Here is a 144179-nt window from a genome sequence, read left to right on the forward strand (position 1 = left end):
ATCATGAACATGGGTCACATTAGAATCTGCACTATTGTGGGTCCCCTTGTCCATTACCCGCAGTCTTCCTGTTGCTGCTACAGTGACCAACTACATGCTTTAATTGTGGTGAAGGGTCTGTATTCAGTATGGATTTAAAACCCAATCTCAACTTTATTACCAATATACTCTAACCTTCAATCTTGATACCCGCTCAATCTTTGATAAGGTCTGGGCACTTTGCGTCCACAGGTCTCACATCCCAGGTCTTCCATACTTTCTTAAACATTAGCCATATGACTGAATTGAGTTCCCTCTACCACCCCCTCAGGTGACTCCTTGGACATTGCTTTTTGCTGCCCATGTGCACTATAGTGCTACTTCTCCCTCTTTCTCTCTCCGACCCAGCTTTGTTTCAGTATTTTTATTCTATCCTTCTCTCGCCCCTATATTTTATGTTTGCTGATTTCGGTTATATAATGCTGTCTTTGACATTCATTGACATCCCTTCATCCACTTATAGCTGTATTTTGTTTACCATGTTGTTTACAATGTTTTCTGTTGTTGCCATAATTTAATAGATATCTTTGAAACTAAAAATAATTCCCATATTTTTTTTTATTTATTGCGAATTCTTTATGGTATTCTTAATAAACACTATGGACTACATTTCTGTCAGTATCTTACGCCAGTATAACAATGGAAATAGTTCGAATGATTTTCAATGGAAAGCTGCATGACTCATAATAACTTTACTTCATTTGGGACAGTTTAAAACTAAATTTATAAACTGTATTGTATACTTGCTTTGAGCAGGTGGAGATTTGCACAAAAATTTGTGCCATTTTCAAGCTTACATTTGAATTTTTCTGACAAAAATTTGGACACCATAATCATCCTATGTATAGACCACAACCGCTTGCTGTCATATTTTGAAATCTGGAAATGAACGTAAAAATCTCACAAATTTCCACATTATGATTTTCTCTTGTCCATCATTATGTAAAATTCTATATTTTAAATCTTAATAAATGTTATATAATATTTATTTAACACAAAGCCATTCATTTTATATACAATGGGGCCAAAGTCATTCTTTCTAGCACACATTCCAGTTTTTTGTTCAAAGATTGTGACTGATTCAATTTTGTGCCCTCCTACAGGACGTTCCGTGTTGCGCTTCTCAATAATTCTAAAGCATCTCATGCCAATGTAAAAAAGTGATTAAGACAAATGCACAATTTATGTGTAAGTATAGGTGTTTGTTAGTTTGTCTGTCATCATGGTGTATATATGAGATTTATATACAAAATGGTAAAATGTTTTATCAATACTATCTACAAAGTTGTCTAATAACAAAATATTTGAGTTATAGAAGGTGATCTTAGTGTTAAGTGTATATATATATATATATATATATATATATATATATATATATATATATATATATCTTTTGTCCTTAATATAAGATGATCGGTCTGGTAGGTTTCTCATATCTTAGGTCTTATAGGTTTCAACCTCTATCAGTCTTTACATACACATTGCTTATCGTACATAGTGATTGGCCAGTTTTGTCATGATCCCATTTCCTAGTCATATTGTGTCTGATCAGGAACCCAGATGTAGTAAATGTTACAGGTCATTAGCTAAATATATTGATTTAATCTTGGTACATTAACATGACATTTAACAGGGCACCCTTAAAAATATAATGTGTGTGTTTTCTTTCCGTAATCCATGGCCCATTTAACATGCAATTTGGGGTGTTATTTCGTGTTAACAAGGATTGTAACACCTGTTAAATGCATATCAGCATAAATCTTGACTGAAATTATAACAAGATGACAACAGACATCTGTCTTCTCCTTGGCTTTTGCCTACTTCAGCCTACTTGGCTGATCTCCAAATTCAGACAGAACTGGAATGAGTTATCACATTCTCAACACTGACTGCAGCATTGTATCACCAGGCAGTATACATAACATTTGTGTCTTCACCAGTCAAATGATTTTATTATATTATAGTGCAATTCTTCTTATTAATAAAATCTATTGGACCTGTGAGCGCCGTCCTGCCCTTTTCCTCTGCTGTTTCCCCGGTTGACACAACTGGTGCCTTTGAGACGTGCTGCTCCCCATACCTGGTATCATATACACCTTAGTACGGAGTTGTGAACGCTGTCACAACCAAACCAGGTGAGAGGCCACCAGGTCTGATACATTTATTACAATTATCCAAAAAGGTGAATCGACTATCTACACTATAAAGTGTGCTCGGTGTTTTTCTATCTTTTGCAAATGATTTTATTGTTTATTTTAGAAAATTACAATTGGATTTTTATGTATTATATATTCATTTTATCTTGAAAAATACACCTAATTCACTGAGGCTTTGTTATCTAGAAATCTATAAACTTTTTTTTTTTTATAATTAAAAAATAAAAAAAGAAACAATTATAGTTTACACTCGTTTTTATAACTCTTGAATGGTTCTTTATGCTCTAAGCAGTCTGTGAGGAACGCCCCACCTGCCAGTAGAGTCCATAGCACTGTACTGTTAGAGGGGGCATTCCTTAGCACACAGCCATGTTGCTGAGTGGTGAGGAACGCTCCCCCCCCCCATACTAGTCTATGGATGAGTACTGTAGGGAGGGAGGGACGTTCCTCATTGCTCAGCATCATGGCTAGGTGGTAAGGAATGCCCCCTCTAACAGTACAGTGCTATTGTTATCATGAGGTGTAAGCAAAGTTCGAGAAACAAGTCAAGGGACACATATCCAAAATAGCAAGTCTATGTAGAATCTGGAGGCAAATAGGGTATCCAGGGAGGAAAACAAACAGGTACACACATATACAATGGGGAGCCAAACTAGGAATAGAAAATTAAATTAGTCAACCCTTGTGTCAGGAGGATGAAAACTGCAATAACAGTAGTTTGGGAACCATTCACTGCCCAACCCCTGTCCAGTTACATTGCTCATGTGCCTGGCTGAATGGAGAGGTGAGTATGCAGAGTTTGTTCAACATCTGTAATGGAAAAGAATAACTTGAAACAGCCCTTTAATGATTGCAAAATTCAACATTGCACTTCATCTCATTCACCTGATAGACCACGATACAAAACATATCCTCGCTTTCTACAGGAAAAAGGCTATAATTGGACTTATCACAGAGAAAAATACTGTAGCTACAGTAGTCCACAGGGAAATTCAACAGGGTTCTGCTCTGTAAATCAGGTCTTCTTTGCTGTGGCTTGTCTGCAGTTTATTCTGCAGTGTTCCCCTCCCCCCTTTACTCCCACAGTTACCAAAAAATCCAGAGACTTCTAATGCAGGCTTTTCATGCAGTATGTGGGTCAGTATTGTTTAAATCCCATTCACTATACTGCAACTGTAAATCTCTAATGGTTAGCCGCCAGCAAATTTGGTCAGTTCGTCTCCAGCCTTAAGCGGAATGGACATTTATTATTATCATTATTATTATTATTCGGATTTTTTTTTTTTTTTTTTTTTTATAAACTAGATTATAATGTACTGTACTTTTACAAAGTATGTTACTATTGGATGAAAACAGATGTGACTTTTCGCTTAGTTATTATTACATTTTAGTTACATGGAGGAACATCCAAAACCAATGCCAAACAAAAATGCTGACATCACATCACACTGAACGTCTTAGTCTACTCAGTGATATGTAATGCTGATCGCCTTGTGAACACAGCAGTGACATTGGGAAACTAAAGAAAGATTTCTGTGTCGATGAAATTATAGAAATTGTTATTATCGGCTACACAAGTACGAGCTATGTCTCCCAACTGTTCCATACACAAGCATGTCCAAGAATGCATTTATATTGAGTGCCAGACTCCACTGAGGTCACTTATTTTCCCAAGGACAAAGGCCATGTTGAAATTTAACTGTTCCATTTTTATCTACGCCAATGTCTGAAATTCAGGGAGATTCAGGTATCCCCCATACACATTAGATGGTTAGCTGATCCCAATGAAATTGGTGGGTTTAGCTAACATTAATCTAGCTATAGGATTAACCCTTAAACTTTTACTAACTATTGTACATCTAAATAATAATGCCATATTAGAGGGTTAAGGGGATATTGTCACTCCTTGGGGAGAGACCACCATATAGGTGTGTGGAGGCTTATTAAGCCTTTAGCACTGTGACTGTCAACCATGTTAGTTTAGAGTGGATACAATTTTTACAGCTGGCAAGTGGACTAGGCGGCTAGACAGGTAAGTAAAACTGGTTTGGCCTTCTTACATTCCCTTCACATATGTCTTATGAATTAGATTTTTTTAGTTACACTGTTAATAAATTACATTGCAAATCTAGAGTAACCGTATTGACAAACAAAGAAACGTTTTCACTTGATTCTAAAGTCAGGGTGCTATCCATGAAGACTGTAATACGCCATTTACTTTTGATAATAGGATTCAGGGGCAGGCATTATATAGTTTGTAAACTACTAGGATCTGAAAAACTAAGTTTCTTTGTCTATTCAGTCTGGTTAATCTGTATTGATTATATAGCAACATTTCCGTAGTAAGTTTTCTTCTCCACATTTGTAGTAATCTGATATAGATGATAATGTTTTTAACCCTGTATTATTTTTTGGTAAAACGACTGTACCGATCGTCACCAAATTTGGTACAGAGATACTTCAGGTATCTGAGAAGGTTTAAGATGAGACTCCAACTTGCTCGAACGTACCGTTGCTGAGATACAGCATTCCAAAAACAATGCCCCCCCCCCCTTAGCCAATACAAACCTGCAAGTCTTTCACTCATATTCCAACTGCAATACACACGGTCACTCCGCATGCACATTACAACACTGATATCCAAACTGAGATACACGTATCAGAGGATTAGATACACAGATCAGCACACAGTATCACACACCAGAGGATTAGATACACGCGTCTGCACACAGTCCCACACACCAGAGCATTAAATATGTTTGGTTTGCAATAGAGAACAGACAGAAATTCATTTTTATTATATATATATATATATATATATATATATATATATATATATATATATATATTTTATTAAATCATTTTACCAAAAAATAATACATTTGTAAATAGATGAATCAGCATGTATATCACAAAAAGAACTTTCAAAAGCTACAATCTAATTCTGTATGGCAAACAGTTATCACAATGTATTCAATGAATAGATTCTACTTGATATGTCCAAAAATATATCCCACGCAAAATGACTATGTCCAACACAAATATCTCAATTCTGGTTGAGTAAACTTACGTATTGACAATCTGTCACTTTGATGAAAGTAAAAGGTGCAATAAATACAATTGCATGTACAGCTATAAAAGCCAATGTGTGATTGTGGTTGACAGACTGATGAGCCTCTATAAATATAAACACACTTGAAGGAAAAATGACATTACCACTGACATTATTCTAATAAAAAAATAGTTGTTTAAAATGGTCTTTAAATGAAGAAACTTACAACTAATTCTATCTCTCTTATTAAATATTAGGCACTATATGTCTCCAAATTATGCCATGTTTCACCCGGGTTACACAAATAATAAAATGCTTAATTACTTGCTGATCAGTAGAATAATATATACAGTATGACTGGATTAGTTAAGGTGCTGGTGAGGATTCTGTACAAAAGGTAAAAAAAAGTAAAAAAAAAAAAAAAAAAAGATAATATAAGCAATAAAAAAAAAAAAATTAAAATAAAGCCTAAGTGTGAAGCCTAAGTATACGCTGAGCTGATTCTGAACGTTAAATACGTTCAGAATCATCGTGTACAAAGCAGATCCCATTCATTTCAATAGGAGTCGGCATAAGTGCACTCCCCATTGAAATGAATGGGCTGCTTTTTTTCCTATTGGTTTCAATGTGATACCTTCTCAAGCCAGATAAGGACCCATTGGACTGTGGATCTTACAGGCCCATCTCTCTCCTCAATATTGATCACAAACTGCTCATCAAAATATTATCAAACACGTTGAATAATGTTATTTTGAACTTGATTCATCCATATCAAGTAAATTTTATGCCTTGTAAATTTTTGCCAGAAAATCTCAGACGAAGCCAGATGATTACTCAAATCGGGGCTACCCTTAAACAGAATTGGGCTAAATTCAAAGTTTGGGGAGCTCTACCCCTTTTCGTTGCAGAAAGACTTACTTAAATGTTTATACATTTTAGTACACTTTTTTGACAGCTTTACTCATTACTTATTCCCTTTATATGTGGGAGCTCGAACTCTAAATTATGACTCTCAACATTGCAACACCCAAAGAAAATGGGGAGTGGCCCTCCCTGACTTCCTTTTATACTACTTAGCAGGCTAACTCTGTTACTGTTACTCTGTAGCTGATCTCTGATCTACTACCAACCCCAGAGCACATTTAGCACACTATCTAAAATTCCCTGATCTTAGAGAATACTCACTTATATAGAGGCAAACCTATCCATAGACTGGCAAGACAAGTCTGGCAATAAGCAACACGAGTAGAGGCATATACGGATATCCCTACCGAGACCCAACTATGGTGTAACTCGGGTTTAATGAAACCTCTTACCCTTCCTGATGCCCAGTCTTGAGAACAATATAAGATTTTGTCCCAAGGAGACTTCCAAGTCCTTAGAATCTCCAAGTATAGTATATAAGTATACAGTATATATAACATTTTAGAACTCAGTTCTTTAGGTTCCTTCAAATCAGACACGTACTGTCCATCTACTTTACGCAACCAATCTTAAGCATTTCTAATTACGCTCTTGGTATATTCAGATCCTAAGGTCCATAAGGTTTGACATCAGGCTTATATGGTTAAGGGATCTCACTTAGATGCACCTGCCTTGGAAAGATGGCACACCCTCATTCCCAATCTTACCAACGAAACACATTAGGAAATTCTGGAATCTGCATAATATGTTTCCCCATCTGCTAACAATAAGTAGATTCAGATTTATTTGTTACACCAAAGTTATCTGATACCTGTCTGTCTGTATGAAATGGGGTGCCTACTTCATCCCGGATGTCTCAGATGTCCTGGTACTTATTCAGACTTTTCACATATGATGAGACTGCCCTATCGTAAAAACTTTTTGGAAAAAGGTTGTGGGTCTCCTTTCTAAAATACTGAATACACCTATTCCACTGAACCCTCAGATACAACTGTTTGACATCTTAGATGAAGATATATGGTTACATCATAACAGAATTTTCTTACGTGAATCAAATTTCTTGTCCAGAAAAACCATTGCACTAGGATGTAAGGCTCCCCACCTACCCTCTTTGTCCTGGTCGAGAAAAATGGTTAATTCTATTCTGTCACGTAACCATCTGGTGTACAAGGGGAGAGGCTGCCATCAAATTCCAAAAAGGCCATGGTTCCCTTATTGTTTAATCAAGTATAACCAAGCTTCTGCATTATCTTTGCTTCTGTGATATTTACAGTATACCATATTATATTGTTTGGTTAGGATATCGTTTTGTATACTTATTTGTTGAATAGCATCCTGCAGCTTGCTATGTAGTGTATATACTTACTAGCTGTAGTAGCCAAAACAAAGAAAATCTAGTGGTAGGTTCAGGCAGCCACAACAAACAAGTTTTACAGCTATCTCCATTCAAAGAATTTATCATAAAAAGGATACCAACTTCTATTTAAAAATATTAACAAAAAATACCAAATTTCTAGAGCCTATTTAAATGGAAAATTGGTGTTCAAGGGTAAATAACATTCAATGGCCACAAACTCTGGAAAAGGTAATGAAATATTTAATGAAATCATCACCAAATTTCTTATACATCCCCAAATGTTGGTTAAGATGTCATAAATTTCCTGCTGTATAATATAACTTCGGAATTGTCTAGTTGCCATTGCTTTCATCTTGAGGATTGCAACTTTGGTATCAACCTTCCCTTCAATAGACTATTTTAGTAATATGTTATTAGAAGTCAACTTCAAGTACTGGACCTACCATCTTCATAATATTTCATTCTTTCATATTAATTTATTCCTTGTATTCAGCTATCTTATACACTAGGGAAAACTAGGATGTTGTAAGGGAATTGCCAGGGGTCCTGTAACAGTTGAGCAATGCAGTACATAATCAAAATCCAAGAGAGTATTCAAAGGAAAAGCCAGAGGTCAGCAATACAATACTAGCAGAAGAGGAGCTTAGCAGGGACAAAGTCACAATAGCCTGAAAGACTATGAGGGCTGATCTCCAGTATATAGGAAGCTCAAGGCCCATCCTAGGCTTGATTGAAAGACAGGCTGTCAATCATATGGTGAAGGCTAGAATGAACTATTTGATGGACATAGGGAACAAGGTGCAGGAGATGGGTGTGTTGGAAATTCAATTACAGAGATACATAGAGCAGTGTTCACACAGTGCAACGAAAAACACTAAGCAAGCACTCAAACTGAACTCACCTCCTACTCCTCAGCATGAGAGCGGAGGGTGGCGCAGAGATCCGAACAGGCAGAGACGTTACAGATGTGTAATACAACCATAAAATCAGGTTTCCAGTAAATGTATATTTAGCATATTTAACAAAATATCCATACATACAATTCATAGAAAATGCAATTCTATACTCTCATTACTTGAATGCAGTATGTTATGGCTTCACATAAGTATAACAGGTAATTGTGTATTTAAAATATTTAAGATATAGAAAGTGAGAGAAGTAATATATACCATAAATCCCTGTCATGTGCCATTTAAGCCAGGAAAGAAACTTGACATGCTTTGAAAATTTCTAAAAAGACACTCTCAATTACATACTCACTTGGAAATCAAAGCGCATTTGCTGGATCCCTCAAGACTTACAAAAACAATCCTTGCAATTATGTAGCAGTAATTACACGTGCTGTCTGGCTGGAGCCAGGAACTGGGGATATGGGCTTGCATTTTCTTGATTATGAAATAAATTATATCAAAACCCAAAGTGCTTGTTTTTTAACCAAAATACTTGCTATGTGAAAAAGATGTAAACAGTCGAAGAGGGAGAAGAAAGCGAACAGTCAGCCTATAAGATATAGTAATAATGTTTTCATAGTCAGATAAAGCATTTCATCATGGATTGAGTCATCTTTTTTGTACTCATTAAGGTCCAGGACAATAATACTGGCTGAATATATTGTTCGGGCTCTGTAATATTCTCATAATTGAAAAAAATGCCTTACATTACCTATTCTATGTTGATACAATAAAATAGCTAAGGATTTTGTATAATATAGCTTTATGTAATTGGATGGATAGATACAAAATAAAAAGAAAGATAGAGATAGATGAATAGATAGATAGATAGATAGATAGATAGATAGATAGATAGATAGATAGATAGATAGATAGATAGATAGATAGATAGATAGATAGATCAGTGGTGTGACTTGAACCTCCTTGGTCCCAGTATAAACCTATAATAGAGCCTCCAAATTATCACATGATGTTAAAGGGACTCTGTCAACTTGGAAGTAACCACCAAACTGCAGTAATCAGTGGTTAGAATGAAGTGCTCGGCTCGGTTCACATCCGTTCGAAATCAGTATTTGACACGTTCAAAAACTGATTTCAAACTGTCTGGATGAAAACCCATTGATTTCAATGGGTTTTAAAAGTAATCCGCATGTGTCAGCTTTTGCCATCTCCATCTGGTTTCAACTTTTTTGTGAGGAGAGAAAATTAGAACTTGCAGGACTTTGTCTCCGTACTGAAAATAAGGATTCCAGATGGACAGCAAACAATCCATTTTGTTTTAACATTGAGGTCTATGGAAAATGGATTACTGATAGCAATAAGTTTGTGTCCTTTTTGAGCATGCTTAGGCCTGGTTCACATAATACTGAACATATTAAAAAGCGGTGAGCAGTGAAAGCACAAGAACCCTGTAGACTGTAATAGGTGTCCACACGAATCATGCAGAGAAAAAAGTAGGGGTTGGAGTACTTTTGTCTCTGCATGATTCGTGCAGACACCGTACAGAGAACACACAGATCCTATTACAGTCTAAGGGGTCCATGTGCTTTCACTGCTCACCACTTTTTAATGTATTCGGTATCCCGTTCGGGGGGGTCCTCAAGCAGACTCCCCGAATGGATTACCAAACGCAGATGTGAACCAAGCCTCAGAATGAAGGAGGAGGAAGAAAAAAAACTGATTGGTCAAAAATTGATTACAAACTGACACAGTTTTAATCTGGACAGTTTGAAATCAGTTTTTGAAGATGTTAAATACTGATTTCAAACAGATTTCCCAAACACAAATGTGATCCGGGCCTTAGGCCTGGTTCACATCTGCATTCGGTAGTCTTTTGGGTAGTCCGCATGAGGACCCCCCAAATGGGATACCAAATGCATTGACAAGTGGTGATCAATGAAAGCACATGGACCCCATAGACTATAATGGGGTCCATGTGTTTTCCGCACGGACTTCATGAACTACTTTCCTCTCCGCATGACTCTTGCAGACATCGTGCAGAAAACACACAGAGCCCATTATAGTCTATGGGGTCCATGTGCCTTCATTCCTCACCTCTTGTCAATATGTTCAGTATTCGGTTTGGGGGTCCCGAACAGAATACCTAACGCAGATGTGAACCAGGTGTCACATGTGTGCCCGCAATCTGAGTAATATATAGAGAGGACTAGCCCTGTAGTCCTCTTCATTACACTGAATGCACATGTACAAATGTCTCATTTTTTACATATAGAGTATTAAAGCTCATAAACAAAATGTATTGTTGCTAAAGTGAATATTTATTGGGTAACTAGGGGGCAGAATGCTTTGAGACAGCTCAGTTTTTGTCTTGAGTGTGGTTCCACTGAATTACAGACCTGTTCTGTCTCCAAAGCCAGTCTTTTCAGCTATAGTAGTTTAGTCAATTACAAGTATCCGCTATGATCTTCCAGCATTCATGGAAGACTAACTTGGTACCAAAGTTTGCTACTCTTATACTAATAACACAGATTTAGAAGAGAAAATCTGAATCAAGGGAAAAGCCAGTTGAAATGTACTTCAAACATACAGGGTACATTTTTTTGTTGATCCCAGGATTAGATTAACTTAAAACTTGTGGTACACCAATTGTTTACTTTTAACAATGATAGTTTTAACTGTAGATTATCTAAAGCCAAGCTCAGAAATCATATACAACACAAAAACAAACTCAGCAAACCAGTGAATATTTCAAACAGCCTCCAGACCTGCTATTTCTAAAGTTACAAAAACAATAACACAACTATTGAACTTGTCTGTTTCTTTTTACCTTTTAATTCCAGTCTAGCCTGTGTCTAAAAAACAAACATACAGTACAAGTTATGTGAATGTGTATTACATCAAAACATAAAATAAAATCAAGTTAGGAATGTCTAATGATACTGGGGCTGCTGTGCCTACTGATGTCTATGAGGGATTTTTTTTCTTCACAGGTACATGTTTCACTAAGAGTGAGATCTATCTGGGCTTTGGCTCATGTCCAAAAATTACAGTATTGCCCCACGTGTGTCACATGTAACTAAAATAGATATGGCCACATGGCAACTCACATATTGCCGCAATCCCAACAGGGTAATTGCAAAAATGCCATACCTTATGGCCACAACTATTTTCAAGTTGTTATTTCATTACACACAATACATGTGGGGCAACATAGCTTTCTTTGTCTATGTGACACAGTCTATATGTAATTCTAGTCTTATACGGTGCATATTTTCTGATGAACACTCCACCATACTGTTTAAACAATTTGTGGTCATACTTTTATACACTGCTCAAAAAAATAAAGGGAACACTTAAGCAACACAATGTAACTCCAAGCAACACTTATTGATAACCAATTTCACATACTGTTGTGCAAATGGAATAGACAACATATGGAAATTATTGGCAATTGTCGAGACACTCTCAATAAAGGAGGGTTCTGCAGGTGGGGACCACAGACCAAATCTCAGTATCAATGTTTTCTGGCTGATGTTTTGGTCACTTTTGAATGTTGGTTGTGCTTTCACACTCTTGGTAGCATGAGACGGACTCTACAACCCACACAAGTGGCTCAGGTAGTGCAGCTCATCCAGAATGGCACATCAGTGCGAGCTGTGGCCAGAAGGTTTTTCTGGGTCTGTCAGCGTAGTGTCCAGAAGCTGGAGGCACTACCAGGAGTCAGGCCAGTACACCAGGAGACGTGGAGGGGGCCGTAGGAGGGCAACAACCCAGCAGCACCGCTACCTCCGCCTTTGTGCAAGGAGAAACAGGAGAAACAATACCAGAGCCCTGTAAAATGACTTGCAGCAGGCCACAAATGTTTAGAAACTGACTCCATGAGGATGGTAGGAGGGCCCAACGTCCACAGATGGGGATTGTGCTCACAGCCCAACACCATGCAGGACTGTTGTCATTTGCCACAGAACACCAGGATTGGCAACTTCGCCACTGGCAGCCTGTGCTCCTCATAGATGAAAGCAGGTTCACACTGAGCACATGTGACAGTCTGTAGATGCCGTGGAGAGCAATCTGCTGCCTGTAACATCCTTCAGCATGATTGGTTTGGCAATGGGGCAGTAATGGAGTGGGGTGGCATTTCTTTTTGCATATCATTGTTATTTATGTCTGTCATTTTTTATGAATTATTTAAATAAACATAATATTTTATTGAATTGTGGTTATACAACGGACCAGAAGAATGGACTAAACAGCTCTGGTGTGAACGTACCCTAACTGAAGTATGCACTTTACTTCAGTTGCTCCATGCGAGTGTCCAAGGGCTTATTCACACTACACGCTTTTCCAATGTCCATCACCTGGCCATTTTGACAACACATTGAATTCAATGTGTATATTCACATGGCCGTTTTTTTGACGGTTCGTATTTTAACAGTTATCAAAATTTGTGTGACATGACCGCAATATGTTTCAGTGTGTTTGTTGTGGTGACATGTTTCCAGTGCATGTATTTCATAAGTGCATATATGTGTGATGTGTCACATGTGTGAGTGGTGTGTATGAGTCTAGAATGTAAGTAGCATGCATGAAATGGCTAAAATATGAGGAACAAGTATTGGGTGTCTTTAAGTGAGACTGCTGTGTATGAGACATAAGTGAGTGTTATATGCAAATCAAATGTCCAGTCTATGTAAAGTATGAATTATTGTAATTCACTTTAGCAGTGGCAAATTTCTTAAGACGTTCATTTCATATGCCAGTTTCAATAAAGGTTCCATATGGCACGTCTGAACTAACTAAACCAGGGGTCCTCAAACTTTTTAAACAGTGGGCCGGAGGCAGAGCACGTCGCACAGACACTAGGTAAAGTGAAGTGCGCTCCATGGCCTGGCCCGAGCTCCCCAGGAGCTTCATTATAAATGCACGCCTGCCGGCGTTGTCGGCGGGGCCAGACAGAAGTGCTTGGCGGGCCACATGTGGCCCTCGGGCTGCAGTTTGAGGACCCCTGATCTAGAGGCTCTAGCCCCTATTAAATCAGACACACTTCTGTGCACCAGAATAGTTATTAACGCCAGTCAGAAACTGTCTCCACCGACAGAAAATACTCTCCGCACTACTCTAGCCATATTCACAGAAAGTGACAAGCAAGCATAAAATGGCAGGTGTGGTGTATCTATTGTGCAAGAAAGTTCCATGTGCCAAAGATGCGACACATCATCAGCCATCTATTCCAGAAAACTGGGGTGGATGCATTGATAAATTCCCCTCAGGCTAAGGCCCCAAGGGATGTTCCGCAGTTTTAAAGCGCTGAGGGAAAAACTGCAGCGGGAACGCATGGTTCTTCCAGTAGCCCTTTGAACAGAAAGTTCACAGAGTTTTCCTCCACGGACTTTCTGTTACCATTATATCAGCAGGAAAGTGTTTCCGTAGATATAACTGACATGCTGCTGCACTGGTTTTGGAAATCGCAGCATGTCCACGCTGTGGTTTTAAACGCAAAGTGGGCATGGGATTCGCACTTAGCAGATACTGTAAAACGCTGCTTTTTTTCCCACAGCGTTTCCACCGCGGGCAAATCGTAGCGTTTCTGGCCCGTGGGGCCTCGACCTTAAAGTGCTGCTTTTAGAGCGTTGCCCATAAACATTAATTCTTTTACAGATCTATATTTTATGCTTCTTTAGAGACTATGCGTGTGACTTTTGTGCACTCCATATATTGTAACATACTGTAATGTTTGTGAGGGATTTAGTTACAAGGTGCCATATTTACAGCTTGCATTTCTTTTCTTTATTATTACTAAACAATTTTATTTGAAACATATCCCTTTTCAAAGAGAGATTTTACCAAATAACTAGAGCAAATATAATACAAAGAAACAACTTCAAAGACAAACAGGATACACATGTTGAAATATTAGACACATGGGAATTACAGCCAAACTGATACAGTATGTGGCAAGAATGTAGGTACATCCAGAAAAACAGAATGGAATTGTCGAATGTGAGTACACAGACACTTTCATGCTATTATGACATGTTGATTGTATATAAGCTGTAAATTTGTGGCACCATATTGGAGTGTTTAAGAACACCATGAGAAACATACCAAGTGAGGAATTTTTGACCTACGCCAAAAAGAAGAGTCATAATAAATTCCATCATGCTGTTTGTTAGCATCGCTAGCTCTAAATTTTTATCACAGTTGATGTAAATATCACATAGATCTAAAGGCCCTTTCACACTATTGATTTTTGTGTCCATGTGCTGTCTGTGAACAAAACGCACATGGACCTATTATAGTAAATGAAGCATTTCACAGATTTGTTTTTATTTTCACAGATTGAAAGACACTAAGAAAAAAAACATAGTATTCACTATATTTTCTCATTTTTCAACTTCAAGTGTATGGGTTATGAAAAAACTGGACATCAAACGGATGTTATCCATGTTTTATACATTTTCACATATTAATTTTTTACGTTTTGCATCTGTAAAAAAAAAATAAAAAATGATGATACACTAAAGGCACATGGGAAAAACACTAGTGAAAAATACTTTTTAAAGTTCACAAAACGGATTGCTGTCTTTGACAATGCAACATTCTGTGTTAAAGGTGTTTTGCAAGGTATACAATCTTCAGCAAGGAGGTCCAGTAAGATGAAAAATAATAATAATAATAAAAAAAAAAACATATTCCCCTGTCCCTGGTGCTCTGGTTTCTTCCTCTACTGCAGTCCAGTCCCACAGCACCCTGTTTTTTGTTCCGCGGGGAAGTCCTCGCCTCATATGACTGTTGAGGCCAATCAGTGGCCTAATAAATCGAGACATTCTGTGTTCAGAACTGGACCATGGTGGGAGCCAGCGATGCAGCAGGACAGGTGAGCGTGTTTTTTTTCTCACCTTTGGGAGCCTTCACACGGAGTAAACGCACATGTATTTTTTCAAAATACACGTGTAAAAATACACGTGTAAAAATAAGACTCCCATTGACTTTATTATTATTGATATTTTACAGGCGTATTTTTACACGTGTAAAAAATATCATTGAAGTCAATGGGAGTCTTATTTTTACACGTGTATTTTGCAAAAATACACGTGCGTTTACTCCTTGTGAAGGCTCCCTTCCCCGACATTCTTGCACAAATTGGTAATTACTAGAGATGAGCGAGTAGTATTCAATCGAATACCTCCCCTGCAGAGTTATTTGTGTAAAAAAGCGCATGGGAAGGTGGGAGGGGCATCGAATTTTTACTGCGTTTACCAAGTGGTATTCAACCGATTACACCGATAACTATGCAGGGGAAGTTTTCGATCGAATACTACTTGCTCATCTCGAGTAATTACTATTAGTTTTTAGAAAAATTATGTAGTGTAACAAAAACTATTCAATCCTAAAATTTTGTTACAACTCATTTAAAATATCATATTATTTATAAATTAGTTTATCAAATACGAAAATCAATCAGTCTAAAAAGTGTCTTGTACATGCTAACTCTTTGGTGATTTAAATGCACCACCATGCAACAAAAATGCTCCAAAATAGTGTTAAAAAAACAGTCTCAGAATGAGCCAACCAAAAGGTGGTAAAAATGTTGAGTACATAGGCAGAGGCATAACTCCAGTAGTGGCTGACACAGGGCCCGAGACATTAGAGGGTCCGGTGGGCCCCTGATTTGTTTTTTTCTTTTTTGTTGCTGTTGTTGCATTTTTTTTTTATTTTTTTTTTTAAATAGGCCATTACCTGCTGGAGTAACCCCAGCATGTAACGGGCTCTATTTAATTATCAATCCTCGCTCCTGCTCACGGTCGTCTGCGCTTTCTCTTCTGCAGAGGCAGCGGGTATCAGTAAGTGAAGGTGTGGGCCCCGAACCGCACAAACACTGCTATCATTATACTCAGGGGTCTTCTCAGACCAAGGAATATAATGAACGCTGGGCCAGGGGAGGTGATGGAACTTTAAAAAAAATGTTACTTACCTCTCCTGGGCTCTTATAGGCTTCGGGCCTATTTGGTGAGGTCACAGATGTCACTTGGACCCAGGACAGTGTCGTTATGCACCGCGATGCCAGCTTGGATCACGTGACGTCCGGTCCAACATTGAAGAGATCTGCAGGGAGTGAGCCGGAGCCAGGGAAAGGTAAGTAACAGTGTTTCTTATGTTTGCATCCTTCCCTAGGTTTCTGATCATTATACTCTGGGGTCTGAAAAGAGTGTAATAATTGTTCATGGGTGGTCCACAATGGTGCGTAATACTGTGTGCAGGGGCCACTATGTGGTATAATACTGTGTGCAAGGGTCAGTATGTGGCATAATTCTGTGTGCAGGGGCCACTATGGGGCACAATACTGAGTGCAGGGGCCACTATTGCACATAGTGTGTGCAGGAATGTGGTTTGTGGGGGAGGATCAGGGGGATGGGACACAACTGACTAAGGGACACTATCTGGTTATTAGGGGTCACTATCTGGCAACTTACATAGTAACCAGGACCGCACCTGCCGGGAGGCAACAGCCTCATACAGAGCTTCCTGAGGTGCAGCATTATCTAATGTTATTAACTTATTCCAACAGTCGTGGCTGAAATTTTACTCTATACCAATTCCTGCTCCTGTCCTGTGCAGCTTCTGCTTCTTGATTTAAGACAGCACTGCAGTGTTCTTCAGCATCCATGCCCTGGAGGCAGAAGCGGAGGCCAGACGTGACAGGAGTAGGGATCTGTGAGTTAACTAATCACAAGCCTCAGCAGTGACATCAGAGGCTGGAAGCCTAGAATTCTGCAAAAATGCCCAGGAGAGGTGAGGAAAGAGACTCCACATGACATCACAGAGCACATGAGATCACCAACATTCCATGATGTCACAATTGGTATAGAATGTGTACAGTTCTCAACCTGAGCCATCTTGTGTCACTTGAGCTTGACAGATTCAAGAGGACAGACATGCAGGTAAGTAGTTGTGTAGTTGTTGGTGAAGTGCAGGATTGTACCATCAACACTGCCAAAATCTCAGCCAGAACCCCTGTACAATGTGATTCTTGCTTGAGATTGTCAGAAAAGACAACTCTTAGAAATGTTCTTCAACCTAATTCTATGAACATGTGCACACCTGGGAAATGGGTTTTTACCCTGTCCTTTATGTTATGTGTCATTGTGAGCAGCTATCCCTTTGTTTTCTCCTTTGCACTGTTCAAAACTTTGCCTTGGTTCAGCCCTGGCCTATCGTAGCCCACTGGGCGGGGTTGTAGGAGACCTGCCTCCATAGTGACCCTGGGTCTGGAGTGTCAGTCGAGAGTTAGCATTGAGAGTGTGCAGAGCTCTGACAGGAGGAACCTATTGGGGCCTAGTACCCAGGTACCCATATCCCTGTCATAGCTCCCTGTTCTACTAATAACCCCAACATATCGGTTGGCAGTGGCATGAGAGGAGATGTAGTGGAGAATTGCATTCTAGAGCCTGAATATCCCTGAGAAACCTCCTGTGACAAAGGCTGGGGTTTGGACAACATAGCTACTGCCCACATCTGCAAGCTGCTGGTTTTGCTGTATGGTCAGGTTAATAAATTGTTAACTGTTTTTTACTGCAACCTGGACTCCTGAGTCGTGCCTGCATTACCATCAGGGCCCTTCTGGATGGAACACCCCCTCTCCAAACCAGAAGTGCACCAGGGGAATACTACTACTACCATCACCATCCAGTAGTGCCGCAGGACCCCCCTCGACTGTGTCCTGCCCAAGAGTAGGACTGGGGTGCTGATGGAGTGTGCTCAGCCTAGCAGGTGGCACAGCCAATGCCTCTATTACTCCCATCCTCCATTCTCTACCGGGTTGCAGCACATAGTTTTTGGCATAGTCGGCAGGATCAGAGTCCCGTGTTCCGTTTCAACATCTACAGACTACAGCAGACTAGATCCTAGAAAAATTCTACAACTGGTGAGCAGAAACCACCTTTATTGGATGTGTGAAAGACTTTTCACTGTGGATTTATACTGTGGACTCTGTTATTTGTGCTGGACTATCTGTCACTACCTTCTTGGGCTTATCAAATCAAATCAAATCAAAAAAGCTTTATTGGCATGTCCGAATAGATATTTGGCATTGCCAAAGCTAGTAGAGTGGGGGGGAGAGTTGGACTCGGGTGGGTGAGTGGTGGGGGTGGTGTGGGTGGTTTGGGGTATAACAGTCCATGGAGTCTCATCTTCCTCTTCGTTGGTGACCGTTATGTGGGGAGGTGGGGTGGGGCGGGGCGGTTGGTTTGGGGTATAACAGTCCGTGGAGTCTCATCTTCCTCTTCGTTGGTGACTGCTATATGGGGAGGTGGGGTGGGGTGGGGTGGGGCGGGTGTATTGGGATAAATATAACAGTCCGTGGAGTCTCATCTTCCTCTTATTTGGTGACAGCTGGACACGTATTGGGCAGCGATCTCCACAGTGGCCTCTTCTTCTCCCAGTAGGATGTAGAGTTTCCTCTTCTCGTCTGCAGATATGAAGTCTGGGATGTGGGCAGAGAGTCTTTGGTAGTAGACGGCCCTCACAGCTGAGTATTTGGTGCAAGGGATTAAAGCCATCCTCAACCGGACCTGCATCAATTAAAAGTCTACAGCTCCATAGAGGTTAACCGCCAGCCCGCCAAACCAGCACTCAGGTGGGAAAGGCCTGTGTCATCATCGCATAAGTCAAGCTCTGCCCACTGATTCAAAACAAAGCCACTCAGCAGCCGCGACATTAACAGGACTGACCCTCCTATCGTACAGTGTCAGTGGAGCTTCCTGGGCGCCATCATCTTGGGTGACACCACTCCAATAGACTTTCTATTTTAACGCTGCATTTCAATAGAGAATAGTTTGCTGTCACCATGACGGATCATAGCGATCATGAGTCTGTCAGTCCTAGTGGGTCTCCAGCGACTGCTACATCACCTGTGGCCTCCACTCCTACTTCCACGGCAACCATCATGCCCCTTACCAAGCTGTACTACCTGTGCTACCCTAATATAAAAGGGAAGCACACACCCTAAGGGACTTTATAGACAACATGCAGGCAATGTTTAGACTGTACCTCCTATTTGAGGAGCAGAAAGTGGAAATTCTAGTGGGATGATTGGGAGGCACTGCTCAGAGGGAGGTCAAATACTGGTCCCCTTCACACAAGACATCAGTGAGCAAGTGCTTGCAACGAGTTATGACATCTTTGAAGTTCAAACTGCGTCTGAACTGAAGATGCAGTTTTATGGCAGAAAGCTGGAGAGTCTCTCAGAGAGTTTGCCATGTCCCCGCAAGAGGCCTTCCAAGCTGTCACTCAAGTAGATCTTCAGGCTGCAGAGAATCCTGATGCTGAGAGCAGTTCATTGAGGGTGCTGAGGATGAGACCTTAAAGAGACAGTTGAGAATTCTTTCAGCCCAACATCCAGCTGTTTCCTTCCTGGCCTTTAAAGAACTGGTCATACAAATTCTGGACCTGAAACATCAAACAGGGTCACCAACTTGGCCTACCACACCACCTGCTGCTCCATTTTTCAATCTGGAACCTGACTCTCCCAAGGGCCACAGGATATAATTGTCAGAATCATTGGCCATAAGCAACACCAGGGCCAAGTGATTTGGCAGATTTAAGAGAACAGGTCTCCTTGCTGGTCAGGAGTGTGAATGTCCTGACCAAGAAGCTGGAACACCTGCAGGCAATTCCTCAATCCAAGAGCGCACCACCCTCTCCTGCTAAGATTCCCCCAGGGCCTCCCAGGGGGACTGCCTGGAGAAGACTATCATTCTCTTCATCTGAGAGACCAAAGAGATCCATTTGGAGATACTGCCATAAATACGGACATACCGAGCCTCAATGCTGGCAATTAAATCGGGCTTCCCGTGAGGTCATGGAACAACCCATCGGAAAGGAATACAACAGGTCCACCTAAGCCAAATTCTTCACCTGAATATGTGGGCCCCCATCCTGATGTCACCATCCATTTTGACAGGGTGCCACTGACTGCCCTGCTGGATACTGGTTCCCAAGTTACCACCATCCAGAGAGCTACCTTCATCAAATTCTGGGGAGACGATGGGCTAGTGCATCCCTGTGAGGCTCCACCTATGGTGCTTGCTAGTAATGGACTGCTGGTGCCTATTACTGGGTACTAGTCATCTGATGTGCAAGTTGGATGAGTCATGCTATACAGCCAAGGAGTACTCGTCACTGATATCTGTGATGAGGAGGTTCCTCCTGTTGGGCATGAACATCCTGAAGGGTTGTTATGGAGAAATACTGGAGGGTGATACAGAAAACCATCCGTCTCCTGGCTGCTCAACAAGAATTTGCCAACATCAGGGGAGAAGTGTGCCAAGCTCATGTCCAGGACAGCAGGTCAGTGATTCTCCAGCCAGGAACAATGGTGGTGCCATGCCCGCGTGGATGTTGAAAGACAGAACCATCTGGCCCTTGTGGATCCTTCCTTTAAGGTCTATACAGACAACAACCAACTAGCACACCTGGCTACTGCATGATTAGGAGCTCTTGAGCAAAGATGGGCATCACATCTGGTTAATTACAAATTCGTGGTCAAGTTCAAGTCCGGCAAAGCCAGCTCTGGGGCTGATGCCTTGTCCCTGCCGCCAACAGAGACCAGTCCCAGTGAAGTTGCTGATGTGTGGGAGGAAGTGGAGATGCCAGCCTTCTATGCCCAGTTTGCCAAACAGGCGGTTCATACCGTAAAAGTCCCAGCTTCCCCTGCTACACCTACACATACACCGGTGAAGTTATCTCCTGAAGATCAGCTGTGGATCCAGTTGCAGTCTGAGTGTAAAGTTCTGCATGAGATACAAGACTTTCTGAGCCAAGGTATGCTGCCAACTAGACTCCGTGGAGTTCATTTCAATGAGTCGTTACGGGTGTATAACACGCGTAATTTTGCACGCGTAATTTTGCGGCCATAGGCAGATCAGAACTGAGCCAGGTAGATTTCACCTCTGGCTCAAGATGGCTCTGCATGAGTCTGTCACCTATATTGCGCCCTCGTCTGTAAGTCACTGATGGTATTGGGGATATAGCCTTCTTAATATTTGGGTCCTGCTGTAGTATCCCCCAGTATGTCCCCAAAATTTGGCACACCTCGTGCGCATGTTGATCAAAAGTCCCAATCAACCGGATGATGTTATCATTTTGTTTTTGAGTTTTGGGTATTAATAAAACATCTCGTGGGGTGTCCCTTGCCTGTCTCCTCGCCTGATCCAGTAGAGACCTAGGGTATGCCCGGTTCAGAAACCGTGTTCTTAACAGCTCACATTGTTTATCATATTCAGATAGACTGGAGCAGCTCCTCCTAACTTGGAACTGCCCCTTCAGGATTCCTCGCTTCCGGGGTTGGGGGTGATTACTATCGAACCCCAATAATGCGTTAGTCGCTGTCTTCTTCCTAAACAGGATGGTGGTCAGATTTCCTGAATCTGAGATAGTGATTTGAATATCCAAAAAAGCAATTGTTTTGGGATGAATAATGGATGTGAACTTCAGATTAAGCTGGTTAAAATTCAAATATCCCACAAATCCCTCAAAGGATTGGGTAGACCCGATCCATATGATCATGACATCATTGATGTATCTTAGTCATAACACTATGTGGCGGGTCCACTGTTCACAGGCTTCTCCAAAGACCACCTCTTCCTCCCATGCCCCCAAATACAAATTAGCATAGGTCGGTGTGGTGGGGCACCCCATAGCGGTGCCCCGCCGCTGATGAAACACTCAACTGTTAAACAGGAAGGCATTGTGGGTGAGGATGAATTCAAGGAGCTTCACGATGAAGGAACTGTGTCGGTCATATTGAGTCCCTCGGCTCCGTAAGAAGCGCCCCACAGTCCCACACCCCTTATCATGGGGTATGAAGCTATAGACCGCCTCCATGTCTAGAGATGCAAGGGCCGCCCCAGGTGGTAACTGGATGCCCTCCAAATGCCAGAGGACATCCATGGTGTCTCAGGCATACGACGGGAGCACCAGAACAAACGGGCGTAAAATGGTGTCCAGATATATACTAGCACCCTGCATCAACCCGTCGATGCCTGAGACAATGGGGCGGCCCTTAAGGGGATTGTACCCCTTGTGCACTTTTGGCAAACAGTAGAACGTGGGGACCCGGGGGTGACTCGGACACATAAACTGATGTTCCTTATGTGATATGAGTCCCTCATCCCTGGCCTGATCAAGTATCTTGGTCAGTTGCGTTGTGTATTGTGGAGTAGGGTCAGTGGCCAGTATCTCATACCTGTGGGGTCAAGGAGGATCTGTTCACATATCGATATATAGTGGTCCCGATTAAGGACCACAATGTTCCCCCCCTTGTCCAAGGCCTTAATTATAATGGACCGGTCAGACTCAAGTTCTCTGAGGGCCCCCATATGAGCAGAATCCAAGTTCGGTCTCTTAAAATGCAGATTTGAGGCCAACTTGTTCAGTTGCTCTACCACCATTTTTTCAAATATATTGATGTACTTTGATACACAGGGTGGAGGATTGTTACGATTACGGGGTCTTAACTGAGTGAGAGGCTGTGGGTCCTCCTGTCCCTCATTCTCAAGGAGCAGGCTTTCTCTTGGACACCATTCACATTAATACTGGAGAGTGCGGCTCTGGAGTGAGCCAGTGTTAGGTTTATTGTTACCAATATTCGGGAGAACCGTGCCCTTTTGGAATGCACACATGTCTGTATGAAGACAGGCACACCCCTCTTTAGGGATATGTGTAGGGTGTTTGTTGATTTGTTAATATATGTACTATCCTGGCCCCATAGGAGTGATAACAAGCCCCATATGTATCTAAAAGTTACCTGGTAAATGGACAACAAATCACAGCATACAAGGGACTTGGGAGGTCCGGGGTGCGGCAGTTTCAGTAATACACAAATAAGGGACCAGATATGCCTGATCTCCTGGGCACCATTCACATTAACATTAACACTGGGGAGTGCGGCTCTGGAGTGAGCTAGCATTAGGTTTATCGTTACCAACATCTGAGAGAACCGTGCCCTTTGGAATCCACACATGTCTGTATGAAGACAGGCACGCCCCGCTTTAGGCATATGTGTAGTGTCTTTGTAATTTGCTAACACGTGTACTATCCTTGCCCCATAGGTGTGATAACAAGCCCCATATGTATCTAAAAGCTGCCGAGTGACTTGGTAAACGGGCAACAAGTCACAGCATACATAGTTTTGACACATAGTGTTTAACCCTAGTGCTCCCAATGTATAGTGAAGTATGATGGCATGGTTCAGTTGTTGCACACTTACCTGGTTTTGGATTGATACCTAATTGATGTCCTAATGTAACCTTGTCTCCTACCGTTGGTATGAATTGTCATACTTTGACTGACCTCTTGTACTTTATGATCTTGTACAAGGGACTTGGGAGGTCCGGGGTGCGGCAGCTTCAGTGATACACAAATAAGAGACCAGATATGTTTGATCTCCTGGGCACCGTTCACATTAATACTGGTGAGTGCGGCTCTGGAGCGAGCCAGTGTTAGGTTTATCGTTACCAATACTCGGGAGAACCGTGTCCTTTGGAATGTACACATGCCTGAATGGAGACGGGCACGCCCCTCTTTAGGGATATGTGTAGGGTCTTTGTTAATTTGTTAATATGTGTACTATCCTGGCCCCATAGGGGTGATAACAAGCCCCATATGTATCTAAAATTTGCCGAGTTACTTGGTAAACTGACAACAAGTCACAGCATATATTATTTTGACACAGTGTTTAACCTTGTTGCTTCCAATGTATAGTGAAGCATGATAGCATGGTTTAGTTGCTGCACTATTGAACTAAGACTACAGCAGAAGGGTGATCAGTATCAGTATAGACTGTTCTTTATTAGAAGCAGATTTCTGAATTAATATGGGTGTTAGAATTTCTATTATACTTACTTTGCTTGGGTGGCTATGCGGGCTGTAACCAGGCTCTATTATGATCATGTAATGATGATGCTGCGTCCCGGCCACCCCCCATCTGATGTAACTGGCCTGAAGCATTCTGATTGGTCGGAAGAGGAGGACCAAACCAGGGGTGGAACCTTGGACTGGATTGTGGTCTTTTTAAACAGGGCTGAGACCAGCAAGCGGCATTGGACTCATTGCAGTACAGCAACCTACCATCTAGGTCGCAGGAATTGAGGTGTTCACCATAGCCTTTATTATTTTTGTTATCTCCAACTATTTACATTACTCTCCTGATGAACCGATAGGTGAAACGCGTTGAGAGATTATAGATAGAGAGGTACATGTCTCTAAGAAGTTCATAGGCAGTGTAGCTTACCTCCAGAGAGGAATGTGCCAGTTGGGTGTATATTGAAGGGAGTGAACCTCATTGACTGCTGGGCTTATACTCACCGACCCACAGGTGCCAGTATAGGTGCAAACTCCCTAGTCATCCTCACCACAGCAGCTAAGGAATATATTGATACTGTCCTCACTAAATGTCTGGAATACTACACTGCCTTAGCATGTTGGAGATTTAAATATGGGGGAATGGAGTGGGTGACCCTTTGCTATCTGAGGCTGAACCGTGTTACACATTACTCTTTGGTATATCAGCCCAGATTCTAGTGGGTTCTCTCTACCCTCTTTTTTGATCTATTCAGTGGCGTAACTACCATAGAGGCAGCGGAGGTGGCTGCCACAGGGCCCGGGCCATTAGGGGGCCCGGTGACAGCCGCTACCGCTGCGTTTTTTTTGTTTTTTTTTAATAGGCCGTTACGGGCCCTATTCACTTGCCAATCCTGGCTGGGCTGGGATCGGCAAGTGACACCGCGGGCCCCACAAACACTATCATTACACTCTGGGGTCTTTGCAGACCCCCTGAGTATAATGATCGGTGGACCGGGAGAGGTAAGGGAACATAAAAAAATACTGTTATTTACCTCTCCACGATTCTGCCAGGTCTCCGTCATTCGTGTCTGACGTCTCTGACGTCACATGACAAGGGCCTGCTTCCCGGGTCATGTGACATCCGACGTCATTAAAGCAGGACAAGAGCGGCGGCCAACAGAATAGGAGCCGGGGAACAGGTAAGCAACTGTTTTTGTATTTTTTCTGTTTTTATTCCCCCGGGTCTCCAATTATTATACTCTGGGGTCTGAAAAGACCCAAGAGTATAATAATTGTTTATGGGTGTCCACAGTGGGACATAATACTGTGTGCAGGGGACACTATTGGGGATAATAGTGTGTGCAGGGGACACTATTGGGGATAATACTGTGTGCAGGGGACACTATTGGGGATAATACTGTGTGTAGGGGCCACTACGGGGGATAATACTGTGTGCAGGCGACACTATGGGGGATAATACTGTGTGCAGGGGACACTATGGAGGATAATACTGTGTGCAGGGGCCACTATGGGGGATAATATTGTGTGCAGGGGACTCTATGGGGATAATACTGTGTGCAGGGGCCACTATTGGGGATAATACAGTGTGCAGGGGCCACTAAGGGACATAATACTGTGTGCAGGGGCCACTATCGGGGATAATACAGTGTGCACGGGCCACTAAGGGACATAATACTGTGTGCAGGGGCCACTATTGGGGATAATACAGTGTGCAGGGGCCACTAAGGGACATAATACTGTGTACAGGGGCCACTAATGGACATAATACTGTGTGCAGGGCTTACTAAGGGACATAATAGAGTGCGGAGGAGGGGGTTGGTCGAGGTCTTCGGCGTCGGTTTGGAGGGGGGGCCATGTCAAAAGTTCGCCACGGGACCCCGCCATTCCTAGTTACGCCACTGTATCTATTGATTGACATTTGAAAAGGGACTAGGTGTTCATATGGAGTCCTATCTGTTTTTAATGGGGGGAATATGATGCCTTATTTTAACCCTTTAGAAATAAAAGCTATTTTTTTTGCCTGTTACCTCTAGAAAGGAGGGGTACGCTTTGTGATTTTTGTATAAGTTTTGATACTACTAACCCAGTGTATACAACTATTTGACACTATGAAGTACCTCAGTAGAGACAAACATTGCCTTTACCATGAGATATTATTTATTATGATTACTAGAAATATAATATAAATGCAGATTAAATAATATGCACAGTAAATGTTTATTACATTACACAGATATGGAGTGAACACTTGATCCCAGACAACATTCTTGCAAGTAAAATCAATGTTATCTTTTTGTTTATATAGAAAGATAGCAGATAATGTCTGAGCTTTTATCAGCAAACTGTAATTAGCTGAACTGATTTTGCAAAGAATGGCTCTGAAAGCACAATCAGGAAAACTCAGCCTCTCCAGAGAGCAGTGGGGCCAGGGGACAAAGGAAACAATTTGTAAACAGTGGGAGGAATCTTAGCTAACCGCTATTTAATGCGTTCGGTATCCCGTTTGGGGGTCCCCAAGTGGACTCCCCAAACGGATTACCAAATGCAGATGTGAACCAGGCCTAAATATGTATTATGTAAAATAAAGTCTGACATGATGCATACTTTAAAAAAAAAAACGGAGACTTTGTATGATATATGCCAATATATGTACATATGTTTCTAAATATATTGTGTAAGAGTTTTGTCAAGAAATACTTTCAATGTACACTGAGATGTGAACCTGGCCTTACAGTATTTATCAGATTATTGTAGTGTTCCGGAATAGAAATCAGAAGAGAAAGTTATGTTCAGTTGTTTGCACAATCGAGGAAGGCCGGGAAATTAAAGATCTGAAGTTTCCCAAACTGTGAACGAAGTTCTGGACTATAACTAAATAGAATTGAGTTTCAAGCCATGACCATGCTGCTAATGTAATTAGAAAAGATAATTGAATGCAAATAACTTGAAATTGAAAAGAACATTATTTTCTGTTATATTAGGCCATGGGCTCCCAAAGGACACCAAAATTGAGAAGGGATGTGTTTTCAAAAGCTCCATTAAGGAGTCTAGGCATGTCAAATGTATTGATGGCTGTGTTGAAATGTACTATGCTTAAGGCTCTGGACTCAATGAAGGTTCTTACTTCATATCTGCTGTTAATTAGTCTTACTGGGGAAAGTGTAATGATATTTGTTTTATAACAGCAGTCTGGTTAGGTTGTGTGCAATGAATTCACAGTGTGTAAGAGCTCAATATATTATAAAAAGTAATTTAAAGGGATTTCCCCATTATATACAACTATCTACAATGTGTGAGCAACTATATGTATATGGTTGTTGGGAACTGACCCCAAGGACCCTCAGTGAACAAAAGAGCCTGCAGTGTTCCCTATGTGCTTTATATAAATGGAGCAGTGGTGCCTTCATATTCACTTCTTCATTCCTCTTCTAAGACTGCCATCTTGGCATACCAATGAATTAGTGGTCACACATGCAAACCATTTCTCTGTTCACACGGAAAACTCAGTGAAACTTTTGGATCCTGTTTTCATTATCAATTTTTGGTTAATAACAGTAAGAATAGTTAAACAGATTATAAGGGACCTTTCACAATAACTACTTTTCTCTCTGTGTGCTATCCATAAAAAAATAACAGGCAGCACATGGACAGAACAAAGATCCATTATAGTCAATGGGTTCTTTCACATGTCTGTTGTTTTTCATGGAAATAGAGACGGTGAGAAAAATATAGTGGCATGCAAAATTGTTTTTCTCATTTCTTTATTCATCTCTGCCATTCATATCAAAGGAGACATCATTCGCATAATGTCTGTTCTTCACATATACATTGCTACAGATGTGGAGCAATGCATGCACAATATTTTGCACCTTGATCACTCCCCCTTGCAGGAAATACATGTTAATTCAAATGAATTGTCAGGCTGATTCTGCTGTGATCGCAAGAGACACCCGGCAATTCATATGAAGAGTTGGACAGTTTCTACTACCCTTTCTCAGCCCTTCCTACACTTCAATGTGATCAGATTACTCTTTGTCACATTAACACTTTGTCACTTCATTGATCCTTCCCACCATTGTAATGTCAGGCTGCTGATGCTTGTTATATCTAGATGATTATAAAAAGTTCGGGGGAACCCCATGTTGTTTTTTTCAAAAATAAATAAATAATTGAAAAAATGGCCACTATGAGAGCAATGGTTGAGATGAATGCAACAGTGATACCCTTGCTGCACCAAACAACTCATTCTAGAAAAAAAAGTTAATATCTCAGCAACCGAGAACCCAATCAGAAAGCAGGAAAAAAATAGTTTTATTTAATTGAATGATTAGATTAGACATCTGATTGTACTTATAAAGCCAAAAGTTCTGTTCTGTGACAGACTCCCTTTAAATGGTCACAAATCTTTCAGACAACCTAGTTTTATTTCATAGAGCTTGATATGGAGCAAAATGTTATGAAAGTTATTAAAAAATGTTGTTTCTTTCTGCCTGAAAAATTTTTCTAGAGTTTCTGCCACTAGGTGTCTCCCATCTTGATAATTTGCTGTTCAGTCAGTTACCAGGAGAGAAATGAACAAACGCAAAATGGGAACACAATGAATGAAAGGGGTGAGACCGGTTTTTCTTCACAGCCTCTGTAGGTCTACATGCAGCTTACCCTGTCTCTACAATGCTTTTTGATTCTGCAGCTTCTCACAGTTTACATTGAGTCTATGCACTTTCTACTTTTAACTATGTAACATAGCTGGATATTTTAATACTGATGGGATATTAGTCGTTGACCGTAAGCAGCTTTCCTGATTTTGAGAACAATTTCCCCTTTCTCTTTGTCAGGAATCATTTTAGCTGTAACATAACCTGGATTTGTAGTCCAGTGTCACTGCATTCCCTTCATTATGGTAATTTGGGCTTATCTCTGCTATTTCTTATTGACACTTACTACTAACAGAATTACATGTAAAGAAACTAGTAGTAATAATAACAATGGATTGGGGAGAATAGTTCTTTCCATTGCATACACTCCCTGCTTCAGACTTAAAAGCAAAATCTGTTGCAGCCATAGTTTTTCTATTAGTAGCACAAAATTAATAGGAAACCACATATAAAAAAAAAACAAAAAAAAACTTGAAAGTCTTAAGTAGTTGATACCTTTTTTAATAGCTAACTCATAATTATGACAGATTATAATGTTTCGAAGCTCTCGGCTTCTTCTTCAGATATATCTAAAATCAATTTCTGAAGGATGCATATTTATGTACAACAGGACACATAGGGATAGAATTTTAGGAGGGAGGGGGGAAAAGGCTTATTGGTATGTACATGTAAACAATTCCACAGTTCCCAGGTTCTTATCAGTTCACAGAGTGTCTTTATGGCTGTCTCAGTTCAGTGATTTCTGTAGGATGCCACGAACCAATGTGAGAGGTTCATCCCATTCTCCAGAGTGTTAAATAAGGTCATCAGCTTGTACTCATAAATCCGTCTGTTCTTCCTGGATTTAAAATTTCCTCTTAGAACCAACATTTTCATGTCATTGGTGATATTATGATCTTCATTGCAGAAATGTTTTGACACAGGAAGGTCCATTCTCTGTTCTCTAATTGCATGGCAATAGCACATTATTAAATACACTACATTAGAGAACAGAGAATAAGTTGTGTTTAATCCAAGTGGATAAAACACACAACGCATTTTGTCATGAACCCAAAGCCAAACAATGATGGCTTTGTCAGTCAGTACAAGTGGGTATACCTATAGATGTGTCATTCCTTACCTTATCTTGGCTAGATGTGTCCAGATATTTGACAACACAATTTTGCAATATTCTGTAATGCCTAGATGAGTCTATGTGTAGCCACCCAGTGGTTATGTTATCAACTACAGAATTGCAATATTTAACCAAATTCAGGTTAAGATAAGGATTGGTTCATCTGTATGTCTCAAATGTATTGAAAAGCATTGCCAACTAAACTTTTTAAATACATATTAACCTCTTGGTAACACGCTGCATAACCACCAAGGTCTTAAAGAAAACTGCTATAATAGTATGGCGCAGCCTTAACTGTTCACCGGCCATGAAGCTGGTAGACATGAGCATGAAGATGTAATGTTTTTTTTTTTTAATTTAAGAATGAGAGTGAATCTGTGCCACATATCCCCGTGAGAGCGGAGTGATTTCAATAGATACAGTCCCCTATGGGTCATTTGATTGCATAACTGAAACTGAAATCTTCAAGCATAAATATAAGAACCAGTTAGGTCACAGTCTCGCCAACTTAGTTTGTAAATAACAAATATATAAATACGTAGTGACATATAGTGGACTATACTTAATACATTTTGGTGAAATGCTCCTAATCATCCCAATTTAACATAATCCCTCCCTATGCACTGGGTGAACCTGGCCTAACAATTCCTTGCTTACCTCCATCAATGAAGAGGTTCAAAAGATTAGAATAAAGGTTTCCAGAATGAAAAGCAAGTTTATCAATAATCATTGAAAATCTTATTGGAAAATTTACAAAGTATAATTTTATTATGTTAGAATAGTTTATAATAGTTATTAGTTATTATTGCAATCGGTTATTTTAAAGGTATATCATATCAATATCAATTCAGATATGTACTCTATGAATGGTTTTCCCTATGTTTTTGTCATTGCATTTAATGATTTTGGGCTATTCAATTTTCCAAGATGAATGGCTGCTTGTAGCTTAACTATATGGCAAAGGAAAAGAGTTTGGAATCTTGGATTCACATGAAGGTACATTTTCATTTTACTGTTTGTTGGAGACTGTCATTCTTACACTTTTCCTGCCAGAAGTTGCAGTGCATTCAATTGAATGATTCTCTGCCATTTCAGGTATTGAAAGTTCATGGGCAGATTTTATTCTAAGATATAGTATATGCCAAGATGTTGTGGTTGGTGAGCTAAAAGTGCTGCCGTAGTTTGTATAACCATTTACCATATCAGTAAATCAAAGTGTTAGATTATTTAATCTTTCTTTTATATATAAATCATAGAGGGGCAGGCTTTGATTTCATGGTATATTTTATTTTCTTCACTATTTCAAATGAGAGAAAAATGGAATTGAATTTGAAAATAGAATTTTATTTGCTAAATTCACCAGACATTCACATTTAGGAATTGCTGTATGTAATCATCTTAGGCTTTTATCCTACTAATATTATAAATGTGAAAGTTTGGATCTTTGGATGTTTAGATGTTTGGATGTTTGTTAGTCAATCAGGCAAAAACAGCTGAACGAATTTGAATGTAATTTGGCACATAGATAGTTTGTAACCTTGATTAACACATAGGCTACATTTTATCCTGGTAAATGACATGGCTTCACGACTGTTATGAATTTATGTTCACATACTATATTACACTGCACTTGCAGCAACTTATCTCAGCTTCTGATAAAGCATGGCTGTTATCTCTCTGTGTACACACTCAGCTAACCCTCAGTCCATTGTGTACAGGCATTTGCATATTATCTGATCTGCTCCAGGCAGTACTGAAACACTGGATGAGAAAACACCTTTAATCCAAATTGGCAGTTTGCCCATTTTAAACATGCTAATTTGTCGCAAAATTCTAAAACAACATGAGCTATGGAGGTAGCCAGAAGTCACAGTGTTCTCCTCAAGCGGAGCTGAGGGGGATCATCAACGGTAACAACACACCAACACACTCATAATATGGCAGTGAGTTGCTGAGATGCTGGAACAATCATGGGCACAGCGTGAGGAATGGGTTCAGGGGCAGGCCAGCTTGACAGCTGCCAAAATGCTGAAGCAGGCGGAACATCAATGCCAAAAACACGCTCATTATATGGTGTCCCAGCGAGCTGCTGAGATGCTGGAACAATCACAGGCACGGTGCAAGGAACAAGTTCAGCGGCAGGCCAGCTTGAGAGCTGTTGAACCGCCGGAGCATGTGGATCATCGATGCCAACAACACGCTCATTATATGGCTTCACAGCGAGCTGCTGAGATTCCGGAACCATCACAGGCACAGCACGTGGAACGAGTTCTGCAGCAGGACAGCTTAAGAGCTGCTGAAACGCCAGAGCAGGCAAACCATCGACAACAGCAATTTGCGGAAAATAGGCAGATCATCGACACCAAAAACACGCAGACAAACTCGTGGGCAGAGGCTAGTTACATATAAAGTAAACAATGCTCTAATAGAGATGAGCGAACACTAAAATGTCCGAGGTTCGAAATCCGATTCGAACAGCCGCTCAATGTTCGACTGTTCGAACGGATTTCGAACCCCATTATAGTCTATGGGGGGAAATGCTCGTTTCAGGGGTACGCAAAATTCGATAAAATTATACTTACCAAGTCCACGAGTGACGGTCGGGCTGGATTCTCCTTGAAGTCTTCTCCTGGCGCAGTGTCCCCGCGTCTTCTTCCGGCTGGAATTCACTCTGCCAGGCATCGGGGCCTAGGTAGAGCCGACTGGGCATGCGCGGTCATGCGTAGTCGGCTCTGCCCCCATACACAGAAGTTTATAAAAGTTATGATAATGGTATCATTATGGCTCTGAGAGTGGAAAAATAAAAAAAAGTTTGGAAGGAGAGGAGTCAAAATCGAAAAAACTAATATAGAAAAATTCCTTCGGCGAGAAGGGGTTAATATATTTTGTGCATCTTTTTATATAGATTTGTATTCATTTTTTATGACTTTAAGTCACTTTCTAGTTCTCCGTTAAACACTGTAGGTAAAACGATTGCTGAAAGTCTGAATGCTTATTTCCAATGTATACACACTCATATTAGAACTATTTATCAGTAGAAAACCCAATAAAACTGTGCTTGAAAGGTTGACATAATTCATAGACTTATTTTCAGGAAAATGGTCCACAGGAAACGTTAGTAAAGAAGTGTTTCTTGACTGCTAATGTTAATGCATATAACTGAGCAGTATAGCAAAAGCAAGTTATGTGTAAAATTAACTGGCAAAAGAATATGTGTGCTAAGATAAAAAGTGTGTGAACGATGTGATGCTGTCAGAGTAATTAATGTGGTTTGGCAGTGAATAGAATAATCATATAGTGCAGTGTTTGAACTCAGACTCCTATATTGATATTGGTGAATATTTAGCCTTCTCTTATATATCATGATTTTCTTTGGCTGGTGTAATTAGCTTTCCAATGCGACTAGAATAAAACCAAGAACAGGTTTATTTTCATGGTACTTTGGCCCCAATATATAATCCAACCAATGATAGAGATTCGATATACTATAAGCTTTCTTGAATTTTAAGCGTCGTGCAATTAATATAAATTATCTGACAAAACAATTTGCTAATCAAAGCCTTAGATGTAAAAGTTAAACTGTCTATAACCATAAAAATGTCGTGAAAAATGAGGCGATAGCTGACATACGTTGAAGGAATAAGACATCTATTTATTTCATAATGCAAAAGTTCACATCAAATATCGCAAAAACAGAGAGAGAGAAAATAGAAGCTTGACGATAGGAAAGTCTAGCCTGTCTTTATATTATTTCCTTTTTATTTTAGGGTAGACGTGTTTATTCCGACTACTTTATGGTTAAAGTCACTTACTGCACATTTCTCAGCCTCATCTGCGGATGTTTGTGCTAAGTTTTAGCTACTCTTTCAGTAGATAGAGTCACTAATTTTAATATTTCCCAAAATAATAAGCATTGGCATAGAAACAATGTTTGCAGTAGGACCCCTCGTCTTTTACAGGCTTAAATCTTTCCAGATTTTTGAGAAATACATATATTATATCTATATGTATCTTTAATAACCTATGTCGTGATGATGCTTGAATTATATTCAATATGTACCTTATTCCTCATGCCACATACATACTGTGAAATATGGAATGATGACATTTATTTGGAATTTAAGTAGTAAAAATAAGTAATTAATTGACATTCCTGCATTATAATTGTAAGCAACCATCCCAAAACAGGGGTAAGCCCAATTCACACAATTTAGTTGTGGTTTGTGTAATGTGTATTGTCAATTCTTCCGCCAGTACAACACACTGCTGAATCTTTAACCAAAAATAGTAGGTCCGCACTCCTCGGGTTCCATAAAATATAACTTTTAATAAGCCATTAAAAACTCACACAACATAGAACACTTTGTGAAAAAAGTAGGAAAAAGACACATAGTGCTTAAAACCGCCGACGCGTTTCGAAGCTTTACAGCTCCTTAGTCATGGCATTACTAAACATTTTCGTATACCCTTATATACGTAACATAGCAGCTGTATAATCAGTAAAGTAGACACACCCATAATAACAGTCACTTTCGCTTCCAACCATTTTCTTAAATTATAAAAACAATCCTTTTCTAGATAGATTTATATGCTACATTCACATTCTACATTGCCTTTTTCCATTTACTTACATCATTCCTATATTCTCATTCTTTATTTACTTTGATAAGCAGGCTCCTATACCTCAATCGTTCGTCTCTCCGTCCCACGTGACGCTTTACAACCTATCCTATTGCATCTTCATATCCAGCCCCTTGGAGCCTTGCTAACCTGCTATTCTCCGGTCACGTGGTTGGTTTTAACCAATCACCGTACATTTCAAACTATTCGCTATACTGCGGAACATATGAAAGCATGAAATTATTGTATACATAATAACTTTACTGTGCCGTTAGATTTGGTGTAATACTACATAACTAATAGGGGAATCAGATTGAATTAATTTACCATCTAAACACAATTTATCGTATATGATATATTGAACTAATAAATGTAACTAAGATCCGTTCTTATATTGAGTCCTAACGGTATTCTACAGTTAAACTTGACAATATAAAAAGCTTCCCTTTTCAACAACCTCTCTTTATGGTTGCCCCCTCTGATGTTATCTCTTACAATTTCCAACCCATAAAAACGCATGGTGTGAATTCTTACTTGGTGCATATTGGAGAAGTGTTTTGAGGCTCCCGACATAAGTTCTGTTTCTCCCTTTTCACAATCTCGCATGTGTTCTAGAATCCTGATGCCTAATCTCCTCCCCGTGCACCCAACATAGTCCAACTTGCATTCCACACAAGTAATGCAATATATGACCGACATGGTGTTACAGTCAATCCTATCATATATTATTCCACTAAAGTCAGACGCATTGCTTTTAGACTTTTTAGTGACCCACATTTTCGCACAAGTCTTGCATTTTGGGGACCCACATTTCACATTGCCACCTGCTGACTTTGATTTTTCCTCTATTTCAGTATAACAACTTGGGGATAAAGATTGTCCTAATGTCTTACATTTCCTTGTTGTAAACTGTATTCCATCTTCTAATATTTTGTTTGTTATTGGATCTAACTCCAAAATCGGCAAATTTCTCTCCACTATATTCTTGATTTTCTTAAATTGGGGACTGTAGGCTGTACTAAATACTAGCTTTTTTTCTTTTATAACTTTGTTTTCCTTTCTCGTACCCCTAATTAGTTCTTTTCTCTCCCTATCCTTAACCTTTTCCTCTGCTCTTTTAATCGTCCATTCTGGATATTTACGCTCCCTAAGTCTTTTTAGGGTTTCTTCTTTTTTATTTTCGTACTCATCAGCTTCACTATATGCTCTTTTGGTCCGAATTAGCTCACCCACTGGCACACCTTTGATTGGATTGATTCAGTCCGGAGGTTAAAGGCCGTGCACCCAGAGGGTTAACTTGGAGCTTACTCATATGGTGAGATCGAGACTTTTTTCTTTTCTCTAGTACAACACACTCTCTGACACATTTACTACAGTCTGAGGGTGAATTCACACTAAGTAAACGCTAGCTTATTCTGAACGTAAAACACGTTCAGAATAAGCGGCGTATAAAGCAGCTCCATTCATCTCTATGGGAGCCGGTATATGAGCGCTCCCCATAGAAATGAATTGGATGCTGCTTTCACTCCGAGCAGTCCCATTGAAGTGAATAGGGAGTGCCGGCGTATACGGCAAGCTCTGCTCATGCCGGAGCGTACACGCCGGCACTTCCCATTCACTTCAATGGGACTGCTCAGAGTGAAAGCAGCATCCCATGCATTTCTATGGGGAGCGCTCGTATGCTGGCTCCCATAGAGATGAATGGAGCTGCTTTAGACGCCGCTTATTCTGAACGTGTTTTACGTTCAGAATAAGCTAGCGTTTACTCAGTGTGAATGCACCCTGAAACAGTAATTTACTGTAGCAAGTCCAGGTTACGACTCAGAATTGGGTTATCATAAAACCAGTGGCGTAACTAAAGTCTTCTGGGCCTGGGTGCAAACTTTTGTCTGGGGCTCCCACCCTAGAGCGTATTCTTAATAGTGCCAGTGACGGGTGTTGCAGCAATAACTCTGATAGTTGAAAGGGGTACAGCTGTAGTACCCACAACTGCAGTTATCAAGAATACGGTGAGTGAATAGCACAGCACCATCATGTAAACAATATTGGTAAGAAGGTTTTATGGACATTGATGGGCTAGCAATATGGAAACACATTGGGAGAGTCCAGGGGATATGTAACATGTGTAGAGATGAGCGAACACTGTTCAGCCGATCAGCCGATATGAACAGCACGCTCCCATAGAAATGAATGGAAGCACCTGTGACACTGACTTTGACAGCGGCCGGCCGGCGTCACAGGTGCTTCCATTCATTTCTATGGGTGTGGGTGTGTGCTGTTCGGATCCGCTGATCCGAACAGTGTTCGCTCATCTCTAAACATGTGCAATACATGTGAATGCTTGATCATCATCATCATGCATGGTTTTGCTCAGGTTCTATTATTGCTGTATACATTTTTTGCCCTAAAATCAGAAAACTGTATGCATTTTGGACAATGTATCTGTATTTAAAAATGGATGTGCGGATTTCAAAAACCAGATAATTTTTTTTAAAGACAAATGTGGTTCATATTCTTATAAATTACACATACATTCACATGTATAATTAAAGGTAAATATGTATACAGAGATATGTATTGAACACGTCACCAATTTTTTAGTACATTTTCTAGTTCTATTGACATGAAATTCTCACCAGATGCCACAACCCATCCAGTCCACATAGGCATAGAAGTCAAACCATAAATGTCCATAAATTAAGTTGTGTGTAATAATGAGAAATGACACAGAAATGACACATTGAACAAGCTTACTTAAATGGATTTAATATTTTGTATAAAAGCTTTTTTAAGAGATGCCTCCTAGTTGCATATATTGCTCGGGTTAGATTTTAGCCCATTCTTTCACACAAACGTTCTTCAAATCCTAAAGGTTTGGTGGGCTCCTTCTATGAACTCTGAGCTTTAGTTCCTTCCATAGATTTTCTATTGGATTCAGGTCAGGTCATTGTCTAGGCCATTCTAGTAGCTCTATTTTCATTCTCTGAAACCAATTGCGTTTCCTAGACTGTGTGTTTGGGATCATTGTCTTTCAGAAATGTCCATCCTTGTTTCTTCTTCATTATTGTGGTAGTTGTCAGCAGATTCTTAGCAATAATGTCTTGGTACATTTGTTGATTTATCCTTCTCTTAATTGCATGAAGTTTGCCAGTGCTGTATGCTAAAAAAAACCAGCCCCACACCATGATATTCCCACCTCCAAACTTCACTGTTGGTATATGGTGTTAAGAGTGATATGCAGTGTCTTTTGGCTTCCAAACATGGTGTGTATTATGGCATCCAAAGAGTTCAGTTTTGGTCTCGTCTGACCAGACTATATTCACCCAGTATTTCACAGGCTTGTATAAATGTTGTGGAGCAAACTTTAAACGCTCTTGAACATGCTTTTTGTTCAGTAATGGAGTCTTACCTGGTAGTGTGTATACAGGCCATGTAGGTTGCAGGCAGTACTTATTTCTTTGAAACAATTGTACCTGTTGATTCCAAACTGCACACGCCTCCTGCACTGCAGCATGAAAGCAGAGGGTGGCGCAGTGACCCGAACAGGCAGAGACGTTACGTTATAATTGACAAAGTAAACACAAAAACTCAGTATTTAATTCAAGTCAATGATCTGACAGGGGATAAAATAGCCAGATAAACATGCATATTGTTTCAGTGAATTGAAATAAGTGGAATCTAGGCATCCCTTATTTCTAGGGAATGAAGACATGGACAAATAATTCTGTTTCATCTAGTTTTTTTCCCAACGGGAAACTTTTTTTTTTTTTATGAATATGTGAAATTTATAGCCTCATATTAAAGCAATGCAGTAAAATATGAAACTAGTGTTTGAAGGTATCTATGGCATATTCCAATGTGGTAGGTTTGTTGTAGACACTTCTGTGATTTTTCTAGCCCCCTGAATGGGAATTGCAGAAGTTAATGTGCTGGTTGTAAGTTTTATAAATTGTCTTAGCTCTTATTGATGGCAAACCATATTTTTTTATCTCAGCCTTGCTTTTAGCTATGTGCTTTTATCTTTAATCATTAAGCATGAATATTCAACAAACCAAGAAACAAGATCCAAAAATAACATTGTTACTATAACAGAATAGAAAATGTTGAACAGTGGATGAGTCCAGGGCTTTCTGCTTCAATATCACGCTTAGATCTGGAATGTTTTATTTGTAGTCTTGATTACTAAAAGATGATACTATTCTGTCAGTACTATTTTCACAGTTTTGTATGTTTTCCCATGGAACAGATCATCATCTGGATTCATTCACCAGCTTTGTGTTCTAGTCTGTACTGAGAGGAAGGGACTAGAGATGAGCGAACACTAAAATGTTCGAGGTTCGAAATTCGATTCGAACAGCCGCTCACTGTTCGAGTGTTCGAATGGGTTTCGAACCCCATTATAGTCTATGGGGAACATAAACTCGTTAAGGGGGAAACCCAAATTCGTGTCTGGAGGGTCACCAAGTCCACTATGACACCCCAGGAAATGATACCAACACCCTGGAATGACACTGGGACAGCAGGGGAAGCATGTCTGGGGGCATAAAAGTCACTTTATTTCATGGAAATCCCTGTCAGTTTGCGATTTTCGCAAGCTAACTTTTCCCCATAGAAATGCATTGGCCAGTGCTGATTGGCCAGAGTACGGAACTCGACCAATCAGCGCTGGCTCTGCTGGAGGAGGCGGAGTCTAAGATAGCTCCACACCAGTCTCCATTCAGGTCCGACCTTAGACTCCGCCTCCTCCGGCAGAGCCAGCGCTGATTGGCCGAAGGCTGGCCAATGCATTCCTATGCGAATGCAGACTTAGCAGTGCTGAGTCAGTTTTGCTCAACTACACATCTGATGCACACTCGGCACTGCTACATCAGATGTAGCAATCTGATGTAGCAGAGCCGAGGGTGCACTAGAACCCCTGTGCAAACTCAGTTCACGCTAATAGAATGCATTGGCCAGCGCTGATTGGCCAATGCATTCTATTAGCCCGATGAAGTAGAGCTGAATGTGTGTGCTAAGCACACACATTCAGCACTGCTTCATCAAGCCAATACAATGCATTAGCCAGTGCTGATTGGCCAGAGTACGGAATTCGGCCAATCAGCGCTGGCTCTGCTGGAGGAGGCGGAGTCTAAGATCGCTCCACACCAGTCTCCATTCAGGTCCGACCTTAGACTCCGCCTCCTCCGGCAGAGCCAGCGCTGATTGGCCGAAGGCTGGCCAATGCATTCCTATGCGAATGCAGACTTAGCAGTGCTGAGTCAGTTTTGCTCAACTACACATCTGATGCACACTCGGCACTGCTACATCAGATGTAGCAATCTGATGTAGCAGAGCCGAGGGTGCACTAGAACCCCTGTGCAAACTCAGTTCACGCTAATAGAATGCATTGGCCAGCGCTGATTGGCCAATGCATTCTATTAGCCCGATGAAGTAGAGCTGAATGTGTGTGCTAAGCACACACATTCAGCACTGCTTCATCAAGCCAATACAATGCATTAGCCAGTGCTGATTGGCCAGAGTACGGAATTCGGCCAATCAGCGCTGGCTCTGCTGGAGGAGGCGGAGTCTAAGGTCGGACCTGAATGGAGACTGGTGTGGAGCGATCTTAGACTCCGCCTCCTCCAGCAGAGCCAGCGCTGATTGGCCGAATTCCGTACTCTGGCCAATCAGCACTGGCTAATGCATTGTATTGGCGTGATGAAGCAGTGCTGAATGTGTGTGCTTAGCACACACATTCAGCTCTACTTCATCGGGCTAATAGAATGCATTGGCCAGCGCTGATTGGCCGAATTCCGTACTCTGGCCAATCAGTGCTGGCCAATGCATTCTATTAGCTTGATGAAGCAGAGTGTGCACAAGGGTTCAAGCGCACCCTCGGCTCTGATGTAGCAGAGCCGAGGCTGCACAAGGGTTCAAGCGCACCCTCGGCTCTGATGTAGGAGAGCCGAGGGTGCACTTGAACCCTTGTGCAGCCTCGGCTCTGCTACATCAGAGCCGAGGGTGCGCTTGAACCCTTGTGCACACTCTGCTTCATCAAGCTAATAGAATGCATTGGCCAGCGCTGATTGGCCAATGTATTCTATTAGCCTGATGAAGTAGAGCTGAATGTGTGTGCTAAGCACACACATTCAGCTCTACTTCATCGGGCTAATAGAATGCATTGGCCAGCGCTGATTGGCCAGAGTACGGAACTCGACCAATCAGCGCTGGCTCTGCTGGAGGAGGCGGAGTCTAAGATCGCTCCACACCAGTCTCCATTCAGGTCCGACCTTAGACTCCGCCTCCTCCAGCAGAGCCAGCGCTGATTGGCCGAATTCCGTACTCTGGCCAATCAGCACTGGCTAATGCATTGTATTGGCTTGATGAAGCAGTGCTGAATGTGTGTGCTTAGCACACACATTCAGCTCTACTTCATCGGGCTAATAGAATGCATTGGCCAATCAGCGCTGGCCAATGCATTCTATTAGCGTGAACTGAGTTTGCACAGGGGTTCTAGTGCACCCTCGGCTCTGCTACATCAGATTGCTACATCTGATGTAGCAGTGCCGAGTGTGCATCAGATGTGTAGTTGAGCAAAACTGACTCAGCACTGCTAAGTCTCTGCATTCGCATAGGAATGCATTGGCCAGCCTTCGGCCAATCAGCGCTGGCTCTGCCGGAGGAGGCGGAGTCTAAGGTCGGACCTGAATGGAGACTGGTGTGGAGCGATCTTAGACTCCGCCTCCTCCAGCAGAGCCAGCGCTGATTGGTCGAGTTCCGTACTCTGGCCAATCAGCGCTGGCCAATGCATTCTATTAGCCCGATGAAGTAGAGCTGAATGTGTGTGCTTAGCACACACATTCAGCTCTACTTCATCAGGCTAATAGAATACATTGGCCAATCAGCGCTGGCCAATGCATTCTATTAGCTTGATGAAGCAGAGTGTGCACAAGGGTTCAAGCGCACCCTCGGCTCTGATGTAGCAGAGCTGAGGGTGCACAAGGGTTCAAGTGCACCCTCGGCTCTCCTACATCAGAGCCGAGGGTGCGCTTGAACCCTTGTGCAGCCTCGGCTCTGCTACATCAGAGCCGAGGGTGCGCTTGAACCCTTGTGCACACTCTGCTTCATCAAGCTAATAGAATGCATTGGCCAGCACTGATTGGCCAGAGTACGGAATTCGGCCAATCAGCGCTGGCCAATGCATCCCTATGGGAAAAAGTTTATCTCACAAAAATCACAATTACACACCCGATAGAGCCCCAAAAAGTTATTTTTAATAACATTCCCCCCTAAATAAAGGTTATCCCTAGCTATCCCTGCCTGTACAGCTATCCCTGTCTCATAGTCACAAAGTTCACATTCTCATATGACCCGGATTTGAAATCCACTATTCGTCTAAAATGGAGGTCACCTGATTTCGGCAGCCAATGACTTTTTCCAATTTTTTTCAATGCCCCCGGTGTCGTAGTTCCTGTCCCACCTCCCCTGCGCTGTTATTGGTGCAAAAAAGGCGCCAGGGAAGGTGGGAGGGGAATCGAATTTTGGCGCACTTTACCACGTGGTGTTCGATTCGATTCGAACATGGCGAACACCCTGACATCCGATCGAACATGTGTTCGATAGAACACTGTTCGCTCATCTCTAGAAGGGACATTACCCATAAGTGGCCGCAGCAGTTAATTCATTCTTTTCTGAAAAATACTGAATGAAAACGTTCTTATCAAATGGTCTCTTAAGATACAGTGCAATAATAGATGTGAAGAGCCTATAAATTCTCAAATTAATGGGAATAGCTAATGTCAGTTACCTTATTTTAATTAATTAACATACCAATATGATCATTATAATTTTTGCATTAGTCAAACAATTCATAGAAAATGGTGGCAAGTCTGGTAGTCTTATATTATAGCACATTGACATTGAATGATTTTAGGGCCAAATTTACAGGAGCGTTGTGAAAATGCTTAAATGTTTAACTTGAATGTATATTTTATTTACTTGGTGGAAATAAACAACATGGTTTAAAGAATAAGGGTCATTCATTTTATTACACTGTAATAAAATTTAGTCAGTGAATGGGAACAGTTTTTGTTACAGCTGGAATATAGGATCCATAAAAACCTTAAGAAATATATATATATATATATATATATATATATATATATATATATTAATATATATTAATATAAAACCACGAGTGGCTACAATCACTTTGGGATCTTTGGATCAATTTGAATCTGTCAACATATGGGAATCCTGCAGATAATATAGAAGAAAACTTTTGTCACCAGTTTAAGTAGGAAATCAATGGAATTCATAAGTAATCACTTTTAGCAAGAACTGTATTAATGATGTCACTATGGAAGTACATACTTAATATCAAGAAATTAATCTGTTGGTGAATCCATAAATTAGTAAAAAGGAGTTGTGAGAGAGTGAAGGGTGTAGTCTGGGAAGACAAGTATATTCCAGCCAGGCACCTAAAGGGTGTATGGTAAAGGTTCACACCAGGGAGGTCAGCTGACTAATCAGGCCCTAATAACAGTCTGAGTGTGAGGACTAGCAGGGTGGCACCATACTGACAGAGCTGACCTGTCCAGACCGGACCGCCAAAGCAGGTACTGTGCCACCTATTGTTGTTGCTAAAGTGGGAGACTGGTAGCCAGTCTCCTGTATAGTCAGGGAAAAGTTTCCTTACGTTTAAGTTAGTTTCTCAGCCAAGAAGGGTTTTGTTTAGTTTATCCTGTGGCTTTGCAAAAGCAGTGTATGCGTTACATGTGAATAAAGCCTGAACTTGTGTGCAATCCAGTGTCTGTGTCCCTGTTTCTTGCACTGCTACAAGCATCTACCTGAGCGATTCCCCACACAGTATAATATAAATTATTTGGCTTCTCTAAAAAGAGAGCTTATTAAAATTAATGAACTTTTACATCTTTTAGCACCATGTAGAAATTAATACAATTCACTCCTTAATTTTTTTTATGGCTAAATTAAACTATAACAACACACACTGCAGTAAGCTGAGTCTTATCCATACTGCTCCGGTTGTTTCACCTTGTGCACAGCTGTATATTAAAATACAGATGATTTTTCAATTAGTGAAATATTTCTCACACATATCATTTGTGTAGTTCTTAATTTAACATTCCATCTGCATAGCTTTTTGAATATTGAGGAAGAGAGAAAGCCAAAAACGGACAAATCCCTTGGTAATGAACTTGGGTAATAGACTTCTGCTTATATTTTTTGTAAAAACACCGAGACAAGCTATATAAATGAAAAGAGTTTCAGGAATACATCTGCACACACATCTGGACATTTTGTTAACACCTATGAATGTTGAATTTCTAGAACTTCCTACTTGAAAAACATGAAGTGAAGCTGTTAATCTTTAAATGTGAAATTACAAAATAGTTCCAGCCAAAAATTATATAAAAAATCATGTCTGCAGTCCTATCTATTTCTCTTCTGTTACTGTAAATTTCTCAACAAAGTGAATATTCATAAAATCACCACTTTTAAGTGTTGTCTATCTTACCATATGTTTTATTATATGAGCCATTGTCCAGCCAGATGAATTAAATGCAGCCACAAGCATTGAATATCCTAAAAAAAAATTAATCTGCGCTGTACTTACCTTGTAAATTCTCTGCCACACCAACATTCCATCTCTTTCGTTCTCCATCAGTGATACCAATTCTGTACAACCAGAGCTTAATTTGGGCCGGAACACGCATGAACTCTGATCCAGCATAATTACAAACTGTGTTTCAGCTTTCAAGTATAAAGAATTCAAAGTCTTAATAATCCATAACAGAATGCAGAACATAAAAAATACTTTTACTTACCTCTCCTACTCTCTGGAAGGCTTCAGGCCTATTTGTTGACATCCCAGACATCACATGGGTCAGGGATTGCATCCTTATGCATTGCGATGCAAGCCCCTGCTCTCGTGACGTACCATACATCATTGAAGATGGCCGACATCTGCGAGGAGTGGGCCGGTGCCAAGAGGAGGTACGTAACAGTTTTTTATGTTTGTATCCTCCCCTGGGTCTCTGATTATTGTACTCTGGGGTCTGAAATCACCCCAGAGTATAAAAATTGTTAATGGGGGTCCACAATCAGGCATAATACTGTGTGCAAGGGCCACTATGAGGCAAAATACTTTTGCAGGGGCCACTATGAGGTATAATATTCTGGGCAAGAGCCACTATGGGACATAATACTTTGTGCAGGGGCCACAATGGGTCCTAATATTGTGTGCAGGGGCCACTATGGGGCATAATACTTTGTGCAGGGGCCACTATGGGGCAAAATACTTTGTGCAGGGCCCACAATGGGTCCTAATACTGTGTGCAAGGGCCACTATGGGGCATAATACTTTGTGCAGGGGCTATAATGGGTCCTAATACTGTGTGCAGGGGCCACTATGGGGCATAATACTTTGTGTAGGGGCCACTATGGGGCATAATACTTTGTGCAGGGGACACTATGAGGCATAATACTTTTTGCAGGGGCCACTATGGGACATAATACATTGTGCAGGGGCCACTATGGGACATAATACTTTGTGCAGGGGCCACAATGGGTCCTAATACTGTGTGCAGGGGCCACTATGAGGCATAATACTTTGTGCAGAGGCGACGATGGGACATCATACTTTGTTCAGGGGCCACTATGGGGCATAATAGTGTGTACAGGGGCCACTATGGGGCATAATAGTGTGTGCAGGAATGCGGGGTGGGGTGTTGTTGGTCGGTTGGTCAGGGTCTTAGGGGTCTTATTTCAGAGTTCCCCCTAAAAAAAATTCACAATTTTTAGCACTAGGTATAACCCCTTTATAATGAAACGATACTGGATCTGGATACTATAGTGGATACTTATACTCACCTACACTATAGGTGATCACTGGGGGTCCCATCAATAAGACAACAGTTTTTCTGTGGAGAACCATTGTACCAAATAGAGTCTAAAGTAGACTCCCTAAAAATAATAGCTTTTTTTTAAACTAGATATTGATTATTATTATTACTACTATTAATGCTGTTGTTATTCATTTTAGATGGTAACATAATAATGTTTAACTTGTAATTCTGCAATAAATAAACATGTATATAGTAACTGGTTTGGAGAATAGTGGTGCTCTTATGTGTTGGAGTTTTATCCATATAGACACATGGCCATGAATTTATGTCTAAATGCTTTTCTTGTGAACATGTCATTTAATTTGGTGTTATAATTTACTATTCTCAGTATTTTCGAACCTGACCTGGCATAATCCCAATTACGTCAAACATTTCCATTTACAGTTAGCCCACACCCAAACTGATATATTGCTAAAGGATTATCACACATGAGAAAATGGGGAATATGAGAGAGGTAAAAATTTCACATCCATTATTAGTTTTTTTCAACTTTTGCCATAGTTTTCTTTATTGGTATATATTGAAGAAGGATCAAATGAAGGCATGGTAAAGTTTAATGTTATCCTTATGTACAAGCTGTGACCAATAGAAAGGATTGTGTCTCGTACACCTTTGTTTGGTGTCTGTCACGAATTACTGACACATTTACTTTTATACACTTTCACTGGCCAGTTGCTCAGACTATTAGTTCATGATTATTTCAATTAGGCTAAAACTTTTATTATTTTTTTTAACTTTGTTGCTACCTAAATACCAAAACTTTTTAGGAACAGCAATGTAACCAATTTCCTAAAATATTCTGAATATGTTAACAAAATAATTTCTGACATAAGCAAACATATTTTGCTCAGTAGAAACAAACACCCACCACCACCAATGGCCACATGATGCTTAAAGACCACCAGGATTGTAACTGCATAGTATTGTTACCTAGATATTATATAGCATTGTTATTATATTACGTTATGTATAAAAATGTTATTTGATCACTGTATGGTGGCATTTACTTAGAATTGTGGGAAGATACCCAGTTAGGTGCCAGGAGGTACCCAGTTCTCACAGTACATTGACTTTCTGACGCATCACAGGTGTTTCCCTATATTTTTGTAGAAACTCAGCAGGAGAATTGTTCCAAGCATGTTGGATAAATAGGGCAAGTCCTTGTCATGGCCATTTTCTATCCAGGCGGGCGGGATATGAATTGTGCACTGTTTGCAGGGATAACTAAGGAGAATAATCCCCTCTTCCCCATTTTCTCAGTCAGCAGGAGATCACCTGGTCTCTATTGCCCACCTGGCCATTGTTGAATCGCCCACTGACCTCTGGATCTCTGAACCCTTGTGGCCCATTATGGACATAAGAGCCCGTGGTTTATTTTTCTTCTACCTAACAGGCCACCAAGTCTGCATTATGCTGTATTCTACAGATTGTATTTTGGTGTGATTTCTGTGCCTATACCTAGTGATACTGTTTGTAAGGATATGTTTTATTATGCTATTTTTCATATAGTTTTTATGAGGAATATTAATAAAAGTTAAGTATTATTTATTATAATATGTGACTACCCCTTGGATTGTATGTTGGATAACTAACTGCAGATCTGCTGTAAATGAAATATTTCTTCATGTCTCAATGATATTAAGATCAGGGCTCAGTGGGTGCCATGTCATCACTTCCAGGGCTTCTTGTTCTTCTTTACACTAAAGATAGTTCTTAATGACAATGACTACATATTTGGGGTCAATGTCCTGACTGGAGCCAATCAGATGCCTCCCTAATGGTAAGAATCTGCCTGTAGTTCTCAGCATCATGGACATCATTCTCTCAGTCAACATCATGAAGTAGTCACCTGGAATGCTTTTCAATTAACAGTTATGCGTTACTTGGTAGAATTTCTTGCCTTCATAATGTATTTGAGACTCTCAGTTGTCTAGTGCAGAGGTAGCATTAGTCCACCTAAGATTAAGATTACTAGTTCATTATAGTATTTAGCCCTATTGAAGTATTCTTCTAATCCACTAGAACCACTCAACCAAGCAAAGAGAAATGCAGTCCACAAAACTAGCTCTAATGAGGACCTAGGAAAGGAACACCAAGAGTTACTTCTACTTTAGAGGACAAGTTAATTTCAGTTCCCGTCACCAGAAACCAGCAATTAACAATACTTCAATTAGAGTCCACATGCCTCTCAGTGATTAAGTACTGAGCACATCTCAATATCAACTATTCAGGGGAGTCTGTGAGAATCAGGTCTTTATTAGAGATGAGCGAGTAGTACTCGATCGAGTAGGTACTTGATCGAATACTATGGTATTCGAAATACTCGTACTCGATCAAGTACTACTAGCTGTTCGAAGTCAAGATTCGATGCAGAATCAGCGTTGATTGGAAGAATGCTATACATTGCCAATCAACGTTGGTTCTTCTCTTACCTTTAGAAGTCTTCTCCCTGCGCAGCTTCCCCGCGTCCTCTTCCGGCTCTGAATTCAATCTGCCAGGCATTGGGCCTGGGCAGAGCCGACTGCGCATGTCCGCTTGTAGTACGGGCATACGCAGTCGGCTCTGCCCAGGCCTGATGCCTAGCAGAGTGAATTCAAGGCCGGAAGAGGACACGGGGATGCTGCGCAAGGAGAAGAATCCAGCCCAACCATCACTCATGGACTTGGTAAGTAGAATTTGATCGAATGTTGCGTACCCCTAAAACGAGCATTTCCCCCCATAGACTATAATGGGGTTCGAAAACCGTTCGAACAGTCGAACAGTGTGCGGCTGTTCGAATCGGATTTCAAACCCCGAACATTTTAGTGTTCGCTCATCTCTAGTCTTTATGGTAAAATTGCCTCAGAGAAGCCACTACCGAGTAACAGCAACAAAAAGAAAATTGCTTGGGCCAAGAAATACTTGGAATGGACATTTTAGACATATCATGAGTTACACCAGTTATCTGGTTTAATCCACATTTGTAAAGCCCTTTTTCTGCCAAATATGAGCCACAAGCCCTGATATGCTCCATGCCTAACACATTGTGTGAATGTGGGAGGAACAGGGAGGGGATTAGGGTGGTGGTCGATGGCAGATGACAGATACATTATAATACATGCCAGTTTTCTGGCATGAGTTACAATGAAAATGTTCACCAGTTCCTAACTGGCAAAGGTTTCTATTCTGGAACAGGGACATCCATATGATTTTTGAAGAGGCCATGAATTTCACCTTCCCTGAGCCAGTTGGGAAAATTTACCATGAACGACAAGCCATTCAGAAACTCTACTGTATAGCAAACTCAGCCATTTTATCTATAGTATGTCTTACAATTCAATCAAATATTAACAACTGCAGGGGGTTTACTGGTGGGCACAAGAAAGGAAACCTGAACAAGCACATGAATAACTAAAGAACGGTAGGAACTATATTGTAAAATCACTTAGTGAGAGAAAACAGTTTAACATCTAACACACAAATAAATGTGTTTACAGCTCTTATTCTAGGCAATAGGAAAAACCAATACAGTCTCAATTACTGTCAAAAGCGTGTTCTTTTTTAATTTCTTCAGGTCAAGAATTCCTCACCTTGAAATATTGCCTCTCAGCTGAATTTCTATCCAGCTGTCAGACTAAACATAATTAGTGCCAATAAAAACAAATTTTGTGTAGATTCCGCTAAGACTTGGGGTTTGAATCTGCAGGATGGGAAATTCTTCTGCAAAGCTGCATAGAATATTCTAAGCATTACAATGGGATAGTTCTTCTCACTAAATTCCTATAATAGATGGGCAGAAAATTTATGGTACCTTTAAAGCTTCAAAGTCATATGGTTTTCTACTATTTACATGATTCAAGAGCTTCCTTGTAAAAGGAACTGCTAGATAAACAGTCAACAGTATAATCTGCCTACTCATCTGAAATCCCCCAGCATGGGGCACGGACCGGAGTGTGATAACGCATGTCATGGTTAACATTTACTCCAAAAATATGACAATTTATTCAAGCAGTGAACCAATCCGTGACCATTATTGTTAGTGCAGGACACAAAATACATTTACTATAATTACTGCATTAGTATGTGTTCTAGAAAACTTATCTTAGCAGCCTCTTATTGGGACCCCCCATGGTGGTCATTTTGAAATTATTTCACAAATTGAAAGTGACTTAGACAAAAGGTCACCTCTCAAAGAAAAGTTAGATTTGATGCATAAATCATTTTAACCAAATGTGCACATTCCTATAACATTTTCATTTCTATTTTTTTACATTAAAGAGCTTATAAAATTTAAAGCAATGTTCCACTTTCTGTTCCTTCTCTTTCATTATGTGACTGTTTCCCCAATACATATAATTCAGATAGCATTACTGTAATCAGTTATTGTTTTCTATGTGAAAATTAATAATAATGACATTATCAGTTGGCACATGTTATCTTATTCCTTGAGAAGTACATGTATTACTGTCCCAGATGTCACAGTTTCAGGAACTAGAGTTTACCATGTGATAAAACTGCATGGATTCTACCACTAAGAATCTCTACAGTGGAACACAAACTCTTATCATTAACTACTGCTGATGATTAGACATATACTGTCACACAGTCTACCTGAATGTATAGTTACAGTGTTGGCCAAAAGTATTGGCACCCCTGCAATTCTGTCAGATAATACTCATTTTCTTCCAGAAAATGATTGCAATCACAAATTATTTAGTATTATTATCTTCATTTAATTTGTCTTCAATGGAAAACCACAAAAAGAATTGTCAAAAAGCCAAATTGGATATAATTCTACACCAAACATAAAAAGGGGGTGGGCAAAAGTATTGGCAATCTTTGAAAAAGCATGTGATGCTTCTCTAATTTGTGTAATTAACAGCACCTGTTACTTACCTGAGGCACCTAACAGGTGATGGCAATAACTAAATCACACTTGCAGCTAGTTGAAATGGATTAAAGTTGATTCAACTTCTGTCCTGTGTCCTTGTATGTACCACATTGAGCATGGAGAAAAGAAAGAAGACCAAAGAACTATCTGAGGACTTGAGAAGCAAAATAGTGAGGAAGCATGAGCAATCTCAAGGCTACAAGACCATCTCCAAAGACCTGAATGTTCCTGTGCCTACCGTGCACAGTGTCATCAAGAAGTTAAAGCCCATGGCACTGTGGCTAACCTCCCTAGATGTGGATGGAAAAGAAAAAATGATGAGAGATTTCAAAGCAAGATTGTGCGGATGGTGGATAAAGAACCTCGACTAACATCCAAACAAGTTCAAGCTGCCCTGCAGTCCGAGGGTACAACAGTGTCAACCCATACTATCTGTCGGCGTCTGAATGAAAAGGGACTGTATGGTAGGATACCCAGGAAGACCCCACTTCTTACCCAGAGACATAAAAAAGCTAGGCTGGAGTTTGCCAAAACTTACCTGAGAAAACCAAAAACGTTTTGGAAGAATGTTCTCTGGTCAGATGAGACAAAAGTAGAGCTTTTTGGGAAAAGGCATCAACAACATAGAGTTTACAGGAAAAAGAAAGAGGCCTTCAAAGAAAAGAACACGGTCCCTAGAGTCAAACATGGCGGAAGTTCCCTGATGTTTTGGGGTTGCTTTGCTGCCTCTGGCACTGGACTGCTTGACCGTGTGCATGGCATTATGAAGTCTGAAGACTACCAACAAATTTTGCAGCATAATGTAGGGCCCAGTGTGAGAAAGCTGGGTCTCCCTCAGAGGTCATGGGTCTTCACGCAGGACAATGACCCAAAACACACTTCAAAAAGCACTAGAAAATGGTTGGAGAGAAAGCAATGGAGACTTCTAAAGTGGCCAGCAATGAGTCCAGACCTGAATCCCATAGAACACCTGTGGAGAGATCTCAAAATGGCAGTTTGGAGAAGGCCCCCTTCAAATCTCAGGGACCTGGAGCAGTTTGCCAAAGAAGAATGGTCTAAAATTCCAGCAGAGCATTGTAAGAAACTCATTGATGGTTACCGGAAGCGGTTGTTCGCAGTTATTTTGTCTAAAGGTTGTGCTACCAAGTATTAGGCTGAGGGTGCCAATACTTTTGTTCGGCCCATTTTGAGTTTTGTGTAAAATGATCAATTATTTGACTTTTTTTTTCATTCTCTTTTGTGTTTTTTTTTCATTGCAAACAAAATAAATGAAGATATTAATACCAAAGAGTGTGTGTTTGCAATCATTTTCTGGAAGAAAATGAGTACTATCTGACAGAATTGCAGGGGTGCCAATACTTTTGGCCAACACTGTATGGTGTCTATATATATTTAGGAAAATAGAACAGAAGGATAAATTCTAATAATGTTCTCAAGGAGAATAATTACTTTGCCCCATATATCGGCTTTAGCTGCACATGTATTAGCAGAGTACAGAGAATATAAAATTAAGGGGCCACACGGTGGCTCAGTGGTTAGCACTGCAGTGCTGGAGTCCTGGTATTCAAATCCCATCAAGGGCAAAAAACCATCTGCAAGGAGTTTGTATGTTCTCCCCATGTTTGCATGGATTTCCAACCCATATTTCAAAGACAACTGATAGGGAAAAATGTACATTGTGAGCTCTATGTGGGGCTCACAATCTACATAAGAAAAAAAAAAATTATAAAAAAAGAGAATATAAAATTGAAGCTATTGTCTGATTAGAAGCAGACAGAATACTGAAATAACCATACAAAATACAATCATGTCACAGGTACTGGGATGTAAAAATAAGTTTTCACTAAAATGCTTCTTTAAATTGAAATTTGAGGCAAAGTTGCATACCTGGCAAAAACATGGCGATGCCTGAAAAGTTGCATAATTGGTCAAATAGATAATCTAACCATTGATAATTTTCCTCTGGTACTTCAAATGTAATTCTCCAAGGTTTCCAAGGCTATGTACTCTACATCACCTCAGGCAAAAATAAATACTACAGCATTTTAAGGACCAGTATAAAGGAAACCCAGCTTTACAGCCAATAAGACTAGGTTTACATATGCATTAGTTTTTTACATTCTTTTGGTCCGTCAAAGGAAAAACAGACGGCAATAACAGATGACACAAACAGGGCCTGTGGGACTCCATTGACTATAATGGGGACAAATGTCCATTGTTTTTAAGTGAAATCGCCAGACGAAAAATTTGGGCTTGCAGAACTTTTAAATTTTTCTCGATTTCTGAAAAATCTGCATTGGACAGATAGCTGGTGCAGATGTGAAGCCAGCATAAAAGAAACATTGCTAAGATGAGACTGCCTTATCTGAAATAATTTCCTGCTCTAAAGCTATTTCCTGCAGCTGTACCTTATAACCTTCCTGCTCTACCCCTTCATCAAGTCTGCACATAGTATCATTAATGCTAAGACTTCTCCTCCATTTTACCTATAGTACTTCATTCTTCATTTGTAAACAGCAGTAGAATTATTTGGAAGGGAACAGAAATCTCTCTGTGTCTACAGTATTATGTGCATAGTTGATGCAGAGGTTTGGTAGAGCAGGAAGTCTGTGTGGTGCAGCGTTAGCCAATAGCAGCAGAACAGGAAGTGATGTCAGAGAGGAGGTAACTTAATTTTGGCTTTACTGGTCCAATTATATCTTCTTCCATGAAATGCATATAGTGCAAAGCAGTTACGTAGCTTTACCCGAGTAAAAGGACTACCTGCCCTGACCTTAACGCATCTATTTTAATACTTGCTGAGAGATTAATATTGAGGTTTACACTAAATGACATTAATTCTGACGTAATTCTGTTTTTAAGTTTATAAAGTTAAATATGTTTCCTAATTCATAGAAACATCAACAGTTATAAAGTACATGTTTGAGGAGTGTGCTTACTTACTCGGCCTTGCTACCTAATTATCCCAGAGGAGGCTGGCGCCATCTTTTAATTGTCATCACCATTCACCCACACCCCATGATTTCATCTCCGGTTTAGTGAATTGGAAGCAACTAGGAGTATCAGTCACATTTTCTGGCAGCTCTGGAAAAAAGAATGGGCAAGTACAGAAATTTAACTTTTGTTTGTTCAGAAAATAAAGCCAGATTACTAAGAATGTGTATTGTCTTTGCTTTCTCATTAATAGAAAAATAACCTCTGAACAAATTCTGATTCAGCCTTCTTCATTCACTGCCATTTTGTTTCAACTTCTATTATATAAATTGAACTATAAATAATATAACAATACAATGATAATTCTGAAGACTGAAGGCAGAACATGTGTTATTGCTAAAGTTGCTCGAAGAGGCCACCAATTATTTTTAAATACTGGAAAAAAAAGAATAAATAGAGAAAAGACGGAGTTGGATCTGAACAAATAAAAAGTATCTACATTTCTAAGGTTGACTAATACTATGACATTAATACAAATAAATAAATGTGCTCAGCTTGCTGGACAAAAGTTTGAACTATGAGGTGAACATTCCACAAACAAAGCTGCATCTTGGAAGTCAACTTTTTATCATTAAACAGAGAATTGTTGGCTTTGCAAAAGAATAGTACTGTAGATGGCTATAACATCTGTAGTGTCAGAGGTGGAGAGGTGTCATGAGGACTCTGAAGTCATTTCATGGTCATAGTTGTCAGGTAATAATACATTTTGTTTTGTTTTTGGATGGGTCTATATTGGAAATAGATAGATAGATAGATAGATAGATAGATAGATAGATAGATAGATAGATAGAATAAATATTATTATTATTTATTATTATTATTATTATTATTATTATTATTATTGTATTTATTTTTATATTATTTACTTTGCAGTGCCATAATAAAAATAAGATAAATCAGAACATTTCTTTAAGTTGCAGTTGCTTGTCCAGGTTGCAATGACAGCCATCATAATTTTACAGGTCACAGACTACAGTAAATGGTGCTAATGAATTCTAATTAATATTATAAAGACAGTGATGCAAACCAGCAAACTTTTCTCACATGCCACATATTCAATTCAGATTCCATAAATACTCTTGTGATAATAATCTGTTCACCTGGATTTTATACAATTACAGTTAGAGCTGATGCATCATGTCACATATATTATCTAAACAATCCATACGTGGGGTGTGAAAAGCAGCATTGACTTAAATGGGTACCAGTTATTCTGAAGCTCGTTGCTTTTCAGCTCCCAGATACCATTAATAAGTGTCTTATCCTCATTTTCAAGTTCAAGTAATTGGACTAACGATTTCCCATACATAACATAAAAGTCAACCAAAATGGATGATGTTGACTACAGATGAGTTAACAATGAAATATTCAAGTTTCGATATTCATTTTGAGTAGAGCCTCAATATTCGACTACTCGATCGAATCCCATTATAGTCTATGGGAAAAAATGCTTGTTTCAGGGGAAACCACTATTCAACTACAGGAGAGTCACCAAGTCCACAAATAGCAGGAGGAGAGTGTTTAGGAGGAGCGCTGTGCAGTTAAAGCGCACAGACTCCATTATAGTCTATGGAGTCTGTGTGCTTTAACTGCACAGTGCTTGCAGTTGCACCAATAAAAAGTAAGCTCCCTCTTAACATCAAGCTGCCAGCTCTCCTGACTAGCAAGGATGAGCCTGCTGCAGAACCAGCGTTGATTTGCCGCAGGCTCATCCTTGCTAGTCAGGAGAGCTGGCAGCATCATGTTACGAGAGAACTGACTTTTTCTCATAGGAATGAATTGACCAGCGTTGATTGGCCAGTATACAGCATTTGGCCAATCAACACTGGTCCTGCCGGAGGCTCATCTGTGAGGAGGCAAAGTCTAAAATCAGACCACAATGGAGACTGCTGTGCTCCGATCTTAGACTCCGCCTCCTCACAGACGAGCCTCCAGCAGGACCAGCATTGATTGGCTGAATTTCCAACCCAAAGGCAGAGTACTAATATGCGGAGACCTGAATGCAAGGACATGCACAGAGATAGACTACCTGCCCCCTGACGACAACCCACATACGCACGGTAGTGAGATCCACCACCCAGAACCCACACAGACAAGAAGAAACAGCCAAGACAGAACTGTCAACCAGAGTGGGAGACAACTGCTGAACATGTGCCAAAGCCTAGGACTGTACATAATAAACGGACGTACCACAGGCGATCCCAGAGGATGCTTCACACTAAACTCCCAAGTGGGCAACAGCGTGGTGGACTATGCCATTACAGACGCAGACCTGTCAGACATTGAAGACTTCACAATTGCACCTGACTCCCATCTATCAGACCACAACCAGATCCTACTATACATGAGAACCATGAACAAAACACCCACACATGAGCCCCAACAGTCCGGCCTCTACAACCTACCAAGACATTTCACATGGGCCAACCACCAGGCCATAGAATATACCAACGCAACCAACCGACCCGAAATCAAGACACTGCTCACAAACTTCCATACAAACACCTATCAGCCAGACCAACAGGGAGTCACCAGAGCTGTGAAGGATCTCAAGTACATCCTACAGACCACAGCAGAACTAGAAGGCCTGAAACGAACCAAACCAATAAGACAAACCAACAAACAGTCCCACAAATGGTTCGACAGCAACTGCAGAGCACTACGCCATACCCTAAGAACAGCCTCCAACCAAAAACACAGGGACCCCAACAACAAGGAGGTGAGGGAAGCCTACAACAATCTATGCAAGCAATACAAGGGCACCCTCAGAGAGAAGAAACAGAGGTACCTCTCCCACAAAATAGAGCAACTAGAGGACTCCCTCCAGGACAGCTCATTCTGGGAGACCTGGCACCACATGGGCACAAAGCCCAAGAAAAACTCTCTCCACATCCAAAATGGCAATATCTGGCTCAACTACTTCAGAGGTCTCTACAAAAACATCCCAGAAGAACTAACTCCAGAACAGCAACAGATAATCACCAAACTGAGGGACATGGAAAAAGTCATCAAAGACTTCCAGAATCCTCTGGACTCACCAATCACCATAAAAGATATACAGGAAAGAATTGCCCTGCTGAAAGGCAAAAAGGCCAGTGGCCCCGACGGCATCCTACCAGAGATGATCAAATACAGCCCTCCAGCAATACATGCGGCACTGGCAAAGCTATTCACCCTCGTGCTCAACGCTGGACACTTCCCCGAAGACTGGAACAAAGGGCTCATAACCCCCATCTACAAGAATGGGGACCAATATGACCCAACAACTACAGAGGGATCTGCGTCAGCAGCACGCTGGGGAAACTGTTCAACAGCATCATCAATAACAGAATCCTCACCTTCCTCACACAACATGGGGTCCTCAGCAAGAGCCAAGCAGGGTTCATGCCAAACCACCACACCACAGACCATATCTACACCCTGCACAGCCTCATCAAGACGCACGTCCACAACACCAGAAGAGGCAAGATATTCGCCTGCTTTGTGGACTTTAAGAAGGCGTTCGACTCAGTATGGCACCCAGGCCTACTCCTAAAACTCCTAGAGAGTGGAATAGGAGGAAGAACGTACGACGTCATCAAGAGCTCCTACACCGGAAACCAGTGCAGTGTGAAGGTGAATGGGAAAAGGACAGCATACTTCCAACAGGCCTGAGGGGTCAGACAAGGCTGTAGCCTGAGCCCAACGCTCTTCAACATCTATATCAATGAACTGGCTACAGCCCTGGAGGCCTCACCAACCCCAGGCCTCACCCTGAACGACCGGGAGGTGAAGTTCCTGCTGTATGCCGATGACCTCCTTCTCCTGGCCCCCACTGAGAAAGACCTCCAAGAAAGCCTGTCCGTGCTGGAAAAATTCAGCACCACATGGGCCTTACCCATCAACCAGAAGAAGACCAATGTCATGGTATTTCAGAAGAAGGGTCACAATAAAGCCTCCACCACCCCACAATTCACACTGAACGGCTCCACACTGGAGAAAACCAACAGCTACACCTACCTGGGGCTGGAGCTCAGCCAATCAGGAAGCTTCAAAGCAGCAATAGAAACCCTGAAAGCAAAAGCCTGCAGAACCTTCTACGCCATCAGAAGACAACTGTACCACCTCAAACCACCGGTGAGGGTCTGGTTGAAGATATTTGACGCAGTCATCTCCCCGATCCTTCTCTATGGCAGTGAGGTCTGGGGCCCAGCCACCTACCCAGACCAGTCAAAGTGGGATTCCAGCCCAACAGAGAACTTCCACCTGGAGTTCTGCAAATACCTGCTCCATGTCCATCGCAACACCACCAACATGGCCTGCAGGGCAGAGCTAGGCAGACTCCCCCTATGGCTCACCATACAGAAGAGGGCGCTAGCTTTCCAGGCACACATCCAGGGGAGCAAGCCCGACTCATACCACCACCAAGCATGGCTAAGCCACCTGAGCAAACCAGACACTCACCAACCAAACAACAGCCAACCACCAAACCAAAAACACCAACAGATGATAACCAAGGCCGAAATAAAGGCGACCACAGAGGCAAACAGAGAGCGGTACATTGAAGAATGGAGAAACGAAATAAATAACTCCAAGAAACTCACCGTGTACCAATCCCTACAAAGGGACTACACCATGGCCACCTACCTGGAGAGAATACGCCACCCCAAGCACAGACAGACCCTGAGCCGGTACAGACTGAGCGCCCACAACCTGGAGATAGAGAGGGTGCAATACAGGCAGACGTACAAGCCACGGGACAACAGACTGTTCCAGCACTGTGACCAGGGGGCCCTAGAAGACGAGACCCACTTCCTGCTACACTGCACCAAATACTCAGCTGTGAGGGCCGTCTACTACCAAAGACTCTCTGCCCACATCCCAGACTTCATATCTGCAGACGAGAAGAGGAAACTCTACATCCTACTGGGAGAAGAAGAGGCCACTGTGGAGATCGCTGCCCAATACATGTCCAGCTGTCACCAAATAAGAAGAAGATGAGACTCCACGGACTGTTACATTTATCCCCACCCCACCCCCACCTCCAACCCCACCTCCCCATATAGCGGTCACCAACGAAGAGGAAGATGAGACTCCATAGACTGTTATAACCCAAACCACCCCCCCACCACCCACCCACCCGAACCCAACTCCCCCCACCCCCCACCCCCCCACTGCCCACTTTACTAGCTTTTGCAATGCCAAATACCTATTTGGACGTGCCAATAAAGCATTTTTGATTTGATTTGATTTGAATGCTGTACACTGGCCAATCAATGCTGGTCAATTCAATCCTATGAGAAAAAGTAAGCTCGCTCGTAACAGCAAGCTGCCAGCTCTGCTGACTAGCAAGGACGAGCCTGCTGCAGAACCAGCATTTATTTTCCGAATGCTATACACTGTAATAGCATTCCGCCAACCAACGCTGGCTCTGAATCGAATATTTACTGCGAATAGCAGCAGTAGTATTCGATCGAGTACGAATATTTCAAATACCATAATATTCGATCGAATACCTACTCGATCGAATACTACTCGCTCATCTCTAATCTTGACCACTTTGCTTGATCACCACATTAAAATTATACTCAAAGAGTTGTTTGCAATCTTGAAAAGTTGCATGTTGATGGTTGACGTGTTCATACAAACCAATCAACTTATGATTGATGGACTATATTCAAGCCAATGTTACTGTTATTTGGAGGACCAGCTTAAATCCCAGTGGTATAAAATGGTAAGGGGGCAGAGTACTTCCAAAGGCAAACTTGATGTTTCAGCTCCAAAACAGGAGTCATGTGAAAGGCAAAGTGCTGGAGTCCCACTATATCAGCCCCAGATTCCAGACTTACGTGTAGTCCAGGGCAGGTCTGGAATAGGTTTCAGTCCCAGGTGTAGGTCATAGGCTTGTTGCTGTGCCATAAAAGGCTGCTGAGCCTGCACTTCAGTGCAGATCCTGAGATAAGAGGAAGTGGCTGGGTCTGTCCTGACACTGAGAGCCTTGTGATACGGTACAGTTTTTAGTTGATTTTGTGAAGCTGGTAGTAAGCCACACGTGCAGTTAGTATTTTCTATTTAGTTAACGCTCAGATGAGCAGGATTTTGTTTGAATTTATTTTGCCTGAAGTAAAGGATGTATTTTATTTTGCTAATTTTTGTGCCTGATGTGAAGGTTTATTTATTTTGCTGTTTTTCTTAAATAAACCACTTTGTTGCAAGATTTGTGTCCCTGTCTCTGACTGGTTAGGCTAATTATTTTCTATTTAATATTTATTGCCTACAGCGATAAAGCACTACTTCACACAACCAGCCGTATTTTACCACCTATAGATGAGTGCTCAGGAAATAAGTGACCACATTCACACTGGGATTTTCCTATGGAACACAACTGTCAGTAAAGTGAGCCTAAGCCAAGCTAATAAATCAAGATAGCCTTACAGTAAATGTCCTAACTGTATTTGCTCACCGTGTGCAATGACTGATATCGTGATAGATTCTACATGATCATTTCAAGTGGTCACTTGTTTTTATGGAGAATGCCAAGATAACTAGGGTGTACTATTTCTTGGACATGTCTTTGGTGGTAATGATATTTGCATTTTTTGTCTATGGGAAGTCAACTTTAACAGACCTGTCATTGTACTTGTGAATCTACATCTCTGTTGGGTTTCATGTAGCTAGTTTTACCTAGATTTAGACATAGCTGCACATTTGTACAGATTCCTACCAGCTTGGGAGGTCTAGTACTTTATAAAATCATAAATCCATGTAAAATTATTTTCATTTCTGTTTTTCCATTAATAAAATGACCTCCAAATAATGACTGAATCCCAAAGAATATGCTCAGGGAAAACATAAATACGGAGATTGGTGCTATCCTCAACCTCACTGTTTTTATTATTTTTCTTATTCTCACATATTTTTTTCTTGTTTTGTATTTCTATCTGTATTCTTGTTCTATTCTAGCCTGATAAAGGGTTTGTAACCCATAACGTTTCATTCTGAATTAGGATATAGTTGGTTAATGGTAAAACTACTTACTAAAGCAGATAACTACTGGAGTGCTGTTTTATTGCTTCGCTCTTGGTTCACTATTGGGAGCATGCACTTTTATACACAGTCCAGTCACATTAATGTGACCACCTGTCAAAATCCACAATAACCACCATTCGCAGAGTGGACCGCTGCAAGACGTGCAGGAAGACAGGGGATATTGTGATGATGTTCACTGGGATGTTGACCCATGACAACTCTGTGGCCAGCTGTGCTATGAGCATCCATGGCATGAACAACCCGATCGAGGTGGTCCCACAGATTCTCGATTGGGTTCAAGTCTGGGGAATTTGCTGGCCAAGGGAGTATGGTGAACTCATCCTGGTGCTCCTTGAACCATGCATGTACACTGCGAGCTTTATGACACGTCACATTGTCCTGCTGGTAGATGCCATCATCCTGAGGAAAAACAATTCACATGGGGCCACACGGTGGTTCAGTGGTTATCACGGCAGCCTTGCAGCGCTGGAGTCCTGGTGTTCAAATCCCACCAAGGGCAAAAAAACATCTGCAAGGAGTTTGTATGTTCTCCCCATGTTTGCATGGATTTACCCCTCCTGACAGTGCTGTATGTAGCGCTATACAGTGAGGGTGCCTACGGCCCAACGATGACACTGAGTGTTGAGGAACGCCCCTCCCCAGTACTAGTCTATAGACGAGTACTGTCAGGAGTGTCCTTCTTACATAGATGAGATTTGTACAATTCACAGTACTGCTATTTTAGATGACAATATAATGGCCCCTTTGGTCCACACATGGTATTATGGCACACACACAGTATAATGGCCCCTTTTGACCTCACCCATGATATAATTGACCCATTTTTCTCCCACACATAGTTTAATTGCTTTAATGGCCCCTTTTTTGCTCCATACTCAATTTAAGTGCTCCTGTTCCACTTAAACTCTAGAAAAATGGGCCCACACTGTACAGTGGCTATCTCTTGCCTTTCTACACAGTTTTGTCTACCCACAGTATAACTCTTGTCCTCTCTGTTGGCTGGGCCATGGGAAACAAGCAGAGCTATAGATTTATTCAGGACACCCTTTTTCTCAGCTCCAGAGCTAGCACCTATAAGTCTGTGATTGCTGGAGCAGTTGGGTTAGAGAGTAATGAAGGTACTGCCAGCAGTAAGTAATAAAGAATCTATGGCAGCGTTCACTTCTAAGACTTTTAGCAAGACGATGAGCACATCTGTCATTGTTGACAATCAGTGAGCAACACCAGGCTCTCGGGGCCATGTGCTGACGCCAGCCCTGGCCTGAATGGGCCTATTTTTTTTTATTTTTTTTTTAAATGTAGATTGTGAGCCCCACATAGGGCTCACAATATACATTTTTCCCTATCAGTATGTCTTCGGAATATGAGATGGAAATCCATGCAAACACGGGGAGAACATACAAACTCCTTGCAGATGGTTTTTTGCCCTTGGTGGGATTTGAACACCAGGACTCCAGCGCTGCAAGGCTGCAGTGCTAACCACTGAGCCACCGTGTGGCCCCTGAATGGGCCTATTTGGCCTTATTTGTTTAGAACTGGCTATATATTTTTTTCTTTTGGCTTTTCTATTTTTATTAGGCAGACTTCCCCTTTAAATACCATAATAAGATTGTACTTGATGGCTTACATTTCTGGATGAACCCTCATTAAACATATTAATAATGACACATAAAAGCATAGAAATTGCAATACTTTGACTTGTCCTATTAAACAGGTAAATCCTACTTCTGTTTGGAAACATTTTTTTTTTTTATTTATTCTTTATTTATATATTTGTACAAAGTAAGCACCAATGACAATTAGATGCAAACAGTCAAGAAAACAAACACTGATAATCTCTTGAAAATTACAATTAAATCAAGTGTACAAGATACAAACAAATAAGGTGAACAATGTAAGTACACATTAAGTCAAAGAACATATACAGTTGTGTAGGTCATTCTATACAAGTATTAAGCAACTACCTGAAAGCTGCATATGCAAGCATAAGAAGGCAAGTGGGGGGGAGGGGGGGCAGAAGAAAGGAGCAAAGGAACGGGAAAAGAGGACCTGATTCATAAAAGGAAGAAATTCCAGAAGAAATCACGATACCAGTTTCCACCATTTCGCCCAAACCTTGACATATCGGTCGTGAGATCTATCTTTCCAACTCACTAACTCCTCGAAACGGGCAATTTGGTGTGACTTCTCCAGCCATGCATGAAAGGTTGGGGGGGAAGAATTTAACCAGTGTAGGGGGATCAGCGACTTTGCTGCACCAATTAAGTGGAACCACAGCTCTCGTTTATGTGGGCTCAAAGAGCCTGCAGGGCCAGTGAGAAAAACTTGATCCGGGAAAAGCACCTGTGATGTTTTGAAAAGTCTGTTAAGAAAGTCTGATATCTCTCTCCAAAAGGGTTCAATTAGATCACAAGACCACCAGATGTGTAACATCGTGCCTACTTCAGAATTACAACGCCAACACTTATTAGAATCTTTAAGGCCATGTCTGAAGAGCCAGTCCGGCGTGCGATACCACCTAGTCAATATTTTGTAGTGGAGTTCTTGTAAGCGCACACACCTAGACTGCCCAAAACTATGTTTCAAGATAAAATCTACATCATCCTCAGAAAAGGTCAAGGACAGTTCTTTCTCCCATGCGGAAACATAAAGAGGTTTGTCCGTATCAGCATAATCCGTAAGCAGTCGCATACAGCATGAGACTTTCCGTTGGGACGGTAATTTTGCAAGTAAGCCATTCTCAAAGGCTGTAAGCTTACGACATGGATTAGAGAGTGTTAGCAATTTCCTAATAACACTATGAAATTGCGCGTAATGGAGAAAGTGAGGCTTAACAGAAGGAGCCAATGTATGAAGCTGGTCTTGAGAGATAGGTAAACCATCCTTAATTAGATCTTTAAGTCTAACTTCTTTCAAAACATTCCAGATGGCTGTTTGGAAACATTTTAACCATTTCCTGGCAGCCATCTTTTTTGCCTGACAATGACTGTTGAAATTAACTGAAGTTACCATATGTGAAATTTTGGGTCACAACAATAAAAGTATTAACTTGGGTTCAAAAGTCACCAAAAGAACTAGGTACAATATCAGGTAGCCAACACAGGCAAACAGGAATAGAGTAAATTATAGTTTGTGGTTTGCGATCTATGTTTCTACCATATATTGTCAAAACTGTGAGATTAATTGCAGTAGATTTTCATGAGTGACTATCAGTCATGTTCACAGCCAGGTCTAATATGTTCTGCCTTTATGTTGGGCGTTCTAAAACGTCTTTTGACCTTAGCGATAGGCAACTGCAATAAAACACTGAAGAAAGCTGGATGTGAACCTGACATTACACCATTTTTCTTTGTTTTAACACATACCAGATAGTTGAGGTATTCATCGGAGTAATCTTCCCACACTTTTGGCAGATGTTGCAAGACATACAGCAGTTCTAATATCAATGTTATTACCATCTGAATGGGTTTCCAAATGCTTTTCACACTAACATCAAAAAACTGTGTGTATGATCCCATGCATTAAATGTATGCAACATGTCCATCCATCTATTTCACTGACATTTAACAGAGAATTGAAGAGAGAGATGTTATATTGGTACATTTGTCTAAATTACATTGTTCGTGTTGTATTGTAATGCAAGGGTAAACTCAATGGCAATCAGTTTTGTCTCACATGTGAAATAACATGGCGGTAATGGCAGCCATGAACTATCACAGGTGATACTAGTGGTTCCCTTGTTTCCTGTAGGCCTACAACAACAGAGAAGAAACTACAAGAACTTAAAGGGGTTTCCAGACTAAAAATAGTAATGACTTACTCTGAGGAATGGTTATCATTATCAAATCGGTAAAGATCAATACTAGAGATGAGCGAACAGTAAAATGTCCAAGGTTCGATATTCGTTTCGAGTAGCCCCTCAATATTCGACTACTTGAAGCGAATATCGAACCCTATTATAGTCTATGGGGGGAAAATGCTCGTTTCAGGGGTAGGCAACGTTCGATCAAATTATACCTACTAAGTCCACGAGTGAGGGTCGGGCTGGATCCTCCGTGCAGTCTTCTCCTTGCAGTGTCCCCGCGGCTTCTTCCGGCTCTTCCAGCTCTTCATTCACTCTGCCAGGCATCGGGCCTGGGCAGAGCCGACTGCGCATGCTCGCACTACAAGCGGACATGCGCAGTCGGCTCTGCCCAGGCACGATGCCTGGCAGAGTGAATGAAGAGCCGGAAGAGCCAGAAGACGCCGCGGGTAAGCTGCACGGAGAAGACTTCTAAAGGTAGGAGAAGAACCAGCATTGATTAGCCGACTGTATAGCATTCGGCTGGTTCTGCATCGAATTTTTACATTCGAACAGCGAGTGGTACTCGATCGAGTACGAGTATTTTGAATACCGTAGTATTCGAGCAAATACCTACTCGATCGAGTACTACTCGCTCATCTCTAATCGATACCCTTTACCTCCATTGATAAGCAGACTTTTAGGACAGAGCATCAATACTTTTAGCCACTACTAACTTATTCGGATGGAAGAGCTTCTGAAGACTTTGCTGCCATTCTCATTTTATCTTTTAGATTACAATGAAAATACCCCAGCTTTCAAAGACTTTTTAGTTGAAGTTGGTTGGTCCTCTAAGCATATAGATCTAAGACCATTGGAAGGACCCCAATTTGTTTGTTTTCATCTTGTTTTACAGTATAGCAACACTATGTTCTGTGTGTGCTCAGTGCAACGACATTGATTGGCTGTACAGAAAGGAGGCATTGGAACAGAAAATAAACAGTACCACTTTATTAGGTGGATAATATAGCGGAATTGTTTATGTATGCAGTATGATAGCATTATTTATGTTATTTTACAATTTTTTTCACTTTTGCATGTGAGCACAGTGTTTAACAGTATCCATGGCTGTGATCAAAAGTATCCGGACACCTGGCTGAAAATGACTTACAAGTTCGTGGTGCCCATCAGTAATGCTGGAATTCAGTATGGTGTTGGCCCACCCTTAGCCTTGATGACAGCTTCCACTCTCGCAGGCATATGTTCAATCAGGTGCTGGAAGGTTTCTTGGGGAATGGCAGCCCATTCTTCACAGAGTGCTGCACTGAGGAGAGGTATCAATGTAGGTCAGTGAGGCCTGGCACGAAGTCGGCGTTCCAAAACATCCCAAAGGTTTTCTATAGGATTCAAGTCAGGACTCTGTGCAGGCCAGTCCATTACAGAGATGTTGTTGTCGTGTAACCACTCCGTCACAGGCCGTGCAGTATGAACAGGTGCTCAATCATGTTGAAAGATGCAATCGCCATCCCCGAATTGCTCTTCAACAGTGGGAAGCAAGAAGGTGTTTAAAACATCAATGTAGGCCTGTGCTGTGATAGTGCCACGCAAAACAACAAGGGGTGCAAGTCCGTTCCATGAAAAACACGACCACACCACAACACCACTGCCTCCGAATTTTACTGTTGGCACCACACTTGCTGGCAGATGACGTTCACTAGGCATTCGCCAAACCCACACCCTGGCATCGGATCGCCACATTGTGTACTGTGATTCGTCACTCCACACAATGTTTTTCCACTGTTTAATCATCCAATGTTTACGCTCCTTAGCCAAGCCAAGCGAGGCGTCGTTTGGCTTTGACCTGCGTGATGTGTGGCACCCAATCACCTGACCATGTTCGAAGTCCATGAGTTCCGCGGAGTGCTCCATTCTGCTCTCTCACGATGTCTAATGTCTACTGAGGTCACTGATATGGAGTACCTGGCAGTAGGTGGCAGCACAATGCACCTAATATGAAAAATGTATGTTTTGGGGGGTGTCTGGATACTTTTGATCACATAGTGTATATAACCCTGATCACATGTTTGTCATTTAGGTAGACACTAGAGATGAGAGAGTAGTGTGGATCGAGTAGGTGTTCGATCGAATACTACGGTATTCGAAATACTTGTACTCGATAGAACACTACTAGCTGTTCGAAGTTTAAGGTTCGATGCAGAACCAGCGTTGATTGGCAGAATGCTATACATTCTGCCAATCAACGCTGGTTCTTCTCTTACCTTTATAAGTCTTCTCCATGCAGCGTCCCCGTGGCGTCTTCCGGCTGGAATTCACTCTGCCTAGGCATCCGGCCTAGGCAGAGCCGACTGCGCATGCGCGGTCGGCTCTGCCCGGCCCGACGCCTGAGCAGAGCTGACTGCGCATGCGAATTTTGCGTACCCCTGAAACTAGCATTTCCCCCCATAAACTATAATCCGTTCAGTGTGCGGCTGTTCGAATCGGATTTTGAACCTCGGACATTTTAGTGTTCGCTCATCTCTAGTAGACACATCTCTAAATTATTCATTATTTAGTTATTACCTGTTCAGCAGCACCATTTTAACACTTAACATTTTAATGTTCCAACAACGTTCTCCACCCCGAATATGCCTAATTTGCATATTTATTCCACACAGGCAGAACTTGGCCAATATTTTGGACACATAAGATGCACTGTCAAGTTACAATGGTGGTTGAAGGGGTTAAATTGAGCTGACGGTCTCTCTTTAATAACATATGTCATATTGGGGACACCTGTTTGGGATTTATTTGTACAGTGTTATCTGTGAATCTTTCTTAGCATAAGTGATGTCGTGGTTGGACAAATATGTAAGAAGGTTACAATAAAGTAGTCCAAGCCATTCTCTGCCTTTGCAATTGTCTTTACTGAGGTTTGTCTAGGGTAAAATAACAGTAAAAATTCCATTAGTGGTCTCAGTTACAGTATCTGAGAGAATTTGGATGAAGCCTGACATCATCTGCACAGTGTCAACACCATCCATGTCCAAGTCTACCAATAATAAATATACACATTTTTGTATAGTACGTTGTTTGCATTGGATTTTTGCTATGAACCGGATGATCAACATAATATATACATAGTAATTCAATTGCAAATATAACATTATCGGCATCTACATAAACGTATTAGCTTTCTGTCTAAAGAAATAACAATGTTAATATGTGTTTTTCCACATGCAGGTTCCAGCTTAGACACTGAAAGTGAAGATGGATTTACAAGACGCCATTTCATATAATTGCATTGTTTTGCAATTCCAACATAGGCAGTTAGACAAATGTTAGTATTAAAACATGTGATTGGAAGCAACAGCCTAGAGATGCTAACCCTATTAACCACACATTCTCCTTTCATCTCACATCGAAGCCAGGGCTACGAAGTAGTGCCAACCACCTAAATGAGGAAAACACTGAACTTTCATTGAAATTCACATCTTCTGGCATTGCAGAATTAGCTCTAGACCATTTGATTTAATGTTGAACAGTAGACATGTGTTTACTATTAAAGAGGATACATAAATATACCCCGAAGTGTTATGGAAATTTCACCAGTAGATACACATGGCCGTAAGCCAACTGGTAAGTCGGACTGCATAATGCACAGTGTATTTTGGGACTGTAATGTGTAGCCCATTTGTTCAGTGTTAGCACGATGACTGTAATAAAGAAAAATATCAAGTGTACCTGGCAAGATGATATAACATCAGGTTCAAGAACCATGAAATTCGTCTGAGGATTTCATAATAACAGCACTGAAAGCCATTGAAAGGAAAATCTAGAACATTCTGTACACAGAGCAGAACACAAATAAATGAGTCTGAATTAGGCAAAGACATCAGAATTCTGTGACAAACCAGAATAAAGAGAAGCCTATTCAAGAAGCAACTGTGCTTCACACCATATAGTTGAATTTTGGCCTCTACTCACACATGTAGCCCAGACAGATTGTGTCTCACTCTTATTTACATTTGACCATTGTTAAACTGTAAAATGTGCATTAAAATGAAGTTTTCTAGTTTTATGAACGATTAATTTCCACCGTATCCAGGACTTTCAGCTTTATTTACCAGAGCTGGGATACATTCATTTTGACTGCTATGCTAGTTCTAAATACCTAATGCGCACTACATGAGGTATATAGAGTAGCAGGTACAGCAGCTGCGATGGAGCACAACAAATAAAGGTATTTCCAGCTGTAAGGTTCAGTTAGTGATGACTATGAATGATAGTAGAAGTGTGTAACATTGCTATGGACCTTAGAGTTTGCCTCTATATTCCTGTGTTATTCTCATTAACCCTCATATACAACAGCACTATGTGCTTTATACGTCTTCTGCAACTTCGTTATGGTTTTTCAATTAGTTCTGTGATGTCACTATTTGCATGTTGATAAAGCTGTATTCATTAATCCTGTGTTCTGATATTATTATGTGCATTATCATTGTGCTATGATATCATTGGATATGAATTATACTTGTGATCTGACATCACTGAGCAGATTGACTTTTCACTGCATTGTGACATCATCTCCTTTTATATCATATCACTATGTTCATAGTACCATTTTTGTGTGCATTATTTCTTTGCTAATGATAAGGTCAAAGCTGTGTTTATGACTAATTGACCAATAATTCTGGGTAGATGTCATCATCCTAATTAATTAGGCTGAGTGCCAGCAGTAAGGAAATGACACCAGACACACAATGTTGGTATTAGTTCCTCTCTCAACCAAGGAGGAAATACTGATGCACTTTTATTAAAACAATGTGGGGTTAAATAGCAGAGAAAGGAAGAGAGATAAAAATTACGTAAGTTTTCATATTCATTCCTGATTGGTATAGTACATCTCAATCAAACAGAAAAAGTTTAAGCGCTGCTCCAGTGGCCGCCCCTCACACTTAGCAGAGAACAGGTCCTCTCTCTGCCTGCTAACGACGCTCGCTCCGCTTGGCCCCGCCCCCTCCACTAGGCCCCGCCCCCTCCGCTCGGCCCCGTCCCCTCCGCCTCCTCCTCCGGGGGGGGGGGGCGGCTTTCTGAAGTCCGCCTCAGGCGGCACAAACCCTAGGTTTACCCCTGGATAGCACTGTGTGCAAATTTTTTTTATGGTGACACTACAGTTGTTGTGCTGCTGCTATTTCATTGAGAACATTATTATATTACTCCATACAGTGAAGAGCAAAATCTTTATAGGTTTTTCATGTTCTGTGACACTGAAAAGTGGTCATGTTGGAGTGGGGTTCTGTTCAAAGATTTGTCATGGTTACATTTCACACCCTTGCCTGTGTGTACCAAACTACATTTCAGTTTTGGTTAATATTTGAACATCATTTGTAATATATATTTAATATATAATAATATTGAGCAATTTGGAATATGTATTCTTATTTGATGCTTACCACACAAGAATTGCAGCATATAACTTAGTTACATTCACAATTCTCATTGCTTCTATCTGAGTCCACTTGACACTTTGCCAACAGACTCATCCCCGCAGCTAAGCTAAACTCAGTCAGTAGGACAGTTTTTCTTACATGAGATTATGACAATACATTGGATACTATAAGGACTACATATCTGAGACTGCAAATACTCATAGAAAGTTCCATACTGATAGGGGCAACACGGTAGCTCAGTGGTTAGCACTGCAGCCTTGCAGTGCTGGAGTCCTGGGTTTGTATCCAGCCAGGAACATCTGCAAGGAGTTTGTATGTTCTCTCTATGTTTGCGAGGATTTCCTCCCATTCTAAATTAAAAAAAAAAAAAAAAAAAAAAAAAAAGACATACTGATAGGGAAAAAATGTATATTGTGATCCCTATATTAAAGAAAAAAGTTCCATACTGATGCTAAACAAGCAGGTAATTCTGATAATTATTGGGGCTGGAGCTTGCAGAAAACTAAATGTATTTCATTCAAAATGCCTGAAGTTTCTGCTTCTAACTTCCTGTATTTCTCTCCCTCCCACTCCCTCTTGCTGAACAGGACAAACACTTCTGCAGGTCAGATAATCTGCAGATTCTTGTACAGAAAGGACTACATGTTATCTATGTGTTTAGTTAGAGAGATAACAGACTCAGCTTTATCAGCAAACTGCAATTAGCTAAAGCCGGCAAGAGCAGTGAGTGAGTGACGTCACTTGTCCTATAGGTCAGTGGTTATAGCAACACAGTGTAAGCAATGGAAGGAATAAATTCACACACCCGGCAAATAAAGCAGAATTTCTAAAGCAATATATTTAGAAAAAGGCTTCAGCTTACATAAACTACCAGTATAGATAGGATCCTTGAGATGGGACAACCTCTTTAAGACCAGATTTCATTTCTTTATGCCTAGATGGCTTTAACCCATCATTGTCCCATCAAATGAGATCCTCCAAGCTACATATAACCAAAATGACTTTGAGTATTAGTTCCATTCTGTTTTCTCCTGTTATTTTTAGAACTGCTTTTTTGTCATTTTGTTCCCCTTGTCTTTTACATTTATAGCACTGAACCCTTTGGTTATTAAATCATTAAATGTAATGATATTTTGCATTTTCTCTATGAACCCATTTCCTGTTTTGAAGTGTGTTTGCATTTGACTGCTTGGAGAAGTAATGTGCATACAATAGGCGGTGGCAGTGTGTATAAGTTGATTTTAGTGGTGTATTACCGTATAATATGAAACTATATGGAACACTCTATGACTGCACATGGAATCCCCGTAGTTCTGTAGTAAAGGTTAGAAATACAAAGCCACCGTGACTCCATGACTCTCTGCACAGTTTTCAATATATACTTCTGTGCAAAAGTTTTAGCTGTAGAAAAATCCTGCAAAGTAAGAATGCTTTCATAAATAAAAGTGTTAATAGTTTATTTTTGTTAACTGAATAAACTAAGTTGAAATCTAAATCAAATCAATATTTCAATATTTGGTATGATCTCTACCTTTCTGTCTGTAATTGCTTTAAGAGACGGAAGGATTTGAACATGCGTACATCCATAGAAGATCTATGGTTAGCTCTTCTAGATGTTGGGAACCTCCTGCCAAAATCTTTCAAAAATTGTATACAAGTGTACCTAGAAAAATTAATGCCATGAAGGCAGAGGGTGGTCACATCAAATATTCATTTAATTTAGATTTCTCTTTTGTTCATTCTCTTAATTTGTTAATTGACAAAATAAACTATTAAAGGAAGTCAATCATTAAAATGCAAATGTTTTCTCCCTAACATGTAGAAATAGCTTTAAGAGAGGCTATTCTTCTCTTACCTTTAGATGTCTTCTCCACGCCACCGTTCAGTAGAAATCCTGGTTTTCTTCTGGATGCAAATGAGTTCTCTCACAGCACTGAGGGCGGTTCTCGGAGCTCAAACAGCACTGGGGTGTCCCCAATGATGCGAGAGAACTCTTCAGTGCCGCCTCTATCTTCGCCTGGAGTGGCCTCTCCCTGTGTCTTCTTCCAGTGCTGGCTTCAAACTTCTAGGCATGTGTAATCAGCTCGGCTGTCAGTCCTTGGGCAGAGATGACTGTGCATGCCCGGGGAAATTTTCCTGTGGCCGTTTACACAGTAAACTGGTGTAAGCGGCCATTTTCTTGTGGCTGCTTACACAGTAAGCTGGGGTAAGTGGCCACAAGGAAATGGCTATGGGCATGTGCAGTCGGCTCTTGCATTTTAATGATCCCTTTAATAATTCTATGCATGTATTTTTTCCACGCCTGCTGAAAATGTTTGCACAGTATTGTACCTTGTTAATCATTGTACATCCATTTTAGTTTCCACTAGTAAAATATTATTGTAATTTTTATTTTATTTTTTTATTTAAAAAGATGAAGATTCCAAATTCAGTAGTTTCTGGTATATATGACCTAAAATAGAAGGTAAGTGAATCCAGTCATCAATTTACTTAATCTCATATTTTCAAATAAAGTGGTCTGGACAATATAAACCCACCCTTGTCCTTGGTTTCCTTCAACTTCTTTTTCTTTCATTCTATGGATTTGTTTAAGCTTTTTTCCCCTAGAGTTGTACATGTTGATTTAATAGGTGAATGACTTCATGTAAGTATAGAACACTAAGGGATCATTCAAGTACTTACCATGCTTGAGGTTTAGTATCAATATTGCTGAGTAATAACACAATGTCATGTCTCATATACGATATTACTGTAAAGCACTGAAAATTACATTCATTTGTTTTTTAAGAGGCATGTTGGTTTACCAAACTGTGGAGCATAAATGATAAATCTAATCCAGTGAGCTTTTAGCAGAGCTTGTTATTGTGGAGGGATTTGTACTGTTAGGAATTAGTCAGGGCTTTAGCATGCACCATCTAGACATAGTATATTCATTTACCTTCTAGTGCAAGAAAATACATGTAATGTGCAGGGCCATTATAACAAAAAGGGTAAATATTCTACTAGCAATTTACGTGGAAGGTAGGGAAAGGTTTGTGATCTTGATGGTGATTCCTGCTATGCATGTCCATGTGGGAAAATCTATAGTGGTTGATATGACGTCACCGCACTGATGAGCTCTGTTTCATTGACAGTCAGAAGAGAGAGACACAAGACACCAACTCAGGTTCTCGGTGCTGGGGCTGCTGGGTTTGTTGCTTGAGGGAAATAAAGAGCTAAATATCAGCAGGCTCTTCTTTGGCGCCTCATCGTCCCTGTACCCAGCCCATTAATCATCATTTTTTACCCTTTTGTGGTTGTGTACATACAAACCCATGGCTCCCTTGCCCTTCTAAAGATCTTCTTGAGGAGGAGTCCATGGCCTGGGAGAGGCTGTCTTTGTGCTCAGATGACTCCCCCGCTGTGCGTTGAATGACTCAAGTTTTCTTCGGGAATACTCTTACGCTTTCTTATAGCTGAAACCACTCTGTGGCCATATTCATATTAAATCCGGAGTTCATTAGAATTTGTGAACTCCTGGAGGTCTCAACCACCGTATTGTTTCTGGGACTAAATTCATCATGATCCTGTCACAGAGGCAACTAGATGAGCTTTGTTGCACTTGATAAAGGGCCCTCATTGCCTGAAACGCGTCGTGATGCCTACAATAAAAAGTTTTCGTGAATACATCCGGTTGTTCCCATTTCCTTCTGACCAGAGAGCGCAGTTTATTTTTGTGTTGGTTTGGGTCCACCACCCCAGCTTTCCGTTTATGTGGGAAAATCTGGTATTGGCAACACAGCAAAAGTGAAAGAACCCTCAACTACACTGTTCCATGTCTTATAGTAGAACCTGCAAAGAAATGATCACAGGACCAGATCTGTCGTCACGAAGACAGAGAACAAGGAAAAGAGTGCGAGCTTCTGGGAGTGTTGTCTGGCGAATTGTACTTAGCGTCTGTATTTATTCTGTTGTACGTATTTCTTCAATGTTTGGGGGTCCACTCATGAAACTTCCATCTGAGCCCAACAATGTGTTAAAACAGCCGTGATGATTTGTGTAGTAGTAAATTAAACGTACAGTTTACTAAGTTAAAGAATTATTGTAGCTCACACATACAAACAATATTCTGAGCCACATCTGGTTACTGACCTTTACATATCTTGTACTATATACTTCAAAAGAAATAAAATTCCACAGGAGAGCCCAACTATTTGTTGTATTTCTTTGTATTTCCACATTCATATATAATGTCAACATATGTGCAGAACTGCATTCAGATATTATTCTCACTATCCTCAGAGGAGCCTGTAATCTAATTGTACTATGTCAGATACACACCACAATAAGCAGCAATGTATATAGCTAACTATAAAGCACAATGATATGAGATGAAAAAACATTGCGTGCTTCATCTGTGACTATTGGAGTCTAATACACATACATTATAATTCCACCATCATTATGTTGCCACATATTGTCATTAAACAGGTTACTCTTGGATAACTTAACTTTCCTGATAAGATCCTTTAATTTCCGTCACAGACGGGACAGACTTTAGGGATGTTCTTCAAGAATTTCCCCAATTACTATAATGTTCTCCAGATACAAATCAGTTAGTTATTCTGTGCCAAATGCATTAATTTCTGAGTCGAATGGGGACAGGTGCAAAGGTTATATGGCACAAAAGAAGATGCACATAGGCTATTCCTGCATCCTAGTGTCCTCTTCTTGTCTATGGTTTTATCTGCTGATAGACACTTCACCACTTGTATATTATTCCATTGTTATACGTTTAATTTTTACCTAAGCTAGTATAGTTATTAAGAAAAATAAAGGTTTATAATGTTTGGATTCTATAAATCAGATTTTTTTTTTATTGAATGATTATATCATTCAATTACTTTCAATGTCATAGATGCAACGCACTCCATAGATGGCTGGTTTTTGTTTGTCACATAGTATAAAACTTTTTCTCATGTGACTGCATGGTGCCTTTTAAACTATGTTCCCAAATAGTAAAATGTACCTGCGCCCATAAACAGCTGTCTCGTATTTTAAAGGGGTATTCCCAACTCATTTGTTCACCACCATGCAGGCTGTGTGCTCTGTTGACTTCCTGGTTTTCTCAGTGAATTGGTGGGCGGGGTTTCACTTTCCGTCTCCCAGACAAAGCCATTTCTACTATCTCTCTTCATAAATACCAATGATTAGAGATGAGCGAACACTAAAATGTTCGAGGTTCGAAATTCGATTCGAACAGCCGCTCAATGTTCGTGTGTTCGAACGGGTTTCGAACCCCATTATAGTCTATGGGGAACAGATACTCGTTAAGGGGGAAACCCAAATCCGTGTCTGGAGGGTCACCAAGTCCACTATGACACCCCAGGAAATGATGCCAACACCTCTGGAATGACACTGGGACAGCAGGGGAAGCATGTCTGGGGGCATCTAACACACCAAAGACCCTCTATTACCCCAACATCACTGCCTAACAACTACACACTTTACACACTCAATACCACCTCTCTGACAGTAGGAAAACACCTTGAAACATGTGTATTTGGCACTTGCAGTGAGGAGAGCTTGTCACCAGCAGTGAATTTGGCCCTTGTAGTAAGTTGAGGTTGGCACCAACATTTGTTTTGAAAATCAGGGTGGATTGAGCCTCTAACCAGCAGAGTTTGGGCAAATTCATGGTGGAGGGAGCCTCTAAACACCCCAGTTTGGGCAAATTCATGGTGGAGGGAGCCTCTAAAAACCCCAGTTTGGACCAATTCATGGTGGAGGGAGCCTCTAACCAGCCCAGTGTGGGCAAATTCATGGTGGAGGGAGCCTCTAAAAAACCCAGTTTGGACCAATTCATGGTGGAGGGAGCCTCTAAACAGCCCAGTTTGGGCAAATTCATGGTGGAGGGAGCCTCTAACCAGCCCAGTTTGGACCAATTAATGGTGGAGGGAGCCTCTAAACAGCCAAGTTTGGACCAATTCATGGTGGAGGGAGCCTCTAACCAGCCCAGTTTGGACCAATTAATGGTGGAGGGAGCCTCTAAACAGCCAAGTTTGGACCAATTCATGGTGGAGGGAGCCTCTAAAAACCCCAGTTTGGACCAATTCATGGTGGAGGGAGCCTCTAACCAGCCCAGTTTGGGCAAATTCATGGTGGAGGGAGCCTCTAAACAGCCCAGTTTGGGCACATTCATGGTGGAGGGAGCCTCTAACCAGCCCAGTTTGGACCAATTAATGGTGGAGGGAGCCGCTAAACAGCCCAGTTTGGACCAATTCATGGTGGAGGGAGCCTCTAAAAACCCCAGTTTGGACCAATTCATGGTGGAGGGAGCCTCTAAAAAACCCAGTTTGGACCAATTCATGGTGGAGGGAGCCTCTAACCAGCCCAGTTTGGACCAATTAATGGTGGAGGGAGCCTCTAAACAGCCAAGTTTGGACCAATTCATGGTGGAGGGAGCCTCTAAAAACCCCAGTTTGGACCAATTCATGGTGGAGGGAGCCTCTAAACAGCCCAGTTTGGGCAAATTCATGGTGGAGGGAGCCTCTAACCAGCCCAGTTTGGACCAATTAATGGTGGAGGGAGCCTCTAAACAGCCAAGTTTGGACCAATTCATGGTGGAGGGAGCCTCTAACCAGCCCAGTTTGGACCAATTAATGGTGGAGGGAGCCTCTAAACAGCCAAGTTTTGGGAAATTCATGGTGGAGGGAGCCTCTAACCAGCCCAGTGTGGGCAAATTCATGGTGGAGGGAGCCTCTAAAAAACCCAGTTTGGACCAATTCATGGTGGAGGGAGCCTCTAACCAGCCCAGTGTGGGCAAATTCATGGTGGAGGGAGCCTCTAACCAGCCCAGTTTGGGCAAATTCATGGTGGAGGGAGCCTCTAAACAGCCCAGTTTGGGCAAATTCATGGTGGAGGGAGCCTCTAAACAGCCCAGTTTGGGCAAATACATGGTGGAGGGAGCTTCTAACCAGCCCAGTTTGGACCAATTAATGGTGGAGGGAGCCTCTAACCAGCCCAGTTTGGGCAAATTCATGGTGGAGGGAGCCTCTAAACAGCCCAGTTTGGACCAATTCATGGTGGAGGGAGCCTCTAAAAAACCCAGTTTGGACCAATTCATGGTGGAGGGAGCCTCTAAACAGCCCAGTTTGGGCAAATTCATGGTGGAGGGAGCCTCTAACCAGCCCAGTTTGGACCAATTCATGGTGGAGGGAGCCTCTAACCAGCCCAGTTTGGGCAAATTCATGGTGGAGGGAGCCTCTAAACAGCCCAGTTTGGACCAATTCATGGTGGAGGGAGCCTCTAAAAAACCCAGTTTGGACCAATTCATGGTGGAGGGAGCCTCTAAACAGCCCAGTTTGGGTAAATTCATGGTGGAGGGAGCCTCTAACCAGCCCAGTTTGGACCAATTAATGGTGGAGGGAGCCTCTAAACAGCCAAGTTTGGACCAATTCATGGTGGAGGGAGCCTATAACCAGCCCAGTTTGGACCAATTAATGGTGGAGGGAGCCTCTAAACAGCCAAGTTTTGGGAAATTCATGGTGGAGGGAGCCTCTAACCAGCCCAGTGTGGGCAAATTCATGGTGGAGGGAGCCTCTAAAAAACCCAGTTTGGACCAATTCATGGTGGAGGGAGCCTCTAACCAGCCCAGTGTGGGCAAATTCATGGTGGAGGGAGCCTCTAAAAAACCCAGTTTGGACCAATTCATGGTGGAGGGAGCCTCTAAACAGCCCAGTTTGGGCAAATTCATGGTGGAGGGAGCCTCTAACCAGCCCAGTTTGGACCAATTAATGGTGGAGGGAGCCTCTAAACAGCCAAGTTTGGACCAATTAATGGTGGAGGGAGCCTCTAAACAGCCAAGTTTTGGGAAATTCATGGTGGAGGGAGCCTCTAACCAGCCCAGTGTGGGCAAATTCATGGTGGAGGGAGCCTCTAACCAGCCCAGTTTGGACCAATTAATGGTGGAGGGAGCCTCTAAACAGCCAAGTTTGGACCAATTCATGGTGGAGGGAGCCTCTAACCAGCCCAGTTTGGACCAATTAATGGTGGAGGGAGCCTCTAAACAGCCAAGTTTTGGGAAATTCATGGTGGAGGGAGCCTCTAACCAGCCCAGTTTGGACCAATTCATGGTGGAGGGAGCCTCTAAACAGCCCAGTTTGGGCAAATTCATGGTGGAGGGAGCCTCTAAACAGCCCAGTTTGGGCAAATTCATGGTGGAGGGAGCCTCTAACCAGCCCAGTTTGGACCAATTAATGGTGGAGGGAGCCGCTAAACAGCCCAGTTTGGACCAATTCATGGTGGAGGGAGCCTCTAAAAACCCCAGTTTGGACCAATTCATGGTGGAGGGAGCCTCTAACCAGCCCAGTTTGGACCAATTAATGGTGGAGGGAGCCGCTAAACAGCCCAGTTTGGACCAATTCATGGTGGAGGGAGCCTCTAAAAACCCCAGTTTGGACCAATTCATGGTGGAGGGAGCCTCTAAACAGCCCAGTTTGGGCAAATTCATGGTGGAGGGAGCCTCTAACCAGCAGAGTTGGTGGAAATCAGGGTGGAGGGAGCCTAGTATTAGCAGAATTGTGCAACGCTTATGGTGGATGAGTATGAGGATGCGGAGGAATTGGAGAGGTTGAGTACAGACATGGAGTTTCATGTTGGGGTGCTTTACACAGGTGGGCACAAAAATGACGGCTCTACCCAGTGGTGGTTCATTTTTATCAAAGTGAGCCGGTCGGCACTCTCAGCTGACAGACGGGTGCGCTTGTCAGTGATGATGCCACCGGCTGCACTGAACACCCTCTCAGATAGGACGCTGGCGGCAGGACAGGACAGCACCTCCAAGGCATATAGGGCAAGTTCAAGCCACAGGTCCAACTTCGACACCCAATACGTGTAGGGCGCAGAGGGGTCGGAGAGGACAGGGCTGTGGTCGGAAAGGTATTCCCGCAACATGCGCCTATACTTCTCACGCCTGGTGACACTAGGACCCTCCGTGGCGGCTCTTTGGCGAGGGGGTGCCATCAAGGTGTCCCAGACCTTAGACAGTGTGCCCCTCGTTTGTGTGGACCGGTGAGAACTTGGTTGCCTACTGGAGGAACTGCCCTCCCTGCCGCCAACGTCACATGCTGGAAACATCTCCATCATATTCTGCACCAATTGCCTGTGGCAAGCATTGATGCGATTGGCCCTCCCCTCTACCGGAATAAAAGACGAGATGTTGTTTTTATACCGGGGGTCAAGGATAGCAAAGATCCAGTACTGGTTGTCCTCCATGATTTTGACAATACGCTTGTCGGTTGTAAAGCACCCCAACATGAACTCAGCCATGTCTGCCACAGTGTTAGTTGGCATGACTCCTCTGGCCCCACCGGAAAGTTCAATCTCCATTTCCTCCTCATCCTCCATGTCTACCCATCCGCGCTGCAACAATGGGACGATTCGAAGTTGCCCGGAAGCCTCCTGTATCACCATCACATCATCGGACAACTCTTCTTCCTCCTCCTCCTCCTCCTCCTCCTCCATTAAACGCAGTGAAGCGGACAGATGTGTGGACTTACTCTCCAGCTGTGACGGATCGGATGCTATCCCTAACTCCTCTGTGTGATCTGAGTTATCCCTGATGTCAATCAGGGATTCTCTCAGAACACACAAGAGCGGGATTGTAAGGCTCACCATCGCATCCTCAGAGCTCACCCTCCTTGTGGACTCCTCAAAGACCCGTAGGATGTCACAAAGGTCTCTCATCCATGGCCACTCATGGATGTGAAACTGAGGCAGCTGACTTTGTGGCACCCTAGGGTTTTGTAGCTGGTATTCCATCAAAGGTCTCTGCTGCTCAACCACTCTATTCAACATCTGAAACGTTGAGTTCCAGCGTGTGGGGACGTCGCACAAAAGCCGGTGTTGTGGCACATGCAGGCGTTGCTGGAGAGATTTTAAGCTAGCAGCGGCTACTGTCGACTTGCGAAAGTGGGCGCACATGCGCCGCACTTTCACCAGTAGCTCTGGAACATTGGGGTAGCTCTTTAGGAAACGTTGCACCACTAGGTTGAAGACGTGGGCCAGGCATGGAACATGTTGGAGTCCGGCAAGCTCCAGAGCTGCTACCAGGTTCCGGCCGTTATCACAAACGACCATGCCTGGGCCCAGGTGCAGCGGCTCAAACCATATTGCCGTCTCATCGAGGAGGGCATCCCTCACCTCGGAGGCAGTGTGCTGTCTGTCCCCCAAGCTGATCAGCTTCAGCACAGCCTGCTGACGTCTACCAACGCCAGTGCTGCAACGTTTCCAACTCGTAGCTGGGGTCAATCTAACAGCGGAGGAGGAGGCGGTGGCGGAGGAGGAGGCGGTGGCGGAGGAGGAGGCGGTAGAGGAGGAGGAGGAGGGGGGTGTTCTTCTCGTGTCCCTGCCAGGAATGTTAGGCGGGGAGACGAGGTACACCGGGCCAGTTTGGGAAGCAGTCCCAGCCTCAACTACATTCACCCAGTGTGCCGTCAGTGAAATGTAGCGTCCCTGTCCGCATGCACTTGTCCACGCGTCGGTGGTCAAGTGGACCTTTGTGCAAAGCGCGGAACTAAGGGCCCGCCTGATGTTGAGTGACACGTGCTGGTGCAAGGCGGGGACGGCACACCGGGAGAAGTAGTGACGGCTAGGGACGGCATAGCGAGGTGCCGCAGTTGCCATCAGGTCCAGGAAGGCGGGAGTTTCAACAAGCTGGAACGCCAACATCTCCTGGGCCAGCAGTTTAGCGATGTTGGCGTTCAAGGCTTGCGCGTGTGGGTGGTTAGCAGTGTATTTCTGCCGCCGCTCCAATGTCTGAGAGATGGTGGGTTGTTGTAAAGAAACGCCTGATGGTACCTTTGATGGTGCAGGAGAAGGAGATAAGACAGGACCAGGGGAGGATGAGGTAGAAGTCAACAAAGTGGCGGAGGCAGATGAAGTGGTGTCCTGGCTCGTCCTCTGGAGTGCATCGCCAGCACAGTCAGCAGTGGCAGTGGCAGAGGCAGAGGCAGTGGCAGAGGCAGTGGCAGTGGCGTGAACGGCAGGCGGCCTTTGTCCTGCCGTTGCTGCCTGCCACTGATTCCAGTGCTTGGATTCCAAATGACGGCGCATTGAAGTGGTGGACAGGTTGCTCTTCTCAGAGCCCCTAATCAATTTCGAGAGGCAAATTGTGCAGACAACACTATATCTGTCCTCGGCGCATTCCTTGAAAAAACTCCACACCTTCGAGAAACGTGCCCTCGAGGTGGGAGTTTTTCGGGGCTGGGTACGAACTGGAACATCTTGGGAGATTCCGGGTGTGGCCTGGCTTCGCCTAAGCTGCTGACCTCTGCCTCTGCCTCTAGCTACCCTTTTTGGTGCTGCACCTGCCTCAACATCCACACTACTTTCCCCGCTTGACATCCCCCCTGTCCAGGTCGGGTCAGTGTCCTCATCATCCACCACTTCCTCTTCCAACTCCTGTCTCATCTCCTCCTCCCGCACAATGCGCCGGTCAACTGGATGCCCTGATGGCAACTGCGTCACATCATCGTCGATGAGGGTGGGTTGCTGGTCATCCACCACCAAATCGAACGGAGATGGAGGAGACTCTAGTGTTTGAGCATCTGGACACAGATGCTCCTCTGTTAGGTTCGTGGAATCGTGACGTGGAGAGGCAGGCTGAGGGACAATGAAAGGAGCGGAGAACAGCTCTGGGGAGCAGGGACAGTTTGGGTTATTGTTCTGTAAAGCTTCGGAATTTTGGGAGGAAGGAAGACAAGACTGTTGGGTAATAGGAGGAGAGGAGGCAGAGTCTGACTGGCTGCTGGACAATGTGCTGTAAGCGTTCTCTGACAGCCATTGCAAGACCTGTTCCTGGTTCTCGGGCCTACTAAGGTTTGAACCCTGCAGTTTAGTTAATGTGGCAAGCAACCCTGGCACTGTGGAGTGGCGCAATGCTTGCTGCCCCACAGGAGTAGGCACGGGACGCCCTGTGGCTTCACTGCTACCTTGCTCCCCAGAACCATTCCCCCGACCTCGCCCACGGCCTCGTCCACGTCCCTTTCCGGGAGCCTTGCGCATTTTGAATTCCTAGTTAGAAATTGGCACTGTATACCAGTAGTAAAAATTGTGGGTGCACGTAACCCCAATATATTCTTTGAATTCCCAGTCAGACACTGGCACTATATGGCAGTAGCAAGAAATGAGGGTATTTATAACCCCAATATATTCTTTGAATTCCCAGTCAGACAATGGCACTGTATACCAGTAGTAAAAATTGTGGGTGCACGTAACCCCAATATATTCTTTGAATTCCCAGTCAGAAACTGGCACTATATGGCAGTAGCAAGAAATGAGGGTATTTATAACCCCAATATATTCTTTGAATTCCCAGTCAGACAATGGCACTGTATACCAGTAGTAAAAATTGTGGGTGCACGTAACCACAATATATTCTTTGAATTACCAGTCAGAAACTGGCACTATATGGCAGTAGCAAGAAATGAGGGTATTTATAACCCCAATATATTCTTTGAATTCCCAGTCAGACAATGGCACTGTATACCAGTAGTAAAAATTGTGGGTGCACGTAACCCCAATATATTCTTTGAATTCCCAGTCAGAAACTGGCACTATATGGCAGTAGCAAGAAATGAGGGTATTTATAACCCCAATATATTCTTTGAATTCCCAGTCAGACAATGGCACTGTATACCAGTAGTAAAAATTGTGGGTGCACGTAACCACAATATATTCTTTGAATTACCAGTCAGAAACTGGCACTATATGGCAGTAGCAAGAAATGAGGGTATTTATAACCCCAATATATTCTTTGAATTCCCAGTCAGATAATGGCACTGTATACCAGTAGTAAAAATTGTGGGTGCACGTAACCCCAATATATTCTTTGAATTCCCAGTCAGAAACTGGCACTATATGGCAGTAGCAAGAAATGAGGGTATTTATAACCCCAATATATTCTTTGAATTCCCAGTCAGACAATGGCACTGTATACCAGTAGTAAAAATTGTGGGTGCACGTAACCCCAATATATTCTTTGAATTACCAGTCAGAAACTGGCACTATATGGCAGTAGCAAGAAATGAGGGTATTTATAACCCCAATATATTCTTTGAATTCCCAGTCAGACAATGGCACTGTATACCAGTAGTAAAAATTGTGGGTGCACGTAACCACAATATATTCTTTGAATTACCAGTCAGAAACTGGCACTATATGGCAGTAGCAAGAAATGAGGGTATTTATAACCCCAATATATTCTTTGAATTCCCAGTCAGACAATGGCACTGTATACCAGTAGTAAAAATTGTGGGTGCACGTAACCCCAATATATTCTTTGAATTCCCAGTCAGACACTGGCACTATATGGCAGTAGCAAGAAATGAGGGTATTTGTATTCCCAATATATTCTTTGAATTCCCAGTCAGACAATGGCACTGTATACCAGTAGTAAAAATTGTGGGTGCACGTAACCACAATATATTCTTTGAATTACCAGTCAGAAACTGGCACTATATGGCAGTAGCAAGAAATGAGGGTATTTGTATTCCCAATATATTCTTTGAATTCCCAGTCAGACAATGGCACTGTATACCAGTAGTAAAAATTGTGGGTGCACGTAACCCCAATATATTCTTTGAATTCCCAGTCAGAAACTGGCACTATATGGCAGTAGCAAGAAATGAGGGTATTTATAACCCCAATATATTCTTTGAATTCCCAGTCAGACAATGGCACTGTATACCAGTAGTAAAAATTGTGGGTGCACGTAACCCCAATATATTCTTTGAATTACCAGTCAGAAACTGGCACTATATGGCAGTAGCAAGAAATGAGGGTATTTATAACCCCAATATATTCTTTGAATTCCCAGTCAGACAATGGCACTGTATACCAGTAGTAAAAATTGTGGGTGCACGTAACCACAATATATTCTTTGAATTACCAGTCAGAAACTGGCACTATATGGCAGTAGCAAGAAATGAGGGTATTTATAACCCCAATATATTCTTTGAATTCCCAGTCAGACAATGGCACTGTATACCAGTAGTAAAAATTGTGGGTGCACGTAACCCCAATATATTCTTTGAATTCCCAGTCAGACACTGGCACTATATGGCAGTAGCAAGAAATGAGGGTATTTGTATTCCCAATATATTCTTTGAATTCCCAGTCAGACAATGGCACTGTATACCAGTAGTAAAAATTGTGGGTGCACGTAACCACAATATATTCTTTGAATTACCAGTCAGAAACTGGCACTATATGGCAGTAGCAAGAAATGAGGGTATTTGTATTCCCAATATATTCTTTGAATTCCCAGTCAGACAATGGCACTGTATACCAGTAGTAAAAATTGTGGGTGCACGTAACCCCAATATATTCTTTGAATTCCCAGTCAGAAACTGGCACTATATGGCAGTAGCAAGAAATGAGGGTATTTATAACCCCAATATATTCTTTGAATTCCCAGTCAGACAATGGCACTGTATACCAGTAGTAAAAATTGTGGGTGCACGTAACCACAATATATTCTTTGAATTACCAGTCAGAAACTGGCACTATATGGCAGTAGCAAGAAATGAGGGTATTTGTATTCCCAATATATTCTTTGAATTCCCAGTCAGACAATGGCACTGTATACCAGTAGTAAAAATTGTGGGTGCACGTAACCACAATATATTCTTTGAATTACCAGTCAGAAACTGGCACTATATGGCAGTAGCAAGAAATGAGGGTATTTGTATTCCCAATATATTCTTTGAATTCCCAGTCAGACAATGGCACTGTATACCAGTAGTAAAAATTGTGGGTGCACGTAACCCCAATATATTCTTTGAATTCCCAGTCAGAAACTGGCACTATATGGCAGTAGCAAGAAATGAGGGTATTTATAACCCCAATATATTCTTTGAATTCCCAGTCAGACAATGGCACTGTATACCAGTAGTAAAAATTGTGGGTGCACGTAACCACAATATATTCTTTGAATTACCAGTCAGAAACTGGCACTATATGGCAGTAGCAAGAAATGAGGGTATTTATAACCCCAATATATTCTTTGAATTCCCAGTCAGACAATGGCACTGTATACCAGTAGTAAAAATTGTGGGTGCACGTAACCCCAATATATTCTTTGAATTCCCAGTCAGAAACTGGCACTATTTGGCAGTAGCAAGAAATGAGGGTATTTATAACCCCAATATATTCTTTGAATTCCCAGTCAGACAATGACACTGTATACCAGTAGTAAAAATTGTGGGTGCACGTAACCCCAATATATTCTTTGAATTACCAGTCAGAAACTGGCACTATATGGCAGTAGCAAGAAATGAGGGTATTTATAACCCCAATATATTCTTTGAATTCCCAGTCAGACAATGGAACTGTATACCAGTAGTAAAAATTGTGGGTGCACGTAACCCCAATATATTCTTTGAATTCCCAGTCAGAAACTGGCACTATATGGCAGTAGCAAGAAATGAGGGTATTTATAACCCCAATATATTCTTTGAATTCCCAGTCAGACAATGGCACTGTATACCAGTAGTAAAAATTGTGGGTGCACGTAACCACAATATATTCTTTGAATTACCAGTCAGAAACTGGCACTATATGGCAGTAGCAAGAAATGAGGGTATTTATAACCCCAATATATTCTTTGAATTCCCAGTCAGACAATGGCACTGTATACCAGTAGTAAAAATTGTGGGTGCACGTAACCCCAATATATTCTTTGAATTCCCAGTCAGAAACTGGCACTATATGGCAGTAGCAAGAAATGAGGGTATTTATAACCCCAATATATTCTTTGAATTCCCAGTCAGACAATGGCACTGTATACCAGTAGTAAAAATTGTGGGTGCACGTAACCCCAATATATTCTTTGAATTCCCAGTCAGAAACTGGCACTATATGGCAGTAGCAAGAAATGAGGGTATTTATAACCCCAATATATTCTTTGAATTCCCAGTCAGACAATGGCACTGTATACCAGTAGTAAAAATTGTGGGTGCACGTAACCACAATATATTCTTTGAATTACCAGTCAGAAACTGGCACTATATGGCAGTAGCAAGAAATGAGGGTATTTATAACCCCAATATATTCTTTGAATTCCCAGTCAGACAATGGCACTGTATACCAGTAGTAAAAATTGTGGGTGCACGTAACCCCAATATATTCTTTGAATTCCCAGTCAGAAACTGGCACTATATGGCAGTAGCAAGAAATGAGGGTATTTATAACCCCAATATATTCTTTGAATTCCCAGTCAGACAATGGCACTGTATACCAGTAGTAAAAATTGTGGGTGCACGTAACCACAATATATTCTTTGAATTACCAGTCAGAAACTGGCACTATATGGCAGTAGCAAGAAATGAGGGTATTTATAACCCCAATATATTCTTTGAATTCCCAGTCAGACAATGGCACTGTATACCAGTAGTAAAAATTGTGGGTGCACGTAACCCCAATATATTCTTTGAATTCCCAGTCAGAAACTGGCACTATATGGCAGTAGCAAGAAATGAGGGTATTTATAACCCCAATATATTCTTTGAATTCCCAGTCAGACAATGGCACTGTATACCAGTAGTAAAAATTGTGGGTGCACGTAACCCCAATATATTCTTTGAATTCCCAGTCAGAAACTGGCACTATATGGCAGTAGCAAGAAATGAGGGTATTTATAACCCCAATATATTCTTTGAATTCCCAGTCAGACAATGGCACTGTATACCAGTAGTAAAAATTGTGGGTGCACGTAACCCCAATATATTCTTTGAATTCCCAGTCAGAAACTGGCACTATATGGCAGTAGCAAGAAATGAGGGTATTTATAACCCCAATATATTCTTTGAATTCCCAGTCAGACAATGGCACTGTATACCAGTAGTAAAAATTGTGGGTGCACGTAACCACAATATATTCTTTGAATTACCAGTCAGAAACTGGCACTATATGGCAGTAGCAAGAAATGAGGGTATTTATAACCCCAATATATTCTTTGAATTCCCAGTCAGACAATGGCACTGTATACCAGTAGTAAAAATTGTGGGTGCACGTAACCCCAATATATTCTTTGAATTCCCAGTCAGAAACTGGCACTATATGGCAGTAGCAAGAAATGAGGGTATTTATAACCCCAATATATTCTTTGAATTCCCAGTCAGACAATGGCACTGTATACCAGTAGTAAAAATTGTGGGTGCACGTAACCACAATATATTCTTTGAATTACCAGTCAGAAACTGGCACTATATGGCAGTAGCAAGAAATGAGGGTATTTATAACCCCAATATATTCTTTGAATTCCCAGTCAGACAATGGCACTGTATACCAGTAGTAAAAATTGTGGGTGCACGTAACCCCAATATATTCTTTGAATTCCCAGTCAGACACTGGCACTATATGGCAGTAGCAAGAAATGAGGGTATTTGTATTCCCAATATATTCTTTGAATTCCCAGTCAGACAATGGCACTGTATACCAGTAGTAAAAATTGTGGGTGCACGTAACCACAATATATTCTTTGAATTACCAGTCAGAAACTGGCACTATATGGCAGTAGCAAGAAATGAGGGTATTTATAACCCCGATATATTCTTTGAATTCCCAGTCAGACAATGGCACTGTATACCAGTAGTAAAAATTGTGGGTGCACGTAACCACAATATATTCTTTGAATTACCAGTCAGAAACTGGCACTATATGGCAGTAGCAAGAAATGAGGGTATTTATAACCCCAATATATTCTTTGAATTCCCAGTCAGACAATGGCACTGTATACCAGTAGTAAAAATTGTGGGTGCACGTAACCCCAATATATTCTTTGAATTCCCAGTCAGAAACTGGCACTATATGGCAGTAGCAAGAAATGAGGGTATTTATAACCCCAATATATTCTTTGAATTCCCAGTCAGACAATGGCACTGTATACCAGTAGTAAAAATTGTGGGTGCACGTAACCCCAATATATTCTTTGAATTCCCAGTCAGAAACTGGCACTATATGGCAGTAGCAAGAAATGAGGGTATTTATAACCCCAATATATTCTTTGAATTCCCAGTCAGACAATGGCACTGTATACCAGTAGTAAAAATTGTGGGTGCACGTAACCACAATATATTCTTTGAATTACCAGTCAGAAACTGGCACTATATGGCAGTAGCAAGAAATGAGGGTATTTATAACCCCAATATATTCTTTGAATTCCCAGTCAGACAATGGCACTGTATACCAGTAGTAAAAATTGTGGGTGCACGTAACCCCAATATATTCTTTGAATTCCCAGTCAGACACTGGCACTATATGGCAGTAGCAAGAAATGAGGGTATTTGTATTCCCAATATATTCTTTGAATTCCCAGTCAGACAATGGCACTGTATACCAGTAGTAAAAATTGTGGGTGCACGTAACCACAATATATTCTTTGAATTACCAGTCAGAAACTGGCACTATATGGCAGTAGCAAGAAATGAGGGTATTTATAACCCCGATATATTCTTTGAATTCCCAGTCAGACAATGGCACTGTATACCAGTAGTAAAAATTGTGGGTGCACGTAACCACAATATATTCTTTGAATTACCAGTCAGAAACTGGCACTATATGGCAGTAGCAAGAAATGAGGGTATTTATAACCCCAATATATTCTTTGAATTCCCAGTCAGACAATGGCACTGTATACCAGTAGTAAAAATTGTGGGTGCACGTAACCCCAATATATTCTTTGAATTCCCAGTCAGAAACTGGCACTATATGGCAGTAGCAAGAAATGAGGGTATTTATAACCCCAATATATTCTTTGAATTCCCAGTCAGACAATGGCACTATATAGCAGTAGCAAAAATTGTGGGTGCACGTAACCCCAATATATTCTTTGAATCCCCAGTCAGAAACTGGCAGTAGCAAGAAATGAGGGTATTTGTAACCCCAATATATTCTTTGAATTCCCAGTCAGACAATGGCACTATATAGCAGTAGCAAAAATTGTGGGTGCACGTAACCCCAATATATTCTTTGAATTCCCAGTCAGAAACTGGAACTATATGGCAGTAGCAAGAAATGAGGGTATTTGTAACCCCAATATATTCTTTGAATTCCCAGTCAGACAATGGCACTGTATACCAGTAGTAAAAATTGTGGGTGTATATAGCCCCAATTCTATTGCTAGGGGACTTGCAGGGTATTTCTGGGGTGAAGGTGGGGGGGCACACCGTTGGAACGGGTATCGGGGTATATATCGGGTATACGGGAATACACTGACAGTGTATTCCATTCAGGATCCTGGGAAAGCTGGGTTGCGGCGATTGAGCCCGTTAGTGCCACGTTACACTGACAAGCTTCTCCCTGGAATTTAGCTCTTATAAGAGCTGTTGGTTGTCTTCTCCTTCCTATCCTAGCCTGTCCCTGCCTACCCAGAATCTAACCCCTAGCTAACTGGACGGAAACCTCCGTCCCCGGTGAATTGCAAGCTCAGAATGACGCGAAGCTGGGCGGCGCTGTTCTTTTAAATTAGAGGTCACATGTTTTCGGCAGCCAATGGGTTTTGCCTACTTTTTTCAACGTCACCGGTGTCGTAGTTCCTGTCCCACCTACCCTGCGCTGTTATTGGAGCAAAAAAGGCGCCAGGGAAGGTGGGAGGGGAATCGAGTAATGGCGCACTTTACCACGCGGTGTTCGATTCGATTCGAACATGCCGAACAGCCTAATATCCGATCGAACATGAGTTCGATAGAACACTGTTCGCTCATCTCTACCAATGATGTCAACAGACAGAATCACCATGAATAAAATAATAGAATCTTTATTAGATATTCATATAAAATGAATTAAACATGTACATATATAAAATGGGGGGTTAAATGCTTCAATAATAACACTGGTGGTAGCAATAGTAAATGGTGTAATATACATAAAGGGACATATGGTCAATGGAAATACAAAATGAGTAACAAATGTCATGGTAATATATAAGTGCACAGGTAAACAACCAATGTTAACAACCAGTGACAAAGGTACAATGAAAAATTCAATTACTAGCCATGACCCAATATGAGTATAGGTTTAACATGTACACATACCGCCAGTGAACATGCACATGTTAAACCTATACTCAGGACACCACGCTACCCGATAGTTTACACATTACCATAGAAATGTTGTCTAGTGTGAAGTATCCAGCTTTGATGTCGCTTACCATAGCAATGTGGCCTAGCAAGAACCATCCAGCTTCGGTGTCTAGCGATTCGCCATGTCTGTTCAGATGCTCATATTACGCCTGCCCTGCAGAGCATCCTGGTGGAGAGCCCTCCCTTCCACACAGTGGAGCCCACCTATAACCCCGCCCCCATATAACCGAACCCTTGCCCCATCCCCACCCTGTCCTGCTGGGCCCTGACAAAATGGTCTTGCTTGAAACCAGTCCCTGGTGAAAAAAAGGTTGGGGACCACTGATTTAGAGGCTATAGAGAACTCTATGGTCACACAGTCACCCAGTGTGTGTACAAAACATATACACTGACTATTCCCTTTTGCTTTGCCCCTTTCCAATGAACTGTTGTACAATGTTCTCTAATATTCACATACAGTACTTTTTGTAGTTAGTACAAAGAAAGAATTACCCATACATAGACAAGGACACCAGATTGAAAATCCATCTGTACCATGGAAACTTTCAATGTAAACTCTTCCACTAAAGAGGTCATTGCCTGGGCAAAAACAACTGTAAAATATGCCAAGAAATGAATTTTGTAAAATATATCTCTCAAAAAGAAACTTTCAACAGATAAAAGCATTGTGTATTTCCCCAATACCGAATAAAGGAGCAATATTAAATGACATATTAATATTTTCTGTCTATGCACGGACAACTATGAAAAGACATTTATCCTAACTGATGTTGAGTGCTTTCTGGATAAAGTTGTAGGCGTCCACGTAACATACTAAGAGCAGTGTATGTGATCACCACTTTGTTGTTCCTGGCAGTAAATACTGGATAAGTGTAATATACATTTTCAGAATGTGTTCTCTGATTTAAGTATTACCACTTTACGAGCCACTAGTTACATAGACTTGTTCCTGCTTTCTATTTTGTTACAGCCATTTTAACAGCTATTTTTACTTAGATTCATAAACCGTGAAAGGGAGAGAAATGCACTTTTTAGCAATTACTATTCCCTTAATTTACTGTTTCTCGATACCGTTTTTCCAGAAGTTTGTAATATCAACAACTCCATCAAGCATTTGCATTTTCTTCTAGTACAGACATAGAATTGCCAGCTGTTCACTGATCACTTATAAAGACTTGTTGTTGGAGGTTCTCACTCGTTTCCACAGGCGCTTATTCACACATACATTTTGTGAACTCCTTTGATGTGTCATTTGTGAGGCTGTTCTGTAATTCTTACTAATACTGTGTTAATTGTCTATCCTGTTGTAAATGTTAGTATTACTCTGTGTATCTAATACTAAATTATAGCAGTCTTAACTTCCCCATAGTGGATAAATATAAGCACCTAAATGGACGTCAAGCCATAAACCATTGCTGTAACAGAAATCTTATCCATGTTTTTTTTTTTCTACTATCCATACATTCTGGATCGAGGCCTCACTTCACTTCTGCTTTCTGCATCTGTGTCCTCCTTCCATCCCATACACACTTACATACTGTTATTTAGAAACAATGCTATTTACTGCACTACCATACACATAAAAATAATATACTATATAGTGCTATACAGTATAAGGATGTACTGTATAGTGTAAGTAGTGACACAACCTAATTGCCAACATGCTATGCTCAAAAACTCAACACAATAAGTTAAGTAACATTACCCATATTAGGATTTCTGTTTGTACCCACTTCAGCAAGGAAGACTGATACCACATAGAACTGGCCACACATCCCTTCAGTTGATGTCTGTTCTTCATGAGTATTTACAATTTATTTGTCACATATCCAGCCTCCATTACTATGGTTGACAAACCAAAGTTTTTGCAGCCTAAATCTTGAACCCATAAAGGAAAAATGTAATTGGTCTATTTTGCAATAAAACTTTAAGGATCCACGAACAATTCAAACCGGAAAATTTGATCCGTATATTGTCTGGACTTCCCAGGTCAAACCCAGTCAGGAAACCAAGACTCCATGCATCATAGTAATCTATGATGCTGGAGGTTGCTGCCTGCCTTTGGCCCCACTGTCTATACTTTTTATACTGCGGGCACTAAAGCCATGGACAGACAGGGTCTCTATAATGCAAGGAGTCACTGTCTCTGAGTCCTAGCTTGGACATCCAAGTCCATATTTACTGGTCCAGATTGCCGTGCGTGCATGGGGCCTAAAGGACAGGAATAATTTATAATTGTGCTCAAGAATCCTATCCAAATTGCAGATTGCAAAACACAGGCATTGTGAGGAAGGACATGTATAAAATGCCAATAGACGGTTAAAACAGAAGTGTCATAACTGTAGTTTGGGAACTGGTGTGCTCTACCATTGGTGCCTGTGACCGGAGTCTCCTTATCAGTCTCAGTGAAAACCTTGTAGTGTGATATTCACCGCAGTGCTGCAATTGCCATACCAAAATTAAGTATTGACTTTCAACCATAGCAGCGTCTATCTACAGATGTTTCTCCAGTCTTTGTATATGTAGTCATGGAACTAGTAGATCTCTACACACCTATCAACTCACAAATGCCTTGACTAGCTGCTCATCAATAGTCAGTCAATAACAATATAAAGCACAAGTAATAAAATTTATCAACAGCAATATAAGCTATAAGCAAAGTTAACTCAGAAAAAAGTAAATGTTACCGGTGATGGCAGGTGTGTCAGAAAGAGTTAAACATTAGAGATGAGCGAGTAGTACTCGATCGAGTAGGTATTCAATCGACTACTACGGTATTCGAAATACTCGTACTCGATCGAGTACTACTCACTGTTCGAATGTAAAAGTTCGATGTAGAACCAGCATTGATTGGCCGAATGCTATACAGTCGGCCAATCAACGCTGGTTCTTCTCCTACCTTTACAAGTCTTCTCCGTGCAGCTTCCCCGCGGTGTCTTCCAGCTCTTCATTCACTCTGCCAGGCATCGGGCCTGGGCAGAGCCGACTGCGCATGTCTGCTTGTAGTGCGGGCATACGCAGTCGGCCCAGGCCCGATGCCTGGCAGAGTGAAGTCAGAGCCAGAAGATGCCGCGGGGACGCTGCACGGAGAAGACTGCTCGGAGGATCCAGCCCGACCCTCACTCGTGGACTTGGTAAGTATAATTTGATCGAACGTTGCCTACCCCTGAAACGAGCATTTTCCTCCCATAGACTATAATAGGGTTCAATATTCGATTCGAGTAGTTGAATATTGAGGGGCTACTTGAAACGAATATCGAACCTCGAACATTTTACTGTTCGCTCATCTCTATTAAACATGTAAAAATCAGGACATTCTAGCTATACATATATATATAGATCTATGTTTCTGTATAGAAAACTTTTTGCATTGTTACTTACATTTAATGATACAACTTAAAAAATATATGTACATTACATTTAGTAGTGTTGGGGGATAATATGTTACAGAATAAATGATCTCCAAAACTGATTCTGGTTGTTGCAGCAGGATGTTTGCTGTCTTCAAACCAACAACTCTTCATGTTGACAAACGGCACAAATGTGAGTGTGGCACAGGGATAAAAAGGATCTAAATTTAGGAGTTCAACATTTATTAGCATTGCATATATATTGTATCAAATGTGTGAAATACATTTTAGGAATGTGTGAAATACATAGGTGTGTCCCATAGATTTATTCAAGTGCATACTCACAGTATAGCGGTTACCTGGTACACCCCCCCCCCCTCCATTATGTTCCTGTTGCAGTGCTAGGAAGAATCAGCATTCTGGTCATCTATCTATATTATGGCAAAGTACAAGGTTATGGAGCTGGGGCACCTAGGCAGTCTGTTGGATTACATAGGACTAATAAATTAAGTTAATTTGAGACTTCTAGTGGAGTATAATACGGAGTAAATGCAGAATTTTAACTGTTTTGTCATGTGAATTGCTGTCTATATTGCAATTGTTATATAGAATGGTGCAATTGATGTCGATTATATAGTTTAGGGTGGTGCAGCAGTTTATGGGGTTGGTCTAGAGAAGTGATTCTCAAAGTGGTCCAGGAGGACCCCCAGGGGTCCACAGGAGACTCGACGGGACCATCGCTAGATCTAATCTTCACATTTTTTTACGAGTTTTGGGAATATGGTAGAAATGTAGTGGCCGGGGTCCACCGAAACCAGTAAAATTTTGAAAGTGGTCTACGAGAAAAAAAGTTTGGGAAGCTCAGGTCCAGAGAAAGAAGGTTTACCTGTATTTTAATGTGATGTAAACAAAATATCTTCAGTATTTTTACCGTAGTCATAACTCTTTTTTCTGGTATAGAGCTTGTCGTGCTATGCTGACCCTCTCACAGCAGTGTTTGCTGTTTTTGCTGCTATGTTATGCCATCCTTCTGCTCTGTTCATGGGTCATCTACATGTATCTGAGTGAGATAGTATGCAAAAACCCTAACCCTAGATCATATCTATGTGTCCCAACTTTCCACCTGTCTGCAAAAGTGTATGCTTCTGCTTCATCCATTACCAGATATCTTGAAAATTAAACCATGTCCACATGTCTGCTGCCTCTCCTGACCCCTTCCTCTCTATTGCTTCACCTGCCGTGAGCCATACCCATGAATAGTCATGGTGCAATAGCAGCAAGCGGGAATTGTAATCAAACCTTCTTGAGGCTGAGACCCCACATTGTGGAAATGCAGCTTTTTTTATTTCAGATTTTGATGCATTTTTTCAACCAAAGGCAGGAGTGGATTGAGGAAGGTTAAAATATAAGTACTTACTATATATTTCCACAATGTGGGGCCTCATCCCGAAAAGGAAAATGCAATTCTTTAGACTCAGCTCCCAGGTTTAGTCTTCAGCCCAAATCTAATAGCGTCTTATTTCCAAATTCTTGGTCCACATCTTCTGTTATAGAGTCCCAAATTCTCTACTGCATTTATAAAATTCTGTCTGTTTGCAGATGCTAAAAGGAGCTAACTGTACAGTTCCCATTGAGTATGCAGTTTGGACCACTAGTGGTGAAAATAAAGAATATTTTTAATTTTTTTTTTTTTTTTCAAAATAAAGAATGAAATATTTTTTTCATTGAATGGCCCACATTTAATAATCATTACAAGCAGTCCAAAAATACACAAAATGTGTCACAGTGACTGATGCTGGATCAGAAATTGCATCTTTGATGTGTTCTTAGTTTATATTACTCTCTAGTTGGCTTATTATGAGCCAGAATTTTACAAAACAATTTTGATGCATAATAATCATAATACTATATCTGGATCAATGTTTTCATCTAAAGTGTTCTGAAGTAGGACTTTAACAACTAGGAAATCCCTTCTAAGCTTGCCTCTGAAAATACTACTATTCAGCCCAACTCCCACTCGGAAAACAGTAGTAACAAAAAATGTTTGACTAAGAAGAAAATAGTTAGGTCTGTACAACTTTAAATTTTGCTAGGTTCTTTTTAATCTAGAATATCTCTATAGCCAGGTAGACTAAAAAATATAAAAAAAAGTTTTAAGTGATTCATTTAATTGGTACTATAGCCTTAGTATTAAAAAAACACATTATTAACAAGAGCGAAATTCACCAAAATTAGTCTATTAAACTTAATATACATACTTGGCTCCATAAATGGTAACAGAAAAATCAGCTGACATTTAGTTTAGTTCTTTTTTTAAAATCAGTAAAGTCCTGGAGTCCAGTAAAAATATACACCACTGAGTTAAAATAAACATAAACCTCTAGCTGAGAATTTCAGGACTCCTTTGAGGCAAAGTGCATACCAGACAGTTGTAAAGCTGCCATTATGGTTCCATTCAGTAAGAATGGACATACTGTACACTCTGACCGTAAGTATCTTATATTGCAAAACTAAATATATGATATAGATAAGGAGCCTTCAAAATATTATACAGTATATAGAAATTCTAAAAAAAATAATAGGGTGATCATAAAACTTTCAATGGTGCATAAAAAGCATTCTAGTCCAGAACAGTCATTTTCAGGGTCTTCTAACACTTACCAGGAAATTACAAGTATACTATGGTTTGCACATAGTGAAGGGCTTAGTAAATCAAGCAGGTTGTCTGAAATGAAAGATGTGATACAAAGGACTTTATTGAAGTGAACCTCAAATAACAATCCAGTCAATTTTGGTCACTGCATTTAAGGTTTTATGGGCTAACACTTTGGGGAAATTTCAAAAACAAGCTTTTAGGGGAACATAATGTAAGGGAATGTGGAAGAACCAAACTAAGTCTAGGCCATGGCCAGCAAAATGCAGCTAAAAAACCACAATGGAAAAAACAAAGTGAAAAGCATTGTGTTTTTCTGCAGCATTTTTCATTGAGTTTTTCCTGCATTTTCTCTGCCTTTTTCCCTTCCCTATTATACATATAAGGAACATACAGTATGTTACCAGAGCTGTATAGATGTCATGCTGTATTTTCCCCAAAAAACACATTTTTGAGAATGCAGCTTTTCCGCAGTTGTTTTTTCCGGCAATTTGTGGATTAATCAGAATCTCCTTCACTTTGCTGGTACTGTAAAATGCTGTGTTTAGATTCTCTAAGTTTTGCAGCTACTTTGCTTTACTGCAGTGACTTTATAATAGTAGAAAGTGAGTTTTCAGTGGAACATTCGAAGTTTCAAACATTTATCATTTATTCATAACTGAGCATGGAAAAACATCTATTCTCTGCTGTTATAGGATTAGAAATAAATTATGTGAATGTGCACATTGAAATGTTATTAGTAAATCAAAGGTGAAAAAGTAAAAACAAAATCTCCATAATATTCAATGGTATATTTTCTGAAGTAATAAAAGAATGCTACAAAAAAATTTGAAAATTACATTTTAAAAAGTTAAATTCTCTATGGAAAATACTAAAATATGTAAAAGAAAAGACAGACTAGAAAAAAAAATGCAAATGCATGAACTACTAAGTTTTATATTTATCTTTCCCTGTAGAATATAGGGGTATGGTAGCTTTGTGCATATGTATATTGATTAATACATAACTGAATAAAGGATGGAAACCCGCTCATGGTAACCTGTTACAATGAATATGCAGTCCTAGCAGCAGCAGAAGCTGAGCAGGTTTCTAAATGGTTTTGTGGGAAAATATGCAATTTAACTTGGAATTTTTTAATTAAAAGATATGTTGAGTTGATTCTTCAGTACAGTCAACAGAGTCCTTATTGATTGACAGCCTTCCCTGACTGTGGGCAAGAGCGGGGACCTAACACATCCAAAACTGAACTGCTATTATTAGAATCTGGGGTCTGTTAAGAGCCCAGAATATAAAGAGCAGAAGCTCAGGGGAGATGATCAAACATTAAAAAAAATAATGTTACTCACCTCTCCTGGACTTTGCCAAGGATCTTCGGGCCTTTTCAATAACATCCTAACATAACTGCTGTTATTGAAGAGGCCAGAAGATACACCAGAGTCCAGGAGAAGTGAGTAACACTGCTTTTTTTATCTTTTATCTCCTCCCCTGTGCCTCTTTTAATTATCCTCTGGGGTGTGAAGAGACCCCAGAATATAATAGTAGTTCGTAGGTAATGAAAATTTTTGGAAAAATTTGTAATGAAAATTGTAGGGGCCATTAGGCACATTATATTGTGTAGAAGGGCCAGTATAGAACATTATACTATGTGCAGACAACTATGCTACATTGCACTATGTGAAGAGGACATTATACAGTATGGAAGCCACTTGGGACATTATACTGTGTGGAGGTGCCACTTTGGGACATAATACAGCATGGATGGGTCATTATGGGACATTATACTGTATTGAGGCCATTATTGGATATTATACTGTGTGAGGGCTTCAAAGTGGGACATTATACTGTTTGGAAGTCATTATTTGACATTATAGTACATGAGGGACATTATACTGTATGGAGGTTACTATGGGACTTTATATTATATGGAGGACACTATGGAACATTATACTGTGAGGAGGAGCCACTGTGAAATACTAGGGGTATTTTATTGTGTGAAAGGGCCACTCTAAGGGTAAGTTCACACGATGTAACGTTGAGCGTGATCTGGCACGTATACACGTGCCGGCAGATGACGTGCTCAAAATGCTCTCATTGATTTCAATGGGAGTTAGGAGCGTATACGCCATGTTATTTTGCACCCGTGATTTTGTGGCCGCAAAATCACAGGTGCAAAATAACACGGCATATACGCTCCTAACTCCCATTGAAATTAATGGGATCTTTTACGGCGTGCAAGCTCTGACACACCGTATATGTGCCAGATCACGCTCAACGTTACATCGTGTGAACTTACCCTAATACATTATACGGTATGAAGGCAAGTATGCTATGATATACTGTGTGAAGGGGCCAAAGTGGAACATTATACTTTATGTTGGCCACTATGGGGCATTATATTGTATGGAGGCCTATAGGACATTATACAGTGTGAAGAAGCCACTGTGGAACATTATATTGTGTGTAAATGGAGTATTATACCATGTAGGGAAAGTTAACAAGAGAATTTTACTGAGTGGGGTAAAGGAGGTGTTTTAAAGTGTTAGAGCCAGTAAAAAAGGTGCTATGCCATGTGGAGGTGGGGGGCCAAAGTCAAAAGTTTTCTATGAGTCCTAATTATGCTAGTTATGCTCCTGATGCATACTGTGATAAGCATTGATCACTGATTAGGACCACCCACAGAATGAAGTAACTACACAATTGGATCCTGACATCCTTAGGGTCAGTTCACATGGAGTTACCACGCTCGCATTCTGGCACGTATACACGTGTCATAATGTGAGTGCTCAAAACAGATCCCATTCATTTCAATGGGTCATTACAGGTGTATAATGCGCGCAATTTTGTGGCTGCAAAATTGTGCGCGCAAAATTATGCGTGTTATACGCCTGTAACGACCCATTGAAATGAATGGGATCTGTTTTGAGCGCTCACATTCTGACACGTGTATACGTGCCAGAATGCAAACGCGTTAACTCCATGTGAACTGGCCGTTCAATCCTGATTAGAATTAGATTAACTACTTAATGATGGCCTTTTTCTCTGGGTCATGACTGGATACATTTTCAGGTCAGGTTGTTACATTTTAAGGTTACATTTCCGTATCCCAGTACATTGTACTGAATTATACAGGAAAGAGTTAAAATAAGAAAAAACATGCTACAATAAAAACAACATTAAATTAAGTCCTATTTATCACATAAAAAACTGCAAAAATTATTTGAATAACCCAAAGGGAAAAATGTTATAGTCCTCAAAACTGCGTGTACGAAAAAAGAAAATACTGTATTTCTAGTCCTGCACCAGGGACAATGGCCTGACCCTGAAGAGGTTAATATTAAAATATTGAACTTTGCTTGAATTCTGATTTAACTTATTACTTGTTGTTGATATTGTATTTTTTCATAGGTGAAACAAAAAAAATATTTTTTAATCCTTCATAATCCAAATGTAAAAAAAGGGACTGAAGTATAAGTTGATTTCTTGCAAAATTTATGAATGTGTATACAATGCCTTAAAGTGTATTATGTCTGGGCAGTGGGAGGTCTGCTAGTTTGGCAACTGTAAAAATACTGTACACCCCATTAATATTACTGAACTGTCACAAAAGCTGAATATTCAATAAATTAAATGCAGTAAGCTATTACCATTAATAAATATAGGTATGATTTAGATTACTTATAACCAGCTGTAAACGCTGCGGAGTAAATGCCCGGGAATTCACCCTGGATGTTTGTAATGTGTAAAATGCAATACAATATTCTATAAAACATATAGCTACCAGAGTGTATATGATATATAAGCATACACAAGAATTATCACTAAGACCACATAGACATCTGTATTGGACTTTCTGCTCAACAGAGTTCTACGAAAATCAGAGAAGGAAAAAATCCTGTTTCTCTACCAATTTCAGTTTAAGGATGCCTTCACACGGAGTTACACTCCGTGTATACGGGTCCATTCACACGGAGTAACGCCAGGCGTTTTTTGTGCTTATTTTGTGCTTATTTTTACAGCCGTAAAAAGCAGTCTCCATTGAGTTCTATAGTAAAATGCTGGCGTTTTTTTACGCCTGTATTTTTACTTCCGTTATTTTACGTTTGTAAAATAACGGACGTAAAAAAAACGCCAGCATTTTACTATAGCACTCAATGGAGACTGCTTTTTACGGCTGTAAAAATAAGCACAAAATAAGCACAAAAAACGCCTGGCGTAAAATGTAGTCAGTCATTGAGTTCAATGGCATACGCGCGTATTTTTGTGCGTATACTTTTGCGCGCGTAATTTTTCAGACGCAAAAAAAAAGCCATTGAACTCAATGGCTAACTACATTTTACACGTGTATTTTTACATATGTAAAATGGACAGAATACACGGAGCATAACTCCATGTGAAGGCACCCTAAAAATGATAGACACCCGACGGACCCCATTATTGGAAATGAGCTCCGCCAGTCTCCATGTGTAACCGCTGTTTTGCCAGCCCATCGCTCAGGTTCAGGTCCCCTACTGTGAGCATAAGGTCAGGGTATATTAATGCTAGGATATATGAATGTGTTCCTATACAGGTTTTATATAACATACTACATACAGTGCTGTAGCTTCCAGTTTTTCTAATTCTTCAAAATTATATTGTATGGCATCTTGTCTCCTGTCAGACTGTATGGAGCAGAACTGCATAAGGATGACTTACCGTGACATACCCCATCTATGCATTCTTATTTAGCGCCGGTGGAGTGGTCCAGTATTACAGTGATTGCAGGCTACTTATACAGTGATGTATGAGAGTTCCCATAGTTATATCATGTGATCAGTAGTACACCTCTCCAACCGACACAGCAGCTTATATTTAGAAAGGAAGTTAGTTTCTCCATTTATATCCATGAAAGCCTCAAGGTGGGTTTCATAGGAAATGAATAGTTTCCTTTCCGCTATGTCATTTGGAGTCACGTTCAGTGTGTCAGTTAAGAGTCAAAGTTGAGGACCAGACTTGGGTGAAAAACCCACAAACACAAAAGATAACCTACACTACCTTTTTTAATGGCTAACAAAAATGATGACAGATTGCAAGCTTTTGAGACTACTAGGTCTCTTCATCAGGCATGGTATGACACAATTTCTGAAGGCATGCACATTTATACAGGAATAGAGTGTTTGGTGCACAATTGATAGAAATCAGTACATTGTTAACTTATCTATTTTTTTGTATGTACTGCTTTCCATCAATTGTGCACCAAACACTCTATTCCTGTATAATTGTGCATGCCTTCAGATATTGTGTTACAGGGCCGGCTCCAGGTTTTTATGGGCCCTTGGATGACAGAGCCTCAGTGGGCCCCCTTGTAAAGGAGGTGGGGGAGTTGAGACACTGTGCGTCGCAGATGAAGTGAGTGACGTCACGCAGGAGTGTGGCGTCAGCAACGCCATACCTCCCAATTTTTAAAGAGCAGAAAGGGGTAAAATGTGCGGCGCTGCAAATTTGGCTCCACCCACTTTTATGTTGACTCCGCCCATTCACATTTATTTATCATGTGCTCCCACACAGTATAATCCTCCTACAGTCACCCGTAAATTATATGCCCCCCCTCCATCTCTCCCCCAGTTTCATATACACCCTTCCTCTGCCCCCAGTTTCATGTCCCCCCTCCATCTCTGTCCCCAGTTTCATCACGTTCTCCCCCTTCATCTGCTCACAATTTCATGTCCCCCGTCTCTGCCCCAGTGTCATGCTGTTCCACCCCCCCATCTGCCCCAGTGTCATACCGTTCCTCCCCTTCCCTTCATTTGCCCCCCCAAGTTTCATTGGGCCCCCTCCTTCTCTGTCCCCAGTTTCATGCCGTTCTCTCCCCACCCCCTTCATCTTCCCCAGTGTCATGCCGTTCCCCCCTCCCCTTCATTTGCCCCCCAGTTTCATTGGGCCCCCTCCATCTTTGTCCCCAGTTTTATGCCGTTCTCTCCCCACCCCCTTCATCTTCCCCAGTGTCATGCCGTTCCCCCTCCCCTTCATTTGCCCCCCAGTTTCATTGGGCCCCCTCTATCTCTGTCCCCAGTTTCATGCCGTTCTCTCCCCACCCCCTTCATCTTCCCCAGTGTCATGCCGTTCCCCCCTCCCCTTCATTTGCCCCCCAGTTTCATTGGGCCCCCTCCATCTGTCCCCAGTTTCATGCCATTCTCTCCCCACCCCCTTCATCTTCCCCAGTGTAATGCCATTCCCCCCTCCCTTTCATTTGCCCCCAGTTTCATTGGGCCCCCTCCATCTCTGTCCCCAGTTTCATGCCGTTCTCTCCCCACCCCCTTCATCTTCCCCAGTGTCATGCCGTTCCCCCCCTCCCCTTCATTTGCCCCCCAGTTTCATGGGCCCCCTTCATTATGTTCCATCTTAATATTTAATACAAAACAAACACTTACACTCACCTTCCATCGTTCCCCCGACGCTCCTCTCTCCGCTCTCTCACTCCATTCACATAGGCGATTAAAGCAGGAGCTGTGAGCTCAGCTCCTGCTTTAAAGCTGCGGCCCGGCTTGCGTGTGTAAGCGCGATGTGATGACGGACGCCGATGAGCTGAAATCGGGACAGGCAAGTGCTGGGGCGGGCAAGTGCCCGGGGGCCCCCAGAGGCTCTGTGGGCCCCGGCACTTGCCCAACTATGCCGTGCGCTGGCGCCGGCCCTGTTGTGTTATACCATGCCTGATGAAGAGACCTAGCAGTCTCGAAAGCTTGTAATCTGTCATCATTTTTGTTAGCAATTAAAAAAAGTATCAACTACTGAGGACTCTTAAAGAGGACCTTTCACTGATTTGGGCACAGGTAGTTCTATATACTGCTGGAAAGCTGACAGTGCGCTGAATTCAGCGCACTATCGGCTTTCCCGATCTGTGCCCTGGGTAAAGCGCTATCGGTACAGGTACCATAGCGCTTTACAGTCAGAAGGGCGTTTCTGACACTTAGCCAGGGACGCCCTTCTGCCCAGCAGCACCTATCGCACTGTACTGTAGAGCGTTCCTCCCCACTCACACAGCACAGCGCGATAGGCGCTGCTGGGCAGAAGGGCGTCCCTGGCTGTCAGAAACGCCCTTCTGACACTAAAGCGCTACAGTACCGGGACCGATAGCACTTTACCCGGGGCACAGATCGGGAAAGCCGACAGTATGCTGAATTCAGCGCACTGTCAGCTTTCCAGCAGTATATAGAACTGCCTGTGCCCCGGACCATGAAAGGTCCTCTTTAATCTTTGCACTAAACTATAATGTTCATCATGTACCCTTCTAACAGGCAAGAAAATAAACATATGTTAAAAAGGGTGCGTCTTATAGGCCGAATGTGGCGCCTGGCATCCGCTGTAATAGAGAGGCGGAAGCCGGCAAGTGATAGACGCCATTACAGGTGCTGGGGCCTGCGACATCGCTGCGCTCCTCTGCCCTGCATGAAGCCAGCAGCGGAAGGAGTGATGCTATTCCACTCCTCCGTCCCCCCGCCGCTGGCTTCATGCAGGGCAGCGATGTCTCAGGCCCCGGTGTCTATCCCTCCCCGGCATCCGCCTCTCTAGTACAGCGGATGCCGAGTCAGTATCAGCGGCCTCTTCTCCCCCGGGGCCGGTCCCCACCGGCCCCGTACCTGTAAAGTTGCAGGCCGGCTCCTGCGCGGCGATATCGCAGGAGCCGACCTGTTCGGGTGACAGCCGGGAGCCTAATGAGGCTCCCAGGCCTGTCACTGCTATATATTAGTACTGCGGCCAGGTCTATGACCAGCCGTAATACTAATACAAAGAATGTCCCATAGACGGCAATACAGTTGTATTGCCGTCTATGGGACTTGCAATCAAGTGACCGCAGGCTCAAGCCCCGGGGGGGAATAAAATAGTAAAAAAAAAAAAAAAAAAAAAAAAAGCTTTAAAAATATATAATAAAAATATGAAATAAATAAAAGTTCTAAATCACCTCCTGTCCCTAGAATATATATATAAAAGTAGAAAATCATATATCATAAACCACCGGGTTTTTTTTCAATAAAAGGTGATCTAAGCAATAGATATTCCCCAAAATGGTATAACTAAAAAGTACTTCTGGCCCCGCAAAAAAAAAACACTCTATGCATCCCCGTACAGCTGCAGGGTCACCTGTCATTGTGGCCTTGCAGCTGTTGCAAAACTACAACTCCCATACATTAAATATTTTACCAGTTTTTGCTTCAAAATTTTTTTTCCCTATTTTCCTCCTCTAAAACCTAGGTGCGTCTTATAGTCCGAAAAATACGGTAAGTAGCTGTAGATATGTAGCAATCTACTGCTATGGAATCAAGTAATGCTAAACCCTTCAAAATACTTGCCAAGCTGTAAGCAAGTTGCACTGGAAAACAGTAGGTATGCAGGTCTAGTTCCGTAACCTCAGGACAACTTTGCTTTCTAATTTTCTCATGTTACAGATGCAAATCTTTAGTCTGTTTTTAAAATTAAACCATCTGGAAAGTTTGCTGGTACCGATCACTTCTGTTGCTATTCGTTTGGGTCTTTTCCAAAGGTAAACAAGTATTTATTTTTAGCGTTTGTATGAAACTTGTGGTGTTCTGACCTTTGTAGCTTCCCAGCATGTATAGGGTTTGATATTTATTCACGAAGAACTCTAACAAAGTACAATATTTGAATCTCATAAACATATTGTGCTTTCACATATTTTACTGTATCATGGTACTATACACAGATGTGAGCAAAAACAGCAGGTAGACATAGATTTTTTATTATTTTTCTATTAACTAAGCTGTAACGCAGACTGTAAAAAAATATACATTTGTGGGATGGAATTGGAAGAAAATATAATTTTTGAGTTTGTTTTGGGTTTCAGTCAAAATAATAAAACAAATAAAACTTAATGCTAAAAAAGTTAGCATGATAAAAGTATTTTGATGAATAGATCAAGGCATTTTGTTTGTGATAAACCCGATGTTAGGCCTCCGGGCCGAAGCCTCCGCTACACCATGCAGAGCTGCTCAGTCTACTGCGCCAGATTGGCGCTTTCGGTCCCTTGTGGAAGAGGGCTGGAACCTCTGCATTACTCTGCGAGGATTCCAGTCTCCTCCTGGGACCGGAACCAGCACTTGCAGGTCAGGGGGTCAGCGGCAGGCCAGAGGCTATTTAGGCCTCATTCTGGGTCTGGGCCACTGCTGGTTATTCAGTTTCACCTGGTGACAGATCCCCCTGCGCTTTTGTCCTACTCCAGACCCTGAACCTCCTGTACCTCCTACTGTGTTCCCGTTTTTTGACCTTGACTTGCCTTCCAGACTACCTCTCTTTGACCTCTTGATTTGGATAACTTCTGACCTCCTGTGGATGATTTCGGCTTGTTTCCTGACTACACTTGCTTGACCTCTGCTTGGCTACTCTGTGACCTCTTGTGTATGACCCAGCTCTCCTGACTAAGCATTTGTTTCTCCCTCCTGCTATCTTGTGACGTCCTGTGTACCAACCTGGCTTGATTGACTTTGTCTCAGCCATCCCTGAATCCTTCAAGACCTCTTGTATACCAACTTGGCCTGTACGACCTTCCTGTAGTGCTTTCGCTATCTCGTGGCATTCCTCAGAACATCTCTCTCCTTGCTGACCAGCTCCTCTCGTTTCTTCATCTGCTGAGGTTAGTGTTACTGGGTTTTCTGGGTCCTCTGCTACTTGGGGTGTGCTGAGTGTGCGGCGCTCTCTGGGCAGTTGCAGTTCTGGGTCCCAGAATTTACCAAGTCCAACTCCACCATCAGGATCTCTGGGGCCTGGTTCTGCTCTGGTACGGAGAGTGTAGCACACCCAGGACTGTTTTGGCCTCAAAACAGGTGTGAACCCACCCTCACCTGAACCCAGTAAAAAATCTATGGAAGGAGACCACTAAAACGTCAGGATTTGAAGTGTTTGTATGTGAAAAATGGGCCAAGATGAGATGCATCAGGCCCGACGTGTCCTGCACATTTTGCACTTGAGAAAGGGCCTGGGATGGCACGAAACACGTCGTGCTGTTTTATAAAAATATTCTACACTGGATATTTCAGTTCCTGTATCACTTCTTCACCAGTGAGCGCAGATCCTCGTTCCATCACAAACCTTTGTTTATTGTTCTTCATGCAAAAATTGGCCAAAATCATGCCCGAGCAATACATTCTACTAATCCTCTTTTTCCTCTGCTTTTCATCCTGAGACAAATGGTTAGAGTGCATGTCTCAACCAAACACTTGAAAAAACCTTAGGTGTTATGTTACTGATGATCAGTCTGATCAGTCTGAGTTGATAACCTATTTACCTTTAGCAAAATTTACCATGAATAATTAACATCATTTCTTTAAAAACTTTGCCATTTTTCTGTTATTATGGTTTTTGCTTTCATTTCATTTCATCATTTCAATTTCATTTTTGTTTTTTTCATTTCAATGAAATTTCATTTCAATGCTTTCAATTATTTCATCATTGCTTCACTTTGATGTCCTCCACTACTGAAAATCCAGAAGTAAATGCAGAATCACATCTACTGTGCATAGTTTGGGATTAGGTTCAGTCAAATCTGAAGAATTCCCAATCCATTTCTAAGAAACATGCAGACAAAGGATGGTCAGCTGGTCCTGTTAAGATTTCGCCTCATAAGTTGGGTCCTAGTTTTATTGGTCCTTATAAGAAACTTGAGTTGATAATCCTGTGTCTTTTTATTTAGGTCTTCCTCCATTCTTCAAAATACAGAATGTTTTTCATAAACCTGTCCTTAAGAAATATATTTGTTGCTGGTTACCTCGCAGAAAAAAACCATCCCCCACAGTGGCCACATGGTGGCTCAGTGGTTAGCACTGCAGCCTTGCAGCGCTGGAGTCCTGGTGTTCAAATCCCACCAGGGGCAAAAAAAACATCTGCAAGGAGTTTGTATGTTCTCCCCGTATTTGCATGGATTTCCATCCCATATTCCAAAAAAGACATACTGATAGGGAAAAATGTACATTGTGAGCTCTATGTGGGGCTCACAATCTACATTTAAAAAAAAAAAACATCCCCTGTTTAAGTGAAAGGGGACCTAGAATTTTCGGTTCATAGAACTGTTAACACGTGAAGGCAGCAGGGAGAGGTGCCAATGCTCTTTTCACTAAACTATGTGTCTGCTGCATTCTGTCTTCTCCACTAATATACAAACAGCACTATAATCTTCTATCAGACCTGTCATAATAATATTTTGCCCTTATATAGGTATATTGTTGTGATAGATCAGCTTTATGTTATTAGCGCATGGTAGAACAGAAATATAAACTATTTAATGGGAACACTGGGAATGAATATAGATGTACAGTATATAACCTAAACCCTAAAAGGAATATGTATTTTCCACTTATCTTGTCTTCTGAGAGCATCCTACCTTGGGGAACGCATACAATACAAGGCTTGACCATAAAGCAGACAGAAATAAATATTATGTGTATTTTTTTTATTAATATTTGAAAGGCCATTCTGTTATACTTTTAAATGTGTTTCAGATGATGTCCTCCAAAAGCCATGCCAAGTTGATGTTCTGCATAGTGGTTGTTTATTAACTTTTCAGAGATAAAGATTCATACAGATTTGATTAATAATTTCTATTGTGCTGAACTTAAACAAGATGTGTTTTCCTGGAAACTTCCATTGTTATTAGAAAAACCCACCTTCAGTTCAGAACATTCTTCACAAATATTTCTATTGACCCAAAACTGATGTGTTTAGAAGGAGATGTAGATCATGTATGTATTGGAATTGTTAATGTTTATACAATATTTGCTATTCCACCTGTTCATTAAACACTAAAGTCAATCATAAGCATCACATCAGTTGGGGTCAGACACCCGGACCCACCCAAGTCATCTGTTTCAGCCATGGGAAGCCACATTCTAGATATGGAGCCGTCTTATTCAAGTAAATGGGAGCAGGACTGCAGTTCCAGATGCTACCACTACAGTATACCCTGTATTCAGCTATCAGTCCATATAGTGTAAGAGCGCACCTGGAACTGCAGCCCCACTACCATTCTCTTTAAAAGGAACAGGGTTGCTTCCAGTCATATACTTAGTATATGTCTACTGATGGCCAAAACAAATGATCAGGCCAGGGTGCCAGACCCTGACCAATCTGATACTGATGACCTATCCTGTGGATAGGTCATCATTATCAATTACCTTTAGATCCTGAACGACCCCTTTAAACCTCTTGGTGAAAGTTCAATCCTCTGGTAACACTAAACAACAAAAAAGAAAAAACTTTTCGCGCATATCTTGGTATACAATAATTGATCTTAGTCGATTTGAACATTCTGATTTAAAATATGTAAACAGTTTTTCTGTATCAATCTCCATTATTGAAATATCCACGATCTTAAACTTTATATTTCAATTAATTACTTCAAAACATAAGAAATGTAATTTTTGCACAAAAACTTGTATTTTAAAAGTAATTGCTACATGAATTTTAAACGTAAACATGAACGTGACTATAGCTACTGAAATTATATAACATACATTGTATGATAAACAAAAAATCAGTTTGAAGTCTAATATCTGTAAAATATGTGCAAAAAATCGTTAAACATGTTCATGGTTTAAATTTCTTGGCTGTGGACTTCAGCTTATACTGATGAGTTGACAAATCATGCTGAAGCGTCCAACAGTAGTCTGCTAACATCACCGAAATGTCCTGCTGATGGAAGCGCTCACCATGTTCATCGCTGACTGCACCTAGGTTTTCTAGAAAGGCTATTCCACACGTACCTTTTATATGTAAATTGTCTCAGTAGCATTTGAATAAGTCAATTTTTATTCATATGCTAATGAGCCTTCTCCGTGCACCCTGGAAGTCTCTTCGTGCACTGTATTCTGTGTATACAGCACAGGCTGCTGCTGACTCCTCCCTGCTCTCATACATAGTACACAGCAGGGAGAGGAGGCTGCTGACAACTTCCTGTGCACCGAGAAGCTAATTAGCATATGAATAAAAACAGACTTATTCAAACACTACTGAGGCAATTTACCTACAGAAGGTATGTATGGATTAGCTTTTCTAAAGGCTATGCAAGGATGTGATTAGATAAAAATGACTTTTGCCAATGATAGAGCACCTTTAATAAATAATTATAATGCAATATTCTTATATATATATATATATATATATATATATATATATATATATATATATCATACTAATATAAATGTGAAAGTTTGTGTGTTTGGATGTTTTTGTGTTTGTGTGTTTGGATGTTTGGTACCCAGGGCACACCTGGTTACACTGCACATATACAGAGTTGTAGCAGAGTCAAGACACGGGCACAGGTGGATCATCGTCAGCAACAATTGCATGCGTATACGTGTGTTGTTGCCAACAGCAACACGCAGACAAAGTCATGGGCAGATATATATATATATATATAGAGAGAGAGAGAGAGAGAGAATATATATATATATATATATATATATATATATATAATTTTGTATACTGTCAGAAGCTTGTAGTCCTATTTAAGCAAAATAAAACATTTTTTTTTTTACAATATCTTGAGAATTTGACCTGATAGAGCAAAACATGGATGAAAACATAGACCTGGACCTACAGTATACTGTTACCATTGGTTACCATTGCATTAACCATAAAGGCATTGATTTAGAGCTTCATAAAAATGTGTCCTTGTTATCTTATAGATGAAGTGATCTGTACACCAAAAACTAATGCTATCCATGACTAATACAGTGGCTGTAGATACTTATATTGACTTCAATTATTGCACAAAGAAAAAGAAATTGCCTTGTGACAATATTCATGGTGCTCCATCCTGGTCACAGATACGAGAACACCTAAAGCAGAACTTTAAGGCAAGAAGACCACTGAAGGCCATATAATATTTCAGCTTGGATTCTGTATGATTTCAAGAGAATGATCTTAAAATGTACCAAACCTTTTGGATATCTGTTCAAGATTCTGTATAAAGAATGTGGCCATTATCACCATACTATACTGCATTTTCTAGCATTTTCTTCCCTTTTGCATTTATCTGGCTTTATCTTTAATTCTCAATTGTGTTGCAGGTAGTACAGTGGGGCAAAAATGTATTTAGTCAGTCACCAATAGTGCAAGTTCCACCACTTAAAAAGATGAGAGGCGTCTGTAATTTACATCATAGGTAGACCTCAACTATGAGAGACAAAATGAGAAAACAAATCCAGAAAATCACATTGTCTGATTTTGTAAGAATTTATTTGCAAATTATGGTGGAAAATAAGTATTTGGTCAGTAACAAAATGTCATCTCAATACTTCGTTATATATCCTTTGTTGGCAATGACAGAGGTCAAACGTTTTCTGTAAGTCTTCACAAAGTTGGCACACACTGTTGTTGGTATGTTGGCCCATTCCTCCATGCAGATCTCCTCTAGAGCAGTGATGTTTTGGGGCTGTCGCTTGGCAACACGGACTTTCAACTCCCTCCAAAGGTTTTCTATAGGGTTGAGATCTGGAGACTGGCTAGGCCACTCCAGGACCTTGAAATGCTTCTTACAAAGCCACTCCTTCGTTGCCCTGGCGGTGTGCTTTGGATCATTGTCATGTTGAAAGACCCAGCCACGTTTCATCTTCAATGCCCTTGCTGATGGAAGGAGGTTTGCACTCAAAATCTCACGATACATGGCCCCATTCATTCTTTCATGTACCCGGATCAGTCGTCCTGGCCCCTTTGCAGAGAAACAGCCCCAAAGCATGATGTTTCCACCCCCATGCTTTACAGTAGGTATGGTGTTTGATGGATGCAACTCAGTATTCTTTTTCCTCCAAACACGAAAAGTTGTGTTTCTACCAAACAGTTCCAGTTTGGTTTCATCAGACCATAGGACATTCTCCCAATACTCTTCTGGATCATCCAAATGCTCTCTAGCAAACTTCAGACGGGGTGCGGACATGTACTGGCTTAAGCAGTGAAACACGTCTGGCACTGCAGGATCTGAGTCCCTGGCGGCGTAGTGTGTTACTGATGGTAGGCTTTGTTACATTGGTCCCAGCTCTCTGCAGTTCATTCACTAGGTCCCCCCGCGTTGTTCTGGGATTTTTGCTCACCGTTCTTGTGATCATTTTGACCCCACGGGGTGAGATTTTGCGTGGAGCCCCAGAGCGAGGGAGATTATCAGTGGTCTTGTATGTCTTCCATTTTCTAATTATTGCTCCCACAGTTGATTTCTTCCATCCAAGCTGGTTGCCTATTGCAGATTCAGTCTTCCCAGCCTGGTGCAGGGCTACAATTTTGTTTCTGGTGTCCTTTGACAGCTCTTTGGTCTTCACCATAGTGGAGTTTGGAGTCTGACTGTTTGAGGGTGTGCACAGGTGTCTTTTTATAGTGATAACAAGTTTAAACAGGTGCCATTACTACAGGTAATGAGTGGAGGAAAGAGGAGACTCTTAAAGAAGAAGTTACAGGTCTGTGAGAGCCAGAAATCTTGATTGTTTGTAGGTGACCAAATACTTATTTTCCACCATAATTTGCAAAAAAAATTCTTACAAAATCAGACAATGTGATTTTCTGAATTTGTTTTCTCATTTTGTCTCTCATAGTTGAGGACTACCTATGATGTAAATTACAGACGCCTCTCATCTTTTTAAGTGGTGGAACTTGCACTATTGGTGACTGACTAAATACTTTTTTGCCCCACTGTATATGGAAACTAGTTTCTCCATGTCTCCCACATGCAGCACATTGAAAAATCAAGGGCATCCAATAAAACATTATGGAGAAGTACTGAAAAGTATCAAAGTGAATAAAGCAAGTGGGTTGAGCTACAAAATTTACCTTCTGCTCGCTTCGTCTTTTTCTCTTTCATTCACATTCAGCCATTACACCCCCACCCCCCAGCCATAGTGTTCTATGGACATAGGTAAGTTGAACATTCAGCAAAAAGGATGTATCCTAGATTTCAGGGTGAACGTTAATTTGGAAAGGAGAGGAGTAAAAATGCCTGACAGGTAGGCAAAGGTGCAATTTATCAAATAAGGTACATTACGAAGTGTCTAACATTGCTTTGATTTATGCAGAGTTACACGTATCTATCTGTGTTTTGAGTAAATTTAGTCCTTCTAATGATTTTAATGTATACTCTTGAAAATTTCCTTCTTTTTCATGGAATTATTATTATTATTATTATTATTTATTTATATAGCACCATTAATTCCATGGTGCTTTTGTTTTTTCCATTGAGTCCAGATCTTGTGTTATTGCTATTTTCATTTGCCAACTGGTACATAAATTTGCACAGCCACATAGGTGGTCTGATGTAATTTGCCATAGGTGTGTATATATATATATATATATATATATATATATACATATGTGTGCTTATACACTAAAACAATAGACTACAAACATTCAATATAGGCGTGCTATGATTTTTTTTTAAACTATGGTTTGTAGATTGAAGAATCCTATCACAGCACCCACAGCCTCCAGAAGTGTGCTGCACCACCAGTATTTCCTATACAGTAAAACAATATGTCTGATAGTTAAATCATTAGGGCTTGGCAACTGTTTATCTGGACTCAGAAAATGTGAGAAAATCCTTCACTGGGCAAAGAAAATGTTCTAAATTTCATATACCATTAGAAACTTTTTAAACATTTAATTTATAGGACTCTTGAATATCGATATACATATTTCACCTACTTGTTTTTTTAATCAATCCCAATATGTATTTTTCCAAGCCAAAAGACATGGAAAAAGTCAAAATGCAGGTCACATCTGTATTCCAGAGTCTCCCAAAATGAAATTTTCACAAATCTGGCTCCTATTTTATAATATGTGAAAAATTCCAAGAAATAAGTATTTGATTTGATAGAAGTGATGTTAACCCATATCTGGTATTTCATTTTAAATGAATTTCTATGTGGCATTAAATCAAATAAAGGGAATTGACTATTTGCATTTTTTTTTACAATTTTACATTTTATATTTATTGGATCTGAATGTGCAGGGACACATAGTATTACTAAGTAGAGATGAGCGAGTACTATCCGAAACGGCAGTTTCGATTAGCACGTACCCATAGCAATGAATGGAGCCGGCTGCGTCCATTCATTCCTATGGGTGCGTGGTATTCAAAACTGCCGTTTCGAATAGTACTCGCTCATCTCTATTACTAACTTAAGAACCACATTGATAACACCAGTTTTTTGACACTTCTGTGGTTTTGGAGCAGGTAAAAATGTGTATGATTATGGCATGTAAAAGTAAACCCTTCTAGAGATGAGCGAGTACTGTTCGGATCAGCCGATCCGAACAGCACGCTCGCATAGAAATGAATGGACGTAGCCAGCACGCGGGGGGTTAAGCGGCCGGCCGCCGTCAAAGCAGAAGTACCAGGTGCATCCATTCATTTCTATGGAGCGTGCTGTTCGGATCGGCTGATCCGAACAGTACTCGCTCATCTCTAAACCCTTCAGCTTTCTGATTACCTTGAAGATGTTTTATTTGCTTATAGGGTACCTGCGTTTTCATCAAAAGATGGGATATCTGCAGAGTGTTGGGCAGTGTGTTCTCTGGCTGTATAAACCTTCATGGTGTCCTATCAATTTTCTTGCTGCTAATAGCCTCATTATGGCTGCAGCACTGTTTACATTTTTCCCTGAGGTAGACCTATACAATAAAGAGCAGTCTACCCCACTCTTCTATACAGTTTTACTAATACTGGTTTCTTTGCATATTATTCTGTTAGGTGCATGTCTTTGGAGCACATATCAGATATTGCAGGGACTGGCTAACAACAGAGAGCAGTAGTATTATCTGCTTAAATCTTACAGAGCGCTGAGAGATACCCAAACTCCTTCACCAGAACCAGTCATAAAGCCAGTTGGACTTATGCTGAATTTGGGGTCCAAGCTGTCAACACAGAAACTGGAATAAGAAATAAACGCTCCTCAATCTGAAGTCAATGTGGATCAAAACCAGGAGGTTGAATCAGTAATGAAAGTGTCCAACCCAAAAATCAGTCCAAGAGGTAGTGTCAGGCAACATCAGAAGACATGCAGATTTCCAGTAACAAGCCGAAGATCAATACAGGGCAGTCCAGCACAAGCGATCAGGTTATAGAAGCCTCACTAAGTACAACCAAAGAGTAGGCACCTGGATCAGAAGGAACAGGGGTTTAAATATCCCCCCCGTAGCTCCTAATTGGGTCAGCATAGGAGAGTCCTGAAGACTACAGAAACTTTACAGGTTGGCTGAGATTCCTGACAGCTAGCTTTTCCTTATACTCACTGTGAGACGCTGCGGACTGTGCAGGATACGGGAAAGGTTGTGTGGAATCATGGAGAAGCTGTGAAGTGAAACAGTTCCCTCTCCCCTCTACTTTTTGTGTTGCTGTCTTCAGCCTGCTGGTTTGTAAATATGAAATTTCCCTACGGTAGTAAAAGGGGATGAACAGAAAACAAGCAAGAAAGGCAATGCCAGGGGGCAATAAACAGCAACATTAAATAAAGTGCATTACATTTTGGATCTGAATCACATTTTCTATTAAATGAGACTAAGTTGTGTGAAAAGTTACAGACCCTTTAAGTTCAGTATAGTGAGTTGCAGTTAATTCTACATTTATCATCTGTTATTATTTTTCACTGGGTTATCTCTTTTTTTTTTTTTTTTTTTTTTTTCATTTCTTTTTTCTGTTCTTAGCCATTTGTGTCAGTGGATAAAAATGCCAGTACAGGATACAATGACTACTCGGGGAAAGAAAAAGAAGTAGTATTTTACCAACTACATCATCTTATGTCTAAGGCATTATTCACATTTCTGCATATCACATATGTATGGCGGCAGTATTTTTTGCCATACATTCCCATTCATGTCAATGTGTTTATTCAGACATCAGTGTTTTTCATGGCCCAAAGACATACAAAGTATAGAAAAAGAAAGAAAAAACAAAAGGTTGATCTTTTTAGAGATGTGTAGCTCGGCTAACATGCTATACGCAAATTAACACACCTCACATGTCCATGAATGTAGACGTGTGAATGAGGTCTAAGTGGAATAAAAAGGATCAGTGTGTTAAATTTGCAATTTTATGTAGGTAGTAGAAGAGGTTAAAATACAAAATATATGGAACATTTCAGATAATAAAGTTTACTGGGTAGAAATCCTAGAACTGTTTCATATTTCACAGTCAGAGCCTTAGACCATTCCTGCTCATATAATAGTTGCAATTTATCCATTCAGGGTAAAAGCTATCATGTAGTCTACAGTACTGGACAGAAGATCTATTTGTACTGGGTGGGTAATGTAGCTTGGTAAAAGCAGTGGTGCGGACTCAAACAGTCAAGACAGGAACACAAAATATGCAGCAAACTGGTTTATTTAGGAAAAAAACTGGAAAATAAATAAACTTTGACTTCAAGCACAAAATGAGTGTATCAAAATACAGCCTTAACTTCAGGCAAAAACAAAATAAATACCTGCTCGTCTGAGCGACTAACTAAACAGTAATGTTAACCTAACTATATGTGTGGCTTACTGCCATCCACACAAACAAAACAAACACAACTTTGTCTCTTACAGGACAGACCCAGCCGCCTCCTCTCACTCCATGGATCTGCTCTAGAATGCAAAATCTGCAGCCTTTTTCTGGCTCAGTAATGGGCCAAGGATCTACACCTGGAGCTTGAAGACTACTCAAGACCTGCACTGAACCACACATAAGTCAAAAACCTGGGAAAGATATAGTGTGATTTCAGCACCCTGCCTGTCACCTTCTCAAAACTGTTATTTGTGAGATCACTGGAACTACGTGGTTTAGGCCATGCCTGAAAGTATCAGAATGCCAGATAAAGAAGCATGATTTGTCACTCCACAGAACATGTTTCCATTGCTAGGGCAGTCAAGGAAAGCGCACACACCTCCACGGGATCATTGTCACTGTGCTTTACTCAGGTAACATTGTTCAGCCGCAAGGTAGTTAACACAAGTTGCTCAGATGTAGCAAGGATCAACTACAGCAGTTCACTGGTCAGAAGACACTAACTGCTCAGCAACTTCTCTTACTGTAAGAGCAGTGGTCCCCAGTCCACACATAACCCTATTCTGTCCAGCTTGGACAAACTGCTACCAGATCAGGAACACCTCAGGAGGTAGTAGCCTGTTGGACTCCCTGCAGCGCAGAAGAAATCCCCATAAGGGTAAACACCAGGAAGTCTTCTGGGATAACGCCATTAAAGGGGCTCTATCATTGGGAAAGGTCATTTTAAAATAATCACATCCTTGCATAGCCTTTATAAATACTATTCCACACCTACCTTTAGTATGTAAATCACCTGAGTGGTTTTTGAATAAGTCCATTTTTATTCATATGCTAATTAGACTCTTGGTGTACCATCGTGCACTCCTCTTTGCTATTGTTTCCTATGGGTATATACAGCACAGGCTGCTGCTGATGATGATTCAGCTTCCTGTTTGTACACACAGATAGGAGAGAATAGCAGAAAGAAGGCTGCTGGGAACTTCCTGTGCTGGCTGGAAGCTCATTAGCATATGAATAAAAACGGACTGATTCAAAACCCACTGAGGCAATTTACATACTAAAGGTAAGAGTGGAATAGCCTTTCTAAAGCCTACGCAAGGATGTGATTAGTAAAAATTACTTTTTCTAATGATAAAGCCCCTTTAAATGTAGCCCCAAGCAAAACTGGTGTGGTAGCATGGTGGGTCAATTATACACTGTCTGCCTATGTTACATTTACTATGCTTGCCTTCAATAACAGGCTCTTTTCCACATATAAGACCAATAGACATAGACATGGGAACTTTCCTATTCGCTATGTCTACAAGGTATCAGGTCATAGTGTGTGTAGGCTGTACTGCAGACAGAGCAAAAAGGGCACCTCCTGCAGCACATCCAGAGGTGCAACTGGATATAATCATCATTGGTTGTACAAAACCAAAGTACACACAATGACAAAACATAATTAAAGTGACAGTGTTACATCTTGCAGTGCAATAAGTTATCAGTATATATGTTACAAGCAAAGTATGAAATGCAGGCATTCTATAAAATGCCTGGCATTTTTAGGCAAAGAATGAAATAAGAGAAGCATTACGTACTTTGCCTAGGCATTCTATAGAATGCCAAACACTATTTATGCAAAGTATGAAAAAGCCCCCCAAACGAACTGCTGCTGTTCCGTGAAGTGGTGTGAAAGAATAACTGGGAGTCTGTGACGTCATACTGGATAGTAGTTATTGACGCCTTCTTTAAAGGGGTATTCCCAACTCACCTGTTCATCAACTTGCAGGCTGTATGCTCTGTTCACAGTATCACTAGAAGATGCACAATATAAAGCTGATGTAGCAGAGCTGGACTTGATAGGTGATGAGAATCCGAAATTTACATGCTACTGGACCAAGAGTCAGCTTACAAACTCCGATTTAGGTCTGTGTATACATACAGAGGTAACAGACTCCCTGTCTCAGCCCTTATCAGCAAAATTCAATTAGCCGACCTGATAACTGGAAGTGTCAGAGATAAATGGCTCAGAAATACAAGCTCGCTCAGAGCACTCAGATCCCCCTCCCCTCCTGAGAGCAGGGGGCTACGTTACTTGTCCTGGGCGGAGAGATCAAGCTGCTTGCTGCTCGCCTAATCTATTTCATACTTTGCCGGCTTCTCATCAAGCATTATATAGAATGCCTAGGCAATGTGTGAAATGACGAATCATTTCATACATTGCCTGCTAGTTTTAGGCATTCTATAGAATACCTGATTTCATACTTTGCGTGTAACATATACACAGTAATATGCATCATATTACACATCATACAATACGTAATAAAACACACATAGCATAGCAAATGTAAACCGATATACAGGCCACAGAAGCTTACAGGAGCATAGAACCTTCAGTCATTGTGCGAGCAGAGGGATGTTGCCTTTTTTGCACTATGCAGTGTAGCGTTTGGTGTCCCTGCGCTGTAACATTATGTGTTCTGCAATATTACATTTTGTGGATGTGGTATCTGAACTCTTCCACCTCACAACAATACCACTCACAGTTGATTGTAGAATATGTGTGATTATTGTAATGGTGGCATCCTCACTTTTAGGGACCTCTCCAGCATTACACATATAGTCAGATAGCGGTAAATACACTGCATTTTATAGTACCAGCAATCTTATCCACACATTGTCGTAAAAAAAAAAAAAAAAGCTGTGGTAAACCTAGGTGGTATGTTATTTTCAGCTGTGGAATCGCAAGCGTTTCCCTATAGATTGATTAGGGTAATAAATAAAACACAACGTGTTTTCATTGTGTTTTTTCCTGTAGCACTTTCTAATTGCGTTAATATGGGGCTTCAGCTTTAAGTAGATGCCACAACCTCAGAGTTCAACTCATTCCTTATCCTCTAATCTGGCTAATAGAGAACAGCATTAAACACCGCACCTTATGCACTAATAGGACATTTTGATTTGAAAATTCACTTTTCTTATCCACATGTGTGTAGATAATACTGATATTTTAATGCAGTTTTTGCTATAGTATTTAAATCGCTATAATGAAGTGCAGAATTTTCCTTGGAAGCCTAGTAATATTTTCTCTAAAGATGACAATATCAACATATGCTTTACTAATATTCTGTTTTTTGCATCATAATCCCAAAACATTTTTATTCACTACCACAAAGGTCTTTGTACTGAATGCTGCCAATTCACCTCATTATCACCTGAATAGTTTTGTGATATGAAGCTGCAGAAGAAGAGGCGTGAATCTGCCTACTGTGCAAATGATAGGAACAACATCTGTAAATGCAGTAGCGTGCGCAGAGATCGCAGCTATTTATCTAATGAACAGCCCACATTGCAGACACATGAGCTTGCCGAATGCTGAGCTGAGTTCTGTTGCTGTTCTTTATATTGCTATTAATATTGCTATTATTAATATTTGGGTTCTATTAAGTCATTTTTTTAATAAATAGTGCCAGTGTTGGCCATAGGCTATGTATAATGCAACGGCTAAGCCTTCTCTCAGACCCTTTCTTTTATTCTAAGATATTTTAACCCCTTTCCTGACATTTGGTATACATGTATGTCAGAGTGTTAAGTCGGGTGTCTTAGTCCTCGCAATACCTGATGGCTGTATAATACAGCAGATGCATGTGACAGATTTAGTGTGACACAGAACAAGCGAGTTCCTAGATCGCCCCCCTGTGAGGTAAGGTGAGTATGTGTGTGTTATTTTTAATCACTTCTGCTGGGACTGTATCTTTTATAATCTGGGGTCGGAGGAGACCCCAGAATATAATAATAGCACCAAAGTGGAGAGCTGAACCTCACAAATATTCCTTTCACCTGAAATGGCTCTAGAGGGGATCTTGGGAACATATTTTACTGTGTGAGGATCAATGCGGGGTGCATATTATATTATAAATTATTGTGTGGCAGCCTCTGTGGAGCACATTATACTGTGGGGGGACCAATGTGAAGCATATTATACTGTTTGGGGCCACTGTGGAGCATATAATACTGTATGAGGGGTCTCTGTGGAACATAAATTATAGTGTGGGGGCACATTGAAGCACATTGTACTGTGTTGGGGCCACTGTGCAACGTATCAAACTGTGTGACAGCCACTGTGGAGCACAAGGCTAGGATTACCATTAAAGGGGGCATCTGAGACATAAGCACCATAGGGGTATCTGGGGTAAAACCAGTTAAAAGGACATCTATGTTTGATGTTACATTTTTTTAAAGTTACAGGTTAAAGGTTAAAGTTACAGGTTTTTTTAAAGTTACTAGTGCTGTTATATACAAAATTACAAGTAAAGAAAAAGACACTGATAAGCTAACACGTTGGCCCAGTGAGTCTAAAGGAAATAATTGAAATTGGTTGCTGCAATACTTCCTCATTGTCTATAAAGGATGGTTGAGATTGCAAGTATCTCTCATCACCCAGAGGTAATGCCTACCAGGGTACTTATAGTCCTCATGTGGTGGCTGCATCCTTCATATTATCTTCTGCATACCCCCGAGGGGCATTAGTGTGCTTTCACTTGACTCTTAAAGGGCCATCTTTTGTGCCCTGTAAAGTGTCCCAAGCCAATCCCTTCTGTCTCCACACCATCAGTGTAACAATGTTAGATACCAGCTACCATTAGACAAGGACTTGTTTTCTCTTGCATTTCCAGATTGCTTTGGCACTGTTTGATTTCCTTATTACTACAAATAACCTAAAACCATCCTTGTCTGGAGTTGGGGGCTTTGAACATTACTACTCTTACAGTAGTTATATCTTTCTTTTTCTTTTACCATAATTATAGATAACAATTTATCACTATGTGATCCTCTGAACTTTTGGAATTCCTTCATCTTTCATCAGTCTTGGTTCTCAATTGGTGTGAAAAGGAGATACTACATCTGGATACCTCTATGCTGATGCCCACTTTTCCTAAAGTCTAAATGTACTTGAATCATTGTATTGTCAGACTGTGTGATCTGTTATGTGCTATCTTTGCTTTGCATTGAAGAATCCATATCTATTCTACCGGCTGCCTAAAGGATTTACTTTCTAGGTCTCAAGCTGGGTCTTCTGTCTCTACCTCGACTGCTGGAAGTCTATTCATTTCATAGCTCAACAATTCCCTGTGACTGTATTTGTATCCTGTTTCTCTGTGGTGTTCATTTTATGACTATAATATATTCCATCAACCTTTGCTTTCTGTCTCTACTGTAACATCCCAGTGGATTGACATGTTTTGATCAAGGCATTTCCAGTGTTTCAGAATTGCTCATGCTGACTATAATGGCAAAGCTTATTGTTCTAGGTAATATGTTTTCTGGATCACAGTAGTTGTGATTAGAGATGAGCGAACAGTGTTCTATCGAACACATGTTCGATCGGATATCAGGGTGTTCGCCATGTTCGAATCGAATCGAACACCGCGTGGTAAAGTGCGCCAAAATTCGATTCCCCGGGGGCATTGAAAAAAATTGGAAAAAGTCATTGGCTGCCGAAATCAGGTGACCTCCATTTTAGACGAATAGTGGATTTCAAATCCGGGTCATATGAGAATGTGAACTTTGTGACTATGAGACAGGGATAGCTGTACAGGCAGGGATAGCTAGGGATAACCTTTATTTAGGGGGGAATGTTATTAAAAATAACTTTTTGGGGCTCTATCGGGTGTTTAATTGTGATTTTTGTGAGATAAACTTTTTCCCATAGGGATGCATTGGCCAGCGCTGATTGGCCGAATTCCGTACTCTGGCCAATCAGTGCTGGCCAATGCATTCTATTAGCTTGATGAAGCAGAGTGTGCACAAGGGTTCAAGCGCACCCTCGGCTCTGATGTAGGAGACAACACTCGAACAGTGAGCGGCTGTTCGAATCGAATTTCGAACCTCGAACATTTTAGTGTTCGGTCATCTCTAGTTGTGATAGTCATGATTTTATTGTAAAGTTTGTGCATTTTTAACCACTTCTGGAACCAATTCAAGTTATTCAAACAATTTTTGTATCTTTTTCGATGATATGTGGGGCTTTATTTTTATCTTATTTAAATGTGTTCATGTTTTTTCTCTTTTTTTATATCTGGGAAAATGTAAAGAAAAAAGAAGGGAAAACATGTATGTTTCACTTTTTTTATAAGCACAACTACAAAATGCTGTAAAAAATTTTCTGCAGCATATTTCACAGTAAGTGCACAGACTTTTCCTCTGTTTACTTCCTGGCACTATCATACGTATACAAAACCAAGTGTTTCCGCAGGTATAATTGACATGCTACGGTTTTGGAAAACTCAGCTTTCTGCTGCAGATTTTTTTCTGTAATGTGTGGATGGTATTAGCTAGAATCTCAAACACTTTGCAGGTCTTGCGAAGCACAGTGTTTTTTGCCGCAGAGCTTCAGCCAGAGCCACACCTTGTAGAAAAACAGCTTTTTTGTTGCAGATTTTACTGCAGTTTTTTTTAGCTAAAGCCAAGAGTGCATTGAGAAAAAGATAGAAGTATAAGAACTTCCTAGATATTTCCCATTCCTTTTGTAGCCATAATTGGCTTTGTCTCAAAAAAATTCAGCCTCAGCCGAAAATAGTTTTCCCTCTCCATTTCAGTAATTACTATGTAGCTGCCACATAGTGTTGTTTCTAGAGGTTAGAACTTGTGATGTGGGCATGACATTGGTGATTTAAAAAAAAAAAATAAATAATAACTTTTAATTTTTATTTATTCATTTTTACATTGTCCCCCCCCCCCCCCTTCCGTAAGGTCAGAATAGATCCTTGAGGCGGGGGAGGGTCATTTTAACAATGTTAGAGATTATACATTTAACCTCAGTTACAGGAGGAATGCAGCCTCATAACCCAGAGAGCAGAGCTGATCTGGGTCTTCTAGGACTCAGCAGTTCTTACAGTTCCCAGCCCCTGGCGGATCACATGACTACTGGGCAGAGGGGAGTCACATCATACGGTAGCAGCTATCATAGCTGTATACATATTGCTCATTTATCGCTGTGTGATATCCGGAAGTCTGCACCAGTGATAAACCTTCTCTGTCTTCTCTATAGGAGCTCCGTTTGTAGTAACAGTTGGCTACCCAGTTCTACAGCTGTACAATTTCGTGTAACTGCTTATCACTGTAAGCACATACAGGTATGTCCTGTATGGACTGGGCTGATCACCTGATGCGCCGCCCATAAAGGCTCTACCTGCTCAGGAGGCTGAGGGCCTTTGGAGTCCAGGGGGCACTTCTTAGGGCTTTTTTCAACTCTGTGGTATCTTCTTCAGAGTGGCCTGCTGGGGGAGTAGCATACCATCCAAGGATAGAAATAGACTTGACAGGCTGTTTAGAAGGCCCAGCTCTGTCCTGGGGAGCCCCCTGGACCCAGTACAGGTGGTGGGTGACAGAAGGATACTGTCCATGGTAGGTTCCATGCTGGAGAATAACTCCATTCCATGTATGAGACTGTGAAAGCACTGGGCAGTACTGGCAGTGACCGACTGCTGCACCCCAAGTGTGAGAAGGAGCGCTATCGGAGGTCCGTCCTCCCAACCACGGTCAGGCTGTAAAATCAACATCAGACCAAGTGAAGAGAGAGCGCTAAATGATCCTGAAGTCTTCTTTTCTTTTTTCTTTAGCTTCTATGACTCCTAGTATGTAGCCTATGTGTGTCGCCTTCTGTAATATATTACTTGTTATCATCCTGTATTCGTATTATCAATGCAGCTGTAACATACTGAAATTTCTCCATGGTGGGACTATTAAAGGATTATCTTACAGGGTTAAGAATGGAACCCTGGACATATATACTCACTAGGTAGCCCAGAACCAGTTAATCTTGCAAAATAATTTATTATTGATCCTTCAATATGTATGAAGCATTTAAAAAAGACAACAAAGAGAAAATATTGATATGAAATGTAAATTGTGATAAGGGCTCTGAGTCTGTTTGGGATATACATCAGCAATCTCCTTCATTTATAGTCAGAGAATTATTTCTAACAATGCAAGTTTACCAACTATCACAAAACTAATGTACATTATCTTTAGACCTCGTGCACACGAACATACAGTTACAGATCAAAGTATGGACGCATGCATTTCAACAGGTCCATACATACTGCTGTAGTTTTTGCAGCTGTGTATCCACGCCAAAATGGAGAGCTGCAAATTATGGAGCAGGTCATATGTCTGTCTGTAATTGCGGCTATGTCAATTCATTTGATTGTATGGGTCAATGAAAACCTTGGTTGACACACAGATACCAACACAGTCTTAGGGGCCATTCACACGAAGGAAAGTGGCGCTGATTCTGATAACTCGGGGCAGAATCAATGCTGATAAAAAGACTCCCATTGACTTCAATGGGTTCCGCTTTCCGCGCGGAACACATTGAAATCAAGGGGACGTTTTTTAACCCATTGATTTCAATGGGTTCTGTGTGGAAAAAGGAACCCATTGAAGTCAACGTGAGTTATTGTGGCAGTATCAGCGCCACGTTACTCTGTGTGAATGTCCTCTTACTCATAGTAACAATGCAATGTTACTTTCTTATAAAGTATATTGACTTGTATAAGGAACTGAATCTGGAATAATGGTAAGGTTTAGCATGTGCCTGGACTGTATTGTTTCTACTATTAACATTGCTTTTTTATTTTGTGTTATTAATTACCCCCTTTTGAACTATTTCCTAATTACGTCTTAAATGTCAAGCTTTGAGTCCATTTAGCATCTGGGACTTGTGGCTGTGTCTAAAATACTGATGGCCTAAAATGACATGAAATGCACCACTTGGCGTTCACGCATTGCCAGAGATTTTCAGAAATACATCAATGAGCTCTTAAGAATTCATTTGTACACAATCCAAAATGTAAGTAACAACATTATAAAAACAAACTCTTTCCAACAAAACTGAACCCTGGGATTTTGTATCTAAGTTAAATTGTTGCAACTCCAATTTCAATGTCTGTAGGCAACAATGACATCTAGTGGATGTTTTGTGCATTTCAGCATCATATAAATAAAGCTTATTCACTGTATCTATGGAAAGTTATACAAGGTTCTGATATATTCTTTAAACTTCTCGTTATTTTCAAGATATTTGTTGCATTCAGCCAAAGCAAACCTGTACATTCATCTCCTGCTTTCAGCTGAGAAGTAGATCGAATTGTATCCAGGCTAGACACTACTCAGCTCAAATCCTTCATTCAGTTCACTGTAATGTATCATATACATAAAATATGCATCCTTCAGAAATAGTTTTTAGACATACCTGTAGAAGAAGCTGAGAGCTTCGAAACGTTGGAATCTACCATCATTATTAGTTAGCCATTAAAAAAGGTAACTACTGAAGACTCAAGTTTTTTGTTTTTTTTATAATGTATCAGTCTGCAGTTAAGGCTTTACAGCTCTTTACCTAGTCTAGGAAAATGTAGATTGTGTTTATTATGGCTATGACATCACTGTTTACAGTATCTATGTACTGTGACCTCATCATCCTGCACAGTGACATCAATGAGTTCTATACTATATCACTGTTTGCATTCTCTTTGTACTGTGATGTCCATTATGTTTGTGCTTTGAGATCACTTTGTCCATTATCCCTGTACTGAATTTTTACTGTGTTCATTATTCCTGTACTGTGACATCACTGCATTCAATATCCCTGTTCCATACCTCTCAATTTTCAAAGAACAGAAAGATGGACAAATTTAGCCCCTCCCACTTTCATGCTGACTCCACCCTTCTCATTCATTTTTCATGACCCCTCCACACTGTATAATCCTCCTACAGTCACCCGTAAATTATATTCCCCCCCCTACATCTCTCCCCCAGTTTCATATCCCCCCTTTCATCTGCCCCCAGTTTGATGTCCCCCTCCATCTGCCCCAGTTTCATGCCCCCCTACATCTCTGCCCCCAGTTTCATCTCCCCCTCCATCTCTCCCCCAGTTTCATGTCCCCCCTCCATCTCTGCTCCCAGTTTCATCTCCCCCCTCCATCTCTTCTGCCAGTTTCATCTCTCCCCTCTATCTCTCCCCCAGTTTCCTGTTCCCCACTCCATCTCTCCCCCAGTTTCATGTCCCCCCTCCATCTCTCCCCCAGTTTCATGTCTCTCCGCCACCTCTGCCCCAAGTTTCATGTCCCCCCTCCATCTCTGCCAACAGTTTTATCCTCCCCCCTCCATCTCTGCCCCCAGTTTCATGTCCTCCCCTAGATCTCTGCCCTCAGTTTCATGCCCCCCTTCCATCTCTGCCCCAGTTTCATGTCGTTCTTTCCCCCCTTCATCTGCCCCTAGTTTTATGGGCCCCCTTCATTTTGTTCCCCCTCAATTTGCCCTCAAAGTTTAACATAAAAAAACACAGATACTCACCCATCCCTTGCTCTCCCACAGCTCTCTATGCAGTTTCACTCACTGAGTTGTAGATGCGATATGAGTGACGTCATCACATCGCGCCTACATCTCCAGAAGCCAGAGTGCAGCAGTGAAGCAGGAGCTGAGCTATGACAGCTCCTACTTCACTCAACTCTGTACTCAACAGTTGAAGCCGGTACTTCCCACTGACCAGGACTGCGGGACAGGACCCCGATTCTGGGAATGTCCCGCAGAATCCAGGATGGTTGGGAGGTATGCTGTTCTGTGACATCACTGTGTTCATTATTCTTGTTACTTTGACTTCACTGTGTCTAATATATCTGTGCTGTGACATCATTGTGTTTAATAACCCTCTACTAAGACATCACTGTGTCCATTATGTTTGTATTGTGACAATCAGTGACAACAGACATGACATTACTGTGTGCACTATCCCTGCACTTTGACATTACATTGTCCATTATCCCTTTACATTGGGGAGGCCAAAATATTCCTAATGCTTTAATTCTTTTAATGGATGTGTCTCTGTTTGTTGTAATTGGATATTATTAATGAAATATACTGATCTATATTAGCTTACAGAAGGAAAAGACATCTAAAAATATTTTTAAAATATATTTTAATTTTAATATTTTTAATTTATTTCAATCAAATTCACCAGCAAGATAACAAATTACACTTAGCATAAAACATAACTTGTAATATAGTCAGCTAAAAACTTTGAACAATGTAGCTAGGGCTAAAATAAAATAAACAACTCGATAAGCACATAAGGACACTATAAGGATGTTACTTTCTTGCAATGTCCCTACTATTATGTGCCAAAGATACAATAGGGTAGTTGAGCTTTGGGGAATAGTGACCACAACTTTGCAGGTACTAGTTTACACTGATAATGCGCCCCAACAATAATGACCTGACTGATGCCGTCGTTATATAAGGTAAATACCCCTTATCCCCCTGCTCTGATATCCTTTAGACTGCCCTAGAGTGTCTGCTCATTCACACAGTTCTCTTGACACTTAAGCACATAAGCTGTGTCCCTGTCTGTTCAGATAGTCAGCCATTCTTAGGTAATACGGGGTTCACACTAAATGGTTTTGACACTCAGTACTGGCTCCCACCATCAGGGAACCGGGAAATGCGGTTTTAACCGCAATATCTTCTTTACTATTTTGATTATCCTCTCCTGATGAGAATGTGTATTCGAAACGCGCAGAGAGAATAGTTACAAAAAGCACATTTAGTGTGAACCCCGTATTACTTAAGAATGGCTGACTATCTGAACAGACAGGGACACAGCTTATGTGCTTAAGTGTCAAGAGAACTGTGTGAATGAGCAGACGCTCTAGGGCAGTCTAAAGGATATCAGAGCAGGGGGATAAGGGGTATTTACCTTATATAACGACGGCATCAGTCAGGTCATTATTGTTGGGGCGCATTATCAGTGTAAACTAGTACCTGCAAAGTTGTGGTCACTATTCCCCAAAGCTCAACTACCCTATTGTATCTTTGGCACATAATAGTAGGGACATTGCAAGAAAGTAACATCCTTATAGTGTCCTTATGTGCTTATCGAGTTGTTTATTTTATTTTAGCCCTAGCTACATTGTTCAAAGTTTTTAGCTGACTATATTAAAAGTTATGTTTTATGCTAAGTGAAATTTGTGATGAGAAAAATTGTAGCAGTTAGTGCCCATTGAGATTGATGATCACCAGCAAGATAGTAAAGGAACTCAATGAAGTATAGCAATGAACAGTGACTTTGACAGTGCCATTCTGACAACCTCAGTAATACCCCTAGGCCTTTTAGCCATGGAAACAAACAAAGGGCTGTTAGATTATATTATTGTCTATATAAACCTCACAGGATAAGTGTTGACCTTCTGTCACAAGGCACTTGATGAATTATGTGAATGCTATCAGACCAAGATTCTCAAAGTGAATTTTCTCTTGTGGCTATGTAACACAACACTTATCAATCTGAATTTAGGAAACATTACAGCTGAAATAGTCTTCTCTGCCTATCCTGTGATAGACAAGTCTATAATGTTTGAGTGGAGTGGGTAGAGAGTAGGGACACCCAGTTTTCCACAAACAGCATAGATCATCGATGTGCCACTATAAAAATAAGAGATTATTGTAATGAAATAATGGTATATTACCAAACATTCCTCAAACCACCAGTTACACTCCAGTATCTGACATCTGTTGGCTTCTTTTTTAATAAAAAAAAATCACTGGAGTTCCGACAACCAAGACCCTCCCAATCAGCTGTTTAAAGGGGACCAAGGCACTATGAGCCATTCTTTGTTCACATGGTATCATTTGTTATATAGTGGCTATGCAATGTAACTATAGTCTCATCCTATACATTTCTATACAGTCACTATAAAACAGTACAGCGTGCAATATAAACAGAGGAGGGGGTCACTGTGCCTGCATGTGCATCATGGCCCCTTCAAACAGCTGATGAGTAGGGTCCCAAGTTTCACAATCACTAATCTCTTATTGATGATCCATCCTGAGGACCAATCATCAATAAAAAATGAGCTGTAAGACCCCTGTAATAAAGGCCAAGTGCTCCTTAACTTAATACTGCCCAATTGCCCCCTTATACTATTCCTCCTGACATAATTCCTGCTGCCCTAATGCTTCCTTATATTAATGACTCCAAATATATTCATAAAGCCCTCTAATGACTCTTTATATTCACAATGTTCTCAATGACACCTTTTAAAAATAATGTCCCTTATATACTTATATCTCTCCCAGTAATAATGCCCCCTATAAGAGGTCATTAGGGGCCTTATTACTGGGGGGGGGACCAATTATATAAGGGGCATAGTGTGGGGTGAAGATAATTTATATAAGGGGGCTTAAAGAACATAAAGGGGCTGATATATATATATATATATATATATATATATATATATATATATATATATTAAGTACAGACCCTTATAGTCTCTAAACTTGCTTTACACAATGTGATTTACCTTGCCTCTACATCACACCCCTCTCAACTACCAATTTGTTATCATATTTACAGTCAACGCATCATTTTCATACTTTTATTTCTTTACTGTTTTACCTTTTTTGTATCAATGTAGCCAATTAACTAGTTATAACATTGGTTTGTAAATAAAAATAAACATTGAGCAGCAAATATTCACTTATGTATTTAAAGAGGACCTTTCACCACTTTGCAACCTGTGCAGCTTTCTGCCCCATGTTATAGATGCAGCTGCATAGACTGTAGTGCACTTTGAATTACCTCCCTAGCCCCCCTCGTTTTGGAGCTGTGAGCCCCGTAAATTTTGGCGCCCTGTATGGTAATTAAGGCTTTAGTGTCAGAAGGGCGTTTCTGACGATAAAAAGAAAAGCTACCTCAGCCTGACACTGTCCAATTAGCAGTGTTCGGGGGATATTGTCACTCCTTAGGGAGAGACCACCATATAGGTGTGTGGAGATTTGTTAAGCCTTTAGCACTCCACTTTGCAAGGAACTATGGGAAGAATATGCAAATCCGCCTTCCATGATGTAATTAGGAAGACAGTTGCTGCCTCATTGTTGCAAACCAATAGAGGGCGCTCACTGGAATGTGCAAGCCTGTCTTAAGACAGGATTCCAGTGAAATAACCCAATAATGGCTGCTCCCTTTAGCTTCATGCCCGACCTTCCAAGAGGCCTTTGTTTAGCAATGACGCTGGGATTATTACCAGGTTATAGTCTCTCAATCGAGGACAGCTGTTTCGATCTGGTTGGATCTCATCAGCCCGATGTAGAGAGGACTATAACCTGGTAGAGGTGAGAGGCTTAGACAGGGTTCGGGGGATATTGTCACTCCTTAGGGAGAGACCACCATATAGGTGTGTGGAGATTTGTTAAGCCTTTAGCACTCCACTTTGCAAGGAACTATGGGAAGAATATGCAAATCCGCCTTCCATGATGTAATTAGGAAGACAGTTGCTGCCTCATTGTTGCAAACCAATAGAGGGCGCTCACTGGAATGTGCAAGCCTGTCTTAAGACAGGATTCCAGTGAAATAACCCAATAAAGGCTGCTCATTTTAGCTTCATGCCCGACCTTCCAAGAGGCCTTTGTTTAGCAATGACGCTGGGATTATTACCAGGTTATAGTCTCTCAATCGAGGACAGCTGTTTCGATCTGGTTGGATCTCATCAGCCCGATGTAGAGAGGACTATAACCTGGTAGAGGTGAGAGGCTTAGACAGGGTTCGGGGGATATTGTCACTCCTTAGGGAGAGACCACCATATAGGTGTGTGGAGATTTGTTAAGCCTTTAGCACTCCACTTTGCAAGGAACTATGGGAAGAATATGCAAATCCGCCTTCCATGATGTAATTAGGAAGACAGTTGCTGCCTCATTGTTGCAAACCAATAGAGGGCGCTCACTGGAATGTGCAAGCCTCTCGATTGAGAGACTATAACCTGGTAATAATCCCAGCGTCATTGCTAAACAAAGGCCTCTTGGAAGGTCGGGCATGAAGCTAAAGGGAGCAGCCATTATTGGGTTATTTCACTGGAATCCTGTCTTAAGACAGGCTTGCACATTCCAGTGAGCGCCCTCTATTGGTTTGCAACAATGAGGCAGCAACTGTCTTCCTAATTACATCATGGAAGGCGGATTTGCATATTCTTCCCATAGTTCAATTAGCAGTGGACAGTGTCGGAGCTGCTTCTCCTGCCTAATCTCGTGAGTTCTCGTGAGATCAGGCAAACGTCTCTTCACAGGGCTGCACAGAAGACCCGGAGAAGCGATCCAGGCTGAGCACTGAAGTGGATGAAGGAGAACTTCACTGACATCTTCACAGGTAAGTAAAGAAACCCCTAAGCAATGAGCATAACTGCCCTGTACACCCTGTGGTCCTAGGTCTAGCCCCTATACAACGAGCATTAACCCCTATAGCCCCTAGACAATGAGCATTAACCCCTATAGCCCCTATACATATATAGGGGTTAATGCTCATTGCCTAGGGGGCTATAGGGGTTAATTCTCGTTGTTAGGGGGCTATAGGGGTTAATGCTCATTGCCTAGGGGCTATAGGGGTTAATGCTCATTGCTAGGGGGCTATAGGGGTTAATGCTCATTGCCTAGGGGACTATAGGGGTTAATGCTCATTGCCTAGGGGCTATAGGGGTTAATGCTCATTGCCTAGGGGGCTATAGGGGTTAATGCTCATTGCTAGGGGGCTATAGGGGTTAATGCTCATTGCCTAGGGGGCTATAGGGGTTAATGCTCGTTGTATAGGGGCTAGACCTAGGACCACAGGGTGTACAGGGCAGTTATGCTCATTGCTTAGGGGTTTTTTCATTTACCTGTAGTAATGTCACTGAAGTTCTCCTTCATCCACTTCAGTGCTCAGCCTGGATCGCTTCTCCGGGTCTTCTGTGCAGCCCTGTGAAGAGACGTTTGCCTGATCTCACGAGAACTCACGAGATTAGGCAGGAGAAGCAGCTCCGACACTGTCCACTGCTAATTGGACAGTGTCAGACTGACGTAGCTTTTCTCTTTATCGTCAGAAACGCCCTTCTGACACTAAAGCCTTAATTACCATACAGGGCGCCAAAATTTACGGGGCTCACAGCTCCAAAAAGAGGGGGGCTAGGGAGGTAATTCAAAGTGCACTACAGTCTATGCAGCTGCATCTATAACATGGGGCAGAAAGCTGCACAGGTTGCAAAGTGGTGAAAGGTCCTCTTTAAGTGTTGTCTGAATATTTAGAAAAAAGAAAGATGAAACAGTAAATGTCCTAAAAAAAAGTGTATTCACCTCTTCAGTCCATTACTAGCAAAGTACATACTTAAAAAGAATGTCACTAAGAACTTCTTGAAAATAAATTGTCCACCATCCAAATTTTCTTAGTACTCCAACCAGGGCTGGTTCCAGGTTTTTATGGGCCCTTGGGCGACAGAGCCTCAGTGGGCCCCTTGTAAAGGAGGCGGGGGAGTCGAGACACTGTGCGCCGCAGATGAAGTGAGTGACGTCACACAGGAGTGTGGCATCACCATTGCCATACCTCCCAATTGTTAAAGAGTAGAAAGAGGGGCAAAATGGCTCTACCCACTTTTATGTTGATTCTGCCCATTCTCATTCATTTATCATGTGCTCCCACACAGTATAATACTCCTACAGTCACCCATAAATTATATGCCCCCCTCCATCTCTCCCCCAGTTTCATATACACCCTTCCTCTGCCCCCAGTTTCATGTCCCCCCCTCCATCTCTGTCTGCAGTTTCATCACATTCTCCCCCTTCATCTGCCCACAGTTTCATGTCCCCCATCTCTGCCCCAGTGTCATGCCGTTCTCTCCCCACCCCCTTCATCTTCCCCAGTGTCATGCCGTTCCCCCCTCCCCTTGCCCCCCAGTTTTATTGGGCCCCCTCCATCTCTGTCCCCAGTTTCATGCCGTTCTCTCCCCACCCCCTTCATCTACCCCAGTGTCATGCCGTTCCCACCCCCTCCCCTTGCCACCCAGTTTCATTGGGCCCCCTCCATCTCTGTCCCCAGTTTCATGCCGTTCTCTCCCCACCCCCTTCATCTTCCCCAGTGTCATGCCGTTCCCCCCTTCCCTTTGCCCCCCCAATTTCATTGGGCCCCCTCCATCTCTGTCCCCAGTTTCATGCTGTTCTCTCCTCACCCCCTTCATCTTTCCCAGTGTCATGCCGTTCCCCCCCTCCCCTTCATTTGCCCCCCAGATTCATGGGCCCCCTTCATTATGTTCCACCTTAATATTTAATACAAAACAAACACTTACACTTATCTTCCATCGCTCCCCCGATGCTCCTCTCTCCGCTCTCTCACTCCATTCACATAGGCGATTAAAGCAGGAGCTGTGAGCTCAGCTCCTGCTTTAAAGCTGTGGCCCGGCTTGCATGTGTAGGCGCGATGTGATGATGTCATCGCGCCTACACACGCAAGCCGGGCCGCAGCTTTAAAGCAGGAGCTGAGCTCACAGCTCCTGCTTTAATTGCCTATGTATTCAGCTCATCGGCGTCCGTCGGAAATCGGGACAGGCAAGTGCTGGGGCAGGCAAGTGCCGGGGGGCCCCCAGAGGCTCTGTGGGCCCCGGCACTTGCCCGACTATGCCGTGCGCTGACGCCGGCCCTGACTCCAACGCTATCTAAAGGAAAATCAGGCAACTTTGTAAACAGATATAGTTATAAATTCCCACCATTTTTGGCCACAGCCATATCTGTGCTTGCATATATCTATCCATGGCAACAAGCCTCAAACAATATCTGTGTAGTCTGACTTAGTATACTTATATTCTATCCCCTAATCCATGCTAACCTACTAAATATATGAGAGACAGTATGGAGAAATACAGATGTCCCAACTGATCTCCAATTTTGATAAAGATTCTGATTTGTCTTGAAAATTCAATACAATATCAAAATAAATTATAACAACAGCCTTAAATGGATTCTATCATTAGAATCCCCTTTAAGCTAAACCTATGTCGGAATAGCCTTACAGAAAGGCTATTCTTCCCCTACTTTTAGATGTCTTCTCTGCGCTGCTGTTTCTTAGTTATCCCAGTTTGCATCCATATGCTAATTAGTTTTCTCGCAGTACTGGGGACGCCCCCGATGCTGTTTGAGTTCTGGGGACCTCCCCCCTGTGCTGCAAGAAAACTAATTAGCATATGGATGAAAACTGGGTTATCTACCGTAAAGAATGGCTGTGCGTAGAAGACATCTAAAGGTAAGAGATAATGATAGAATCCCTTTAAAATTCTACTTTTTGACAAATATTTGTATTTTTGTTAAGGGGTAAATGTAAATAAAACCATATAAATGCGGTGCCCTGAAATCGTACTGAAACATAGAATACAGGTGACAAGTCATTTAGGATGCAGAGTGAACGCTGTAAAAACGAGTCCCATTACGAAAGTCACACACTTTTTCTCCAATTTCACTTCATTCTGAATTTTTTTCCAGCTTCCCAGTACATTGTACAGAATGATAAATAATACCAACATGAAGAACAATTTGTCCTCAAACATTAAGCCCTCGTATGGATCTGTGAACTGAAAAATAAAATAATTATATGGTATGGAAGGCAGGGAGTCACCAGTGGGAAGGGGTTAAGCCCCTTGCCTACTTCCAAAACATAAGATATTTATACTGTAATGCTAAACTTGTAAGCATTGGACCTAATACATATATAGTACATATATTTCTTTCACTAAATTGATGACTCCTCACAAAAAAGTTCTGATCGTTATTTAGTTCCAGTTTTATTTATGATGAAATGGAATATTGCTTTGCTTTTTAAAATGATTTATTCCTTTCTGTATGCATGTTTTAGTGCTATAAACTATTACCTCTAACACTAACAGTGTGGTGGTTCAAAGCTACAAACACTACTTATGTTTTAGAGGCTTTGCCTAGAAATATTCATTAAAACCTTCTCACATGTCAACACTAAAAGCTGAAATGAAAGCTCTTAGCCCTGTATTACATATAGCTGGTGAGCTGCTATAGTCTGATGATATTCTTGCTCAGCAGGGCCGGACTGCTGTAAATGTCCACCCAAATTAGCAACTCCAAGTCACCAGTGATATATATTCAGCTTGTATGAAAGTCTTTCTTGTGCGGACTAAACACATACACAATGTGTGGGCAGTTACAGCAGTCAGTAATTCCATCCAAGAATGAAGGCCTGTGGACTTTATAAGTCTCCAAGTAGTCCCCCTAACTGTAAGTCTGTGCTGGGTCTGTCCGACTCACATTTTAGAGGCAACTACCTAAGTGGTTCTAAAATGGTCTTTTTGTGTTCTATGTAACACTTAATTACTTAGGCAAGAAAGCCGCAGTGACAGCCCTATAAAATATCAGCTTGGGATGTCAGACAGTATGTTGCCTGAACAAACATTTTACAAAACACATACCACAAAACCTGGTGATGCTTACAAAATAATTCGGTGGGATATATTACAGCAAGCAAATTAGTATGCCCTGGAAAAATCCTCAATATACTCTACTAGAGGTCTCCTGCAGCATATACAGGATATAGGCATTATGAAGTAAATGTTTCCAAAATGGTTCTTTACATTTTCCCAGTAATAGTGGCAGCAAGCGATCAAGCCAAAAATATCTAATAAATATTTCTATTGATTCACTGTGTCTTCTCCAGGTTTCCTGGTGAGAGGTTTCAAAAAGGTTTATAGGGCTCCAAGCATGCTTACCAGATGCGGACCTCTTGCTTGGCTGCAAAAGACCCACTACTGAGAATTGTAATGTCTGCACGAGCATACACCATGTAACTGCTTTCTATTACAGGACTGCAGCATTAGGTAAGGAAGAAAAAGCTCCTTCATTTGGAAGGCATTAAGAATATATCAAAGAGTAACGAATGCAACTACTATGATAAATTAGGTTAATGTGAAAGGGTCTGCTGGAAAGTACAAGTGTTTGAGAACTATTTTATTAAAGTTTGGAGAGGGAGTTATTGGAATATAGAAATCAGCATAAGAAATCCAATGCATGAGCTTATAGCAATGTTCACAAGGTTGATGAAGTGACCTCATTGCTTGTATTTCATTCTTTCTTACTTTTCTAGTCCTGCTGAACAGTGGTATAGAAATGTGACATCAATGACAAACATTGCCACTTACCATTCTGGTGCTTAGTGATGTTGATTAAATTAAAGTGTTTTTTCAGGCTTAGAATATTGATATCCTATGGTTAGGATAAGCCGTCACCATCCGAAGGGTGGTGTCTGACTCTCAATATGACCACAGATCAATTGTATGATGGGGATGAAGAAGACAAAGTTGTAATACTGTACACTGCACTGCTGCTACTAAGTGGATGACATGCAGGAACACGGACCAACTGTATGTAAGTAATAAATGGTATTGTTCATATGATTATTTGACTGTGACAAGGTTGGCATACAGAACATTGGAACAGAGTCCAAAACCATTCCTTTACATTAATGGCTTCTTCTTGGACTGATCCTCTGTTATAAGTCATGAACCCCAGGGTCAAGTTCTGGGTCCACTGGTATTTAACCTATTTATTAATAATATAGAAGATGGGTGTTAATAGTACACCAAGCTATGTAGTACAGTGTAGTCTATGGAGAATCTATTGTAGGTTACAAGCAGTCATGGACAGATGGGTGGAGAAGGACCTAGGTGAACTAGTAGGTCATAGATGTGATGTCAATCAACTGCTTCTAAGGCCAGCAGAATATTGTCATGTATCAAAAAGGGTATGGATTTATGAGACAGGTATGTAATATTACCACTTTATAAATCATAAAGGTTCAACAAAGCACTATGAAATTGAAAGGGACATGGAGGACCTCAGTTATGAGGAGAGATTAAAGGAGTTAAATCTGTTTAATCCTGAGAAAAGGCATTTAGTGTAAATATATAAATGGCCCATACAAGAAATATAGGAAAAAGCTGCTCCATGTAAAATCCCCTCAAAAGACAGGGGGCTCTCTATCTGGAAAAAAAAGATTTAATAACCAGAGGTGATGGGCTTTATGACTGTAAGGACTATTAATCTGTGGAATAACCTACCTCAGGAGCTGATCAACATTAAAAAAAAAAAAAAAAAAAAAAAAAAAAAAAGCTTATTGTAACTACTGAAGCCTGTAACTTTTTTTAAAAAAAAGTTAAAATCACCCCCCCCCCCCAACACACACACACACACACACACACATTTCCCTAGATCACATACAAATATAAATAGATGTGAACATATACACATTAGGCATCCCCATGTCTGAAAATGCTCAGACTATTAAAATATATAAACATTTGTCCCACACGGTAAACGGCGTAGCAAGAAAAAGAATCAAAATGGCTGATTTGGCATTTTTTTTTCACCAAATTAACTCCCTAAAACAATGCAATAAAAAGTGATCAAAACAGCATACATTCCTCATCATGGTACCAATAAAAAATGCAAAATCACAGCCGCAAAATAACGCCGCGTATACGATCCAGGCTCCCAATGAAATCAATGGGAGCTTTTACGGCGCGCAGTTTCACACGCCGTATACGTGCCACATCACGTGGCACGTTACTCCGTGTGAATGGACCCTAAGTCTCATGGCTGATCTGGGAAACAAGATTCGATCTGGCTCTTTTATTATTTTCTACCTTGCTGATTTGCAGGAAACTGATATCTTTAATAATAAAAGTTATACCGTCCTCAATATAGTGCTATAAACCATTTCTGTTTTTCCAACAATTAATCTTTGACTTTTTTCTCACTTTCTTCTTTTCTTCTTCTTTTAGTGACTTGTATTAGTCATCCATCTGTCATTAGAAATTTAGCTAAATAATTTTCACTTTCAAACCTATTTCTTTGTCCTTACTAAATTAATATGGAACAAATTTGCAATTAAATCACTTTCTAAACCCGAAACAGATACTGGGCCGCTTGTTTTTAGAATAAAAATGGCCATGGAATTGTCAAAAGAACAGCAGACATATTGGAATAGATAGATTGTGTAATAAAATAGAACATGTGCAGACAGTACATCCCAAAGTAATTAAATATTGCAGCTGTAAAGCTTCATGGAACATATTTTCACAACGTGTCATTAGTTTTTACCGTAAAAGAAAAAAAAAGGAAATTTCGAGTATACCAACAAAAACTATAAACAAAAAGTAAAATTAAAGTGGATATGGAATGGCAATATGTGCGAGTCAAAGTTGGCTCGCTTGTAGGGTAGGATTTTAGTGAAGAATTCATAGAGTATTTTTTTTCCAACTAGAAGTCTCAGTCACAACAGCCCCTAAGTTACAGTTCAACTCCATTTACTTATATTAGTGAATAATATGCAGGGTGCACAGTTGGTTGCAGAGCAGGAGTTGAGGTTTAAGTTTCTGTGTAGAACTAGCGCAGAAATCAAAATGGCCACATGGGATACCACATACTATGTCACTCATAATATGCAACTAAGCAGGTTCCTGCACAGGCTTATACTTCATTGGTCTGTGATATGACTTATACCAATCATCTCACCTTTCTCACTGTTGAGAAACAGTAAATGGGATTCAATATTTTTAAACCACATAACAGTTTTCCCTGCTCCAGCATTGGTCCAAGTAGCTAGCCGTTAACATAAGCAGAAGCTGGGCGGAGGTTGCAGTTTCTTAAAGTGGCTCCATCATTTTAACTAATCACATCCTTGCATAGCCTTTACAAAGGCTATTCCACACCTACCTTTAGTATGTAGAATGCATCAGTGATTTCTGAATGTCGTCTTTATTCATATGCTAATGAGCCTCCAGCCAGCACAGGAAGATCCCAGCAGCACTCATCTCCTATGTGTGTGTGCAAACGGGAAGCTGAGTCATCATCAGCAGCAGCCTATGCATAGGAAACAATAGCAAAGGGGGTGCATGATGCATCGAGCACCAGTCTAATTAGCATATGAATAAAAATGGACTTATTCAGAAACCACTGAGGCAATCTACATACTAAAGGTAGGTGTGGAATAGACTTTCTAAAGACTATAAAAGGATGTGATTAGTTAAAAATGACTTTCCCCAATGATAGAGCCCCTTTAAATGGCTCTAGCTCCAGAGCTGAAGATCTTGGTGTAAAAAGAATATGTGCTTTAAAACAACATTAATATCATAACTGTATTCCCAGTAGAATCACAGTTATCACTGGTTGTAGTGAGAGTTGCATATACTGTACGTGCAACTCTCATATCAGCCAGTGTGCTCCACTCATGCAGCTGTCAGTGTGCAGGGAAAGGAGAATTATTTCTCATTCTCCTGTCCCTTTGAAATCAGATGACCCCAGGAGAAGGGGGTACCATGAACCTTTATTCATGATATCACCTCCAATTATCAATCATAGAATATAGAGAATTCATATTGCCATACTCCAAAGTATCTCTCAGCAAAAAAAAAAAAAAAGTACAGTCAATATCCTTATGTCTAAAAATGCCTTTACTATTAAAATTAAAAAATATTTATCCCATACAGCGAACGCCATATTCTCGGGGGGGGGGGGGGGGTGTCTCCCTAAAACAGTAACAAAAAGAGATCAAAACATCATACATTCCTCAAGATGATATCAATAAAAAAATTCTCTTTACTCAACTCTGTACATAAAAATGCTATGGGAATCAAAATGATGATAACAATACAAAAAAAATCTAAATGGTTTATTTTTTAAGGGTATTAAAACACAACAGAGTGAACATTGTAAAAACAGAAAGTTAGTGCAGCGGAAACATTTGTGAATGTTCAGGAATCTTTGCTAGGCTACTGTTTTTTAAATACAGAGCCACAATATTTTCATTTGTTGCTACTGGAAAGCTAAGACAAATGAATGGCTCAATTTCAAGGCTACAAATACATGTGCAAAAAAATGTAAGGCCAATATATCAGCAGAATGTGTCTACCCACCCAAATCGGGAAATAATGCTACATTGTATGAACACATTCAGCATATGTAAAATAATATAAATAATAATAAATTAAGACATTTTGAGTAGACTCTGGGGAGGATATATTTGCGTTGCCATTAACTACGTAATACATAACTACATAATCATCGCAATATGAAAGAGAAAGTGAATAGGGCTTGTTAAAATTGCTACATTGTGCCACCTCCATAGTAGTTTCCAATGTTGTAAATGATTCTATATGCCAGATTCCCGCAGCTTTCCATCCATGTAAGTGGACTGTGACAGACTGTTTCATAAACTGAAATACTCGTTGACCACCCAGAATCGGGGTTTGTCATCAGAGTCAGCACACAAATCCAACATTTACTACTATTAAATAAAATTATTAATTTCTCCACTGAGAGTTGTCAGACAAGGTGGGGATTTCCTGCCAAAGTATAAAAAATAATTTATTTTTGGCAAGTTCTATTCTTTCTTTAGCAAGCAATACAAAACATTACAAATTTTAAATTTATATAGTATATGAATTTATATAACTACTGAGTATTATACTAAGGTAATCTGAGGTATAACCAATATATAGTCAATATGAGTACCATAGATGAGCCTACCCTGCAGCAAGAAAAAAAAGAAAAACTGATAGAGACTATGGTAATGTCCTGAGTCCTGGAGTAGCTATGAGGGGTGTCGAGAGCACAAGCTGGTGGTTATGCTTAATATGCTTTATATTACCCTACAGCAGTCGTATCAGTGGATAATGCATAGGCATTATGACTAGAGATGAGCAAGCCAATTCAGATAGAACTTGATTCGACCTGAATTTTAAAAAAAAAAAAAAAAAAATTCAGATTTTTTCCACAACCACAATCTTTGGTATTCCCCACCCATGAAACACTATTATACTCTGGGATATGCCTGGTCTCTCATGTGTGTCCGGTGGTCTCCCAGTGTCCTCTTCAGGCCTCTTCCAGTCTCTGGCTGATATCACATGCCTCTGGGTCACCTGGGGCGTGCCAAAGTCATGGTGGTAGGTTAAAGCCCAATCAGAGGCCTAAGCAGTTACCCCGGAGTATATAACATCAGGAGACCACTGGAGTCCACAAGAATGCTAAAGACAGATGAGGCAAGGTGAGTATAATATTTTATTTTTATTTACCTAACAAGCAGCACACCAAAGAGTATGTGGTAAAAAGGTGAAGGTGATTTATTGCTTGGGACAGGCACATTGAGCCGAAATGTCGCAGCATAAGGTAATAAACCTCCTTCACCTTTTTACCACATACTCTTTGGTGTGCTGCTTATTTTTTGAAGTTGTACTGAACAGGACAGATCCTTTTCCCATTGGTGAGCACCCTATGCCCATTCTGGTGCGGTCTCATATATATCTTGTCTAGATAGATAGATAGATAGATAGATGCAGAGTCAGAACTTCAACAGTGACAATCCTGTTTCTTCCATTTCCGTTCTATGGATAGAAAACATTATAATAAATCTACAGTGTGGGATGGTCACAACATTTCATGTTCCTGGATATCTACCGTATAAGTATAAATGAGTGTCTCAATTCTCTCTTGTTTTTCTGCCACTGTTTGAATTATTGATAGCTATGTATGCATACTGCAACTCTATTTAATGTCTATGGGACGAAGGAAAATAGCAAGCACTGCACTCGGCTATCTGTGGCAGTCCCAAAGTCCCTGTGGATAAGTTATACCTCATGACTCTGGAAAGAAAACCTTTTATGCTTAACGCCAATAATTTAAAAAAAACTAAGCTTTTCATAAAAAGCACAGATAACTGCCACTGCTTCTGCTACAGGTGAGTTAGGTAGCTCTGTCAATAATTATATGAATAGAAGAGAGGTCCCCAGTGCACAGAATGAAGCCATAAATCAATTACCAGCCTCCTCCTCCCCCTGCTCTCTCCGTAGAGTTCTGTGGTTGAGCTGTTTCTAAGGAAACAAACATACTGATAAGGAGATAAGAAGGAGGAAAGCAGCGTAATAAGTGAAAAAGATATATTACAAAGTTTTTTTATATTCGCATGTACAGTTCATTTATGAAAAGAATAAAGTGAAGGTACACTTTAAGAATAAATAGGATACAGTACATTATATAAATATTGTGTTGTATAAATACATTCTAGAACTAGCACCCGATTTCAAAACCCGACCCTAAAGATCCACTAAGCCAGCATCCTCCAGGTGTCAGAATCTCCAGCCTTGGACAAGGAGGGGAAGCAGCCTACTTGTATAGGAGCTGTTTCCACTCCTAGTCCATTGCGGTGGCTTCCTGTGGATAGGTCATCAGTTTCAAAAATGCATTTGGGGCTAGAAAAGATTAACAGCTCACAGCTCACACACAGCTATTGTACAGTGTAAGCACCAATCCAGAGAAAGTCTACATGCATGGAAAAAGTAAATACGCTACACCACTTCCCAGGACACTCACAGACCTAAATGTTACATTGCTTCCACAGGAAAAGTAACATGACATCTTTATTCCTAGTATTATATTAAAATCTTAGTATTCACATCCGTAAAACCATTTGCTGTGCGTGTCAAATCTCCCATTGATTCGTTTTCAAGTTAGACATCAGCTTAGCATGTCAGGGTAGTCATCCTCAAGGTGAGCTGGAGGAAGTAATGTTATAGCTCCTCACCCTTGTTGATACACCTGGAGCAAGCAACAGATAAATGTAGTGATGGGTAAAAAAAATTCCACAAACTCCTACATACTATTTAGCTATAAGCACATTAGATTGACTTTAAATGTTGAAGGGAACCTGTCGTATGGAAAATGCCGTATAATCTGCAGGCATCATGTTACAGAGCAGGAGGAGCGGAGCAGATTAATGTGTAGTTTTATAGGAAAAGATTCCGTATAACCTGTCATTTATTCATTTACAGTCTCTTTCTAGGCTTAGAAACAGTAATTGAGTTAAGGAGGCCGCCCTATCCATAAAATCTGTGTTCTCACACACTGATAGGATTCGCCTGTTCCTAAGCACAGAGAGAGAAATATAAATGACAAGTCATACTGAACCTTTTCCTATAAAACGAAATAGTAATCTGCTCAGCTTCTCCTACTTTATAATATGCCCTGCAGATTATACTGCATTTTCTATGTGACAGGTTGGTGCCCAAGTTTCAGACTGAGAATGCAGAACCATTCTGGTCCAATCTCTATCTATTAGAAGTCTGTTAACATGTTCAAAACACTGAATTCCAGCAAGGAACTGTAATAGGATGTCACACAAAACTTCTTCCATTTCTGAAATGTCTGCTTTTCTTGATATTCTGTGACCAACTATGGGTGATACAACTGAAAAGTGGCAAAGTTTACAGAAAACAACATTAGGATCATTGTGGTCATTGTGCTGCCAACACAGTTGATAAAAATTGCAGAACTGGCAAAGAAGTGGTGTTGCTCAACCCTAAACACCAAGGACTGAAACCTTGGTGTGATGTCACACAAGTTGTGATGTCATAAAGCTAATCGCTAATAGTACTAGAAGCCATTGCATAGCAACCAATCACAATGCAGCTTTTTTCTTTCCAGCACTGTTTATGAATCAAATCCTAAGTTCTGATTGGTTGCTACAGGATACAAGGCTGCAAATTATTTTTGCTAATGGAGGTGCAATATTTCTGCATGGTTGAGGAGACATTCCATCTTTATGTACCAACCCAGTGCCACTAAATTCAGTATGTGCATTGTCTATGACAATCCTGGTTGCTTACGAAGCAATGCAGCTTCTGACTGAATGAAAACATTGGACCTCAATCTAGCAGCTGTTTTTTTTTCTTCTTTTACTATAAGCTAGTGTTATGACCCGGTCTCAGCAGTCTCGGCCTGTTAGGTTCAGGCGCAGAGTGTCCGGACGGCATTCAGCGCGTAAACCACCTGATGCACGGCAGGGGAATGTTCACACCAGACATGCTGTTTCTGCTCTGGCACTCGGGCGTGGATCACGTGGTGAGTTGCCTGGTGGATCAGTGCCTGGTGTGTCTTGGCCTCTGAAGGGGTTAAGTTCTCTGCATTGCTGAATACTTTACAGGCCATGGGCGAGGCCTTCTCCTTACTATATAAGGTTGTTGCACATGCTATCTGATGCCGGTCTTAAATGTCTGTTCCTAGTAATGGTCTGTTGTCTGAAGCTGCTACCATCTGCATCCCGGCCCATCCAGTTTCTTGCTCCTGATCACACAGGACTGGTTCATTAAGTGTTGAGCTCCTATCCAGACATAGTGTTCCGAGCGCAGCGAGCCCTAGGTATTTTTTCTGTTTGGAGGTTTGGAATTTTTTTGGTAGGGGTTTTTTATAGTGTGTGATACTCAGTTCTGTTTTTTCCTATCCCTTGATTAGTTCAGTTATTCTGTGTTTCACGTTTATTTTCTCCCTATGCTTTTGTGTTCTCATGTTCACCGTTAGTCCAAGTCTGGACATCCGTGGGGGGCTTGTTTTGTATCTGCCTCTCCTTCGTAAATGTGAAGCTAGACAGGGGCTCTATTTCCCTTTGCAGGTTAGCTACTTCTCCGGCTGTGCTCGTGCCCATTCAGGCAAGTTAGTCAGGCCCACGGCTACTTCTAGTTGGGCAGGGTGTAGGAGTATCCACACTAGAAATCCAAACTGCTCATACTTATTGTTTTTTTTATATATATGTTTTTTCCTTACTGGACTGAGACGTTATCAGTCAGGGGCTAGTCCATGGTCAGGGATCCCCAGACCATAACAGTAAGACCGGCCAAAAAGAAAAAACTAGCTGACCTTTTTCATTGAAATTTTTTTTGTGGGATCCTTCTATAGTTTTTTTGTCATGGAGCAAGCTATTGGTTCTTTGATTGAGCAGATGAAAAGACTGACTCTCTCAAATCAGGAGTTAGGTCAGCGCATACAAGCTCTTGAGACTGCGGGGCTGCCACAAGTTGTGGAGCCTAAAATTAAGTTACCTGACTGTTTTTCAGGAGACTATACCCAGTTTGACAGTTTTAAAAATAGCTGTCGGAATTATTTCTCAGTAAAAACTCGTTCTGCTGGAACACCTCAGCAACAGGTTCAGG

The sequence above is a fragment of the Leptodactylus fuscus genome, chromosome 1 (genome assembly GCF_031893055.1).
Source record: "Leptodactylus fuscus isolate aLepFus1 chromosome 1, aLepFus1.hap2, whole genome shotgun sequence".
In the NCBI taxonomy this organism is placed as follows: domain Eukaryota; kingdom Metazoa; phylum Chordata; class Amphibia; order Anura; family Leptodactylidae; genus Leptodactylus; species Leptodactylus fuscus.